General features: G+C 43.0%; 3 protein-coding genes across 4 annotated transcripts; 1 reads left to right on the top strand and 2 right to left on the bottom strand.

Moving 5' to 3' along the window:
- Positions 1 to 62932: 62932 nt before the first annotated feature.
- Positions 62933 to 66512, bottom strand: LOC147434700 (uncharacterized). The gene is made up of 5 exons (XM_086489666.1): positions 66305 to 66512; positions 65961 to 66221; positions 64963 to 65858; positions 63127 to 63197; positions 62933 to 63038 (listed from the first exon to the last, which is right to left on the bottom strand). Exons 1-5 carry the CDS (start codon positions 66510 to 66512, stop codon positions 62933 to 62935), a joined length of 1542 nt encoding a protein of 513 aa, XP_086345792.1.
- A 27-nt stretch (positions 66513 to 66539) lies between these two features.
- On the bottom strand, positions 66540 to 67364 carry LOC147434699 (uncharacterized). Its single transcript, XM_086489665.1, has one exon. It carries the CDS (start codon positions 67362 to 67364, stop codon positions 66540 to 66542), a length of 825 nt encoding a protein of 274 aa, XP_086345791.1.
- An 8307-nt stretch (positions 67365 to 75671) lies between these two features.
- LOC147434698 (ARM repeat superfamily protein) lies at positions 75672 to 143702 on the top strand. Of its 2 annotated transcripts, XR_015185376.1 has the most exons (8): positions 75672 to 76117; positions 77100 to 77136; positions 77200 to 77273; positions 77350 to 77443; positions 77713 to 77795; positions 141128 to 141182; positions 141589 to 141945; positions 142719 to 143702. XR_015185376.1 is itself a non-coding variant. In XM_086491149.1 (7 exons), exons 1-7 carry the CDS (start codon positions 76046 to 76048, stop codon positions 141702 to 141704), a joined length of 531 nt encoding a protein of 176 aa, XP_086347275.1. In that variant the 5' UTR covers positions 75672 to 76045; the 3' UTR covers positions 141705 to 142228. The 2 variants fall into 2 exon arrangements, 1 of the variants encoding a protein (XP_086347275.1); XM_086491149.1 differs by lacking the exon at positions 142719 to 143702 and having other exon boundaries at positions 141589 to 142228.
- The last annotated feature ends 477 nt before the right edge of the window (positions 143703 to 144179 follow it).

The following is a 144179-nucleotide window of genomic DNA, read 5'->3' as shown; positions in this document are numbered from 1 at the left end:
ATAAATTCACAACGCCGCATTTGTTTTTTACCAATAACTTGAAAAATCAACATAACCATATGGTTTTTGAAAACCTCGATACACAAGCATACGTCATACATGCAAGAGACACCCGCCACAAAACATGCTCAAAAAGTCTCATAATACCACACGACCCACAGGCAACTGCAGGTTTGGCTTTAGTTCTCGAGCTAAAAGTAGGCATGATTGTTGAAATCTGCGGTGGTAATCTTGACATTGGTGACGGTCTTGTAAATGGTGCAAATGGTATTCTTAAGCACGTGCAAAGCATACAAACTTCCCATATTGCATGGATTCATTTCTTTGATTCAACCACAGGGATAAAACAACAACAACAAAATTTGCACTTTTTTGATAGCTACATCAACCCCTTGTGGACACCAATTTTTCAAACATCTAAAGAATTTCAGGTTGGAAAGAACGCCTTGAATTCCATAACAAGAACACAACTCCCCATTCAAGCCGCAAATGCAAGAACAATCCATAGATCGCAAGGCCTAACAATGCTTGCAGTCGCCTTTGATCCGAGGACTATCAAGACACATGGATTGATATACACAGCCCTCTCCCGCATTAAAGATCCAGCGAACCTTTACATTCTTAACCCAATAAGTCCAAGCCAAATAAAAATTGACAACATCGTGCTCGCAGAACTTGAGAGACTTGAAAAGGATGCAAAATGGGAATACTTAAGGCCTCCTCCGTTTGCTTTCAACAAAACACATTACATTATTCAATCGCTAAACATCGTTTCCATTCAAAAATACATTCATCAAATCAAAACAGATCCCAATTTCACAACATCTGACATTCTATGCTTTCAAGAAACAAGACAAAAGCTTGCCTCCAATCTTCTTGCTCCTGAATTCAACCACATTCACCATTGTGATACGTTTGGAATGTCAATCTACTACATGACACACATTGCATTGCAATCCGTAAAGACAATTGCATCCGTTGGCATCGAAATTATAGAGGCCGTCCTATCCTTTACAAACAACCATGAATTGCATGTAATTTCAGTCTACAAATCGCCAAAAGCTTCCACAACTTCATTGATATGCCTTCTCAATAGTTTGGCTGACTCCTCCAAAAGCACAAGAACAAGCCTCATTGTTGGAGACTTCAATACCCACAGCGACCCAACAAATGAACACTACCAAAAACTACAAGAGAAACTCCATAAGCATGGTTATCAACAACAAATCCACGACATTACAACTGTATATAACTCAAAACTTGATCACATTTGGCTTAAGAATCCTCCCCTGTCTTCAATCGTAGGCACAAGATTTTGCTTTTGGTCAGACCATTCTTCCACACATCTTCTACTTCCAAAATAATTCCCCCCCCCCCTCCCCCCAGCCTCGGCCCTACACCTCTCCCACCCTTGCCACCCTCCCTCTCTCCCCAAACTAAACAACACCCCCTCAAAATACCCGTTCAAAAAACCTGTCTAGATTTCTTTTGGTGCTTCATTCTTCCCATAAAACACATTCCTATTGTACTCACAACTTGCATATCTATCAACCAGGTTTCTTCTTTGAGGACTGCTCCCATTTGTGACACACATTCCTCTTCCCTCTTCCTTTTTATTTTAAAGTGGCAGGCCTTGTGATTTTGTCACTTGTTCATTTTGAAATTTGAGAAGTTCTTTTACCCATCTTTTCATTTTGAGAATTTCATTCACTGTTGAAACTTGAGGTAATAACTAAAGTTGTCATTTTTGTTGGTTAAAACTTTATGTAAGGAATTTATCCTTTAGAGCTTTAATCTTTAAAGATTTTTTTTTTGGAGATTTTAAACCTAAGCCAATGAGGAACTAAAAAAAAAAATTTATTAGAAGGTAAAAATTTGAATTAAAGAAAGTGAAAATGTTACATGGATCCACAGGTGGGGGGAGGGTCACCCTGAGACGTTAGAGTTTTAGGACTTACTAACTTAGAACTTTAAAGCTTTTAAAGTGGGATTTACAAGTTAGCAATCTACAGTTTTAATTTGTAAAAGACGCTCTAGAGCTTAAAAATGTAGAATTTTTAAAGTGGGGTGTAGAGCATAGGGATCTAAAGCTTAGGGTGTAGAGCTTAAGGGTGCTTTTTTAATTCAATTCACTATGCTTATGTTTTTTTTAAAGCTTAGAGATGTAGAGATTTTAAAGTGGGATCTAGCCTTAGATCAAGGCCTAAAATTGACGCTTTTTTTTTGTCAAGGGTTAGGTAATAACTAAAGTTGTCATTTTTGTTGTTTAAAACTTTATGGAAGGAATTTATCCTTTAGAGCTTTAATCTTTAAAGATTTTTTTTTGAGATTTTAAAGCTAATCCAATGAGGAACTAGAGTTTTTTTTTATTAGAAGATAAAAATTTGAATTAAAGAAAGTGAAAATGTTACATGGATCCACAGGTAGGGGGAGGGTCACCCCGAGACGTTAGAGTTTTACGGCTTACTAACTTAGAACTTTAAAGCTTTTAAAGTGGGATTTACAACTTAGGGATCTATAGTTTTAATTTGTAAAAGACGTTCTAGAGCTTAAAAATGTAGAACTTTTAAAGTGGGGTACAGAACATAGGGATCTAAAGCTTAGGGTGTAGAGCTTAAGGGTGCTTTTTTAATTCAATTCACTATGCTTATGTTTTTTTTTAAAGCTTAGAGATGTAGAGATTTTAAAGTGGGATCTAGCCTTAGAACAAAGAACAAGGCTTAAAATTGACGCTTTTTTTTTTGTCAAGGGTTAGGTAATAACTAAAGTTGTCATTTTTGTTGGTTAAAACTTTATGGAAGGAATTTATCCTTTAGAGCTTTAATCTTTAAAGATTTTTTTTTTTGAGATTTTAAAGCTAATCCAATGAGGAACTAGAATTTTTTTAATTAGAAGGTAAAAATTTGAATTAAAGAAAATGAAAATGTTACATGGATCCACAGGTAGGGGGAGGGTCACCCCGAGACGTTAGAGTTTTAGGGCTTACTAACTTAGAACTTTAAAGCTTTTTAAGTGGGATTTACAACTTAGGGATCTACAGTTTTAATTTGTAAAAGACGCTCTAGAGCTTAAAAATATAGAATTTTTAAAGTGGGGTGTAGAGCATAGGGATCTAAAGCTTAGGGTGTAGAGCTTAAGGGTGCTTTTTTAATTCAATTCACTATGCTTATGTTTTTTTTTAAAGCTTAGAGTCGTAGAGATTTTAAAGTGGGATCTAGTCTTAGATCAAGGCCTAAAATTGACGTTTTTTTTTGTCAAGGGTTATTTTGCCTATCAAAACATGTGCTTTAAAAAACACTCATGTCATCTGACATGCTAGAATCTCAAAATTGCCTATCATTTTTTGTGTTTATATCTTTAAGTTAACGATATATATGGAAAATTATATAAATTGATTGCATTACACAAAGCATATGAAAGGGTACTTGAAAAATTGCATCTCAAGAAGAAAATTTTATCAGGCGTGGCATGATTCCATACATTATCTTTGTGTTTATCCTATCAAAACACCACTTTGATACTCTTCAATCCTTCATCGCGGGCAACATTTATGATGTTATCTGTAAATCACTTTCTGTATGGATCAATATGATTACCATCCTAGTAGTTTTTTGTTTCACTTTCATGTTCTTTATTAGTTTTCTTAATTTGGCAGGCCTTGTGATTTTATCACTTGTTCTAAGTTCCTAATACTAAAAAAAAAGTGTGTAATAAGGTTGGGTCGCACCATGGGTGCACATAGAGAACTCTACACAATACCAAAAATAACATACTACAAGCTTGAGGTGCTTGAGCTGACTAAGGTGCTTGAGATTCTTGAGCCAAAAAGTCAAGCCAAGCCCTACAAAGGAGGGGGCAAGCCCTAAAGGTAAGGGATGAGAGAACACACACACACACACACACACACACACACACACACAAAAGGCATGCCCAAGACACAAGAGGTATAAAGCACACATGTCAAGCCCTTAGCCATGTTGTTGTTGGGGTATAAAGCCCAATGTGGTCGCCCAGGTAAGTGGGCGGGCCGCCAGGTATGTACACATATTCTTTTGTAAAAACCTAATAAGAACTCACAATGCTCTACACATTACAATAGAGTGAGTTCACCATATCGTCGTGCTCTTCTTCTCGCACTCTCTCTCGCGTCGCACTTCCGCTCGTACTCTTGCAACTGGTATCAGAGCTCAGATCGAGGCTCGGGGCAGCATTTGCAGGTAGCTAGAGTCACCTGCTCAGATTGGAGAGAAATTCGACAGGCGAAGACACGGCCCCAAATCCTGTGGGAAAGACCGAAGGCCTTGGTGTTCTCAGAATTTCATTCTGAGGTCATCTCGACCACCGTTCGGCTTCGACAAATTTTTGCGCAGGCCATTTTCGACTATGTGGTCTCGGCGGGTGCAGATTCGACTCTGCAAATTTGGGGTTTCGGCCTACCACTACAGGTGCTAAGGATATCGGCACTCCCAGAGTGTTGATTTGTGGCTATCTACACATCGAAGGACAGCTCACAGTTCTTGGAGGTGTGTCACATACGACACAGGCGCATCTACACATAGACAGTAGGCGACATCCACTAGTTCATCAGGTAGCTTGTGTTTGCTGCTTGATATTCCAAATTTCATCCTGACATTGCAGGTACGTCCACATGGGATGTATTATCAGAGATGATGTATGTCTATTGAGGGTTTGCTGGCTGTGAGTCACGCAGCAAACAACCGCCGCAGCGGTTACAACATATAGTGGGAAATTTGTGGATGTATGACTTTGTGGGAAGTCTATGTATTGTCAGATTTACTACAGCCTTTGTTGAGGGTCGAGTGAGGTTTTATTGAGCTGGGGGATTCTCGAATGTTGAGATCCTTTCAGTGATACAGGTCTTGGAGCGATCCCTCGAGCACCCTTACATAGGCAGTTAGGATGTATTGACTGTGAGTTAGACAGTTGGGATTGCATCTTTGCTTTACTGCCGTTGAGGCATTGTCGCAGTCTATGCTTACAGGAAAGTGACAGGACAGTACAGGTGCAGGACAGGTTTACCCACAGCTTACAGTGTCAGAGAGACAGTGTTTTTGAGCTGTTTTTGGTCTGTTTTTGAGGACACCAGAGCCATTTTACAAAGGAGACTCTGCCGAAATTTATGCAGAATCTGAAGCTTTCTTGGTTCATTTGACAGGTTGATATTAGTTCAGAGGTCAGTTTACAGGGGAAACTCTGCCGAATTTTTCCCAGGAAAGTAAACTACTGTGAATCGTAGCTATGGCTGGATCACAGGACACTGCTCTTTACAATATCAAGAAGCTGGATGGAACCAATTTCCCATTGTGGAAGAAGCAGATTTGGCACGTGTTGGTACAAAAGAAGCAGATAAAACCTATAAAGCTCAAGGGGATAAAACCACAAGATATGGACGAAGATGAATGGAGCGAAATGGATGAATTGGCACTTTCTACCATTATGTTGACTTTGGCAGAAAGCGTTTACTTCAATGTAGCAGACGAGATGTCGGCTTATCAAGCATGGTTAAAGCAGAGTGCAGCTTCACAGGTATACTAGCTTGAGAAGCTTGTTGACTTGAAGATGAAAGAAGGGACACCTATGTCCAATCATCTGAATGAATTCAACACAATCTATAGTCAGTTGTCAGCTCAAGGTGTCAAGTTTGATGAACCTGTTAGAGCTATGTTCCTGTTGATCACATTGCCGGAAAGTTGGGACACTTTTCGCACAGCTTTGAGTAATTCTGCACCTCCAGATGGTTTGAACATAGCAGGTGTAGAAGGAAGTCTGCTTACTGAAGAAACCAATAGAAAGACAATGGACAAAGGCAAAGGAACAGCCTTAGTTGTCAGGGGAAGGACCAAAGAAAAGTACAAAGGTGGAAAGAGGAATCAGTCTCGTAGCAAGTCCCGCAGTGCTAAAGGCAAGAGTAACATAGAATGCTACCATTGTGTCAAGAAGGGTCACATGAAAAGAGACTGCAGAGAATGGAAAGCAGAAAAAGGCAAAGATAAAGTTGAAGACCATGGTGAGAAGAACAAGTCCTCAGTGAAGATTCAAGAAATAAATGTGACAAACACTGTTGCAGAGGATGACAGTCTAGTGTGAGGAGACATCTACTTCTTGAAGAATACAATGGACTTAGCTCTTCTTACAGCATTTGATGGAAATACACTGAGTGATTGAATTATAGACTCAGGGGCATCACTTCATGTGTCTCCAAACAAGGAGTGGTTTACCTCTTATGTGACCACTAAAGATCATGTTCGGCTAGGCAATGGGCAGACATGTGAGATCTTAGGTGTTGGAGATGTTCAATTGAAGATTCAGAATGGCTCCTCTTTCACGCTGAAGAATGTGAGACATGTTCCCGCAACCCTTCGAACCCTTAGATGTGGAAGATATCTAAGGGTTCGATGACAGTAGCACATGGAGTAAAGTCTGGAGGACTTTACATGATTTATGTATCAAATGTCTCTAAAAATGTAATCAATGTAACCATGCAGCCGAACGTTTCTTTGTGGCATAGCCGGTTAGGACATATGTCCAAGAAGGGAATCTAAATCTTGTCTCGTTCTGGTTATTTGCCTGGCTTTTCATTTAATGATTTTGAATTCTGTGAACATTGTCTGTATGGTAAGCAAACACAGCAGCCACATAAGCATAGAAGCAGTAGAAGAGATACACAGTTGGCACTTGTTCATAGTGATTTGTGTGGACGTATGCCTAACCTATTTGTAGGGGGAGCTTCTTACTTTATGACATGTATAGATGATTACTCGAGGAAAGTATGGGTTTAATTTCTCAAGCACAAGGATGAAGCGTTTAGTGTTTTCAAAACGTTTGTGACACTTGTGGAGAATCAGAATGGCAAGAAGCTTAAATGCTTATGCACTGACAATGGTGGAGAGTATGTTTCAAAGGCCTTTCAAGACTTTTGTGAGTCAAAAGGTATAAAACGTGAACTTACTCCTCCTTACAATCCTCCTCACAATGGTGTTGCTGAGAGCATCTTTCTAGGCTATGGTAATTCTGGTGAGATGGGGTACAGACTTTGGGATCCCGAATCCAGAAAGGTTATCCGCAGCAATGATGTTCACTTTAATGAATCCAAATATCATTCTAAACGAGAGAGGGTTGAGGAGATTAGAAGAGTTGTCTTCCAAGAAGATGGACCTGCACGTGCAAGACAAAATGTCAGGGCTCAAGAGGAGCAAGGACAGGATAGATTGGAACCACAGGTTGTGGCTGAGCCTGAGCCACCTATTTTGCGTAGATCTGGACGTATCACGCGACCTCCTGATCGGTTTTTTCCATCTATGAACTATGTCATGCTGACTGATTGCAATGAGCCTTCATGTTACAAGGAAGGAGTGCAAATGAAGGACTCCGGGAATTGGCAATTGGCCATGCAGTCAGAGATGACAGCTCTGCATAAAAACCAGACATGGAAGCTAGTTAAATTACCACAAGGTAAAAAGGCTCTACCTTGTAAATGAGTTTACAAGTATAAGATCGCCGCTCATGATAGTCAGCCAAAGTACAAAGCAAGGCTTGTTGCCAAGGGCTTTAAGCAAGAACAAGGCATTGACTTTGATGAAGTCTTCTCTCCGGTGGTCAAGATGACTACATTGAGATGACTACATTGAGATGTAGTCAAGATGACTCCGGTGGTCAAGATGACTACATTAAGATGCTTTCTTGCATTGGTTGCCATATTAGATTTGGTGTTGCACCAAATGGATGTCAAGACAGCGTTCTTGCATGGTGATCTAGATGTGGAAATTTACATGCAGCAGCCAGAAGGGTTTGTTGAGAAAGGCAAGGAAGATTGGGTATGCCAGTTGTTAAAGAGTCTTTATGGCTTAAAACAATCACCGAGGGCATGGTACCATAAATTCCACAAGTTTATGCTTTCTCAAGTCTACAAACGTAGTGAGTTCGATCACTGTCTATATACAAAGAAGGCTAAGGATGGTAGTTGGCTGATCCTTATTTTGTATGTGGATGACATGTTGATTGCTGGCAAGCACTTGGAAGAAATTTCAGCTTTGAAATCAAAGATGGCAAAATCGTTTGACATGAAAGACATGGGTGAGGCAAGTCGTATACTTGGTATGCGCATTGAGAGAGACAGATCAAAGAAGTTGATTTGGTTATCTCAAACAGAGTATATTGACAAGGTTTTGCAACGTTTCAATATGGAGAAGGGAAAGGCATTGAGTGTTCCATTGCCACCATATGTGAAACTTAGCAAACAAGATTGTCATGTGTCTGAGGAAGAACAGGCTGAAATGGATAAGATTCCATATGCGTCTGCAGTGGGTAGTTTGATGTATGCAATGATTGCTACTCGCCCAGACATTGCATTTGCAGTGGGAGTAGTAAGTCGATACATGTCAAACCCAGGCAAGAAACATTGGGAGGCAGTGAAAGGAATATTGAGATACCTGAAAGCTACAAAGAGTATGCGTATATGCTATGGGAGTCAGGAGCTAAGTGTAAAGGGTTTTACAGACTCAGATTATGCAGGTGACTTAGACAACCGAAGGTCTACGTCAGGGTATGTCTTTACATTGGCTGGTGGAGCAGTATCATGGCGTTCTAGATTACAAGATTGTGTTACTCAGTCTACTACAGAGGCTGAATATGTTGCAGCATCAGAGGCATGCAAAGAATCAATTTGGCTTAATCGACTAGTAACAGATTTGGGAATCAAAGAAGAGATGCCTGTGTTATATTGTGATAGTCAAAGTGCTATACAATTGGCTCGCAATCCAGTTTATCACTCAAAGACAAAGCATGTGGATGTGAAGTATCATTTCATCAGGGAAATGCTCGAGGATAAGAAACTTCAGCTTGTCAAAGTTCACACCAGAGAAAATCCTGTTGATCTACTTACAAAAGGACTTCCCTCAGAGAGCTTTGCGCATTTTCGCAAGCAGTTAGGTGTAGGGTAGTACATCACTTCTCTACATCTCTTGTATATTAGCTTGTATAGTAGCTTCTCTCACACTTAAAGTACCACATTGGACTTTAAGTGGGAGGTTGTTGGGGTATAAAGCCCAATGTGGTCGCCCAGGTAAGTGGGCGGGCCGCCAGGTATGTACACATATTCTTTTGTAAAAACCTAATAAGAACTCACAATGCTCTACACATTACAGAAGAGCGAGTTCACCATATCGTCGTGCTCTTCTTCTCGCACTCTCTCTCGCGTCGCACTTCCGCTCGTACGCCTTCAGTTGCCCACATAGTGTACCTGAATCTTATAGGATGGCCCTTAGGGAGGTCCAACTTGAATTTTATAATTAATGAAGCTCTATCTCTCAAAGGGGAAAAGGAGGGCACTTGTTCTGATGCTACCCCTATTGCTTGTTATGACCAAAGCCTATGATTGGTTAGGCCCTAGTATGGACCAATGGGGTGCAAGCTAGATTAAGGGAGAGAGGGGTCCACCAAGGCAAGGAGGAGATCTCGCCTTTGGCATACTCAACCACACACACAAGCACATTTACTCATGTGTTGAGTAAGAACTCCGTCTCCTCTCCAAGCTTGAGAAGTAGAGCCTACACCAACACCTCTTGGCTATGGAATGCAAATCCAACCAAGAGTCTAGCTTCAAAGTAATGCTTATCATCTTCTTCATCTCCATTACTATGCTATGCTATGTTATGCTCTAAGAGTAATTATATGTGAGGAGAATATTTCTTTCTCATATGCTACATCTTCTTCCTCTTCACTTCCCTCACTCCTTGCCAGCTCTCTCCACCTTTGAAGGTGTTTGAGGTGCGGAAAATCCTCTTGATAGCCTACCAATGCTTAGACCCTGGGCTATGCATAAATCTGCTGACCTGTGAGACTGCAAACTGAATATTCGGCCTCCTGTTGCATACATAAATGAGGCAACCAATAGCAATTTGATAAAGAGTGACATCAGCAGGATCGCTAGCATCATGTAGACTCAACTTCAAACCTGTTTCCATGGGAGTGGCAATAGGTTTGCAATCCTCAAGTCCAAACTTACATAGCAATGTCTCTATGTAACTTTTCTGACACAAGGCAATACCACCATCACACTGCTTAAACTGTATACCCAAGTAATGATGCAATAGCCCCAAATCTTTCATCTTGAAAGTAGCATTCAAGTCAGCCTTAAATTCAGCAATATGTCTCTCATTTGGTCCAGTGATCAACAAATCATCGACATAAAGAACCACAATGAGAAGTACATCACCCTCACGCTTTACATACAATGTGCTTTCTGTTGGACTGTTACAAAAGTCTCGTTTGACCAAATGAGTGTCAGCTTTCTCATACCAAGCACGAGGAGATTGCTTCAACCCATACAAAGCCGTCTTACATCTACACACTTTGTCCTCTTGTTCTTTTATGACAAAAACGCGAGGCTGTGTTACATAAACTTCCTCATATATGTCACCATTTAAGAAAGCAGTAACAATGTCTGATTGATGTACATCCCAACCAAAATGAGTTGCCAATGCACATAGAAAACGCACAGTAGTCATACGACAAGTGGGAGCAAAAGTCTCTTCATAATCTATGCCTTTTTTCTATGCATAACCCTTTGCAACAAGTCGAGCCTTATGGCAATCGATCTGACCATCCGGCTTGTGCTTCAACTTGTAAACCCACTTTGTACCAATGGCCCTTTTGCCAGGAGGCAAATCACATAAAGTCCATGTGTCATTTTCTATAAGTGCATCATATTATGATTGTATGGTAGCCATCCAATTTTCTGAATTCTGTGCTTCATCAAAAGACAGAGGCTCCTCAACATCATGTAAGCTAGACACAGCCATTGCATAACAATCTGATGCATAAGATGCATGGCGAGATCCTGAACGAGTACGACTAGACAAAGGTGCATCCAATTTACTGTCACACAAAGTGTGCACCAGCCAATTTGGCATACCTCTAGCCTGCTCATTTTTCAGCCCTTTCCTCATCAAGTACATCATGTACATCTGCATCAGTAATAGGCTGATCTGTAACATTTTCAGAAACCCCCATAGGCTGTACATTTGCCTCATTGGAACTTACATTCGTATTTCCACCATCAAAAAAAGAGGCAACAAAGTGTCATAAATGTCCTGTGAGCTTACATTACTATCTCTAGTACATGACAGCAAGGGCTGAACAGAATCTTCCACAAACACTATATCTTGTGAAACTAGAATACGTTTTGTTTGCGGATGATACAACCTGTAACCTTTGCTTTTAGCACTATAACCAACAAAAATACATTTGACAACCTTATCATCCAATTTTCTACGCTGTGTTTGTGGCAGCAAAGCATATGCCAAACAGCCACAAACACGCATGTGCTCAATAGAAGGCTTTCTATCATGCCATGCTTCATATGGAGTAATAGACTACAAAGCTTTCATAGGACACCTGTTTAGTATATAAGTGGCACACATGATGGCCTCAAGCCAAAAAGAATGCGGCAAAGCTTGACTTTTGACCATACATCGTGCCTTTTTCGTAAGTGACCTGTTTTTCCTCTCAGCAACACCATTTTGCTGAGGTGTATAAGGCATTTTACATTGGTGTTTTATCCCACGACTAGCTAGAGATGCATTGAATTCATGAGACATATACTCCCCCCCTCGATCGGAACGGAGGGTGCCCATAGTACATTTCGAGACATTTTCAGCCATAGCCATAAATTGTTTGAAGCACATAAAAACTTCGGACTTCGCTTTAAGCGGAAATACCCATGCATGCCTGGAGTAATCATCAATGAAAGTCACGAAGTACAGGTAATTGCCCAAGGACGGAGTTTGCATGGGCCCACAAACATCAATATGCACAAGCTGCAACTTGCATGTGACCCTAACTGAACCATCCTTTGGAAACTTCGAACGCTGCATTCTACCCAGAATAGAGCCTTCGCAAACATGTTTGACAGGTGCTTCAAGAGGCGACAAAGAAGCAACATATCAGATTTCTGCAAACGCAACAAACTGGCAAAATTCAGATGACCAAAACGTGCATGCCAAAGTTTTGCATCTGAAATAGTCCTTGAATCTGCAACTGCATTTGCAAAATTTTGTCCACACTTGTCATACAAAGTGAGCTTATACAACCCACGGCACAAAAGGCCAGATGCAACAATTTCATCACCAAAACTGAGATCATGAACTGTACATCTATCATCCACAAATTTGACTACAAGTCCAAGTCTAGCAAGTGCGAATATAGACAAAGATTCTTCTTGATCCCAGGTACATAAAGTGCATCAACAAGTGTGAAAGAACTGCCATTAGCAGTAGTAAGCACAATCTTTCCAACTCCCTGAACCGGATAAGAGGCATTGTTGGCACAAGTGACTGAATTCCCATGAGGGACAGACTCGAGAGAGGTAAACAATTCACGATCTGAGGTAATGTGCTTTGTAGAACCACTGTCGAAATACCACACATGTGAATCTGTAGCAACTGACAAGCATGCATCATGGACAACAAGATTGTAAGTGCACTCTACGCTAAAAGCCCATTCTGCATCAACATCAGCAACACAGTCTCCTTTTACAGAAGACTCAACAATGGATGCATTTGTAGTGGAACCAGCATTTGCAGTGGAACCACCCTCTTTCTTCTTAGCCTCTTTGGCCTTCAACTTAGGACACGACTTGATCAAGTGATCATTAGCTTTACAATAATGGCAACGCATCTTCTTTTTTCCCTTATCACCAGAATTTCCAGACAAAGTGTTGCCAACAGAAGCATTGGGAACATAAGTTTTTTCACTCGCAGCAGAACCATAAGAAGTGGCTACATTGCTGTTACCACCCTTTCTTTGAGAAGCAATAAAAGCCTGCTCAACTGCACGATGTTTAGTCCTGCTTTTTCTAGAAAGTGACTCTTGTAACAGCAATGTGCATAATGCATCAAACTTGACAACTTCTGGATTTCCTTGGGTCATAAGTCTCCAAGACTAGCAAAAGTCTGGTAAGAATCTGGTAAGGCATCAAGAACAGTCTACACAAGGGAACTGTCTGAAATGACTTCACCTACAGAAATAAGTTGCTCATTGATATCCTTGACGCTAGCAAGGAAAGTGTCCATATCATCTTCCTCATGCATAATCTTCGACTCCAACTTTTTACGCAGCAAAGCAATTTTAGCCTCATTGCGACTTGCATAAAGACCAGCCAAAATATCCCAAGCGTGTTTTGCAGATTTTGCTGAACGGATGTGAGGAACAATGGTGCGCTTCACAGACAACACAATCAATGCATGAGCCTGCGCATTGTTTACATCCCAACGAGCTTGTTCTTCCATAGGCAAAACAACTCTAAGAGCAGCAATCCTTGCAGGAAGACCTGCAACATCCTCCACATCGCCTGCATCCTCAGAACCAGGACGTACATCAATGCCCTGCACAATATTCCAGACGCCCTTTGACACAAGAACATGTTGCATCATGTAAGCCCACATATGGTAATTGTCCCCATCCAACCTGTCCTCATCAGCAAACATCTTGAACACATCTGTGTTGTTGTCTGCCATGGTAAATGCTGCACTTGATGTGAAAACTGCCCGAAAAGAGGAGAAACGAAGCGGGAACAACACATGCTATATAGCACAAACCATAGAAGACTATAAGGCACCTGTTATGCAGAAAATGGCACTGACAGAAATTCTGCACAAAATGACAAAATAGCGTGTGCAGACCTGCGTGTAGTGGAAACGGTGGTCGAGATGAGCCCGAATCAAAAATCTAAGCAGACGAAGCTCTACGAGCACTCTCGAAATATTTGTCGATCTACGAACGCTCGCCAAACCTCATTGTTATCGAAGAAAGTGAGCAGGCATGTGCTGAAGCAGCCGGCGACTAAGCCCGGGAGGACGTAACCTGCTCTGATACCAATTTTTGGAATTAGGGTTGCACAGAAACGCACACAGCTTGGAGAAGATGAAGGAAGCTCAAGGCACACAATAGAGAGTGTGTTACTTAGTGTGCAATGGAAAGATAGCCCTAGAGTGATGGGTGTATATACAATGCTCGGGGGAAAAAACCTCCTAAAGAGGGAAAAAATGCCCCGACGGTCCTAGTGTGTTCACACACATCACTACCACATGTATATGGTAACAAATGTTATGCGCTTTTCAATTGGTTGTGCAACCATCTTAAGCTCATGAATATTGGTAGGCTCTCCAGACCCGCCGGATAGTGCATCGGTGATCGTCTTCCCCGTCTCCACTCGATTCGTTCCCTTTGTCGCTCTTGCTTTGCATCCTCAGATTGTGAAATCCACTTTTGCATCACTGGATTGTGAAGCATGCAAAATTGGTTGATTTTAGCCTCTAGATCTTCATCATCTTCTTCTCAACACCGAGATTGCACATGACAATCCCAGATATGCGCTCATCACTATGGTTTGCCATAGCGTGTCCTGGATTCAAATCCGTCTAGCCACTCTCCAATGTAAACTAGGGACTCTGATAACAGCCACCCTTCTGCCATGCTACCCTCCGAACATGCCTTTTGATGCACATATCCCTTGAGCGTTTTCATGAAACATTCTAAAAAGAACATCCATCTGGAATGTACTGTGCCAGCTATTTCCACCTCATCAACTATGTGAACAAGAAGATGCACCTAAATGGTTAGCATGGTAGTAGGAAAGTGTTTCTCAAACATGCACACAATATCCGCAGCGTTTAGTTTGGCGAATGGTATGGAGTCTATGTTGATCTCCTCTTGTGAGATCCATTGCACCAACTTGGCAAGTTTGTAGATTGTGTTACGGACGTCAAGAGACAAACATCTCTCAATGGCCACCAGTAAAATAAACTGCAAAACAAGTGCAACAATGATATTAAAGTCCACATACGAATTTGTTACACAATTCCCACTATGATATATTCCACTTCAAACATGCCTGACACATTTTATGCCAATCGTGTAACTTCAAACCGGTAAGATTTCCTTCTTTAGTAAAGCATGTTTGGAGCGAGTGGATTACGCCAGTGGGGGTCCGCACAGATTGAATGGTCTCTTTTACTTTGCGTTCTTGGGCTCTTGTGAAAATCCATAGTGTTTTAGGGAGTTTTATCGATCCATCGGATGCTATCTGCAACCAATATTGCTCCATACGATCCACATTTCTTAGGTCAACCCTGGCTCCCAAAGTATCTTTCTTATCGGTCAGATGGTCCCATAGCAGATTACCCACATTCTTGAATATGTGCATTGGATCGAGCAAGTGATTGATCATGAGTCGGGGCCAATATGGTAACTCGTACCATAGAGAGAGTCTCTTCATCCCTGGGTGCAAACCATCATCACACATCTCCTTCTGCTCTAACCATGCTTGTGCAGACATCCTCGGTGGCTCTCTTCCCAAAAAGCCGTCCCGTAACACATGATTCTTTAGAAGATACACTTGATGACCTTCGTAGATTTGCTTCTTCGATGAGGGCGTCCGACGTGCACAGTCTAGGTCCACATGTGACACATGTTCTGTATCCGCTTGTTTGAAGCCCTGCATGTATACACATGACAATAGATAAGCTTAAGAAAAACCAAAATTTACAGTGTTTATTGTTACCATATACATGTGGTAGTGATGTGTGTGAACACACTAAGACCACCGGGACATTTTTTCCCTCTTTAGGAGGTTTTTTCCCCCGTGCATTGTATATACGCCCATCACTCTAGGGCTATCTATCTTCCCATTGCACACTAAGTAACACACTCTCTATTGTGTGCTTTGAGCTTCCTTCGTCTTCTCCAAGCTGTGTGCGTTTCTCTGCAACCCTAATTCCAACAATTGGTATCAGAGCAGGTTGCGTCCTCCTGGGCTTAGTCGACAGTTGCTCCAGCACACCCCTGCTCACTTTCTCCGATTTCAGTGAGCTTTGGCAAGCGTTCGTAGGTCAACAAAGATTTCGGAACAGCTCGTAGAGCTAAGTCTGCTCAGATTTTTGATTCGGGCTCATTTCGGCCTCCGTTTCCACTACAGGCAGGTCTGCACAGGCAATTTTGTCATTTTGTGCAAAATTTCTGTCAGTGCGGTTTTCTGCATAATAGGTGCCTTATAGTTCCACAGTTTGTGCTATACAGCACGTGTTGTTTCCGCTCCGTTTCTCCTACTTTTGGACAGTTTTCACATCAGGTGCAGCATTTACCATGGCTGACAACAACAACACAGATATGTTCAAGATGTTTGTTGTTGAGGACAGGTTGTTGGGGTATAAAGCCCAATGTGGTCGCCCAGGTAAGTGGGCGGGCCGCCAGGTATGTCCACATATTCTTTTGTAAAAACCTAATAAGAACTCACTATGCTCTACACATTACAGTAGAGCAAGTTCACCATATCGTCGTGCTCTTCTTCTCGCACTCTCTCTCGTGTCGCACTTCCGCTCGTACTCCTTCAACTGGTATTAGAGCTCAGATCGAGGCTCGGGGCAGCACTGCAGGAGGCTAGAGTCATCAGCTCAGATTGGAGTGAAATTCGACAAGCAAATCTTGTGGGATAGCCCGTAGGGCTAGGTGTGCTCAGAATTTCATTCTGAGGTCATCTCGGCCACCGTTCGGCTTCGACAAAGGTCTGCGCAGGCCATTTTCGACTACGTGGTCTCGACGGGTGCAGATCCGACTATGCAAATTTGGGGTTTTCGGCCTACGACTGCAGGTGCTGAGGATATCGACACTCCCAGAGTGTTGATTTGTGGCTGTCTACACATCGAAGGACGACTCACAGTTCTTCGAGGCATGTCACATACGACAAGGGCGCATCTACACACAGACTGTAGGCGACATCCACTAGTTCATCAGGTAGCTTGTGTTTGCTGCTTGATATTCCAAATTTCATCCTGACATTGCAGGTACTTCCACATGGGATGTATTGTCAGAGATGATGTATGTCTGTTGAGGGCTGGCTGGCTGTGAGTCACGCAACAAACAACCGCCGTAGCGGTTACAGCATACAGTGGGAAATTTGTGGATGTATGACTTTGTGGGAAGTCTATGTACTGTCAGATTTACTACAGCCTTTGTTGAGGGTCGAGTGAGGTTTTATTGAGTTGGGGGATTCTCGAATGTTGAGATCCTTTCGGTGATACAGGTCTTGTAGCGATCCCTCGAGCACCCTTAGATAGGCAGCTAGGATGTATTGACTATGAGTTAGACAGTTGGGATTGCATCTTTGCTTTACTGCCGTTGAGGCATTGTCGGAGTCTATGCTTACAGGACAGTGACAGGACAGTCAGAGACAATCCAGGTGCAGGACAGGTTTACCCACAGCTTACAGTGTCAGAGAGACAGTGTTTTTGAGCTGTTTTTGGTCTGTTTTTGAGGACACCAAAGCCATTTTACAAAGGAGACTCTGCCGAAATTTATGCAGAATCTGAAGCTTTCTTGGTTCATTTGACAGGTTGATATTAGTTCAGAGGTCAGTTTACAGGGGAAACTCTGCCGAATTTTTCCCAGGAAAGTAAACTACTGTGAAGCGTAGCTATGGCTGGATCACAGGACACTGCTCTTTACAATATCAAGAAGTTTGATGGAACCAATTTTCCATTGTGGAAGAAGCAGATTTGGCACGTGTTGGTACAAAAGAAGCAGATAAAACCTATAAAGCTCAAGGGGATTAAACCACAAGATATAGACGAAGATGAATGGAGCAAAATGGATGAATTGGCACTTTCTACCATTATGTTGACTTTGGCAGAAAGCGTTTACTTCAATGTAGCAGACGAGATGTCGGCTTATCAAGCATGGTTAAAGCTGAGTGATCTTTATGAGTAGCAGAGTGCAGCTTCACAGGTATACTGGCTTAAGAAGCTTGTTGACTTGAAGATGAAAGAAGGGACACCTATGTCCAATCATCTGAATGAATTCAACACAATCTATAGTCAATTGTCAGCTCAAGGTGTCAAGTTTGATGAACCTGTTAGAGCTATGTTCCTGTTGATCACATTGCCGGAAAGTTGGGACACTTTTCGCACAGCTTTGAGTAATTCTGCACCTCCAGATGGTTTGAACATAGCAGGTGTAGAAGGAAGTCTGCTTACTGAAGAAACCAATAGAAAGACAATGGACAAAGGCAAAGGAACAGCCTTAGTTGTCAGGGGAAGGACCAAAGAAAAGTACAAAGGTGGAAAGAGGAATCAGCCTCGTAGCAAGTCCCGCAGTGCTAAAGGCAAGAGAGACATAGAATGCTACCATTGTGGCAAGAAGGGTCACATGAAAAGAGACTGCAGAGAATGGAAAGCAGAAAAAGGCAAAGAGAAAGCTGAAGATCATGGTGAGAAGAACATGTTACCATATACATGTGGTAGTGATGTGTGTGAACACACTAGGACCGCCGGGGCATTTTTTCCCTCTTTAGGAGGTTTTTTCCCCCGTGCATTGTATATACGCCCATCACTCTAGGGCTATCTATCTTTCCATTACGCACTAAGTAACACACTCTCTATTGTGTGCCTTGAGCTTCCTTCGTCTTCTCCAAGCTGTGTGTGTTTCTCTGCAACCCTAATTCCAACAATTGGTATCAGAGCAGGTCACGTCCTCCCGGGCTTAGTCGCCAGCTGCTCCAGCACACGCCTGCTCACTTTTTCCGATTTCAGTGAGCTTTGGCAAGCGTTCGCAGGTCGACAAATATTTTGGGAGAGCTCGAAGAGCTTGGTGAGCTCAGAATTTTGATTTGGGCTCATTTCGGCCTCCGTTTCCACTACGGGCAGTACTGCACAGGCTATTTCGTCATTTTGTGCAGATTTTCTGTCAGTACCGTTTTCTGCATAACAGGTGCCTTATAGTCTTCTACGGTTTGTGCTATATAGCACAAGTTGTTCCCGCTCCATTTCTCCTATTTTCGGGCAGTTTTCACATCAGGTGCAGCATTTACCATGGCTGACAACAACAACACAGATGTGTTCAAGATGTTTGCTGCTGAGGACAGGTTGGATGGGGACAACTACCCTATGTGGGCTTATATGATGCAACATGTTCTTGTGTCAAAAGGTGTCTGGAACATTTTGCAGGGCATTGATGTACGTCCTGGTTCTGAAGATGTAGGCGATATTGAGGATGTTGCAGGTCTTGCTGCAAGGATTGCAGCTGTTAGAGTTGTTTTGCCTACAGCAGAACAAGCTCGTTGGGATGTTAAGGATGCGCAGGCTCATGCATTGATTGCGTTGTCTGTGAAGCGCACCATTATTCCTCACATCCGTTCAGCAAAATCTGCAAAACAGGCTTGGGATATTCTAGCAGGTCTTTATGCAAGCCGCAATGAGGCTAAAATTGCTTTGCTGCGTAAAGAGCTAGAGTCGAAGATTATGCATGAGGAAGATGATATGGACACTTTCCTTGCTAGTGTCAAGGATATCAATGAGCAACTCATTTCTGCAGGTGAAGTCATTTCTGACAGTTCCCTTGTGCAGACTGTTCTTGATGCCTTACCAGATTCCTACCAGACTTTTGCTAGTACTTGGAGACTGATGACCCAAGGAAATCCTGAAGTTGTCAAGTTTGATGCATTATGCACATTGCTGTTGCAAGAGTCACTTTCTAGAAAAAACAGGACTAGGCAGCGTGCAGTTGAACAGGCTTTTATTGCTTCTCAAAGAAAGGGTGGTAACAGTAATGCAGCCACTTCTTATGGTTCTGCTGCGAGTGGCAAAATTTCTGTTCCTAATGCTTCTGCTGCCAGCACTTCGTCTGGCAATTCTGGTGATAAGGGCAAAAAGAAGATGCGTTGCCATTATTGTAAAGCCAATGATCACTTGATCAAGTCGTGTCCTAAGTTGAAGGCCAAAGAGGCTAAGAAGAAAGAGGGTGGTTCCACTGCAAATGCTGGTTCCACTACAAATGCAGCCATTGTTGAGTCTTCTGTGAAAGGAGATTGTGATGCTGATGTTGATGCAGAATGGGCTTTTAGTGCAGAGTGCACTTACAATCCTGCTGTCCATGATGCATGCTTGTCAGTTGCTGCAGATTCACATGTGTGGTATTTCGACAGTGGTGCTACAAAGCACATTACCTCACATCGTGAATTGTTTACCTCTCTCGAGTCTGTCCCTCATGGGAATTCAGTCACTTGTGCCAACAACGCCTCTTATCCAGTTCAGGGAGTTGGAAAGATTGTGCTCACTGCTGCTAATGGCAGTTCCTTCACACTTGTTGATGCACTTTATGTACCTGGGATCAAGAAGAATCTCTTGTCTGTATCCGCACTTGCTAGACTTGGACTTGTAGTCAAATTTGTGGATGACAGATGTACAGTTCATGATCTCAGTTTTGGTGATGAAATTGTTGCATCTGGCCTTTTGTGCCGTGGGTTGTATAAGCTCACTTTGTATGACAAGTGTGGACAAAATTTTGCAAATGCTGTTGCAGATTCAAGGGCTATTTCAGATGCAAAACTTTGGCATGCACGTTTTGGTCATCTGAATTTTGCCAGTTTGCTGCGTTTGCAGAAATCTGATATGGTTGCTTCTTTGCCGCCTCTTGAAGCACCTATCAAACATGTTTGTGAAGGCTGTATTCTGGGTAAAATGCAGCGTTCTAAGTTTCCAAAGGATGGTTCAGTTAGGGCCACATGCAGGTTGCAGCTTGTGCATAGTGATGTTTGTGGGCCCATGCAAACTCCGTCCTTGGGCAATTACCTGTACTTCGTGACTTTCATTGATGATTACTCTAGGCATGCATGGGTATTTCCGGTTAAAGCAAAGTCCGAAGTTTTTATGTGCTTCAAACAATTTTTGGCTATGGCTGAAAATGTCTCAAAATGTACTATGGGCACCCTCCGTTCCGATCGAGGGGGGGAGTATATGTCTCATGAATTTAATGCATTTCTGGCTAGTCGTGGGATAAAACACCAATGTACAGTGCCTTATACACCTCAGCAAAATGGTGTTGCTGAGAGGAAAAACAGGTCACTAACAGAAATGGCACGATGTATGGTCAAAAGTCAAGCTTTGCCGCATTCTTTTTGGCTTGAGGCCATCATGTGTGCCACTTATGTACTTAACAGGTGTCCTACGAAAGCTTTGCAGTCTATTACTCCATATGAAGCATGGCATGATAGAAAACCTTCTATTGAGCACATGCGTGTTTTTGGCTGTTTGGCATATGCTTTGGTGCCACAAGTGCAGCGCAGAAAATTGGATGATAAGGCTGTCAAATGTATTTTTGTTGGTTATAGTGCTGAAAGCAAAGGTTACAGGTTGTATCATCCGCAAACAAAACGTATTTTGGTTTCACGGGATGTAGTGTTTGTGGAAGATTCTGTTCAACCCTTGCTGTCATGTACTAGAGACAGTAATGTAAGCTCACAAGACATTTATGACACTTTGTTGCCTCTTTTCAGTGGTGGAAATACAAATGTAAGTTCCAATGAGGCAAATGTACAGCCTATGGGGGTTTCTGAAAATGTTTTAGAACAGCCTATTACTGATGCAGATGTACATGATGTACTTGATGAGGAAAGGGCTGAAAATGAGCAGGCTAGAGGTATGCCAAAATGGCTGGTGCACACTTTGCGTGACAGTAAATTGGATGCACCTTTATCTAGTCGTACTCGTTCAGGCTCTCGCCATGCATCTTATGCATCAGATTGTTATGCTTTGGCTGTGTCTAGTTTACATGATGTTGAGGAGCCTCTGTCTTTTGATGAAGCACAGAATTCAGAAAATTGGATTGCTGCCATGAAATCAGAATATGATGCACTTATAGAGAATGACACATGGACTTTATGTGATTTGCCTCCTGGCAAAAAGGCCATTGGTACGAAGTGGGTTTACAAGTTGAAACGCAAGCCGGATGGTGAGATCGATCGCCATAAGGCTCGACTTGTTGCAAAGGGTTATGCACAACAAAAAGGCATAGATTATGAAGAGACTTTTGCTCCCACTTGTCGTATGACTACTGTGCGTTTTCTATGTGCATTGGCAGCTCATTTTGGTTGGGATGTACATCAATCAGACATTGTTACTGCTTTCTTGAATGGTGACATATTTGAGGAAGTTTATGTAACGCAGCCTCGCGGTTTTGTCATAAAAGGACAAGAGGACAAAGTGTGCAAATGTAAGAAGGCTTTGTATGGGTTGAAGCAATCTCCTCGTGCTTGGTATGAGAAAGCTGACACTCATTTGGTTAAACGAGGCTTTCGTAACAGTCCAACAGAAAGCACATTGTATGTAAAGCGTGAGGATGATGTATTTCTCATTGTGGTTCTTTATGTTGATGATTTGCTGATCACTGGACCAAATGAGAGACATATTGCTGAATTTAAGGCTGATTTGAATGCTACTTTCAAGATGAAAGATTTGGGGCTGTTGCATCATTACTTGGGTATACAGTTTAAGCAGTGTGATGGTGGTATTGCCTTGTGTCAGAAAAGTTACATAGAGACATTGCTATGTAAGTTTGGACTTGAGGATTGCAAACCTATTGCCACTCCCATGGAAACAGGTTTGAAGTTGAGTCTACATGATGCTGGCGATCCTGCTGATGTCACTCTTTACCAAACTGCTGTTGGCTGCCTCATTTATGTATGCAACACGAGGCCAGATATTCAGTTTGCAGTCTCGCAGGTCAGCAGATTTATGCATAGCCCAGGGTCTAAGCATTGGCAGGCTGTCAAGAGGATTTTCCGCTACCTTAGTGGCACTTTACATCTTGGCTTGTTTTATCCCAAGGGGGGATCATTGCCACCAGACTTACATGCTTTTTCGGACTCAGATTGGGCTGGTTGTTTTGACACGCGAGTGTCCACAAGTGGTTTTTGTTTCATGCTTGGCAGTTCATGTATATCATGGTTGAGCAAGAAGCAACCTACTGTGGCCACTTCGAGTTGTGAGGCTGAGTACAGGGCAGTCTTCACAGCTACGGTTGAGTGTGTATGGCTCAGACGCCTTATGGCTGACTTGGGTGTTGGACAGGACACTGCCAACACTATCTACACTGACAGTCAGAGCGCATTGGCAGTTGCGAGGAACCCAGTTTTTCATGCTCGCACAAAGCACATTGAGGTGCATTACCACTATGTCAGGGAGAGGCTCTCAGCAGGAGAGATCAGCTTGGCTTATGTGCCAACACAGGACAACCTTGCAGATCTTTTCACAAAGGCATTGTCTCGTGAGAAGCTTGAAGCTTTCCGCAAAGCTTTGGGCTTACTCCCCTTTGTGGACTGATCCTGTCCTCAGGGCATGGCACTTCCCTTTACTCATGTGCCAGCTCTCGTTCACCGCATCACTCCAGGGGGGATTTGTTACCATATACATGTGGTAGTGATGTGTGTGAACACACTAGGACCGCCGGGGCATTTTTTCCCTCTTTAGGAGGTTTTTTCCCCCGTGCATTGTATATACGCCCATCACTCTAGGGCTATCTATCTTTCCATTACGCACTAAGTAACACACTCTCTATTGTGTGCCTTGAGCTTCCTTCGTCTTCTCCAAGCTGTGTGTGTTTCTCTGCAACCCTAATTCCAACAGAACAAGTCCTCAGTGAAGATTCAAGAAATAAATGTGACAAACACTGTTGCAGAGGATGACAGTCTAGTGTGAGGAGACATCTACTTCTTGAAGAATACAATGGACTCAGCTCTTCTTACAGCATCTGATGGAAATGCACTGTGTGACTGGATTATAGACTCAGGGGCATCACTTCATGTGTCTCCAAACAAGGAGTGGTTTACCTCTTATGTGACCACTAAAGATCATGTTCGGCTAGGCAATGGGCAGACATGTGACATCTTAGGTGTTGGAGATGTTCAATTGAAGTTTCAGAATGGCTCTTCTTTCACGCTGAAGAATCTGAGACATGTTCCTGCAATTACAAAGAGCTTGATTAGCACAGGTTTACTTGATGATGCTGGCTACGTCACCACTTTTGGACAGAACATGTGGAAGATATCCAAGGGTTCTATGATAGTAGCACATGGAGTAAAGTCTGGAGGACTTTACATGATTTATGTATCAAATTTCTCTAAAAATGTAATCAATGTAACCGAGCAGCTGAACGTTTCTTTATGGCATAGCCGGTTAGGACATATGTCCAAGAAGGGAATGGAAATCTTGTCTCGTTCTTGTTATCTGCCTGGCATTTCATTTAATGATTTTGAATTCTGTGACCATTGTCTGTATGGTAAACAAACACAGCAGCCACATAAGCATAGAAGCAGTAGAAGAGATACACAGTTGGCACTTGTTCATAGTGATTTGTGTGGACCTATGCCTAACCTATCTCTAGGGGGAGCTTCTTACTTTATGACATTTATAGATGATTACTCGAGGAAAGTATGGGTTTACTTTCTCAAGCACAAGGATGAAGCGTTTAGTGTTTTCAAAACGTTTGTGACACTTGTGGAGAATCAGAGTGGCAAGAAGCTTAAATGCTTACGCACTGACAATGGTGGAGAGTATGTTTCAAAGGCCTTTCAAGACTTTTGTGAGTCAAAAGGTATCAAACGTGAACTTACTGCTCCTTACAATCCTCCTCAAAATGGTGTTGCTGAGAGGATGAATAGGACCATACAAGAGAAGGTCAGAAGTATGTTGTCTAATGCACAACTGCCAAATGGGTTTTGGGCTAAAGCTGTATCAACAGCTGTTCATCCTGTAAATAGATCTCCTAGCAAGGTTTTGCAGAAGGATTCAGTGCCATAGATGGTATGGTCAGGCAAAATGCCCTCATACAAGCATCTCAGAGTCTTTGGTTGTGAGACATATACTCACGTTCCAAAGGAATTTAGGAACAAACTTGAGCCAAAGAGTAGAAAGTGCATCTTTCTAGGCTATGGTAATTCTGGTGAGATGGGGTACAGACTTTGGGATCCCGAATCCAGAAAGGTTGTCCGCAGCAATGATGTTCACTTTAATGAATCCAAATATCATTCTAAATCAGAGAGGGTTGAGGAGATTAGAAGAGTTGTCTTCCAAGAAGATGGACCTGCACGTGCAAGACAAAATGTCAGGGCTCAAGAGGAGCAAGGACAGGATAGAGTGGAACCACAGGTTCTGGCTGAGCCTGAGCCACCTATTGTGCGTAGATCTGGACGTGTCACGCGACCTCCTGATAGGTTTGTTCCATCTATGAACTATGTCATGTTGACTGATTGCAATGAGCCTTGATGTTACAAGGAAGCAGTGCAAATGAAGGACTCCAGGAATGGGCAATTGGCCATGCAGTCAGAGATGACAGCTCTGCATAAAAACAAGACATGGAAGCTAGTTAAATTACCACAAGGCAAAAAGGCTCTACCTTGTAAATGGGTTTACAGGTATAAGATCACCGCTCATGATAGTTAGCCAAAGTACAAAGCAAGGCTTGTTGCCAAGGGCTTTAAGCAAGAACAAGGCATTGACTTTGATGAAGTCTTCTCTCCGGTGGTCAAGATGAGTACATTGAGATGCTTTCTTGCATTGGTTGCCATATTAGATTTGGTGTTGCACCAAATGGATGTCAAGACAGCGTTCTTGCATGGTGATTTAGATGTGGAAATTTACATGCAGCAGCCAGAAGGGTTTGTTGAGAAAGGCAAGGAAGATTGGGTATGCCAGTTGTTAAAGAGTCTTTATGCCTTAAAACAATCACCGAGGGCATGGTACCATGAATTCCACAAGTTTATGCTTTCTCAAGTCTACAAACGTAGTGAGTTCGATCACTGTCTATATACAAAGAAGGCTAAGGATGGTAGTTGGCTGATCCTTATTTTGTATGTGGATGACATGTTGATTGTTGGCAAGCACTTGGAAGAAATTTCAGCTTTGAAGTCAAAGATGGAAAAATCGTTTGACATGAAAGACATGGGTGAGGCAAGTCGTATACTTGGTATGCGCATTGAGAGAGACAGATCAAAGAAGTTGATTTGGTTATCTCAAACAGAGTATATTGACAAGGTTTTGCAACGTTTCAATATGGAGAAGGGAAAGGCATTGAGTGTTCCATTGCCACCATATGTGAAACTTAGCAAACAAGATTGTCATGTGTCTGAGGAAGAACAGGCTGAAATGGATAAGATTCCATATGCGTCTGCAGTGGGTAGTTTGATGTATGCAATGATTGCTACTCGCCCAGACATTGCATTTGCAGTGGGAGTAGTAAGTCGATACATGTCAAACCCAGGCAAGAAACATTGGGAGGCAGTGAAAGGAATATTGAGATACCTGAAAGCTACAAAGAGTATGCGTATATGCTATGGGAGTCAGGAGCTAAGTGTAAAGGGTTTTACAGACTCAGATTATGCAGGTGACTTAGACAACCGAAGGTCTACGTCAGGGTATGTCTTTACATTGGCTGGTGGAGCAGTATCATGGCGTTCTAGATTACAAGATTGTGTTACTCAGTCTACTACAGAGGCTGAATATGTTGCAGCATCAGAGGCATGCAAAGAATCAATTTGGCTTAATCGACTAGTAACAGATTTGGGAATCAAAGAAGAGATGCCTGTGTTATATTGTGATAGTCAAAGTGCTATACAATTGGCTCGCAATCCAGTTTATCACTCAAAGACAAAGCATGTGGATGTGAAGTATCATTTCATCAGGGAAATGCTCGAGGATAAGAAACTTCAGCTTGTCAAAGTTCACACCAGAGAAAATCCTGTTGATCTACTTACAAAAGGACTTCCCTCAGAGAGCTTTGCGCATTTTCGCAAGCAGTTAGGTGTAGGGTAGTACATCACTTCTCTACATCTCTTGTATATTAGCTTGTATAGTAGCTTCTCTCACACTTAAAGTACCACATTGGACTTTAAGTGGGAGGTTGTTGGGGTATAAAGCCCAATGTGGTCGCCCAGGTAAGTGGGCGGGCCGCCAGGTATGTACACATATTCTTTTGTAAAAACCTAATAAGAACTCACAATGCTCTACACATTACAATAGAGCGAGTTCACCATATCGTCGTGCTCCTCTTCTCGCACTCTATCTCGTGTCGCACTTCCGCTCGTACTTCTTCACAGGTTGGATGGGGACAATTACCCTATGTGGGCTTATATGATGCAACACGTTCTTGTGTCAAAGGGCGTCTGGAATATTGTGCAGGGCATTGATGTATGTCCTGGTTCTGAGGATGCAGGCGATGTGGAGGATGTTGCAGGTCTTCCTGCAAGGATTGCTGCTCTAAGAGTTGTTTTGCCTATGGAAGAACAAGCTCGTTGGGATGTAAACGATGCGCAGGCCCATGCATTGATTGTGTTGTCTGTGAAGCGCACCATTGTTCCTCACATCCGTTCAGCAAAATCTGCAAAACAGGCTTGGGATATTTTGGCTGGTCTTTATGCAAGTCGCAATGAGGCTAAAATTGCTTTGCTGCGTAAAAAGTTGGAGTCGAAGATTATGCATGAGGAAGATGATATGGACACTTTCCTTGCTAGCGTCAAGGATATCAATGAGCAACTTATTTCTGTAGGTGAAGTCATTTCAGACAGTTCCCTTGTGCAGACTGTTCTTGATGCCTTACCAGATTCTTACCAGACTTTTGCTAGTCTTGGAGACTTATAACCCAAGGAAATCCAGAAGTTGTCAAGTTTGATGCATTATGCACATTGCTGTTGCAAGAGTCACTTTCTAGAAAAGCAGGACTAAACATCGTGCAGTTGAGCAGGCTTTTATTGCTTCTCAAAGAAAGGGTGGTAACAGCAATGTAGCCACTTCTTATGGTTCTGCTGCAAGTGGCAAAACTTCTGTTCCCAATGCTTCTGCTGGCAGCACTTTGTCTGGAAATTCTGGTGATAAGGGAAAAAAGAAGATGCGTTGCCATTATTGTAAAGCTAATGATCACTTGATCAAGTCGTGTCCTAAGTTGAAGGCCAAAGAGGCTAAGAAGAAAGAGGGTGGTTCCACTGCAAATGCTGGTTCCACTACAAATGCATCCATTGTTGAGTCTTCTGTAAAAGGAGACTGTGTTGCTGATGTTGATGCAGAATGGGCTTTTAGCGTAGAGTGCACTTACAATCTTGTTGTCCATGATGCATGCTTGTCAGTTGCTACAGATTCACATGTGTGGTATTTCGACAGTGGTTCTACAAAGCACATTACCTCAGATCGTGAATTGTTTACCTCTCTCGAGTCTGTCCCTCATGGGAATTCAGTCACTTGTGCCAACAATGCCTCTTATCCGGTTCAGGGAGTTGGAAAGATTGTGCTTACTGCTGCAAATGGCATTTCCTTCACACTTGTTGATGCACTTTATGTACCTGGGATCAAGAAGAATCTCTTGTCTGTATCCGCACTTGCTAGACTTGGACTTGTAGTCAAATTTGTGGATGACAGATATACAGTTCATGATCTCAATTTTGGTGATGAAATTGTTGCATCTGGCCTTTTGTGTCGTGGGCTGTATAAGCTCACTTTGTATGACAAGTGTGGACAAAATTTTGCAAATGTTGTTGTAGATTCAAGGGCTATTTCAGGTGCAAAACTTTGGCATGCACGTTTTGGTCATTTGAATTTTACCAGTTTGTTGCGTTTGCAGAAATATGATATGGTTGCTTCTTTGCCGCCTCTTGAAGCACTTGTCAAACATGTTTGTGAAGGCTGTACTTTGGGTAAGATGCAGCGTTCTAAGTTTCCAAAGGATGGTTCAGTTCGGGCCACATGCAGGTTGCAGCTTGTGCATGGTGATGTTTGTGGGCCCATGCAAACTCCGTCCTTGGGCAATTACCTGTACTTCGTGACTTTCATTGATGATTACTCCAAGCATGCATGGGTATTTCTGCTTAAAACGAAGTCCGAAGTTTTTATGTGCTTCAAACAATTTCTCGCTATGGCTGAAAATGTCTCAACATGTACTATGGGCACCCTCCGTTCCGATCGAGGGGGGGAGTATATGTCTCATGAATTTAATGCATTTATGGCTAGTCGTGGGATAAAACACCAATGTACAGTGTCATATACACCTCAGCAAAATGGTGTTGCTAAGAGGAAAAACATGTCACTTACGAAAATGGCACGATGTATGGTCAAAAGTCAAGCTTTGCCGCATTCTTTTTGGCTTGAGGCCATCATGTGTGCCACTTATGTATTAAACAGGTGTCCTATGAAAGCTTTGCAGTCTATTACTCCATATGAAGCATGGCATGATAGAAAGCCTTCTATTGAGCACATGCGTCTTTTTGGCTGTTTGGCATATGCTTTGGTGCCACAAACACAGCGCAGAAAATTGGATGATAAGGCTGTCAAATGTATTTTTGTTGGTTATAGTGCTGAAAGCAAAGGTTATAGGTTGTATCATCCGCAAACAAAACGTATTCTGGTTTCACGGGATGTAGTGTTTGTGGAAGATTCTGTTCATCCCTTGCTGTCATGTACTAGAGACAGTAATGTAAGCTCACAGGACATTTATGACACTTTGTTACCTCTTTTCCAGAAAATTGAATGGCTGCCATGCAATCAGAATATGATGCACTTATAGAAAATGACACATGCACTTTATGTAATTTGCCTCCTGGCAAAAAGGCCATTGGTACGAACACTACAACATAACATGAAGATATCAACGCATCATATATCGACGGCCATGCCTTTCCACACGTATATCGACGTAATTAGAGCACGTCGATATAGGCGTCCATATACGCGTCGGAATGCGCGTCGATATACACGTGGAAAGCCATTCTTTGCCACGCGTATATCGACGCAAATTCCCACGGGTATATCGACGCTGTTTGCGACGCAAAAAAATTTGGGGGAAAAAAGGGAAACCCGCACGCACGGGCCATTTTCGCCTGCTCAAATCTTGGCGTGTGTGTGTGTATAGGAAAGAGAGAGAGCGGTGTGTGTGTGTGTGTGTGTGTGTGTGTAGGAAAGAGAGAGAGAGAGAGAGAGAGAGAGAGAGAGAGAGAGAGTAGTGTGTGTGTGTGTGTGTGTGTAGGAAAGATAGAGAGAGAGAGAGAGAGGTGTGTGTGTGTGTAGGAAAGAGAGAGAGAGAGAGAGAGAGAGAGAGAGAAGTGTGTGCGTGTGTGTAGGCAAGAGAGAGAGAGAGAGAGAGAGAGAGAATTAATGCATGCATAGGAAATTAAAATTAAAGAAAGAAAAATTAAAGAGAGAAATGAAATGAAATGTTATATTAACGTCTTCGAAAGGCCAAAGTGACCTATGAGACAAGAAAGTTACAATGTGGTGGATCTGATACAAAGTCAGAGTAAAAAGATGACAAAATGACAAAATAAAATATTATGGAATCCTAAACTGCTGGGTATGGACTAAATGGCTCAAACAACTAGCTGGGATAGGTAAATCATAGGAGATCCAGCATCTGTCGTTGGCGGATCTCATCAATCTCCTCCATGTGTGGTAGTCTGACCGGGTGTTGTGCATGTCGAGCCAAAGTGACCTAGATCGTATGACGCAGCCTATGACTTCATTTGACTAGCAAGAAATAAACAAGTATTTGAAGGGCAAGATCTCCTGGAGGAAAGTCAGTCAGACGACGTCCATACTACTGTGACATTAGATGAGATGGACGAAGGTATGGCAGAGGAAGCTGACAGATATACGAGGGATGACGCAGATGAGCCAGAATTGACACTTGTAGATGAAGATGCAATGGATGAAGACAATCTGCCAGAACGAGTTGGGGCAGAGGTATGTTTGAAATTAGAGATAGACGATGAAACGGTGCAAGATCTTATCGATGATGCCTCAATCATCGAGGCCTAGGCTTGTAAGTGTTTGTGTGAAGACGCTGATTTAAAATTAAGCTTAAAGTTAATTTAAACAACTGTGTTCTGACGCTTTATTTTACTTTCTTTGTGCAGGACTTTAGTATGGCAGACCAGTTTCCAGATCCCGCTTCTATGAGCGCAGATGCATTCATGGGCTTCATTACACGGATGACGCCTGCTCAAATGGCAGAGGCTTCTCAGTACTGGGTAGCCAGAGGCACGGGTACTACGCCTCCGGGCTTCACACCCTAGGGTCCGACGCCTAGGGGGGGGACACCTATGGGGGGGGGGACTCCTATGGGGGGGGGGGGGGGGGGATGCCTATGGGTACGACGCCTGCTTCTCCCATCACGGCCGCTTCGACACCTAGGGGTGGGGCAGAGGCGGGTACGTCCTCATCTCCGCAGCACAAGCGCACTCGCCAATCTCGGCGATCGTCAGGTGGAGGTGGTGGTTGCTGTGGAGGAGGGTCCACGGATGCTTCGACCCCTCCTCGCTCATGACCCTCGTCCTACCCAGGCACACCTCTCGACACACCTCTTGGCACACCTCGGACACCTTGGGGGGCACACGATCCTAGTGCCTCCAAGCTATATACTGTACGGCCAGATGGTTCTGTTGACATGGATAGAGTGGAAACTGAGATGAGACAGCGGATTCACCAGCTCGCGGAGCTATAGTTTTCGACCAGCATTCTGACGTCTTGAGATTAGCAGAAAAAGGACAAAGTCACTTACATAGTGGATACCATCCTGAGAGAGTACCAGCCTACTCCGGGTTCTGACGTTGTTCCGAGGAGGTGGATCAAGGGTGTTGCACGGGACACCGTGAAACATCGACAAGATGCAGCTCGGAAACCTTTCAAGACCGGCTCGCCGAAGCCTTTGGGCATCCCACACGAGACGTGGCTGCAGATCAGGGAGGATGAGCGAACAGTGGCCACGCGGTTCAGACAGCAACGTGAGGCCGCAAAGATACGACAGATGACCAGGGGGACATCTCATCTTGGCAGCGGAGGCTTTGACACCTTTCGCTATGAGTTTGTGAGTTTCTAATCCAATCTTAACTATGGAGTTTTTTTTTAACGCGATGAATCATGTATTCTTATTACTCTGATTTTTGTATAAACGCAGAATCTTGCGATGCATCGAGCCCTGACACGTCAGGAGGAGTCAGATGGATATCGCAGAGGTATCTATGAAGTATTGAATGATCTTGATGCTTCAGGAGAGCTTGTAGACTAGGTAGCCTTATAGTTTCGCTGATCGCTTGAGGTGAGACGTTAATATGTGTGAGTTGATTTAATTAAGTAAGTATATGTAAAGTAATATCAATACTAATTTTGTGAGTTGTCCTATGTGCAGGTTGTGACGCCTAGTCATCAGTGGACCGGATTTCATATATATGCTTTGTGAGACACAGACACGCTTCTGTGTCTCCTTTTGTATAGACATATATATATGGTTATGATTATTGTTCAGATAGTTATTGTTTTCCTTATGGTTATGGTTATTGTCATTGTCATTGTATAGACATGGTTATTTCTCCTATTCTTGTATAGACATAGTTATAGTTCAGGTTTTGTTTATGGTTATGTTTAACTTTCTGGTTATGCTTATGGTTATTGTTAATTTTGTTTCTGGTTATGATCAAAGCGGTTATATTGGTCGATTATGGTTTTAAGTTATGGTTATGCTTTTAAGTTATGGTTATGGTTCGTTATGGTTATGCTTTTAAGTTATGGTTATGGTTCGTTATGGTCATTGGCCTTAAATCTCATGTGAGATCCTACATGGATAGCATGTAGGAGGCGTATACATGTTTTTTTTTTTGAAAAGTTTATGGAAAAACAAAGGGAACTCTACCGAAATTTCTGCGAGAGCACGGTTGATTTTGGTGCTGCTCGCTTTCTTGGGCAGAGGGCAGGAAGTCTGGCTGTGGTGGCTGTGTCCATCTTTTCACTGGGCTCAGGCCAGGCTACCTGCCCTCTCCCAAGGAATTTTTTTTTTGTTATGGTCGTCGATATATGCGTCTATATATCCGTCCATATCTGCATCGCTATCTGCGTCTATAACTGCATCCATATCTGCGTCGCTATCTGCGTCTATAACTGCGTCCATATCTGCGTCGCAAATAAAGCCTTTCCACGCAGATATCGACGCAAATAGCGACAGTTTCATAGGGACGTAGATATCGACGCCGGGCGTCGATATGTGCGTCGATGACACCTTTTTTGTTGTAGTGGAAGTGGGTTTAGAAGTTGAAACGCAAGCCGGATGGTGAGATCGATCGCCATAAGGCTCGACTTGTTGCAAAGGGTTATGCACAGCAAAAAGGCATAGATTATGAAGAAACTTTTGCTCCCACTTGTCGTATGACTACTGTGCGTTTTCTATGTGCATTGGCAGCTCATTTTGGTTGGCATGTACATCAATCAGACATTGTTACTGCTTTCTTGAATGGTGACATATATGAGGAAGTTTATGTAACGCAACCTCGCGGTTTTGTCATAAAAGGACAAGAGGACAAAGTGTGCAGATGTAAGAAGGCTTTGTATGGGTTGAAGCAATCTCCTCGTGCTTGGTATGAGAAAGCTGATACTCATTTGGTTAAACGAGGCTTTCGTAACAGTCCAACAGAAAGCACATTGTATGTAAAACATGAGGATGATGTATTTCTCATTGTGGTTCTTTATGTCGATGATTTGCTGATCACCGGACCAAATGAGAGACATATTGTTGAATTTAAGGCTGATTTGAATGCTACTTTCAAGATGAAAGATTTGGGGTTGTTGCATCATTACTTGGGTATACAATTTAAGCAGTGTGATGGTGGTATTGCCTTGTGTCAGAAAAGCTACATAGAGACATTGCTATGTAAGTTTGGACTTGAGGATTGCAAACCTATTGCCACTCCCATGGAAACAGGTTTGAAGTTGAGTCTACATGATGATGGTGATCCTGCTGATGTCACTCTTTATCAAACTGCCATTGGCTGCCTCATTTATGTATGCAACACGAGGCCAAATATTCAATTTGCAGTCTCACAGGTCAGCAGATTTATGCATAGCCCAGGGTCTAAGCATTGGCAGGCTCTCAAGAGGATTTTCCGCTACCTTAGTGGCACTTTACATCTTGGCTTGTTTTATCCCAAGGGGGGATCATTGCCGCCAGACTTACTTGCTTTTTCGAACTCAGATTGGGCTGGTTGTTTTGACACGCGAGTGTCCACAAGTGGTTTTTGTTTCATGCTTGGCAGTTCATGTATATCATGGTTGAGCAAGAAGAAACCTACTGTGGCCACTTCGAGTTGTGAGGCTAAGTACAAGGCAATCTTCACACCTATGGTTGAGTGTGTATGGCTCAGTGGATGTCGTGCTGTGACACGTACATAGTGAGAACGCATGCTACAAGATCTATCTTGTATTTTTTTAGATACATAATTATATTTCCTATAGTGTACATATGCATATTTAAGTATAATAATAAGCCTTCTATCTCATCCTATTATTTTTCTCAAGGGTAACATATCCTTACTTTACCATCAGAAAATACTATGGGAAAAACATCAATAGCTCCGCCTCTTTAACTTGGGGCAAAAAGCATTGATTCTTTATTTCTACTATTTCATTATCATCTCACACCCTAGCTAGATCCTATATCTAGGGTAAACTCCAATATATATATATTCTATGTATTTTTTATACTTTTCTTATATTTCTTTTTAAATAGCTACTAGGAGAGAATCAAATCCTAGTGGGACACTAGGTGGCATGATTTCAAAGATACACTTATTTTAATGCATTATTGCAAGCATGATTACAAAAATTTGTCAAGGAGCAATGTCATGCTTTCATATGGCATGAGGTGTCCTTTGGAATTAAATGAAAGTCTAGGCTAAGGAGACCACATGAAGACTTTTGCTGCCATAAATGGACCCTATTTTGATGAATTTTTTACACAAGGTTCCAATCCGAATTGGAAAACGATTTTAAAATGAAAATCGTAGCTAATGAGCTGAAGTTTTTGCCCATATTTTTACTTTTTTATTTGGAGCCACGGTTGAGGAGATATGATCAAAATACTGGAACCCAGTCTACCCACATCATGCAAGGACAGCTCATTTCCAACTTTTCCAATTCCTGTTCACACTGGCTCCTCTCTTCTTGTGTAAACCCTTGGGGGTTCCCTTCACCTATAAAAGGGGACCTCTTCTTCCTTGGAAAGAACTCAAGCATTCAAGCCATTGATGAGAGGAATTCTTGAGGGAGTGAGTAGTAATGCCTAATTGTACTTAGCCATTAACATAAGCCCAAGCCTACACTTTCTCCTAGAGGGAGACTAGCCATTCTTGCAACAAGCTAACCTTGGAAGATCAACTCTAATCAAAGAAGGTCTTGCACTTGGTGTATCAATCAAAGTGGAATTATCCACTCTTCTTCTCTCTCCATCAATAATGGTGCCAAAGGGTTTGTCAAGTAAGATGTGTTCTACATTGATGTTTTCTTGATTTGTTGTTGTTTTCTTTTTCATCTCTAATCCAACATATATATATGTATCTAATCTCATCTCCTAAAGAAAACCTATCTCTCTCATTCTTAGTAATTCATCCTCTCTGCAAATTCTAGGTTCTCTTTTCTATAGGTACATCTCTCCCCGCAGTATCCTTATTGCCTACGGGCAAGAATAGGGCTTGGGAGGGAAACTTCTCATCTCTTCACTTCTCTCATATCTACATTTCTCATATACTATCCTAGATGAATAACCCACATGATGATCATTTCTATCGCTTTCACTCTGTACAATCTATTAGAATTAACGTATGGATTAGCCGTAAAATACACTTTCAACAACGTATAGTGTTTCTCTTTGGCCCTGAAAGGCTCAATGAAATACTTCTATCACCGGATCCCATCATACTACCTCTCATAGACTATAATTTTTCTTTTGATGTAAGCGTGGTTATCTTGCTATGAACCAAGAGGATTTGTACACACAATTAATCCCAATCACTAGACAAAATATATATATTATGGTAAGCACAAAACTACAATTCCAAAGAACAATTCGTAGCCTATTTGGTCAGCCAAGATTGAATGCCATTAACTCATCCATTAACCCTTTCATATTACCCATGATACGATATGACCATAGCCTTGATGTTTTCATTTTCGTATTGTTTTGACATTCTCTTTTGCGTTCTTTCTTTGTGTGTGTGAGTGCAAGAGAGAAAGAGTGAGTCTTCTTTGATTGCACTTCTTTCCAAACCCTATTCTTCATGGCATCTATGGTTTAACTCCTTCATATAGTTTTTGTTGACTTCTCTCACAAACTCTCACAGCCATTAGCCCGGTGCTTTCCTAGCAAGACCGCAAATTTCTCGACATATTTTTGGTGAACCCGACGCGAATCTGCTAGGGTGAGAGTTTGTGGGTAACCATGGGTGATCATGTTGAGCAACAGGATATGCATTTTGACCCAGCAACAATGCAAATGTTTCAAGCATTTGCAATGTTCATGCAACAACAACATGCTACTGAAAGAAGGGAGATTTCAGCAATGAAAGCCATACAAGCGGTCGTCAACAGAATGGATCAGTTCAATGGCAAAGATGTAACCAAGTACTTACGCGAGTATGTGAAGGAGATGGAGCTGCATCGCGTGTCAGAAGGTGAGATGATTCGAAGCTTTGAGCTAGTTGTTGCTCCAGAAATTAGGGAGCATGTTAGGGCAATTAAACATGGGCATGGGAGAAATTGGGAAGAACTCAAAGTAGCTTTAAAGGAGGAATATTTCATGGAGGACTCGGAGAGAGTGACCAAAAGGACATTCTTAGAATGGGTAGTCAAGCCAAAGCAAGGACTATCAATAACAGAGCTACTTAGGGAATTTAAGCGGCGCTATGCACAACTCACTAGGACAGAAAGGGCCACACTAGATGCAGAGAAGACAGATCTTTTCTTACAAGCTGCAGATAAAGAGTTTCAAGAAAATTTGGAGCTTCTTCTTGAAGATAAAGATGCTGAGCAAGGACTAAAGACCGACTGGAATGAGGTTGAAGGTGTTGTCTCACTACTTGCCAAACGACAAAGAAGAAGGGACAAGATGGTAGTAAACACTACAAGTCCTTCCACCTCAACTTCTGACAAAATGGTAAAGCCTACTTTTATCGCTCCTAAGTTTGATTGAGTCCATGCTAGATGAGCTTGTGAAGGGAATGCGTGACTTGAAGGTGAAGCTTGCAAAGCTTGAAGAAAAAGGCCAACCATCAGGGCCACTTCCTAGGCAAAGACAACAGCCCAAAGAAGGGTTTGTTAATAGATGTATTTGGTGTGATAGTACAGACCATGTAAGAAGGGATTGTGATGATTTTAGTGATGCTTTGTCAAAAGATGTTGTCTTTTTTAAGGATGGTAAAATCCACTTAAGAGAGACAGGTCCACCCTTGAGAACTAACTTTGGGAAGGGGGGAATGCAAACCTTAGTTGAAGATATGGCAACTAAGCATGCCACCTCTTCAGTTGAGGCAGCTACTTATGGAGTAAAAATTGAACATTTTTGTGATGAAGAGGTGAGTGACCATCATGGTCAAATTTGGCCAAATGTCATGCAATTAGCTAAAAAGGGAAAGCTTACAAAAGAGATTCTACATGAAGCAGGTGATTGCATACGTCTAGAAACAGGATGGAATGATCCAGTGGACTCATTGTCAGTGCATGCCTACATTACAAAATGCCAACAAAATGAGGCAATTGTAGAAGAGAAGCGCAGACGTGAGAATGCTGATGAAGGACCATCAAAAAGAGCTTCTAGAAGTGGGGGAAGAAGCGACTCAATGCCTTCTCAAACACCCTCAACACAAGGAGCATCTCCACCTGAAGTACTCATGGAGGAGTCTACAACAGGAAAGAAGAAAGAGCCAACAAAAGGTAAGACAAAAGGCCCAACTTATAAACTACAATCTGATATTGAGGTTGCTACAGATTTAAAGAAAGTCTTGGAGGAAAGGATCTTGAATAGCAAGATTGAGTTCACTCTGGGAGAAGTTCTTGGCATTGCAAAGCGTGAATTCCACAAGGAGATCATTGACATCATCAAGAGGAAGAGGCAAACCCTTGCTAAAGTTTCTCGTCCACAGGTTGAAGGGGAAACCTCAAAGACGCAAGGGATGCAACTGCAAAATAAGGAGAATGATGGAGCTGTGGTAGGATGCTACCAATCTAGTGGGAGAGTGAAGCAAGTGTATTTCTCAAATGATGATGAAGAAGTTGAAGATATTCCTAGGAGTTACTATTCACGAAGTCATTGGGCAAGGGCTACTACAGAAACTTTGGTCAAGGTAGGTGATCTTGAAGAGCCATTTGTTGCCTTGATTGACCATGGTTCAGAAATAAACATAATGTCAAAGAGTCTCTACAACAAGTGCAAATGGCCGATGGACACAGATCATGGTTGGATGGTAAAAGTGGCAAACAATTCATCCGGTGAATTGTATGCAGCATGTCCAGGTGTGAAGGTAACAATAGGTGATGTAAAGATTGACCAAAACTTCTTTGTACAGGATTCATCTTCATATCATCTCATCCTTGGACAACCCTACATTGTGGGAGTTCGAATGGAAACAAAGGTAATGGACGATGGTTCAGCATATGCTAAAATACGTAGCAAAGATGGTAAACGAGTTGTCCAATTTCTCACAGTCTGTGTAAACCATGAAAGAAATCGTGACAACCTCAGAGAACATCCTCTACCAAAGGTAAGCAAAGAGTTTCATGATCATAGAGAAATGATGGGTTTTGGCCAAGTACCATTGTAAAGCAGGATTGCAGTGGTACAGAAAGAAAAAGGGTCTCGCTTGATCCAAAAATAGGTGAAACTTTCTCGATGAGCTCCTTGGTAACAAGGAATGGATCAGTATGTTTTACAAAACTTGAAGATTTGAAGAGATATGAGAGGCAATATGTGCATAATGTACAAATAGGCATGAAAAAGAGTGGGTTGCTAAAGCCTACTGAAAATGTTTTGGGTTTGTGTGAACAAGTTTCTTTTGTAGATACTATGGGTGAGCTTGATGCTATAATGAGGTCTAGTTTGCATCTTGAAAATGAAGTTGTGAAAGTTTGCTCTATGGAAATGTATCAAGTAATAGAAGCCTTTAAAGAAAGCCAAACAGTTGGCCCAGAAGTCCATGTTGAAACTAAATACAAGAGTGTAGCAAAGAAGGTGAAACCAGTAGCTTCACCCTTACCACCCAACAACAGGGAAAAGATTGAACAGGCTTCTTTACAACCAAGTTTGCGGAATCCTAAAAAGATCGGGCATACCTTCACAAAGGAGTCTTTTCAAGAGTTGCAGATTGGTTGCGAGGAGTTTCTAACACAGGAGGAGACAAAGTGCTTCAAAGAAATGCTTTCAAAGCATGGTAAGGCTTTTGCATTTGAGCCACATGAGATAGGATGTGTTGACCCTTATATTGTAGCTCCTATGGTAATTTTCACAATACCTCATGTGCCTTGGAATCTGCGGCCTATTCCAGTTCCAAAGGCTCATTTGCCAAAGTTAGTAGAGCTACTGAATGAGAAAATCAAAATGGGAATCTTGGAGCCTTCTTGTGCTCCATACTCAAACAGGTGGTTCACAGTTTCAAAGAAGAATGGTTCTCTACGCTTCATCCAAGATATGCAACCAGTGAACAAGGTGACAATTAGAAATGTAGGAACAGGTCCAATTGTGGATGAATTTGCAGAGGCGTTTGCAGGGAAGGCAATCTACTCAATGGGGGATCTCTACTCAGGGTATGATCAATTTCAGCTTGCAATCGAAAGCAGAGACTTGACAACCATGATGACACCTTTGGGTTTGGTAAGGATGTGTACCTTGCCACAGGGAGCAACCAACTCGGTTGCACATATGATGAATGGGATGAATAAGGTCTTACGTGACTTTATTCCTCAAATCACAATGCCTTTCATTGATGATTTGCCTATCAAAGGATGTGAAGAAAGTGGCAAAGATGAAGCTTTGGATCTCAAGGGATGTCGCAGGTTTGTGGTAAATCACATAAATGATTGTGATAAAATTTTGTCTAGGTTGGAAGAAGTGAATCTTACATTGTTAGGGAAAAAGTCTATGTTTGGTGTCAAAGAAGTGCTCATTGTGGGGCACATGTGCGGGCCATATGGTAGGAAACCTTGTCCATCAAAGGTAGATGCCATCCAAAGAATGAAAGAAACATGCACTAGTATCAATGAGGTTAGAAGGTTTCTGGGAGCATGTGTCTTCTATGTTATTTGGATTCCACATTATGCACATGTAGCTGATCCTCTTTATCAGCTGCTTAGAAAGAATCAAGAGTTTAAATGGACAGAAGCACATGTAAAATCCATGAAAAAGCTAAAGGAGTAACTCCAGTCAGCAACGACTTTGAGAAAGGTAGACTATGAGTGTCAAAGGCCAGTGATTGTGACAGTAGATACCAGTCCTACAGGGATTGGATGGACAATAGGGCAAGATGACAAAGAAGGACACAAGTATGTGGTAAGATTTGGAGCAAAGGTACTAAGTGCTCGCCAAAGAAACTATCCACAGATAAAGAGAGAGTTATGGGGTATGGTTACAGCCTTGAAAAGTGGGAAAGAGTACCTAATTGGTGTATGTGTGGTTGTAGAAACAGATTGTCTACCACTTCTTGGGATGATTACAAGCTGCTCAACACCAGACATTGCTATGTTGCGGTGGATTGCCTACATTAAGTCCTTAAATCCCGAGTTTAAGCACATTGCAGGTAAAGACAATACAGTGGCAGATATGCTATCAAGGGCAAGGTGTGAAGATGAGTCACAAATGATTGATGAGGGAGATGATGTAGGCACAAAATTCTATTCTATCTCTCATGTCAAAGGTAACAATGTCTGCATGACTAATTCACTTGAATTGTTCTTGAAAGATCTTTATGAAGGTGATTGGCTTTCTATTGGAAGGTACTTGAGTACTCTAACAAAATAGGATGATTGGTCTGAACAAGAATTCAAGAGGATACGCAGGAAAGCATATGGGTACTTTTTAAGGGATGGTTACTTGTGGAAGCATCCTAAACAAAAGGGTGCTACACCACAACGGGTTATATGTAAAAAAGAGACTCAAGTAACGCTCATGCAAGAGTTTCATGAGATTCTATGGGCTGGACACAGGGGTGTGTGGGCAACCTTCTCCAAGTTGAAAGAAAAATACTGTTGGAAGGGTATGTATAAAGATGTATCTCAGTTTGTAGAGTCATGTGTAACTTGTCAAATGTATTCAAATGTTCGACATCGTGATGGATTGCACCCTACATATCCACTAGCCATGCACTATAAATGGGTTGTGGATCTAGTCACGATGCCTTTAGGACTCTGGCAGATGAGATACTTGGTTCTTGCACGAGAGGACCTAACTAACCAGGTTGAAGGAAGAGCATTAAGAGCTAAGACCACAGAAGCTGTGTGCAAATTCCTTCTTGATGAGGTGATTTGCCGTTATGGTTGTGTGGGAAAAATCACTGCAGATCGAGGTGAACTGGATGCCGAAGAAGCAAGGGAGTTCTTTTCTAGATTAGGGATCAAGCTTTCTCTTACTACAGCTTACAACCCTGAAGGCAATGGAAAGAGTGAAAGAGGGCATCCTCCTATCATCAAAGCTTTGGCCAAGGCTTGCGAAGGAAGAGTTGGTGAGTGGCCAAAATTGTTACCATATGCTTTATGGGCTGATCGTACAACACATAGCTCAGTAACTGGCTACATGCCTGCGGAGCTAATGCATGGTCAAAAGCCAGTGATGCCGATTGAGGATACAATTCCCACATGGAATGTACTACCTTGGCAAGAGGGGCTTAGTAGGGAAGATCTCCTTGCACTGCGTATAAGGCAGCTAGAGAGAAGACATGGAGACATTGAAGCTGCAAAAGAACGACTCAAAAATGCAAGGTTGAAAAACAAGGACTATTTTGATAAGCGACATCGACTCAGGAGCAAAGCAATTGACAAAGGTGACTGGGTTTTAGTGTATGATAGTAGCCTTGATAACCAGCACACAGTCATGCGTAAGTTCTCAAAAAGATGGTTTGGACCGTATGTTGTAAAGCATGTGCATGAAAATGCTACTTACAGCTTGTCTGAACTAGATGGTACAGAAGTAAAGATTCCCATTGCAGGAAAAAGGATTAAAATGTTTAAGAGAAGAGGAGACAATGATCTAGAAGATATGGATGAGGAAGAAGAGAAAAACACAGGTGAATATCAAAGTGAACGTGAAGCTCTGGAATCATCCAGTGAAGAAGAAGACAAGGAAGATGTACAAGAGTACAAAGAGACAATGTGGCACATACCGGAGGATGTGCAGGTTTAGAGGGCGTGGATGTCGTGCTGTGACACGTACATAGTGGGAACGCATGCTACAAGATCTATCTTGTATTTTTTTAGATACATAATTATATTTCCTATAGTGTACATATGCATATTTAAGTATAATAATAAGCCTTCTATCTCATCCTATTATTTTTCTCAAGGGTAACATATCCTTACTTTACCATCAGAAAATACTATGGGAAAAACATCAATAGCTCCGCCTCTTTAACTTGGGGCAAAAAGCATTGATTCTTTATTTCTACTATTTCATTATCATCTCACACCCTAGCTAGATCCTATATCTAGGGTAAACTCCAATATATATATATTCTATGTATTTTTTATACTTTTCTTATATTTCTTTTTAAATAGCTACTAGGAGAGAATCAAATCCTAGTGGGACACTAGGTGGCATGATTTCAAAGATACACTTATTTTAATGCATTATTGAAAGCATGATTACAAAACTTTGTCAAGGAGCAATGTCATGCTTTCATATGGCATGAGGTGTCCTTTGGAATTAAATGAAAGTCTAGGCTAAGGAGACCACATGAAGACTTTTGCTGCCATAAATGAACCCTATTTTGATGAATTTTTTACACAAGGTTCCAATCCGAATTGGAAAACGATTTTAAAATGAAAATCGTAGCTAATGAGCTGAATTTTTTGCCCATATTTTTACTTTTTTATTTGGAGCCACGGTTGAGGAGATATGATCAAAATACTGGAACCCAGTCTACCCACATCATGCAAGGACAGCTCATTTCCAACTTTTCCAATTCCTGTTCACACTGGCTCCTCTCTTCTTGTGTAAACCCTTGGGGGTTCCCTTCACCTATAAAAGGGGACCTCTTCTTCCTTGGAAAGAACTCAAGCATTCAAGCCATTGATGAGAGGAATTCTTGAGGGAGTGAGTAGTAATGCCTAATTGTACTTAGCCATTAACATAAGCCCAAGCCTACACTTTCTCCTAGAGGGAGACTAGCCATTCTTGCAACAAGCTAACCTTGGAAGATCAACTCTAATCAAAGAAGGTCTTGCACTTGGTGTATCAATCAAAGTGGAATTATCCACTCTTCTTCTCTCTCCATCAATAATGGTGCCAAAGGGTTTGTCAAGTAAGATGTGTTCTACATTGATGTTTTCTTGATTTGTTGTTGTTTTCTTTTTCATCTCTAATCCAACATATATATATGTATCTAATCTCATCTCCTAAAGAAAACCTATCTCTCTCATTCTTAGTAATTCATCCTCTCTGCAAATTCTAGGTTCTCTTTTCTACAAGTACATCTCTCCCCGCAGTATCCTTATTGCCTACGGGCAAGAATAGGGCTTGGGAGGGAAACTTCTCATCTCTTCACTTCTCTCATATCTACATTTCTCACATACTATCCTAGATGAATAACCCACATGATGATCATTTCTATCGCTTTCACTCTGTACAATCTATTAGAATTAACGTATGGATTAGCCGTAAAATACACTTTCAACAACGTATAGTGTTTCTCTTTGGCCCTGAAAGGCTCAATGAAATACTTCTATCACTGGATCCCATCATACTACCTCTCATAGACTATAATTTTTCTTTTGATGTAAGCGTAGTTATCTTGCTATGAACCAAGAGGATTTGTACACACAATTAATCCCAATCACTAGACAAAATATATATATTATGGTAAGCACAAAACTACAATTCCAAAGAACAATTCGTAGCCTATTTGGTCAGCCAAGATTGAATGCCATTAACTCATCCATTAACCCTTTCATATTACCCATGATACGATATGACCATAGCGTTGATGTTTTCATCTTCGTATTGTTTTGACATTCTCTTTTGCGTTCTTTCTTTGTGTGTGTGAGTGCAAGAGAGAAAGAGTGAGTCTTCTTTAATTGCACTTCTTTCCAAACCCTATTCTTCATGGCATCTATGGTTTAACTCCTTCATATAGTTTTTGTTGACTTCTCTCACAAACTCTCACAGCCATAAGCCCGGTGCTTTCCTAGCAAGACCGCAAATTTCTCGACAACGCCTTATGGATGATTTGGGTGTTGGACAGGACACTGCCAACACTATCAACACTGACAGTCAGAGCGCATAGGCAATTGCGAGGAACCGATTTTTTCATGCTCGCACAAAGCACATTGAGGTGCATTACCACTATGTCAGGGAGAGGATCTCAGCAGGAGAGATTAGCCCGTCTTATGTGCCAACACAGGACAACCTTGGAGATCTTTTCACAAAGGCATTGTCTCGTGAGAAGCTTGAAGCTTTCCGTAAAGCTTTGGGCTTACTCCCCTTTGTGGACTGATCATGTCCTCAGGGCATGGCACTTCCCTTTACTCATGTGCTAGCTCTCGTACACCGCATCACTCCAGGGGGGATTTGTTACTATATACATGTGGTAGTGATGTGTGTGAACACACTAGGACCGTTGGGGCATTTTTTCCCTCTTTAGGAGGTTTTTTCCCCCGTGTATTGTATATATGCCCATCACTCTAGGGCTATCTATCTTTCCATTGCACACTAAGTAACACACTCTCTATTGTGTGCTTTGAGCTTCCTTCGTCTTCTCTAAGCTGTGTGCGTTTCTCTGCAACCCTAATTCCAACATTTATGAGTTTGAGTGTAAATCACCTGAGCATTCTGTTAGTCCGGGATAGTCATGCATGGTCCACATTAGAATGCCTCTGATCAAAGCATTATGTCGACCTGTGTGTCGGCTCATATCCACCACTTCTATGCCAATCCACAATTGTTGTAGCTCTTCCGATAGAAGCCGAAGAAACACATCCATATTCTTCACTTTATACCGCCCGACACAATCAAGCTTAGCCATAGGTGCCCCTTCTTCATAGTCAACCACGGGGGAATGTTGTAGTTGACGATGACAACGGGCCATACAATGTAAGATGTTGATCTTTGACCAAATGGATTTATGCCATCCATAGCCGAGCTTCCCTGGCAAAATTCGACCATGTTTCATCTATATGTTTTCAGGCTGCACAATCTACAAGAATCCGTAGCACACCATCTGAAGATTTATTCTCCTATGCCACGATGCTAGGGCTGGCCATGGACTTACATTCGAAGAAATGCTTGATGCGAGGAAGCAGAGGAAAATGTCGCAAAACCTTTTGTGGAATTTTTGTTCCGTGGAGATCTACTCGATATCTTTTTCGGAATCACATTTCGGACACTTCTCCATGTCTATGTATTCCCCTCTAAAAAGAATACAATCGTTAGGACAAGCGTGGATCGAATTATAATCCATCTCCAAGTTTTGTAAGATATTTCTTGCTTCCTCTCTGGAATCTGGCATCACATTATGAGTTGGCAGTATGTGCTCTTTGCGCATTCTACACAGCAAAAAAAATGCGGTACAATTGTGTAAAAATCTATCATATCATTATACATCTAGAGTTTTTTATTAAAGTAAACACATTGTAATAGATCACCTGAAAAGCGCTGTGACGCTAGTGTCACTCCATCCAAACTTTGTCTACATGTTACGAAGAACTAGGAGCGCCTTCAATCTAAACACACGTGCTCCATCATACAATGGCGTATCGGCTTCACTTTTCATATCATCATAGATAAGCCTTTCCGAATCCATGATCGTCTCGATCATTCCATCGATCTCGGGCTGCCTCATTGGGAATGTGGTCTGCATGATCATCCCCCAAGCTGTCAGAGGCTACATCTTGTGGCCTCACATATGCTCCTTGACCAAAGCGCCTGCGAACACGTCTATTGGGTTGCAAGATTATTGCCTGTTGACCAGCCTCAGAGTCCAACGAGTTATAACTGACAACAACTCGACCTATAATAGATGGATCGAACTTGCCAAATTCCCAAACGTGCTGCAAAGAAACGCGTCTTGTCCGTCGCACAACATGCTTGCATTGATTACAAGGACATAAGATCCTCGTTGAGAGATAGGTGTTTCGGTTGGACAGCCCCACATCCTCGTCACTACTCATAATGAGGGTAAAAACCTTATAACCTGGACATAAATTTAATCTTCTATTGGCATCCTACGTCTTTTATCTCTCTCTCTCTCTCTCTCTCTCTCTCTCTCTCTCTCTCTCTCTCTCTCTCTCTCTCTCTCTCTTTGTTCACACTGTAAACTACCTCACATTCTCTAGTCATGTCCAATCCCCGCACACCTTGGTCTAGAGGTGCACGGAGATCAGAACCACCGGGTTATAATCTCGTCTTTATTGGTCAATGCCTGTATTTGTGGGTACAAGAAATCTACACACCCACGTCTACACGATAGTGCATGTAGTGGAAAAAAACCCTTTGCCTCTTCTCTAGCTGTAGCATTTCACATCATCTTAACATCTTTTCACAATAGATCTTTGTTCGAGGGATTACTTAGCACATTACATGTTGGCCTCCAATTTGAGTATCATGCCGTTGAAAGCTTTCCAACTTAAGGTCGCATCCGTAAAGAGGAAGAGAGGGATCACTGTTCGTCTACCTCTAATTTTTTTACTGTAATCCCGAAGGTAGACTCTAATATAAAAACTCAATCCAGAATCTAAATCTAACCTAATTGAACATGTGGTGATTCGCGGCTAATTGAATATGGTTAGTGTGTGAGTTAACAGGTGTCACATTCTGATGGGAATATACATATTGTTGTGTAACTAGTGTTTGCTCTTTGGACAAAGCGCACCTTCATTGACATGCACTAAAATCTAACCTAAATCTAAAAAAAGTTAGTCCATTGAACATAAATCTAAATCTAATCTAATCTTAAACTCAAAATAAACCTAAATCTAATCTAATCTTAAATCTAACATAAACCTAAATGTAATATAACTTAAATCTAAATTTAATCTAGTTAATTTATAATCTTGTATTAATTATAAATCTAAATCTAATGTAATATTAAACTCAACATAAACCTAAATCTAATCCAATCTTAAATCCTAAACCTAAATGTAATCTAACTTAAATTTAACATAGCTAACTAATCTTTAATACTTTCCTACTTTTAAATCTAAACGTAAATCTAAATCTAACATAATCTTAAACTCAACATAAACATAAATCTAAATGTAATCTAATGTAGTTTAATTTAAATCTTAACCTAATCTCTCTCTCTCTTTGTTTTCACTCCTTACCTCTCTCTTTCGTCTTCTCCCCCTCTCTCTCTCTTTGGTTTTTTATTCTCTCTCTCTTTCTCTTTGTTTTCTCCTCTCTCTCTCTCTCTCTCTCTGTCTCTCTTTTCTCTCTCTCTCTCTCTCTCTCTCTCTCTCTCTCTCTCTCTCTCTCTCAATGTGTGTGTATGGATTCTTTGTTTATGTATGTGTGTGTGTGTGTGTTTTGTTTATGCATGTGCTCTCTCTCTCTCTCTCTCTCTCTCTCTCTCTCTCTCTCTCTCTCTCTCAAAAACACAATGTGTCTGTGTGTGTGTGTGTGTGAGAGAGAGGGAGAGAGAGAGAAAGAGGGGAAGGGAACATGAGAGAGAGGAGAGGGAAGGAGCATACATGTCTCTCCTTCCCCTCCTCGTGTATGTGTGTGTGTGTGTGTGCGCGTAGAGAAGAAAGAGAGAGAGAGAGGGAGAGCGCTGGTTATCTCTTTGCCTGAGCGTCGAAAACTCATATCTTAGATCTGAGTTTTTGGGCGCTCTCGATTTATTTTTTACCCCTGTCGGTATTGCTATAAGCGTCGCTATGTAACAAATAAATTAGCGACGCTGCTACGTCGTGAATTTTCACTTTTGAGCGTCGCACTACGAGCGTCGCTAATGTGAAGTATCTCTTGTAGTGGGCATTGATAAACTAACAAGCAAAGCCAATGTTGTACTTCTTGTTGAAACTTTGAAGCATGATACACAAAGGATTAACGGCTTGGAGGATTACATGTACATTCATCGATGTGGTCAAAGAATCTCAAGCAACGAAGAGGGCAAGGAGGGGTAGCATGTATGGTTAAGAAAGGATTGGAATTTTTTTTATCAATTGTGAAAAATGACAAGTACAAACGCTATGTATGGTTGAGAGTTATGTCACCAAAAAGAGCACCCATCTTTATGCCAGTTGCTATATTTCTCATCATGATTTCCTATTTATGCTTGCATGCATAGAGATCAGCCATTTTTTGATCTAGAAGAGGATTTAGAAGGTGATGTTATTGTATATGGGGATATGAATGCTCGCACAAAAACATTGCAACATGATACTCAACAATTTGATATGCCATGCATTTCAAGGGAGTTGGAGGAAGTTCACTTATTTGATCCTACTTCAATGGATGAGAAAGCACCGGATCAATATGAAAAGTTACTTTTACACGTGTGTAATAGCACGGGTATGCTCATTGCCAATGGTGTATATTTGTGGAGTGGAACCAATGGATTTATATATAGAATACATAATGGAGATAGTGTGATTGCTTATATGCTACTCTCCGAAGCCATCATGTACCGCAGAAAGAGTTTTATATTTGGCCAATGGACCCCGAAATCCGACCATTAGATCTTATGTATTGACCTTTCATGTGGAGAAGCAACTAAGCATGATAATTTCAACCAAAGGAAAGAGAAATTATCACTATGTATGGATTTCAAACGGGCACCAATGTACATTGAAATGGTTGAGCAAAAGTTATGGATGACAAAACTTCAATATGATGCACCATTGGAAACTAAATGGGAAGCTTTCAAGAAAGTTATTTGTTCTTGTGCCGAAGAATGCTTTGCCATAAAGCATCTCCATGGTATCAAAAAAGATAGATCACGCAAAAGGTGGTTTGATAAAGAATGTCAAGATGCTCAAAAGTCCTTGATAAAGCTTGATGCAACTATAGACAAAGACAACTATCAAAGTCATTTGCATACATACAAGGCATTGATTCAAAAGAAGAGAAGAAGATGGGAAGTAAAGCAACAACTTTTTCAAGTCCAAGAAAAGGCACATGCATGTGGAAGATTTTGGAGAAACTTGAGAGACAAGCGGGTTGAGAATTTTGGTAACTTGAGTCTTGTGGATATGTACACACATTGTAGGCAATTATATGAGCAAGCAAATGCTGAAAAAATATCATTTTATGGTTCACTTGCATGCATGTCCTCTTTTTTTAGTATTGAGGATGAATGCGGTGGGCTTAAAAAGTTAGCTACTCGCAAAGCGAAAGATCTTCAAGGTATCAAGCCAGAGATTATCAAATGGCCAACGGGAGATTTTACCCATGAGTGGATGAGATATGTTCAACCTTGAACTTCAACATGATATGCCTTATGATTGGAGTACTAATTGGGTTAAGCCTTTGCATAAAGGAGGGGATGTAAAGAATGTAAACAACTACCGGACTATAATGATTGGGTCTCTTATGGCAAAGTTGTTTGGGTGTATAATGGAGATAAAATTGAGTGATTGGGCTCAAGAGAATGACAAGCGTGCAGAAGGACAAGCGGGTTTTCGTCGATGCCATAGCACCATTGATCATCTTGTCACCCTCGTGTTCTCATGGAGGAAAGTCGGTTGAAAGATAAGCAATTTTATTGTTGTTTTGTGGACTTTAAGAAAGCCTTTGATATGATTCCATGTAAAAATTTGTGGAGAAGGATGGAAGAACTCCAAGTGCCAAGTGAGTTTATGCTTGTGGTTTCTCGAAATATGAGAGGTGATTTGTCAATTGCGCATGGGAAGAGAAATTTTAGAAATTTGTATAAGCATTATTGGGGTTAAACAAGGATGTCCATTGTCACCAATTCTCTTTGGTCTATGCATCGATCAATTGGAACAAATGATACTTGACTTTATGCAAGAAGAAGGCATTGAAGAGGTCACTAGTTGAAATGCGGTAATCATGCTTTTGTTGTATGCGGATGATGTAGTGCTTCTAGCACACACTTTAAAAGATACACAAAAGCTTATGGTTGTCCTTGAGAACTTTTTCTTGCATAGTGGGCGTGATTGTGAATGAATCCAAAACAAAGGTTATGCTTGTGAAAACCAACCATAAGGAGAAGCCATGCATTGTGTACAACAATGAGACACTTGAAGTTGTTGAGAGCTTTAAGTACATTGGCCTTGAGGTTCCGTTCAATCACAAGTGGCATGAATGTGCTATGCGTCGTTTGAAAGCGGGAAAGAGAGCATATTATGCATTTGAGAACATGTGTAATGCAGGAAACATCAAGTCTCAAGAAGTATCTTCCTGATACATTGGTGACACCGGTTCTTCTTTATGGAGTTGAAGTGTGGGGCGGGAGCATCTCAAAGTCTACTTGGAAAGAGTTTGAGAATGTTCAAAAAGTGTTTACTTTCTCCAAGTTAAGACACAAACACCATATACGCTCCTACTCCTTGAGTCGGGATCTCTTCCAATTGAGGTGATGGGCATAGAAAGGGTTGTGGAGTACATGATAAAGATGCGTCAAAACCCCTCACATTGACTTCCTACAATTGCATGAGAAGCAAGCAAAAAAAGTTCAAAAGACGCATAAAAGCAAGATCTTGAGCACGGGATGGATGCAAGACATAAAGAAGTGGTTTGGGAGATGGGATGCATTACACTTGCTACATGATGCTTCGATTGTCTCCCAAGTGAATGAAGCTTTTCTACAACGCCAATGTATTATGGCTTGGGAGAAATCTGGTGGGTCATGCTTCATACATTACACCACCCATATATATTACCCCCAACTACAAAACCATGTTCTTTGCTGAAAGAGGAAATCGAACTCACACTTACATGCTTGAGCCTATCCCCTTGTCGACGATATGCACTATCGCAGCCACCATTCGGTTTAGCTCCCATTTCCTTCGATGCGAGACAGGGTGTTGGGGCAATGGAGAAGAGACAAATCAACTGTGCACATTATGCTCACTGCAAGTTCGAGAGTCTGAGTACCACACACTACTAGAGCGCTCAGCTTTTGGTCACATCCAAACTTGCTTCTCTCACATTTTCAGCCATGACTTAGACCTACACACTTTCCTCTCCCAGCCACAATGTGGTCTCTCCATTGCCACTCTCAACACCACAATTTTGGAGCATCGAGAGTCACTCATCAGCCATACACATACTACATCACATGTAACTTTGGTCCCATAGGTCATATTTGACCTTCGAGGATGATAATAAAATCTCTCTCTCTCTCTCTCTCTCTCTCTCTCTCTCTCTCTCTCTCTCTCTCTCTCTCTCTCTCTTTGGGAGGTGCTTGTTGTTGAGCTTTTTCCAAGCTCTTTCCCAAAAGCACTTTGAGAGTGTGGTAGAGTTTGTGAAGGAGTATAGCTAGTGGTGTACAAACCCCCCCCCCGGTCCTCCCCCGGGTGCAAGATTTTACAAGGTGGAGAGGGAGGCCTACTTGGAGTAGAACTAGAATCGAACTCTTCAATTTATTATTGTAGTGAAATGTTGAAAACTTCTGCACTTTGTCAATTTTTTAAATTGAAGATACAAAAGACTTAAGGATGTAGAAAACTATGCCAACATTTGACTTTTGCATGAAGTAATGAAGTTGTCTTTGTTTGTTGGTTTGTTTTTATGTGTGAGAGAAAATTGAATTATCTTAAAGGGAGAAAGCGATTATGACCCCTAAGAAAGGATAGATAATATCAAGAGAAAAGTCGAGAGGAGTGTGAGTAACCCAAAAAATACATCAAAATGGTAAAATATCTAAAGATCAGAGACATCCTAGAAGACAGATACAAAGAAAAACTGATTTGTCTCCTTCTTTGCCATATGAAAATCTTCTGAAGTTTTTCACTTCCAAGCCCGATGCATCAGAGATTATACCCAATGATACTAGTGAAACTGCTGTATAGGGGAACTACATATAAAAGTGAGCTTCACAATGGAGGGCTTTATTTTTCTCAAGTTAGATCTGCCAAAGAAGGATTTCTTTCAGGCAAAACCATAGAGGGACATCCATGTATCTACGTTCCCCTAGTAGGAGTGATCTCCGATTGATTAGAGTTCCTTTACATTATAGGCTTCTTGTAATTCAGCTTTAAGAAGGAGATTAAATTTATAGTGAACAAAAAGGTTTAGGATAGATTCTTCATGGCATTCACGCGTGGAGCAGGTTTCTATGGCCCCTAACTTCTTTGTCTTTAAACGTGTCCATTGTTAGGTAAAGGCGGTGTGCCTCACCGTGCTTTGCCCGTATCCATCGGCCAGTGTCCGACCGCCCACATCTATCTCCTTATTCTTTATACATACAAAGAATAAAGAGCTCTCACTCACACTCTCACATGGTGTTCACACAGTGAGATTTGGAAGCTCCACCCACATCCTGTGTCGTGCACTCTCTCTCTCTCCCTCTCCCCTTCGCACTCTCTATGCATGCGCACCGCATCCACGCACTCACAACTGGTGTCAGAGTATGTTTCATTCTCGAAATCGCTTCCACCCGCACGCACTTTTAAGAGTACAAATAGGATTTCGACTTCGGCATCGGTAAATTCAGCTTTTCGAGAGCGTTTTCATAAGGTGTCCTGGCGTTTTACCCCCCTTTCGGAGCCATTCGAGCCATCAGAAACCTCATTCGAGCTACGGTTCAGGAGCTGCATTTTTCAACCCTCTTTTAGCAGTTTATGCTACGTTTTTGGGCCAAAAACGAGGTTTTTGGCATATCTTTTACACGAACCTAGACTCGGACACATGTGATCTAGGAGTCTACCTTGGGGTTTTGGCACATTTCGGACACGCGGATCATATAAGAATATTAAAATAAGTGTTGAATTTTTTGTTGTAGCAGTTGTTTATTGTGTGGCGAGGATTCCACACATGGTTTGCTCTCGGATATGAGAGTGGTATTTGCTACAAGTTTCCTCACAAGTGGGAGGGACGATGGATGCCTTATATGGTTTGATGCTCAGGGAGACTCATGTGATTGCAATTTGAGCTCGGCAATGTATGCCTCGAGCATGTTTTTTGGAAGTCACATGTAGAGCAGGTATTTGTGTACTAGATTTGCAGGTGTTTGCAATGATGTATGCAAAGTGTGGAGATTGATGCATGCATTTGAGTGCGGTTTGATGCGCTTTGGTTGCTCATGGTTTTGAGCGTGCGGTCACTTTGTTTACTGGTTTTGTAGTCGTTTGCTGATGAAACTCTGGCAAAATTTTACCAATAGTTTTATGCGCATCATTGGTGTGATCGAGATTGCGATTGCTTGTAGCACTCAGGATTTGCGTGCAGTGTTTTCTCTTTTCAGTGGTGCATCACGAGTGTGTTTCACTCTGCATTTTTGGTCTTGAGCTGTGAGTGCTCGGTCATTTGGAGCTTCCGATTTTAACTCCCAGCTATAGGTTGAGTTTAGTACTCCCACAGGTGTTGCCATTTGCAGTTGAGGACATCTTCTACAGTGTTTTGGCTTGCATACCAGTTTCGACACAGCAGGTGTCTTGAGCTTTTGCTTTATGTATGCTTTTGTGGAATAGTGATTGGAGTTTACACGCCATAGTTTGTGATCGAGCTTAGCTCTCACATTGACAGGTTTTGTCAGTTTGGACATAGTTTGGTGTTCTTGTACCCACTCTTGTAGGAGTGAGGAGTTGTATATGCTATGGTTTTTTGGCACATTGTTCATTCATTGACACATTTTGGCAGCAGTTTTTCACTCACATATGTATGTCATTTGTGGCACCATTGAGTGATACTCCAATTAGAGTGGTTTAGCTTTGTGTATGACTTTGTGAGGTGATTCCGGACGAGTACATTCCTGGATTGGCCATTTGGGCGTTTTTTGTTGTCTCCATTGCGATTTATTGTTGAGTTTTTGCTCTAGTTACAGAGGAGACTCTGCCAAAATTTTGCTAGATATGTATGCCTATTGTAGAGGCTAGTGCGCTTGACCTTTTGGTCACCTTCTTTGCTTGAGACAGTGGTTTTCTCTTGGGTGGGAGAGTCTTGTGATCTAGAGCATTTTTTGCCATACTTTTGGCATGAATATGGAGACACTTCATGTTAGAGGTGGTTCTCGATGATGATCGCGACTAACATGTTGGCACTGCGGCCACGATGGGCATATTAGGCGTCATTGCTTCAGGTGTATGAGGCAACGGAAGAGGCAGATGCATGGTGCTACTATGAGGACAGATGCTAGAAAGTATGCATGTGACGGGCATGTCACTTTTGAATCTAGCTTGCCTTCAGACTACTTTGTGTCTTGGAATAACACTTTATCTACGCGTTTTCTACTAGACAAGCATGCAGTTTTTCACGTGACGCCATGTGGTGATTTGTTTTGCTCTTTCTCTAGTGGGAGACTTGGTTGTGTGCAGTTTGCTAATGGTTCAGCATATGACATAGAGGGTGTTGGAGATGTATGCATGTCTTTACCTAGCGGTGCATTGCTTATGCTACAAGATGTACGTTATGTACCAGGACTCAGCCAGAGTCTCATTTCAGTGCGTTAGTTGTGCAGAGTAGCGGCCATTGTGTACTGCTTGGGGAGCGGTCATTTCAAATGCATAGGGGATCATTGGTGATAGCCAAAGGTGCTAGGAGTGGTCTAGTATACCCTTTGCATATTTCTGACAGACAAGGCGGTGTAGTCTCTGTGTATTTGCAGCCATGTTTGGAGCAAGAGACGATGCTTGTCTCTTTTACAGATGTGATGCATGCAGAGTGGGTTGTGCATTTGTTTTGTGGTGACGTTCACATAGATAGTGATATCTCTGGGGATGCACAACTTTGTCATGCGTTGAGGTGACAGTGATTGATCCAGAGATCGATGCATTGTTCTATGATGCATCTGATACGTTTGAGGGTGATAGTGTCCTTCAGACAGTTGTGTGTGATTGCAGTGGTGCTCATTTTTTGGTTTTGCAGTCATTCTTAGCAGATGTGTCTTTGCCAGACGATGCTGACATGGTGATGCATAGTCAGGTGGGTCCTGATGAGGATGCATACAGCACTGAGGTTGCTGACAGGGATAGGTTGGCACACATAGTGCATGTTTCGTCAGCTTTTGGGTCTCTCATGTCCGACCTTTTGGTCAGTCATGCGATGGCTGACATTGGCATTGTGCATTGTGGAGCCATGCAGGTCGTCACTCGAACCTGCATGAGGTCACCAAGGTGCAAGCGAATGGTATCCATAGCAGGAGCATCAAGCTCCTCCCACTGATCATCAATCTAAACACTCTCTCTGTGCTCTTTCCATGACACTGTAAGGCCTTTATTGATCAAGAAATTACTTTCATATCGTGAAGTTTGTGCCATCAAAATTATTGATATAATACTCTTCTTTCTTAGAAGATCCAACCATAACTAACAAGAGAAAATGGAAGAGAGTGAGACTAAGAATTTATAGTAAAATTTTTGTCAAAATTTCCTTTATACAGAGATTAAAATCTCAAGTGAGAAACAAGAGAATCAACATATAAACCATAAAAGAGTGCTAACAGGGCATGAAATCGCATAAACTTCTCAAAAGACATTGTCAAAAGATGCCAACTAGGCATCAGAAGCATGTATACACCTCTACATGTCCTATGGTGAGGCCATGATAGTGGGGATCTCCAACAACCTAATCCACCTTGCACTGGGTAGCTTGGTCCTCAGTGTTTGGCTTCAAAAAACCTCGTGCACAATCCTCACAAAAGACTAAGCAATGACACGACTATAGTCAAGTCATAGAAAAGACTTATCTTCCAAGCTAAGTATCATAAATAACTATCTTCTAGACCAAGTCTCAGAAATGATCAAGACTACGAAATCAAGCCAAAATAGGCTCCACAATGGCACACATAGACAATATCTGCAACACAATGTGCATGACGTGGGTCACATACTAGTTCTTGCTTTATGACAAGCCCTTCTATCGATAGACTTATGTGCATTTTGACTTTCATATGATCAGAAAAAGGGCCTTGGGAAGGGAAGATGGGCATCAATCCTATTAGAGCGAGTACTATGCTAGATGATAATCTGCAAAGAATGCCTCTAGTGTTGATCTTCAACTCTCTATTGAACAACTTTGGAGGTCTCTTGGGAACAACATCAAGAACCTCTTTTTTTTTTAAAGTCTTTTTGTCAATAAAGACTCTCTATCTTTAATTGTCTTACATATAAAATTCTCATCAATAAGCTCACATATAAAGGCACTAGTACGGCCGGCCGCCTCCAACAGTCTCTCTCTCTCTCTCTCTCTCTCTCTCTCTCTCTCTCTCTCTCTCTCTCTCTCTCTCTCTCTCTCTCTCTCTCTCTCTCGTGCGCAGAGGATTTTTGGACTGTAGCCTTCATTTCGCAATTCTCGACACGTGTAAAGTGCACTCTCTCTGCCCTCATAGAATACATATAGATTCAAGTCTACTAATAATAAGCCAATTCAACTTGAGAGCCTACAATACCATCCATAATCTAGTTCTATCATCCTTTTGTTCATGGAGAACGAATCTTCCTATGAGTTGCAAAAAGGAAAAGTGTTTGGAGATGTTTGAGACAATAGCAACGACGGGTATTTTGGAAAAATTTAGGGGCATTTTGGGAATTTGTGGCAAAATATGAGGGGTACGTGGGAATTGTTGAAATTTGAGAGGTAATTTGGGAATTTCCCCCAATTTTCAGTGGTATTTTGTGTTAAGTATGGAGCCCTGATTTACCCTTGTAATTTTCTGTGGTAAAAGCGCACATTTGTAAGGCCCCCATTATGAGGAGAAGCCATCGTGCGTGAAGGAAAATCACTCACCGAAAACCAAAATTTTCACGGACAAGAATCAGGGGCAACTTTAAAGGCCTCGGGGGCGGAGGCCCCCGAGACTTTTTTTTTCGCAGGAATATTATGGCCGGACGGCGGCGGGAAAGTGGTCGGAAAACAACCGGTCGGTTGGCCGGTGGCCGGTAGTCAATGGCCGATGGCCGGTGGTCGGAAGTCAATGGCAGGTGGCCGATGGTCGGAAGTCAATGGCCGGTGGCCGGTGGCCGAATTCAAAAGCGGACTTGTCTTCTCAAGGGCGGCCACACATGGGCGGATTGGAGGGTCCGATTTGGACTTATTCGCACAAGGGCGGCTACACATGGCTGTCTCTCATAAGAGAGGGCAGCCCTTTTGGCCTATAAAAGGAGGCCATTTCTACACACATTTCATAGTGTGAAGTTGATGCAACAAGGTGAGTGTGAGGTGGTGAGAGTGAAGCAAGGCGGGAGCTCTATCAAGGGTTTAATCCCTTTGTAAACTACTTCTTCTTTTGAAGTGCTAAAGCCATTGAGTGGCTGCTTTCCCGTGGACATAGCCCACATTGGGTGAACCACGTATATCGTGTGTACTCTCTCTCTCTCTCTCTCTCTCTCTCTACTCTATAATCTCTTGTGTGTGAAATCTATCTCTCTCCATTAAGTAATCTACTCAATTATCTATTTAGCTACGTCTTATTTCCTAACAACTGGTATCAGAGCAAGGTTTGCTCGTAGCTAAATTATCTCAAGGAAAGGATTCCTTGAATTGAGTGGGAGTTATGGCGGAGGAAGGGAAGCTCAAGATTGAAAAGTTCAACGGTAAAAACTACCAACATTGGAAGATGCAGATTGAAGACTATCTCTACCAGAAGGACCTCTATTTGCCACTAGGCGGTCTTGCGAAGAAGCCCGCAACAATGGCAGATGAAGCATGGATTGTCCTTGATTGAAAGGCACTGGGAACAATCCGGTTAAGCTTGGCGTCAACGGTGGCCTTCAGTTTTTCGGAGATGAAGACCACGGAGGACTTGATGAAGTCACTTGATGACTTCTACGAGAAACCATCGGCATCCAATAAGGTATTTCTTATGAAGCGCTTGTTCAATCTAAAGATGGCAGAGAATGGTTCAGTTGCAGAACACCTAAATGACTTTAACACAAACATAAGTCAACTTCGATCAGTGAAAATCAATTTCGATGACGAAGTGCGAGCTCTCCTTATACTATCATCTCTACCGGATAGTTGGGACAGCCTTGTGATGGCTGTAAGTAATTCTATCTCTGGCACAAATACTCTTAAGTTTGATGATGTTGTGGGTGTTCTCCTAAGCAAGGAAATGCGAAGGAGAAGCACATGAGAATCATCAAGTGCTGCACTATCAGTGGAAACAAGAGGAAGGCCTAAGGAGAGGTTCAAAAACCAAAAGGGTCATGATCGCTCAAGGCGGAGCAAGTCACGCACAAAGTTAGTTCTTGAATGTTGGAACTGCGGCAAGAAGGGCCACGTTAAGAAGGATTGCTAGTCCAAGAAGAAGAAGGAGACAGAGTCTCCAAACAACAAGCCAACATCGGAGGCCAATGTGGCAGGTAAAGTAGAGCAAGATGCTCTAATTCTCTCATTAGACAATGTGTCTAATTCCTGGATAGTAGATTCCGGGGCTTCATTCCATGCGACACCACACAAGCAACATTTCCAAGACTACACCAAAGGTAATTTTGGGTATGTATACTTGGGAGATGATGAAGCTTGTGAGATTGGATGTAAATACGGCATTCCCTCACGGTGACTTAGAGGAGGAAATCTACATGCTTCAACCAAAGGGGTATGAAGTAAAAGGTAAGGAGAAAATGGTTTGCAGATTAAAGAAGAGCTTGTATGGTTTAAAGCAAGCATCAAGACAATGGTACTTGAAGTTTGATCGATGGATGTTGGATCATGGATTCACAAGATGCAACTCGGATCACTGCGTCTACACGGAGAATTTGGGAGATGGGAAATTCATCATCCTAATGTTGTATGTTGATGACATGTTGATTGCAAGTGCTAACATGCAGGATATCAAAGACCTAAAAGAGGAGCTGTCCAAATCTTTTTCAATGAAAGATTTAGGTGCTGCAAAGAGGATACTTGGTATGAAAATATCAAGGGACAGGACGAAGAAGACAATAAAGCTATCTCAAGAAGATTACATCAAGAAGGTACTAGAAAGGTTTGCAATGCAAAATGCAAAACCAGTTTCTACACCTTTGGATGGTCATTTTAAACTAACGAAGGATATGTGTCCAAAGACACAAGAGGAGATAGCCTATATGTCTAAAGTTCCATATGCTGCAGTGGTAGGTTCTCTAATGTATGCTATGGTCTGGACAAGTTCAGACATTGCACATGCAGTGGGAGTTGTGAGTAGGTTCATGGACAACCCAGGTAAAGAGCATTGGCAAGCTGTGAAGTGGATACTTAGGTATCTAAAAGGGACAACAACAAATGCTTTGTATTTTGGAGGAACTGATATTTTTCTAGAAGGGTATGTTGATGCAGATATGGCAGGTGACAAAGATACTAGAAGGAGAACTACTGGCTATGTGTTCACGGTTGGAGGCACAACAGTAAGCTGGGCTTCAAAGCTGCAGAAAGTGGTTTCACTTTCTACCACGGAAGCAGAGTATGTAGCAATGACGGAGGCAAGCAAAGAAATTCTGTGGCTTCACAGATTCTTAGAAGAGCTTGGATTCAAACAAGACAATTGTGTCTTGTACAGTGATAGCCAAAGCGCTATCCATCTTGCGAAGAACTCAGCCTTTTATTCAAGGACAAAGCACATTGAGGTGAGATATCACTTTATACGCACTCTTTTGGAAGAGGGACAACTAAAGCTAGGAAAGGTGCATACAAGTGAAAATCTTGCAGACATGTTTAGAAAGGTAGTCAACAAGGAGAAGTTGAGCTTTTGCTCATCTTCAATCGGCATTCAAGGATAAGAAGCCAGAATGGAAAGCAGTCACAGGTTTGGTTTGGAGATCAGTCTCCAAGTGGGAGATTGTTAAGTATGGAGCCTGATTTACCCTTTGTAATTTTCTGTGGTAAAAGCGCACATTTGTAAGGCCCCCATTATGAGGAGAAGCCATCGTGCGTGAAGGAAAATCACTCACCGGAAACCAAAATTTTCACGGACAAGAATCAGGGGCAACTTTAAAGGCCTCGGGGGCGGAGGCCCCCGAGACTTTTTTTTCCGCCGGAATATTATGGCCGGACGGCGGCCGGAAAGGGGTCGGAAAACAACCAGTCGGTTGGCTGGTGGCCGGTAGTCAATGGCCGATGGCCGGTGGTCGGAAGTCAATGGCTGGTGGCCGATGGTCGGAAGTCAATGGCCGGTGGCCGAATTCAAAAGAGGACTTGTCTTCTCAAGGGCGGCCACACATGGGCGGATTGGAGGGTCCGATTTGGACTTATTCGCACAAGGGCGGCTACACATGGCTGTCTCTCATAAGAGAGGGCAGCCCTTTTGGCCTATAAAAGGAGGCCATTTCTACACACATTTCATAGTGTGAAGTTGATGCAACAAGGTGAGTGTGAGGTGGTGAGAGTGAAGCAAGGCGGGAGCTCTATCAAGGGTTTAATCCCTTTGTAAACTACTTCTTCTTTTGAAGTGCTAAAGCCATTGAGTGGCTGCTTTCCCGTGGACGTAGCCCACATTGGGTGAACCACGTATATCGTGTGTACTCTCTCTCTCTCTCTCTCTCTCTCTCTCTCTCTCTCTCTCTCTCTCTCTCTCTCTCTCTACTCTATAATCTCTTGTGTGTGAAATCTATCTCTCTCCATTAAGTAATCTACTCAATTATCTATTTAGCTACGTCTTATTTCCTAACATTTTGGGTAGTTTTTCCAATTAGAATTTCAATTTCAATATATATGATACGTACAGAGTCTAGACTCTACTGCTACTACTGGCAACACATTTAGAAAATCCTTTATTGACGATATTCCCTTCCCCGCCTCAGTTCCCTACCCTAAAGCCTAACCCTTCCAGCCTGATATCACTATCGCCAATGCTCCTCCGCATACACCCTTTGCCTTGCCTTTTTCACCTACTTGAGATTAATTGTCAACATTCCTTCAAATGCAAGCCTCAATAACTGCCTGAAGCAGAGCGAGGAGCTGGAGGCATTCAATCAGTGCGGTTAATCTGCAATAGGCAAGCAAGAGGCATCCAAGCAATGCTACGGACTTGCAAACAGGCAATAATTAGTCACAATGCGGGGGGGGGGGGGGGGGGGGGGGGAGAGAGAGAGAGAGAGAGAGAGAGAGAGTAGTGATGCAGGCCTTCGTAGAGAGCGATGGAGAGAAAGTGAGAGCGTCGCAAAGGAAGGAACCGAGCATGGCATGCCCTCCACTTCTTCCCTTCGTTTCTCTTCCCTTAGAAGAAAGTTTTTAACGGCTCATGTGAACTACAGCCTGCTCTTAATGAACCCTTTCTCCATTTTCTACAACTAGCTCGCGCGCCCCGCCTACTGGCGGGCCTCGCTCGCTCTTACCACCTCACTCTGTATGTGTTTGTGTGTGTGTGCATCTTTATACATTTCTCCATGACACACACACGATCGACACTTTCTATCTTTGGCCCGTTTAAACTACTCCTGGTACATTTAACCCCTTTTGCGCGCGCACACACACACACACACACACACAGAGCTAGATTACATAAAAGCAAATGACTAAAGAGACATATTTTATAAAAAAAACAGTTTACATTATTGCCAAAAAGGCTCAGGAACATATCTGCATAGCACTCTAAGTCGTGCTATTTCAACAGGATCAAGATATTGCGCTGGAGCTCTACAAACTTCTCTTAAATCTACTTTTTGAACCCAGCTCAAGTAAATCTTGTAATGATGAATCAACCCAAGCTCTTGCTTTAAGAGCATGAGCCTAATGTTGGGAAAGAAATAGGGATCAAGCAACTTGATGTAAATCGTGTCCAACTCTTCATCTACATATGACCCCCAAACAGTGTAGTTTTTCTCAATCACTTCCCATGCCCATTGCCATCCCCGTTCAGCAGGTAACAAATTTTCTTCAAAGGCATCAACAATAAATTTTTTTACACTTGGAAAAATATTCACAATTTCATGGGCCATTTAATTGGCTGCAAGAAAAGAAGACAACATTAGTACTCAAGCTTAAAATGAGAGAGAGAGAGAGAGAGAGAGAGAGAGAGAGAGAGAGAGAGAGAGAGAGAGAGATGATCAACATGGCCACTTAAACACTTTAAAAAAGTATCAGCGCAATACGAACACTTCAATTACTAATTGTCATGCCAAAAAGTGTCAAGAGGTTCATTAGGTCAAAGTCTTACAACAACCTCAATTTTTTTTGTTTACGACGACTCATATTCTACTCTATAAGTAACTAGCTAATACATAAGTGTTAGCCTAAACCCTGGGGAGGGTAAAAACCACAGCTGACGGACGGATGAGGATCACTCCAATATATCGCATTGATAAACTTCACAATTAATTTCAAAATTGTAAACTCTTCATCCGAAATGTAAGATTTGTGATTGTGATATATCTTTCGCAACTGAATATCACAACCACAAACATTGACATAATAAATATCAACCATATGTAGTTCTTGTAGGACTCTCATCAATTTTATTTCGCTCAATATTTGTGACACTTTGCATAGTGTAATGCTTAACCGTCCACAGTTTCCATACCACCCATCAGCATATGAATACACCCAATGATGCCACCAACACCATGTACCATATCTTTGACAAATGTACTCTTCCTTAACTTTCAAATATATAATCATCTTTATATGTATTGGAAGAATAGCCAATACATCATGACCCATGTTAACCTGCATTAGCAATTCACATATCTCTCTCTCTCTCTCTCTCTCTCTCTCTCTCTCTCTCTCTCTCTCTCTCTCTCACACACACACACACACACACACACACGTTAACCTATGTAGAAGGAAAAAACCCACTTCAATAAGTCAACAGTAACTAAAAAAATATGGTACTTTGAATGCATAAACAATGGATCAAAGTGTTTGATCATCTAGAGAAGTTGAGCCTACGATACACTCTACTTGGAACTCTCAAGATCCAAGGTCCGACATGTCGAACACTGCTACCGAGGCGTCGAGGTGATTCACCCAAAGAATAGATTCTAAACATCCATTCATTCACTCCATAGGGACCGTATGAAAAGTTACAATTGAGAGGACGTTGCATACCTAACTCTCGTACAGTGATTCACATATCATCTATATCAAACTCTATGTGATAATAACCTACAACACTTCTAAAATATCGTGCTTCATATAATGCCAAGACAAAATGTCTGCAGTAATATTGAAGCCTGCAATCAATATAACAACCAACCATTTAGACATAAAAAGTAACAACACATTTAACGTCATATGGATTCAAGTTCAAGCTATACGCACCGAAGGATCTCAAAATCCTCGACAATACGAACAATATCCTCAGCATGTGCAGGACCTCCACAATGGAGGATCTAGAAAAAATGTTACACATGTAAACATACAAAATAAAGGCCAAAAATTTCTCATTCATGGTAAAAGTAAGTAAGATAGATAAGATTTTGTATTTACATACCTCTAATATAAGTAGGTACATTGAGGGTGTACAAAACCATGATGTGTCGTGCCATTCTTTATCTGCTCTAACAACACAGATTTGGAAGTTTAAGAGGAACAAATATGAAATAGAATAAAGAAGACTTTGACGATCATGCCGTAGAGAATCATGTCCTTCTTTCTTTTGTTTTAGTGAAGGATTTAAGAGAGAGAGAGAGAGAGAGAGAGAGAGAGAGAGAGAGAGAGAGAGAGAGAGAGAGAGAGAGAGGAATGAAAGCAATTCAAAAGACTTTGCAATTTCACAACGTCACAAAGAGACAATACAAAATAGTTATTCAAAGTGTAGCCTTCGAGAGATCACATTAGGGATTCTATAAGTCCAAGGACCTATGTTGTATACATTTTGCAAGATACGGGGTGGTGTTCCAACTTGAGTAAATATCCTCAATCGATATGGTGTAGTGCGGTCTCCAACAACCCCCACCTGTTGTGCATTGACTGGCCTCTCATCACTCACAAACCAAATATTAACTTGAATTTGACGATGCTCGTGGTTCGAAGAAAAGACAACATGGTAGTATCCAAGAACTTCCATGGACATATCTCTACCTAAGTATAGCATTCCATAAACACCTATGATGATAAAACCTCGATGGGAGTGATCTGTGCAAAGGCATCCATGAATTATGTAGAGCAATAAAAGCTTAAAACTACCAATATACCATATATAAAAATTCCTACAATATAATATGAGTTTGATCAAATAAGATCACCAAAAACATAGCAGGAACTCTTCCCCTCCATTGCGGTGGATCTTCAACAGAGTAAGTCAATGTATAAGCCAATCTTCTCAAGAAAATAATAGGTCAAGTTAATAAATAAACTAATTTAAAAAAGAAGATAAATACCTCGAATGAATTCAGTGATGTGACCCACTACATAGGAGGCACTGCGTCGAGGATCCATTTGTGGGCAATACTTTGATCTAAGAGATATGAATAAAATTTAACATCAAGTGTGTCTGACTTTAAGTGAGAGCCACAATGTCAATTTGCACTTAATGTTATGAGCTCACTAGTTGTAATACTTCCTTGAATACAATGTTTGGAGTGTAGTAACACTCCGCTTGAGTGTTTTCAGTATTGACAACAATCCTCATAGAAGCTGCACTTCATACACGTGACATTGCAACATACAATTGTCCATGAGAGAAGATCGATGATGCAAGATATAGACCAAGAATTCCAAGTGTTTTCCCTTGTGCTTTGTTGATAGTCATCCCAAAAGCAAGCCTGATTGGAAACTGACGACGCTTCATTTGAAATGGAAGCCCCTGATGGCTACCAATAATAAAGTCAATCCTTGGAGAAAAACTCTCACTCCAATATTTGATCCTGTAACTATCTCTACCTCAATTACCCTATGATGAAATTGCTTGCATATCAATCTCGTTCCGTTGCATAATCCACGTCTTGGATCCAAATTTCGCAGCAACATGATAGGAGCATTTTCTTTCAAGACTAAAGCATGAGGTGGAAAATCACCACCAAGAGTAAGGCTATTCAAATATTCAATTGTGTACAAATGTGTGTTTTCCTCTGACATAAAAATTGAATTTGCACTCAGATACTCTTTGCAATCTCCATGCATTCTTTGCAATGCATAGTCATTAATTAAATTCACCTCTTTATTCCGTGGAGCAAGTATTGCTCGATCTCTGAAAAAACTTGCATGATCTTGCAAATGACACAAATCTCCATATATAAAGCTTAGAAGATCTGCCAAACTATTTCCTGGAAGCATCATGTGTGAAGGTATTTTGACTCTGTCTAAGTCTCCTCCATCATCCATAACCCCATTGCCAATATCAAGCACCCAACGGAAAAAACTTTGTTGAAGTGAATTTGAATCGCAATCAACTATACGCATATTTTTGGTAAGCCTCAGTATCTTCGTGTATTTCCATATGTGAGAATGACACAACGAAGCATTTACAATGTCTGAACGACTACCTTTTGGTACAACAGGTAGTATTTGTCGAAAGTCACCTCCAAGCAAAATGACTTTTCCACCAAACAAAGTATCCTGCTGCATAATATCTCTTAAAGTTCTGTCCACTGCTTCAAACGCATAGCGATGTGTCATGGGAGCTTCATCCCATATAAGTAAAGCTGCATTCCTTAGAAGTTCTGCCAGTTGACTATTTACCTTTATATTGCAATTTGCTTCAGAGTGGAGCTCCAAAGGTATCTTAAGCCTAGAATGAGCAGTTCTTCCATTACTCAAAAGCAAAGCTGCAATACCCAAGGATGCACATGCAAGAGCAACTCTACAACTTCCTCGCACTCGTGAAAGAAGTGCATTATATAAGTAAGTTTTTCCTGAGCCACCAGGATCATCTAAGAAAAATACCTTCCCTGAATGTGTGTCAACAGCTTGTAGCACTTGGTGATAAGCATCTCGCTGATCCTCATTTAAGGAAGTCTCCATACAATCTGCTATACTACACTGTTCATCAACATTGAACATTGTTTCTTCAGTCATAGCACCATTTTCACTTAAGGATACCAATGTTGAGTCTATTGCAGGCAACATATAATCGCAAAGCCTCTTGCCATGTTGTTGCAAAAAACATTTTATATGAAGCAAAGCTTAATTTTTTGCCACATCAAATCGCACACTTGCATCTGAAATACGCATCCTTAGGGCATAAACATAGTCCTCACAAAATTCAGTACAAAACCTGTCCCAAAGAGCAGCCGTATGAAGTGGCTCACAAAAGACTAATATGATTGCAAATAGTTGTCTCAACTGTATTCCATTTTGAAAAAAAGATGCCTCTTGGAGGCAAATCGACCATTTTTCATCATCTTGCAATAATCCTCTAGCTATGCATGCCTCCTTGTATGTATCATAGATGTGACCATCATACATACGCAAGTCTTCAAAACACTTACATCCCTTGCAAATATTGAGAAACATTCGTAGGTAATAAACCTCACCAACAATAGGGACAATATTATACATTCTTCCAATAGAAACACCCTGTTGTCGTGGAGACCAGTCTTTTCGACTTTTATTCCATACCCAACCATTTGGAAAGTCAGTATATGTGAAGCTATTGCTTCAGGATAGTTTTGATTTGCAACAAACCATTCTGTTAAGGTAGTTTTTCTATTTTGCTCATTATCTAGCAAAAGTGATACATCATCATCATCTTGAAATGTAACCATATTCCGCAATGGAAGGTGTACTTGCAATCATTGAATAGCTGGCCTTTCACTATGCATGTCGAAGCCAAATATTCTCCACATAGCCTCAGATGTAGAAACATAACGTGCATTGAGATAACTCTTTATCTCATCAGTAGCTCCTTCACCATCTTGAAGGACAACAGTGGCTCGATCATGTCCCTTGTAAACATACTTATAAAGATATTTCACGACAGTGACAGTTGAGCAAATCTTCACATTAATATGGGCTTGGTATCTTAGTGATAAGAGAGGGTTGTAAGGAACAACCCAACGATTATCTAAATTGTAATTTTTAGACGTAACAAACCTTCCATCATCTCTTCTCATATACACAGGATATCCACTTTCGTTTACATTTGTAGATGTAGAAAATGTTTGTGGAAACTTGAATCTACACTTACCATCAACCATACATGGAGAACTTGGGTTCAAAGGACCACATGGCCCATGAACATTACAACGACTCACTACATCAAATAATTTTGGAAACACATTCTTGTCTGGGAGCTCTGCACAAACCAACTTGTCATAGTGTAATGTATCTGTGGGTTTATATTCGGATGCAAGTATCAACAATATATGTGCATAAGGAAGACCTCTCTTCTGAAACTCAATCTCTGAAACATGTCCAATCACCTCCCCAAATACGGCTTGCTTGGTAAGTAAATGCATCATATCTTGGAACTTCTGATAAAACACTCGTATAGTCACATTAGGACGGTCAACAACACTTTGTCCAGGTAGTAATGCATCATCTATTTCCTTCCATCGTGGATTACATGTGAATGTGATGAAGAGATCCAGTTTACCCCTACTACGAACAATTGCCATTGCATCTTGAAATAATTGGCACATATATCTTGGACCTCCAACAAAAGACGAAGGCAAAACAATTCTACGGCCAACATTTTGACCTTCAGTCCTCTCTAAGCCATCTCTAGCCTCAACCATGTCAACCAATCCTTGGTACACTTCACCACAAAGTGTTTTTTGGTTATTTCGCATCCACAAAAGCCGTGACTCCTCTAGAGTACTATAAGCATCCACGACATACTGTTGTAATAGCCTACCCTCCTCGAAGGAGACACTCCACAGTATCATCTCTTATTTGTAAGCGAAAGACATAATATTGCTTTTGACTCAATTTTTTCCCATCGGTAGTATGTAAATAAAGATGCCACCCATCCTCTCCACTTGGAAATAATAAAACATACAATAAAGACATGTAAGCTCGATGCATGCTGGAGATTCTTTTCAAACCCCCGTGTCAAAAATTCAGTACAATGTCGCGATACCATCCTCATATTGGGTACAATAGCATCTCCAGACAAAGAAGCAACAGATCGTAAAGCATTTGCATATGGATTTACTCTATGCATCATCACTTGTAAACAATCTAGAATACTACGATCTAAATGTGAAACATGATGCAATCTGTTGTTCAACTCATGTTCGGTATCAAAAAATATAATTGTGCAAAGCGTGGGACTTCATTTTGTCCTTCGGGCTAGCGCTAAAGAACCAATGCTATGATAGGCAGAGCCGCGAACCTTAAAAGTGTATACACCTCTCCCACCATAATTAATAGTCTCATCGATATGGGCACCAAGATACACAAATGCCAATGCATTATTATATCCTCGAAAGTTTTGTAAGAACTGTCTACTTCTTGGTGTGGTTGAGCTCATCAAATCTTTCAATTCATCTGGTGGCTCATTCAAAGGAAGTAATTGGACTTTTCCATCAGAGCAGCAATATTTACCCACAAATGTTTGGATAGTCGTTCCTTCGTCCTTCCAGGCCTTTGCTCCACATTTGGAGAAAAAATAATATAAGCTTCCTAAGTTGTGCAACACACACTTTTGGATAGAACTGGTGCCATAGACTTGTGATGTAAAAGGAGAGACGTTGGATATTCAAAGCGGATGGACAAACAATGCTTTTCTACTTTAGAATAGTTTCCCTCTACTATGTTCATTGTTGTCCTAACATTCATGGCTTCAGAGTTTCCTTCATGTACATCATGCACGCTCTGCCTTTCATTGCACTCCAATAAAGTTCCAACAGTACTTTGTAGTGAATGCCTTGTTTTCTCTCGTGCTATTTGGCGCCTCGCCTTTCGCGAATCATCACGCAGTCGACTACGTCGTGCATGACCAGGTGATAATATACGTGGTCCAGATACCATCTATGAAATCAGTTGCAAATAGATCTCATATAAATACAATATACCTGATATAATTTGGATCTGTCACTAAAAGAACATTCTTATGCATAATAAAAATCAATACAAACTGGGACATCTAATTATATCCTCTAACCTAAATACATTTGACACATTGATAGTGACTCAATTAAAGAGTACAGCTTGATGAAGATATAGCATAACATTACATATTTCTACTATAAGTAGGACTAAATACATTTGACACAACGGCTTGACTCAATTAAAAAGAACACTTTGATGAAGATACAACAAAACATTACATATTTCTACCATTAGTAGGATTAGTAGGATTAGGTCGTTGAGAAACTTGACGCTGCTTTGGTCGAACTAATCTAGCCAAAGCACTTAATTTATTTGAGGTAGCTCGGATATATGAAAGTCTTGAATCTTGAACCTTTGTCAAAGCACCGAGCTTGTTGACGATACTTCTCAATCCTGGCATGATTTATCGTAGATTATTGTCTTGCATTCGTCCTTTTGATTCACGTTGACTCCGCAAAGCCTCTTTTCGAAGATTCTCAATAGATGCCAATATCATCTTTTGAGAATCCTCAACTTTGGAAAGTTTCTCTCTCATGTATGCCTCACTCTCTAATCTCTGCAAGTTTGATGCTTTGTCTCTTCTCGCAATTTCCATAGTATCCCACTTTCAATCTCCAATGCAGAGCTTAAAGTTTCAACCACATCGGAGACATTAGTTTGCATTGTCTCCATCCTATTGCAGGAGGCTTTGATCTCCAATAATTTGCTTCTTCGAATTCCACTCTACATTTTGAGCTGCTCTCTTTGCCGTACGCACATTTCGAAATACGAAGAGATGAAAGTATCTCCCGTTCATTAGCAGATGCACTATTCCTCCCGACATTTCGAGCTGCTCTCTTTGCTGCACGCACATTGTGAATAGTAGGAAGAGATGACAATATCTCCTCTTCACCCGCTGATGCACTTACAGCTATCCCAGAAGATATCAAGCCGTTGGTCGCAGTAGCTAATGGAATGGCACAACTAATCTCCATTTTACTGTACACAAAAAACTACAGTGGTTGCAAAGAGAAATGTGACAACCAAAAAGAAGGTTTGAATGCTTGTAAATTAAAAAGTAGCCCTCGTAGAATATTCACTTTTTAAGTGCTTGCTATTTTAGAATCAAAAAAATACATCATCTCTATCTAGATGTGAAAAACAACAAAGGATAGCATGAGAAGTGGAAAACAAACCAAAATGCTCATGAATCACTTTTGTTCAGTAAATAAAAGTTTTGCTCAATACATGGTCAACCCCATCTACATTTGAAAATGGGAAAAGAGCGTTTAGCACTGGGACGCTTGAAAACAGGCTCCTTATGATTCTCTATCTTATCAGGTCCTACAATGCTCTTTAGCGCATTAATTTTGCTATAAACTTCAGATATAGAACAACAACCTAACTCAGAATCAAGGTAGAGGGCATCTGAGTATCCCATCTTTACTCGAATCTGCAAAAGGCGTATGTTGCGAAACCATTGACTGGGATCATTCTGGATTCTAACAAACACTTGGTGAAAGGGTGTCCCATCTCGAGTCATGGAAGTGCGGTTGTAGGTTCTCCAAGCTTCTTCTATAGTAACACCCGGAAAGAAACCTCGAACAATGCTTTGAAAGAAGTCAGCTTTGTTTTCCAGAGAGTAGTGAATCATTATATGATCCATTACTATCTCCATCGCTTCCAATCCATAACCAAAACATTCAGCATATACCCTAGGTGCCATAAAGTTCCTAAGAAAAAAAAGAGAGACATTGTAAGTGTAGTTGCTCTAGGACTTCATCCACAAAAATTGACTTTACAATATGTCTCTTTAAATAAATCTGTTTCTAGGTCTGTTTCCCATCCCTCTCTCTCCCTCTCCATCTCTCTCTCTCTCTCTCTCTCTCTCACTTTCACTCTATATCTAAAATTTATAGGGTTCGGAAGCAGTATTGGATCTTTTAATCACACGTGTTATACTCTCTATCCAACCCTTTTTAAAATCTATAATGGTTTCATGTGATCTTCTATCCATGTGGTCACCTTTTGGTGATCAAACTATGGATTATTTTGAACTGTAATGCATATGTAAATGCATTAGGAGAGAAGCCCTCAGTTCGCATCATATGGAAAATAGATCAGTCCCTGCCTCTTTGGGACATCATCTCCTCCCACAATAATCAAACTCGGCATGATGTATAGAACAATCAGGTGTTTTATCTTATTGTTAAGAATAAGATGTTGATTGTCCAAATTCCCTCTTGATTTCTTACAACAGGGCACTTATAATATCCTTGGGATCTTTTGAAACTATTCGTATGAGAGTGACAAACTATCATTGGAATAGCATAGCTAGATTTGGAGGCCCTATCATTAGATAGATCCTTTAATACTTCCATAGAAAGGACCCTAAAAACCTCTTGCTTATTAGGGTGAAGACAAAGATACCATCTTGGTTTACTATGAAGGCTCTCTTGGGCTTGCCTTTTGAGTATCATGTCTATTGAAATTGCTCTAGGCATTTACATCAAGCCCGAGATCTTTGGAAACTCTCTCTATGACATTAAAATCTACATCTTTGGATGGAATTGTTACTCACATTTAACTCTCCTTACGTCTCTTTTGATCACATTACCATTACTCATATCATTGTTGTCTCTCTCTTTATCTCACTCACCTATAATTTTATTCACTTTGGTCTTTTTCTTCTCTCTCTCTCTCTCTCTCTCTCTCTCTCTCTCTCTAACACGGGAGCTACGAAGATCCAGAGTGCAGATGAAGATGGATTCTAGTAGTAGTAGTAGTATTTTTGTTCTAGTCTTTTAGTACCCATACATGGTCTCATAAGTCATTTTAGCCATTTAAAGATGTTAATATAACATTTCATTTTATTTCGTTAAAACTCTCTTCTTCTCGGGTGTGTGTGTGGGTGAGTGTGTGCCCTAATAAAAAGAGGAAAATGGTAAAACCTTTCTTTCTCCCAAGTGTGGTAGTTTGGTTACGCCATTCCCCTGTATAATAGCAGGTCTTGAGTTCAACTCCTCATCGACTGAATCTTTAAGGTCTGTTGGGATAGTTTCTTATGATGTTAAAACTCTCTTCTTCTTGGGTGTGTGTGTGCGCTAATGAAAAGAGTTAATTAAATGATATAACGCTCTCGAGTTCAACCCCTCATTGGTATTTTTCTTTTCCTCTCTCTCTCTCTCTCTCTCTTTGTTTGTGTGTGTGTAGTGTGTGTGCGTGTATGTGTGTAAGTACCCTCCAATTGAGTTCATTTTCATCTCTCTGTCTCTCTATGTGTCTTTGTGCATGTGTGTGTGTTATTTCTATGTGTATGAAGCCTTATGGACAATTTTGTGTCCTACAATGTTAAAACTCTCTACTTCTCGGGTGTGTGTGTGTGTGCGCGCGCGCTAATGAAAAGACAAAAATTGTATAACCTTTATGGGTTTCTTTTCTCAGTGGCCAAGAAGTTCATCTCTCTCTCTCTCTCTCTCTCTCTAACACAGGAGCAACGTTATACCAGAGTGCAAATGAAGATGGATTATAGTAGTAGTCGTATTTTTGTTCTAGTCTTTTAGTACCCAGACATGGTATCAGATTCACAATTTTGTAACAGTTTGGTCTCATAGGTCATTTTAGCCATTTAAAGATGTTAATATAACATTTCATTTTATTTCGTTAAAACTCTCTTCTTCTAGGGTGTGTGTTTGTGGGTGAGTGTGTGTGCCCTAATAAAAAGAGGAAAATGGTATAACCTTTCTCTCTCCCAAGTGTGGTAGTTTGGTTATGTCATTCCCCTGTATAATAGCAGGTCTTGAGTTCAACTCCTTGTTGACTGAATCTTTAAGGTTTGTTGGGATAGTTTCCTATGACGTTAAAACTCTCTTCTTCTTGGGGGTGTGTGTGCGTTAATGAAAATAGTTAATTAAATGGTATAACGCTCTCGAGTTCAACCCATCGTCATCTCTCTCTCTCTCTCTCTCTCTCGCTCTCTCTCTTTGTTTGTGTGTGTGTGTAGTGTGTGTGCGTGTATGTGTGTAAGTACCCTCCAATTGAGTTCATTGTCATCTCTCTGTCTCTCTATGTGTCTTTGTGCATGTGTGTGTTTTATTTCTATGTGTGTGAAGCCTTATGGACAATTTTGTGTCCTACAATGTTAAAACTCTCTACTTCTCGTGTGTGTGTGTGTGTGTGTGTGTGTGTGTGTGTGTGTGTGTGCGCGCTAATGAAAAGACAAAAATTGTATAACCTTTATGGGTTTTTTTTCTCAGTGGCCAAGAAGTTCATCTCTCTCTCTCTCTCTCTCTCTCTCTCTCTCTCTCTCTCTAACACAGGAGCAGCGTTATACCAGAGTGCAGATGAAGATGGATTCTAGTAGTAGTAGTATTTTTGTTCTAGTCTTTTAGTACCCAGACATGGTATCAGATTCACAATTTTGTAACATTTTGGTCTCATAGGTCATTTTAGCCATTTAAAGATGTTAATATAACATTTCATTTTATTTCGTTAAAACTCTCTAGGAAAATGGTATAACCTTTCTCTCTCCCAAGTTTGGTTATGCCATTCCCCTGTATAATAGTAGGTCTTGAGTTCAACTCCTCGTCGACTGAATCTTTAAGGTCTGTTGGGATAGTTTCCTATGACGTTAAAACTCTCTTCTTCTTGGGTGTGTGTGTGCACTAATGAAAAGAGTTAATTAAATGGTATAACGCTCTATAGTTCAACCCCTCGTCATCTCTCTCTCTCTCTCTCTCTCTCTCTCTCTCTGTTTGTGTGTGGTAGTTTGGTTATGCCATTCCCCTCTTGAAAAACAGGTCTTGAGTTCTCCTAAGTTCCAGTCAATTGTCATCTCTCTCTCTCTCTCTCTCTCTCTCCATTTCATTTCGTTCTCTCTATCTCTACCTTCACAATTTTTGTAACAATTTGGTCTCATAGGTCATTTTGGCCTCTTGAAGACGTTAATATAACATTTCGATTCTCTCTCTCTCTCTCTCTCTTCCCCCCCCTTCCTCTTGTGGTCTCATAGACCATTCAACTCTTCAAAGGAAGTTAACCCCCCTTCTCGCTCTTTTAGAATGATGAAGTTAAGTGATTTATTAAATCAAACAATTAAATTAAATCTAAACTACATTTCATTTCATTGTCGTCTCGCTCTTTTTGAAGTGAAGTGATTGATTAAATCAAAACTTAAATTAAATAAACAAAATATATAAACTACATATAAACAAAATATCTAAACTACATTTCATTTCATTATCGTCTCGCTCTTTTTGAATGATGATGAAGTGAAGTGATTGATTAAATCAAACCTTAAATTAAATAAACAAAATATATAAACTACATAAACTTATCCATTTCATTTCATTGCCATTTCTCTCTCTCTCTCTCTCTCTCTCTCTCTCGTATCTTTATGAAGTGATTTAATAAATAAATAAACATAAACGAATGATTAAATTGAACAAAGTTACCTGGTGCAACTCACGCCTCGAACTTGTGTGTGCCTGCACCTGCAAAAAAAAAAAACATTTCATTCGTTTCATTCCAAGAACACAATAAAATAAAAGCCTAATAAGGCAAGGGAACGTTGCAGCTAGTCCTAAACAGACAGTGAGCAAACACAGACACATACACAGGCACGTGCGTGCATGCAGGAGGCGCAAGAAGCGGCGGGGATTTTAGGTGCGTGCACGGTGCAGGAGACACAAGGAGTTGGTGGTGCTGTCGAGACAGCCCACAACTTGGTTCACTTGGGCGTGGTAGTGAGCGAGGCTAGGTGGTCGACGACCCATGCGCAACAGTACTAATGCCTTGCGTGCATGCACGGTGTCGGAAACGCATGAACTTCTTGGTTCAGCTGGGCGCAGCAGGGAGCGAGATGCACGGTGCAGGAGACGCCGTTGACGACTCAGGCTCAACAGTACTGTATGGCACTTGGGAGCGAGATTGGGTGGTCGACGACTCAGGCTCAGCAGTGTTGTATGGCGCTTGGGAGCCCCTTTTGCTTTCTTGCCAGGCGTAAATGTCAGCTGGAGCATGTGGAGCTTCCGCTCATGAAAGTGGAGGACGGATCTGCAGCTCTCCGTCCACTGTTGACCATGATGGATATTCAAGAGACGTTGAAGGCCAATGATCAGTACTTGTGGGTTATTATTGGGAGTGATGGCTTATACAGCACGAGCAGAGAACTGGAGGTAATTAGACGCTGTACGAGGGGCGCAGTACAACAGCGGGGTGAGCAGAGAAGAAGTGGAGCAATACAGCAGTGGTACGCCTGTGTGCACACAAACCTATAGGTGTAGTGAGCAATCTAGTGAGCAAAAACTGCGCAGAAAATCAGCAGGTCTTCACATGCAGTAAAGGTCGCAGCTTGGATCGACCAGGGTCGCGCACACACACAATATACAGACGCATGTAGTACCAACCTCTCTCTCTCTCTCTCTCTCTCTCTCTCTCTCTCTCTCGTGTGGGTGTACTTCACGGAGCTATGGGAGCATGGAGTTACCAACCTGCTTCGACGTGCGTCTCTTCGTCTCTCTCTCTCTCTCTCTCTCTCTCGTGTGGGTGTACTTCAGGGAGCTCTGGGAGCTGGGAAAAATGAGCGAGCAAGGAGCTCTGAGCTTCTGAGAGCACGAAATATGCGAGCCAACCAATATTCCTTGGCAGCGAGTCAGTTAAGCTTGCCAACAAGCTGCAAATGCTCCGCCACCCGCGCCCTGGCCTCATTCAAAGTCCCTGCAACGTAAATCTCTTTTTCCTGTTAAATGTAACGTAGGAAATCAGATTTACGTAGGAATTTCTACTTTGTCGCAAATGCTAACACGTGGTAGGGGTACCCTTGCCGCCATATTATGTTAGTTGATTGGGTACCCCCTTCATTTATTGCCGCGGAATCTATCGCGATGATAGATTCCTTTGCCTTGCTGCCTTGCAGGACTGCTGGAGGCGCAAAACTCCCTACTGCAGTCCACTCGAAAGCGCTAAAGCCTCACACCCTAGGCCTAACCATCATGCACGCAAGCGACTTATGCTCTGCGGACGTACTTTTACTTTAGAAAAAAGAAAATAAGTTCTCCCCAGCGGCTTCATGCTCCGCCCTGGCCTGCTGGCTCCTGCGCATCGTTGCATGCTCGTCGTCTCATCGCCTATGCAGCTTGCATCACATACGCGACACCCTCTGCATCACCTGGCCGCCTCGCACGACGACTGATCGCATCAACATAGATTCCCTTGCTTTTCCGAATTTCTACAATTGGGTACTCCCTACCTGCTTGTCGGAAAAATGTTCACCAACAAGGAAAGGCAACGGCAACGCACTGGCCGATACGGCTCCTCTCGCGATGATTACCTACAGGTACACACACACACACACACACACACACACACACACACACAGAGAGAGAGAGAGAGAGAGAGAGAGAGAGAGAGAGAGAGAGAGAGAGAGAGAGAGAGAGAGAGAGAATGAATATTCTCGCTGAGATGGCATCATGCTGGAGAAGAATTTCTTCTTGTTCCGCATCTTATATCTTTTCTGCCTATGGAATAGTGTTATCTTCAATTCAATTTCCGCAATTACTTGTATATTCGGGGCTACACTCCATGCCCCTCGATATCAGGCCTGGCAATCAAATCAAAGAATCTACAATATTCAGACATATTGGCCAGCCCATCCGCACTTCCAATGTGTGCCATTTGTTCTTGTCCTGTACTAATATGACTTATGCAAGCTCTTGAAACATCTCACTATCTGTTTCATTAAAGTCAATCGGCAATTTCTTGTCTGGGCATTGAAAACACCTGCTAGCAACACATCCCCAATGCTCAGATGCAGTCAGTGGGATACCTCAACAGGCTCCTCCAGGGCACGGATCAGCGTAGAATCTAGTTATTTTCAGTGGGACCATGCCCACATCACATGGCATTATGCACCTCCCCAGTGGTTCATTTTACACTCATCATACAGGCCACCTTGATGTTTACATAGCCTTCACATTGTTCTCTTGCTTTTGTACTACCTCTAGGTGATAGGCCATTGAGCATCTCCAGAGGTCTCTTTGTACACAGAATACAACTGCTTTTCTCGCCAGAGAGAGGGAGGTTTTTTACCGTGGTCTTCAGTCTTCCATTTGGCCATGTGCCTGGTCGTATCTCGTTTTACAGTTTTCCGTTTGATGCCTGCAGGCGTGCTATGTAAAGAGTGACGTACTTGCTCTCAAAATACGTACCATTTGGGCGTTCTGGGAGATTTTGAAGTAATAGAATCAGTCTCTTTTTCTTTTGAGAGAGAGAGAGAGAGAGAGAGATTGATTATAGTGTTTGTCATATTGTCTTGGAAGGAGCTAGTGACTGAGTTTCAAAAAACGGCGAATGAAGGTATTTGTCTAGTTTCACGTCAACACTCATTTTATTTGTTGGTCTAAACACTTTCTTTTGCAGACTCTAAACGCAACATTGTTGCCCATCTTGCTAACTTTGCCTACGACCCTTTCAACTACGAGTTTTTCCGAAAGGTGAAGTATCTCAAGTAGTACAATCAATTCTCGTCATGCATACTTTCTTTGAACCTTACTTATTTTCTGCTTGCAGCTTCATATAATTGATCTTTTCCTAGATTGCCTCACAGAGCCATGCCCAAAGATGGTTGAGTATGGTGTAGCTGGACTTTGTAATTGCTGTCCAGGTATGGTCACTTTATCAATGTTTTTCAAATGTATCTGGATGTATATGCATATGTTTTGTTTCCATCAAAATACATTTGTTTTTTATGCCTTCGGCCATGTGGAAGTAGCATTCGAATTAGTCTATGTCAATTTGAACTATCATCAGGTCCTTTCTTATGCTAATTTTTGCAGCAAGCCTATGATAATCTGCATTTGTTGGGTCAAGTAGATGATTTTTTCATGCAAGTTACAAGATTCTCATAGTTTACTAGGATTGTTTTCTTTACAGATCCTGCGAACTCTACAATAATAGTTAGAAATGATGGGATTCCTTTGATCATAGCCTGCGTATCAAGTTCTAGCGGGAAAACTGTAAGTAAACTGTTTTCTTCATCTTGTTTTGTTTTATATGTAAAGCTGCTTGAAGTCCAAAGAACAGGAAGAAGTTTGGAATGCATTATTGACGGCTTCAACAAACAAGCTCATTTCATTCTCGTCAAGAAAACCGTAAAAGTAGATAGAATGGCAACTCTATTCTTACAACATATCTGTTATAGGCTTGGACACTCCAACCGAGAAATCAATAGCAACACACGAACAGAAACTTCTAAATCACTGAACTTAAATAAATAAATAAATAAATATTCAGAGAGAGAGAGAGAGAGAGAGAGAGAGAGAGAGAGAGAGAGAGAGAGAGAGAGAGTCCCGTGCCCAGAAGCACTGGCCCTAAAGACTGGCGCTCCTTCTAGTATTTCTTTATTATTGATCATTGCAAAGTACAACTCCCGAGGGTCCTTTGCTCTCAGACTCTGCGTCTAGATGCTTTGTAGAGTGAGAGGCCCAAGGGCTCTTATAAACAGTACAAGGGATGCCCAAAAGCAGAGCCCCGAAAGCAATCGGTTCAAAGGCAAAGTACCCCAAAAGCTCTGGTCCCCAAAAGCTAGCGCTGAAATCTGCAAAAGCTGCTTGCGTAATCTACAGAAATCCGTATAGTCCTACCACGTCAGCAGAACAACATAAAAACCCACCATCCATACAGTCCTACCACGTCAGTAGTCCATACAATCTGCCACGTCAGCATGGCAACGCATTTTACAAAAATCTCTTTGAGGGTTCAAGCTTCTTCTCTTAGGGTTTCGGGCCCCACGGTTGGTGCTTCATTAGTTCTCAAGTTGAATCTGTTCAGTTTCTCTTGTCCACTCGGCCATTTCTTTTCTAGTTGGTCATGCCATGTCATCACTCAGTGACATTTCCCCCTTCTTGAAAGAATTGTAATCACCCTTGATTACGTGTGCAAAAAAAACAGCCAAAGGACATAAACTTTCTTCAGTAGACACTGATTGTGTGTACTCATGCACCAGACTCCACCAATTCAGTACTTCTACAAAGACATCAGTCACTGGTCAATCACATTTCTGTCGAGGGTCTCAAAGAGAAATCTTGATCATTGTGACCATTTAGCAATCACATCCAAACCACACTGATCTTTTCACGGATGTCTTGATCTACTAAATCTTGTTACTATCAGATTCATATCCTTTCACATTTCAATCAAGCAAACCATGCCCATGACTATCCTTACAAGACAGTACATCCACATAGCATGCAGTCCACAAATCACACCCTTAGTTCACACCGAACACTTCTGTTTCAATCATTCAATCGAGCCATCTCATTCCTTTTAGAACTCTTGATGCACCTAGATCACTGTGTAGCCATCTCATCTGTCACAAACGGGAGCGCACATGAACAATCAACAAGGCGAAAATAAATAATCCTTCGATTCAAAAGAGATGAGGGAGAAGATGGACATAGTATTTGGGACCAGAAGATGGGCTGGTCCCCCCCTTAAAGAGAATCTTTATTAGGGAGAATCTTTTTACTATCTTTTGTGGGCACTTTCTTTGACGACATTATAGTTTTCTCCAAGAATGAAGCAGAGCATAGACGTCATCTGCCACAGGTCTTTCAAGCCTTGTGGAAGCATAGATTGGTTATCAATCTGAAAAAGAGTGAATTTTTCTTGCCCGAATACATTTCTTGGGACACATCGTCTCAGTAGAAGGAGTACAGATTGACCCGACCAAAATTGAGACTATTCGTGATTGGCCCGACTTAAAGAATGTTCATGAAGTTCGAAGCTTTTTGGGCTTGTGCTCTTATTATCGGCGGTTCATTCAAAAGTTTGCAGAGATAGCTCCTCCTTTGCATTTACTGACTCAGAAAGGAGTCCCTTTCACGTGGGGACCGACAGAGGTTACCGCTTTTCAAACCCTCAAAGAGAAATTGACTACCGGACCAGTGTTGGCTTTGCCTGACTTGCAAAAGCCATTCAAAGTTTATTGTGATGCTTGTGGTCGTAGTCTGGGAGCAGTTTTGATGCAAGAAGGCCATGTCATTGCTTACGAGAGCAGGATGTTTCCATGTCCAGGGTTGGTAGCAAAAATTCATGAAAAAGAGCTATTGGCAGTTATCCATGCCCTTACACAGTGGCGACACTATTTACTTGGAGCTGATTTCACAGTCTTTAGGGATCATTAGAGTTTACGCTACTTCTTGTTACAAAAGCAGCTTTCGAAAAAGCAGATGAGGTGGGCTAACATCCTGTGACAGTTTCACTTCCAGATTGTCCATGTTCAGGGACAAAAGAACTTAGTGGCAGATGCATTGTCTCCAAAGCCCTTGGTTCTGGCTATTTCCGCGGTACATCATCGAAGCTTGGAGGATATGGTCGACTAGTACGCCACAGATCCTGACTTTGCTGACATGTTTGCACGGATACAGAGTGGGGAGACAATTTCAGGCTATTCCATACGTGACTCCTTGGAGAGTCCTGTGAGGGGAGAATTTCCAAATGAACGAAGGCCAGTGACTGTACCACTGCCGCCGAAGAAGTCGAAGCATCTCCAACACGCTTTGGACACTTCCTCCAATACTATCCCTTCTCACCACGACTATTACAATGTTGTTCCGCCTTCAAGGCTTCTCGTTCAGCATCACTCTTCTTGTCTTTGGTGTTGTTGCTTTTCTTCTTACCCTTCTACTTCTTGTTGTTGTTGGAAGAACCAGTCAAGGCTTCAGAGCTTGACTTCTTCCCTGTATTGAACCTCTCCTCTTGGTCCAATATCATTGGAACAATCTTGTCCTAAGAGACAATATTCAGCCGGCCACTCGTGATCAATGAAGAATAGAAGTTGGTATACCGAGGAGGCAATTGGGCCAAAAACTGTACGGCCATATCCTCTGAACTGGTAGATCATTAAGTGAAGAAATCTGATCTTAAATCATTAAGTGAAGAAATCTGATCTTAAATCAACTTCACATCTTTCATCAATCGTATGTGACTAATAAGTGATGGTGTATCATTGAGGATAATAAAAGACCGGATTTGAGCATTGACACGCTCCCATAGCTTCGCTCCCGCAGGGTCCTTTGGCTTTTGAAAGTTGCTTGAAACAAAGCCTCCAATCTCGTAAGAGTCGAAGACCGCCATCATGGTTGCTTTCCAAATGGCATAGTTGTCTTGTCACAAATCGATGACGTGGCATAGCCACTTGGGCAGGAGAAACACACACACCCTACCTGTGGCTGTGGTGGCAGAATTCAGAGCAGTGCTGACATGGCAGGATTTTCGGAATTTACGTTGAATGTTGACGTGGCATGACTGTACGGCAGCCCCCGCATTTTGTGGCGCTTTTTACGGAGTTGTACGGCTTGCTTTTTGCCTACGCAGGGCTAACTGAAAACCTATGCAAGTTGCTTTATTTGACTAAGCAAGCTTGTGAGAGGAATTGCTTTATTTTTAAATGTTTTTCAGTGAGAGCTTTTAGGGCTCTACTTTTGGCATCCCTTGTAAACCTTTGTAAGTGTGGGCAGGGCTTCACTCTGCAGAACATCTGGACGTAGAGTCTGAGAGTGAGCAAGAATTAGAAGAGGTAGTCGATACGCGGATTACACAGCTTTTTGACGCAACCAACAAAGCCAAAAAGCACGGCAAAAAGCAGAAGAAGGGAACTGACTTCCCGGGTTATTTGTGTAAGGTGCAGCGGAATGAATTTTGTATTTTCTCAAGATTAGTGATCTTTATTTGCTCAAGGTTCCTTTTAGTTCTTAGGGAAAGAGAGCTTTCCGTCTTATGGAGAGTGCTATGATCACGAACAAAGTGAGTGGATATTGTGCGTGCAAGTGAATGAGACTGAGAGAAGGAGAGAGAAGAGATACGACACCCGAGAGGTTGTAAAACCCTCCTCCGAAGGCCCCACTCTCGTCGGCGAGAGTGGTCTACTTTGATTGCACGAAGGTGTACAATGCGAATGCAATGGACTGATGCAACTTGGACTATGCCGATGACGACGACGGTGGTGACGACGACAACTTGATGGCTGAAATCTGAGATCTTCTAATCGCTGAATTTCGGGACTGTATCGGTGGCTGAAAATGACTGTTTTGGCTGCGTTTTTATGGCTGAAAATGGGGGAACATCTGCAACCAACTTGGGGTGGTTCTGCTACTGTGCATGAGTCTGAAAACACTGTGGTCTGAAGTGGCTTAGGGCAGAAAACCAAAACGCTAGCTGAATCTGTCCTTTATTTACCAAAACGCTAGGCTGATTTGTATCTGCAATCCCAAAACGCTGATGTATCTGATGCATGCGAGGCTGATCTGACTCTGCAAAGCAAAACATTGGAATCTGCAAAGTGGGCTGGCGTTTTTGTGAAGAAAACGCTGGGCTGGTTGTGTAGCGTTTTTGCAAGCAAAAACGTTGGGCTCTCTACTGCTAGCACGGGGAGGAACTGCAATGCTGGGGGATCTAGGTGATGAAGGCGATATCTGCAAATGAGGAAACGCCAATGGTGGGGATCTGGCCCGGCGAGGATGAACTCCAAAAACGCTGGGTGTGCTGGGGGGTACTGCTGAGAAGTTGCCTGTTGAGCGGGAAGCTCCTGCTGCCTCTTCTGCCAGAAAGTGCTAACTTGGGTTTGCTTATATATTAACTTAGCAAAATTGCCCTACCTACTTTTGTTGGAAAGTCACTTAAAAATAATAAATAAAAATAACCAATAAATAGGAAAATAGGCTAAATGCATTGGAAAATTCCCCTAACTGATGCTAATGGATTCTGATGGGAATTCCGATGATCATGCTATGTGCAACCGGAGGATATGCATCTATGCTAAGTGACTGGGCATGCACGGTCTACGAATAGACTCACAAAAGTGCCAGATCACTGCTAATCTAACTGATTGGACTGACTGAACCCTGCTGTGGTGTAGATTGTCTACGGACACATAGGGTTGGGATGTGTCGCGTGACAATTTGGGTCGTCAATCTGCTTTTGCCTCAGCAAGAAAGCAGAAAAAGCATGTCAGATTTGAAGGAGTATCCTGTTCTTCTTCTTCTTCTTCTTCTTCTTCTTCTTCTGACAGTTCTTCTAGCTCTTCTGACTCGAAGACTGAAAAGGGAAAAAGCGAAGCAAAAAGCAAAGCTTTGGACAGGGCAAGAAAAAGGCAAAGAAGCCTAGGTTTCGCCGAGTTTTTGACAGTTTTATAGAGGACTCATCTTCGGATAGTTCGTACTCCGATGATCACAGATTTTATGCAAAGAAGAAGAATTTCTATAAAGCCAATCAGTATGACCTTTTGGAGGATAAAAGCAAGAAAGTTCGAGAATGTAAAGAAGGTGGACAATCAATTAAATTTGACACGTTTTCTGGATTTCGAGATGATTCGAGGGCTTTGGCTGTAAGGTGCAGCGGAATGAATGTTGTTCTTTCTCAAGATGAGTGCTCCATAATATGCTCAAGGTTCCTTTTTGTTCTTATGGAAGGGAGAGCCTTCCGTTCTTAATGAGAGAGTGCAATGATCATAAACAAAGTGAATGGACACTGTGCGTGCAAGTGTATGAGATTGAGAGATAGAGAAGAGAATACGACACCAGAGACGTAAAACCCTCCTCCAAGGGTCCCACTCTCGTCGGCGAGAGTGGTCTACTATTGATTGCAAAAACTGGTACAAACTGAATGCATGTGACTGATGCAAGTCTAGGCTAGGTCGATGTCGATGACTGGGATGGCAAGACTGACGCTATGGTTGAAATCTGCTACTCTTTATCTGTTGTTCCAAAAACGCTATTGCTGAAAACTGAGGCTAAATGCTGCTGTCCTAAAAAACGCTAATGGCTGAAATGATCTGACACCAAAAACGCTGATGTGGGCAGGTTCTTGATGGCTGAAAATTGCTTGTCTTTAGGGCTGAAAATTGCCGGTTTTAGGGCTGAAAACGCCATGCATGTGGGCGATCATGTGATGCTGAAAAACGCCAGCCAGGATGGTGATCTATGGCGATGATTGCTTGCTTGGGAAAACGCTAGAGGTTGGGATCTTCTGGGCGATGAAGCTAGGATAAAAAACGCTAGGGGCTGAGGATGCTTGGCGAGGATGCTTGATGAAAAACGCTAGGGGATCTGAGTCCTTGCTTGGAGGAAAAACGCCACCAATGGAGGTTCTTGCTGAGAAGTTGCCTGTTGAGCGATGGAGCTCCTGTTGCCTCTTTTGCCAATTAGTGCTAGTCTAGGTTTGCTTATATACAAACTTACTCAATTTTCCCTACCTATTTTCCAACAAAAGTCACTTAAAAATAATAAGTGAAAAATGTCAAAAATAGAGAAAATAGGCTAAATTTTGATGGATTTTGATGGAAATGCTTATGATCATGCTGTGTGCAACCAGAGGATATGCATCTACACTAAGTGACTGGGCATGCACGGTCTGCGAACAGACTCACAAAAGTACCAGATCACTTCTAAATCTAGACTGACTGGACTGACGGAACCCTTGTTATGAAGTAGCTTGTCCACGTACACATAGGGTTGGATGTGTCACGTGACATCCCCTCCTTTTCAAAGTGAGGTACTGGTACCGAACTGTATGGCGTCGAGGGAGATTGCCAATAACATCCGGAATCCTGGAAGGGACTCTTTGCCGGCCCACTCTGATGTGTGGGTCGTGCGGTACTTGAACTTCATAAAGGTCTGCAACGCTTGCTTCTTTGGGCCGCGTCGAAAGCAACGCAAAGTCTTCTGTGGCTCCTTCGATGCTTCAACTTCGTCTAGAGTCATGCTTCTTTCTTCTTCAAGAATCTCCATGGCTGAAAATTCCTGAAACCACTTCCAACACAAAAACATGAATATACCTATTTCATGTAAAGTGAATGGAAAAAATCTTGTCTTTCTCAAAGACTGTGCATGCAATGTAGATGAACAAATAGACGGAGTGCCAAACTGTTCACCAGATACACGCAAACAATGAGATCGAATCTTTCTCTTCTGATCTAAAGCAATTAACTGTGGCAATTCACAACGGAAAAGCCCATGCTGCGTGCTCATACTTTCATGTGCTCTTTCTACAAATGTGTCGTGCCAAGGAAGAGACATGGAATGTGACGTCCTTGAATGCATACTTTTCAGCTTTTCATGAATAATCCGCATACATCCGTGCTCATTCATGAGTGAAACGTGCTCAACGGACAATATGTCATGCCTAGGAAAAGGGATCACATAAAGACGCTGACTAAAATACAGGAAACGATCACGAATGAAACACTCGAACAATGCGTGCGTATGAATCATGTGAACACATAATACTTCTTGTGAGGGTTCTTTGGACCTAGGATCAAGAGCCAAGATCGATCCTTCGTGATTGATCGAATCTACAATGAGGTTAGCTTCACTAGAGAAAGTGTCAACTAACACATCATCCTTGTGAACAATCACATCATCTTCATGCAACTCATCATGCTTGTGAGAAACCCCATCTTGATCATGCAAATCCAAATCATCATGCTCATCATTATCATTCAAATCATCATGCAAATCATTGTCATTCAAATCGTGTGTATCATGCTTTGGAGAAGAAGAGACTGAGAGAGTCTCCTCTTGAATCCGTTCAATCTTCGCCTGTACATTAGCAATGAGAGAGTGAGAATGAACAACTTGCTCTCCACAAATGACAATGGGAGAGTCACTTTTGGCATTGAGAGTGAACGTATTTTCCGCCCAATCAATGAGAGGGTTATACTCACGAAACCATCAAATGCCCAAAATCATATCACATCTTGAGAGAGGAGAGACAAAAAAGTTTCTACGGAAAGCAGCTTGTTGAACTATAAACAACACACCAAAACACTCTTTCGTGATGAGAGAGTTCATATCGGGAGCAAAGCAGAGACCTTGAGAGGGGATTTCTGACTAACCTCTAGTCGGGCTCTCTCAACAAGAGAGGGACTGATCACATCATGCATACTACCTGGGTCAAACAATATGACAAATCGTTGCCCCGCCAGATGACCATAACATTTAATGAGAGACTCATTAATGGGAGGGTCATGAGAAACTTGGGGCACACTCGTGATGTCAGTGATCGCATTGACAGAGGAAGTGGGTTCTGTGGATTCTTTAGATTCATTAGATTCATTAGATTCAAGCTTAGGACATGTTCTTTTTATGTGACCCTTAATGTGACAATGAAAACAACGACCTTCCTTAGAATAAGTGCTTTGCTCTTCCGACGTGATGTATCCTCCTAAAATTCCTTCTGCTACCTTTTCATCTGGAGTGAGCTTAGGTTTAGCAATTGTGTTAGCCTTACCCTTAGGTTCATTGGAAGAGTTTTTTTCTGAGAGACTGTTGGAAGATTGGTTAGAAGAGTTACCGTTCTTACCATTCTTACCGTTCTTACCATTCTGAGAGTTCTGAGAAGTCTGCAAGGTACTTGTGGAAGTCTTGTTCTCCTTAGGCTTTCCCTTATTGTGCTTCATCTCATGTGCGAGAGCAATTGCTACCGCCTTGTTGAGATCGATTAGATAGAGCACCTTGACATCGTACTTGATATACTCGTCCAATCCGTAAAGGAATGCCTCTTTGCGCTCATTATCCGACTTGCGTAATTGGGTACCTAGCTGCAAAACACGATTAGAGAAAGACATAACCGGCATACCATTTTGCTTGACAGCGCGCCAATCGTCCTTCAATCGTGCGAGGTACTGAGGTGGCATAAACCGTGCCTTGAGCTTGTCTTGGAAATCAACCCAATTGAAGGAAAGGGGCGTGAATTTGTCGGCTCCCTCTAGGTGCGCGGCTAACTGTGCCTCTTGCTATGCATGGTACCAATTGATGGCATCACCGGCAAGGTACATTGCTGCCGTCAAAACCTTGCTATTTCGTGTCTTCTTAGTTGTCGCAAAATAAGCATTAAATTGTTGCAACCAAGATGAATAACCGTAGCATCTATCTTACTATCATACTTACTGAAAGTCAACTTCTCTGTGATTGGGTTGTTGGAGTCCGCATCTCGGCTTGCGCCACTTGAGGAACTACCAACATCTTTGGTTGGTTCAGATTTCGAAGCAAGAACTTGTCGAACCAATACTTGAGTGCGGAGTTCTCTTTGAGCCTCACGATCGGCCTCTAAGGCCGCTCGTCTTGCTTCGGCTTCCTCCTTTCTTTGTTCTTTTCTTTCTTTTCGTTCGTCGCGCTCGCGTTCCAAGGCAATGCGAGTCGCTTCTTGTTGTACAGCAATTCTTTCGTTTCTTTCTTCGCGCTCGCGTTCCTTGGCTTCCTGTCGTTCTGCTTTTCTTTCTAGTTGTGTCATCGGAACTCGATTCGTTTCTTGTTGTTGTGCCATCATCTCCATCATCGACTTGACCATCGCCTCTATACAATTTGGTACAACTCGTGGCGTAGATGGGGAAGGGGGAGGGTCGGGAAAGCCTCCTGGTGGGGAAAACTCTTCTTCGCCACTCCCATTGAAACGAACGAGGAGAGGGGATCTCCCGGCTACACAAACCGCCTACAGATACGCGTCAGACGAACCACCCGACCATAGCCACCATCCGGCAGTTCCCTTGTGCTGGGGCTAGCGTCCGAGGACGTAGGCGTGCACCTGTAAGACTGAGCGTCCCATACCACCCGGCCTCACCTCCTTGAGGTGACCTCGCGCACTCCTAGCCTCGCGGGCTAACCACTGGCACTCTGCCAGTGGGGGTCCATAACTGCAAATGAGGCCTTGGCCTCCCTTTTATAATAATGGCCGGCCACACTGGCCGTGTTCACACTACGTCCGCCCGGACACTGGACGCCCATCCCGATGGCATCTGGGCTAGATTCCCTCTCCTGTGAGCAGGACATAACATACTTCCCCCCTTAAGAACCATTGATGTTCTCATCAATGAAGTGGGGATACTGAGCCTTCAAAGCTCTAACAGGTTCCCAAGTAGCAAACCTTTCAGATTCCCTTCCATTTAATTAAGTACTCGTCATAAGCCTTTTGGCGCGAATGACAGGTACGATGATCTAAAACTGCTTCTGGTTCTCAAGGAATATACTCAGTTTGCATATCTTGCCATACATTTTCCTCGATAGGCACAACAACGTCGGCTTCGCCCAATTTCACTCTAAGGCGGCTGACATGAAACACTGGATGTACACTAACATACGAAGGAAGAGCCAGTTTGTGGGCAACTTGGCCAATTTTCTTTGTGATCAAGAACGGACCACAATATCTAGCTGAAAGCTTATAATGCTTTCTCGTTCGCATAGTCTTGGAATCCTTGGGTATCTTCAGATAGACCCATTGTCCCACATCTAGAGTCCTTAGAGATCTCTTTTGATTAGCATAAGTAGTGACTCGATCACGAGCCGTCCTTATACTATCCTTAGCCAATTCGAGCATTTCTTGTATGTCATACAAGAAATCACGAGCTTGGCGTTCCTTGACTTTTTCTAGGCCAATAGCAATCGGGAATTTAGGCTCGAATCCATACATCAGCATGAATGGGCTAAATCCAGTAGCAGAATGCTTGCTACTATTATAGGCAAACTCTTAACTGTGGAAGATACCTTTCCCAGTCAGACTGCCTATGAGAGACATAGGCCCTCAACATGTCCTCTAACGTCTGATTCATCCTCTCAGTTTGTCTGTCGGACTCAGGATCGTCAGAAGACGACATACTCAACTTCGTCTGAAGATAAGCAAACACATCTCGCCAAAATCGGCCAATGAACTTAGTATCTCGATCATTGACGATATCCTCTGGCAGACCATACAGCTTATAGAGTTGATCGACCAATAAAACCGCCAACTCATGGCTTTTTATTGTCGACTTCGTTGGTATAAACTTCGCCATTTTTGTGAGTCTATCGACCACAACCCAAATAGCGTCATTGCCCCGACTAGTATTTGGCAAACCAACGATAAAGTCCATGGAATTACTTTGCCACTTGGCATCTGGGATTTCCAATGGATGTAGCAGGCTAGCTTTCCTAAGGCGCTCTGCCTTATTGACCTGACACTGAGCGCATCTCTTCACATAACTCTCTATGTAAGAGCACATTCTTGGTCAATAGAAATATCGTTTGACCAAAGCCAAAGTTCTCTAGATGCCTAGGTGCCCAGCTAGGAACATCGTGGCATTCGCACAAAATCCTTTATCGAACCTCATCGATTTCCGGCACGCAGACTTTACCATTTCTGAACAATAATCCACTCCTAATGGAATATTGTCGCTGTCTCGTCTCTCCAGCACGACTCACTTGGGTCTCCGGACCACCCAAGCCTATATGCGAGTCATGCCCCGCTTCGACCTCGTTCCATATCTTGCCAAAATGGCCATCAGAACGACATAGCCCTCGGAGAGAGAGATAGAAATCCGTCGAGATTTCAGCGCATTAACCTCAGGAATCCTACTGAGCGTCTCGGCAACTCGATTGCTGGATCCTTTTCTATAACGGATCTCAAAGTCAAACTCTTGCATAAGCTCAACCCATCTAGCCTTCTGGTCTCTGAGATCACCTTGATCACAGATATAGCGCAAGGAGTGATGATCTGTCCATGCAACAAACGTAGAGCCATACAAGTAGTGCCACCATTTCTTCAGGGCGTGGACTACGGCATAAAGCTCCTTCTCGTACGTTGGATAACGCATTTCAGCGTCAGAAAGCTTCTTACTTTCAAACGCTACAGGACGTCCATCCTGGTATAATGCCGCACCAATAGCATAATCACTAGCATCTGTTTCAACCACAAACGGTTTGCTAGGATCCACAATGTGCAATATTGGCGCAGTAGTCACCAAGTGCTTTAGTGTCCGAAAGCTCTCGTCGAGACGCTCATTCCAGACAACAGGGGGATTACCTTTATGATGAAGACCCGAAGTTTTTGGCCCTTTCACCCCTCCTTTTAAAAGTTGCATCAACGGAGCAGCAACTTTAGAGTAATCCTTGATAAACTTGCGAAAGAAGCCAGTAAAGCCTCGCGTACATTCTTCAAAATGGGCCAATTTCGCACTTTATCCAACTTTTCAGGCTCAACGCGAATTCCATCGCGAGTAATGATATGAGCTAAGTACAGAAGCTCTTTCCTAAAGAATTCACACTTAGAAGCCTTAGCATAAAGCTTCTCAGTCCTCAGTACTTCGAGAACAGTGCGTATATGCGCTAGGTGCTCAGGCAAACTTCGGCTGTAGATCAAGATATCATCGAGAAATACAACAACGAAGTTGCCTAAAAATGGTCTCAGCAGATGATTCATCATCTGCTGAAACTAAGCTGGAGCACTGGTCAAACCAAAAGGCAAGACCAAAAACTCGTAGTGACCATAACCCGTATGGAAGCCTGTCTTAGGAATATCTTCTAGTTTGATCCGTATTTGATGATAGCTTGATCGCAGGTCTCTTCGTAAAATACAACGCTCCATGGAGCCGATCTATCAGATCGTCCATGCGTGGGAGCGGATACTTGTTCTTGAAAGTGAGCTTATTCAACCCCTTATAATCCACGCAGAAACGCATAGTGTTATCCTTCTTTCGAGAAAGTAACACTGGCGCTCCCCACGGGGACTTACTTGGTCGAACAAAGCCCCTGTCGAGATAATCTTTCAGCTGTCGTTGAATCTCGTCCTTCTCGGTTTTACTAAACCGATAGGTTGCTTTGAGAAGGGCTGGCTAGCAGCCACCAACTCAATGCCATGATCTACTCCTCTCGAAGGCGGCAAGCCAGGAGGTAGATCATCAGGAAAAACATCCTCGAAATCAGTCATGATTTCTCAGATAAGGTTGGATTCGTCGGAATCCCCAAGTTCAACAGAAGAACATGAAACATTTTTACGAAATTCAGTGACAGAAGTACCAAGCACTAATGAATCAAACCAAGCAGATGGTACACATTGATAAAAGTCAACATCAGAAGACTTTATTTCTTTATGCATTTCCAAAGCAGTAACATTGGTATTGCAAAACCATTATTTACAGACTTCTGATTACAAAGCGACACAGATACATGAGGCATGTTCTGCTTAACAAAAACAAGAGAGTGATGTACATAGTTCATATACAATGAGTCTTCCTAAAATACATCTGCTTTGTCCAGGCGCATGATGTGGAAATCCAGGTTCTCTTTGTAATCAGCCTGCTCGAGCGACAAGTTTGGAACCATCCGATTCCATACATCCGTATCCTCGCCATGAGCCATCTTCACGCGATACTCATGGTCACTGTCCCGCGTCCGCAGGCTCATTCTGCACCAATTTTGCATCCACAAAATTGTGTGAGCTTCCAATATCAAGGAGTACGGTCACGTCGTGACCATTGATCTTCCCGAGGAAATGGAGAAGATCGTGCTTATCAAACACTTTGGTGCTAAAAGTACAGTTAGTGCATGAATTGTGCGCTAAATGATGGATTTCAACTTGAACAATATCAGAGTTACCTGAGATTTCGTGAATCTCAACCAAAGGACGGCCTTGCGGTTTCTTTGTCTTCTTCTTGGGGCAATCCTTGATTTAGTGACCCGTCTGGCCACATCCGAAAAAAGCCCCCTTCTTCACTGCATCAGCAATTGAAGTATTTTTGGCTTTCTTCTTCTCCTGAGAAGATCTCGGCGGTGATTTGGACTTATGCTGGAATCGGGGTTGCTTCCTTGAAGCACCCTCACCGGATTGATGGTCTGCAATTCTTTTCTTCTTATAGTTTGCTCCATTTATCAAATGGAACGTCTTGGCCTTTGCCACTGCATCCTCGACATCCGTCGGGGCTTTGTCCTTGATTAAGGCCCAACGGTAATCTTCATGTAACCCCAGCAAGTACATGAGCACAGCGTGTGTGGAATTCACCTTGCACAAGGTGAGCGCCTCTTTGAAAGCTGTCGTATACTTATCAAAAGACAGAGTTTTCTCTGCAGTTTGGCATAAGCTTTCAAAGGATCCATTTTGGCGAAATCCCTCTTGAATTTCACACAAAAATTAGCCCACGTCGTAGGCTTCTCTGTCATGTGGCGCCACCAGGTAAGCGCCTTACTGCGCAGATAGAGAGGAATCATCTGAATCCTCCGTTCATCATGCTCCCCATGGAGGTCAAAATACGTGGTCCATTGATGCAGCCAGGTATTTACCGCCAATTCTGTACACTCCTTCTCTTCCCCTGAGAAATTTGTAGTTTTGTACGGAATTGTGGCAGTCGGACCACCCTGTGAACGCCCAAAAGCAGCAATCTGCGTCCGCAATTGTTGGAGATGGGTTTCGCCCTCGGAAATACGCGCAGTTGTCGACTGAGCCATATTTTCGAGAGTAGAGAGTCGGGAACTGAGCCTTTGCACGACCCCTTCGAGAGAGGCCAAGGGAAGGTTCGTCTGAATGTTCGCGTTTTCCAGATCGGTAACACGTTGGTCGAAACTCTGGAAAGTACTTGTAATCCATGTGTAGAGAGCATGCGTGAATGGAATTTGGATATTACTTGGCGCGTCGTCACGCTGCACATCTGAGCTGGAGGAATCCATGGCAGAGCGCGGGCCTTTTCTGCTCTTTTCGGTCGCGAAAAGTTGAACTTCGAGGAGCTCTTCGCATCGGCGTGAGCGTCCAAAGGCGAGTAGGTGATGGCGGGAGCGCAGGAGCATGAGCAAGTGAGAGAGAGGAGCGGTGGGAGAGAAGCAGCAGAGCCAAAAAATTAGTTTTCTGCAACTTATGAGTCTCTGTAAGTGAGTTTTTTTAATAAACTTAGGTTTCAGACCATACTTTAAAAAACTCAAAATGTCCTGGCCACTTAAAATAAAAGGGGCATTTAATAAATGAACTCTTAAGAGGCCTGAAGCGTAAAAAAGAACTGGACGAATGGCTTTCCAATAGCGTTCGAACTACGCAGGTGACGCGCGGAAAAGAAGGGGATGCCCGCTTGCTTGTGCCCACCCGTGGTCGACACACGAAACAAAGGCCACGCCATATGCCAGCGCTATCCAGCCGTCCACGCTGGAAAAGCCAGCGCTGCCACCTCCTCGTTCCCCTGCAATCCAGCGCTAACAAAGAGGTCTGTGTGTGTGTGTGTGTGTGTGCGCCTCGCACAGACATAGAGGAGATTTACTGATTTTCATCGAAAGTGAGCAAAATCAATAGAAAAGTTCAATTTTCATCACTTCCGCGTGTCAATTTGCTGATTTTTATAAAAAATCAGCAACATAACATTGATTCGCACCTGCAAACATGCTTTCGAGAAGAAAAATAAGTAGTTTTAGCAATTAATCACTAAAGATTATGTGATATTAAGGCTCCCCGACTCGAACCAATCTGTAGGTGTGCACATGGTCCGTCCGTAGCCAAGCCGGCTCTGATACCATGAAACGAACGAGGAGAGGGGATCTCCCGGCTACACAGACCGCCTACAGATACGCGTCGGACGAACCACCCGACCATAGCCACCATCCGGCAGCTTCCCGTACTGGGGCCAGCGTCGGACCTAGGCGTGCACCTGTAAGACCGAGCGTCCCATACCACCCGGCCTCACCTCCTCGAGGTGACCTCGTGCACTCCTAGCCTCGCGGGCTAACCACTGGCACTTTGCCAGTGGAGGTCCATAACTGCAAATGAGGCCTTGGCCTCCCTTTTATAATAATGGCCGGCCACACTGGCCATGTTCACACTACGTCCGCCCGGACACTGGACGCCCATCCCGACGGCATCTGGGCTAGATCCCCTCTCCTGTGAGCGGGACATAACACCCATGCTCATCACCTGTATGCGAAGTATCCATTCGGCTTCGGGTGATGACCATGCACTATGATCTTTGTTTCTTAAGTTCACTAGGAACTTGGGTTCTTGAGGGCCTTGGGTTCTTGAGGGTCTTGAGGTTCTTGAGGGTTTCCTTTCGCTTGCAATCTGTGTTAGAGAAGGATCTTCTCTTCACCCGAGTTCTTCTCTTTTCCATGGGCGCACCCCTTGTCGGCCTTGCGCTCACACCAAGGTTGCTTTTTCCCACCTCACATCGATTGGCTCGCCGCTAAGTGCACGGTCCGCTCTCAATGAGTGAAAAGAGGCACAAGGGGAGGCTGGACAAGCCCTTCTTTCCTGGGATTCTTGTGTAACAAACTTGGACACTCCAAGTCAAGAATCAACCGCGACAGCACCAAATAACCACTTCAAAACAATTCAAAGATCACAATAGATTTGCACTGGCCCGGCGGAGTTCCGTGCCTAGAGATATTGGCCCCAAAGACTGGCGCCCCTTTCGGTATTTCTTTTTGTATTAATCAATCATCAAAGTACAAGAGAGCGGTTAGGGTTTCACTCTCAGACTCTGCGTCCAGATGCTCTGAGAAGTGAGGCCCTCACCACTAATTTAAAGGTTACAAGGGATGCCCAAAAGCAGAGCCCCAAAAGCTTTTAAAATCAAAAGCATCAGTTCTCTCTCTCTCTTAGAGAGTCTTTTCTTTTTTTTTTAATGAAAAAAAAAAGCAAAAGCAAAATTCGCGTCGCTCATCATTTTCCATTTTTTTTTTTTAATATAATCCGTCTCCGCGATTTCCGGCATTTAGGGTTTTTGGCGAAAATTAGGGTTTGCAGGAATTTTAGGGTTTCTGGCAGAAATTAGGGTTTTTGCTGTCCGCCACGTCATCACTTTGTGACATACCCCCCTCTTGAAAGCATTGTAATCGACCGCGATTACGCCTGCAAAACCGACAAAAGCCATAAACCGTCTTAGCAGACACTGACTGTTAGTATCTACGTACTAGGAACACACATCTAGCACAAGTACAAAATCGACAGTCACATCACACGACATCACAGGACATCACCAGACATCACAGGACATCACATGACATTCAACATTCATTCGGATCTTAGACCATGATTTATCGGCAATGTAGCTAGCAATCACATCTAGGTCCAATCGGGACCTCATCGATGTCCGATTGACTAACCCCTATTGCAACCATGTCTATTCGAGATCAAGTAGACCAAAATGCTGCAGTCATTTCGTCTATCAGTTCCTGCACTCACAAGAAGTCAAGAACAAATCAATATCATAATCAGGAATTCCATTTCATAAAGTCATCCAGCAGAATACTGTCAGCTCTCAGTATCCCTGAAGCTCAAAGAGACATCAGTGACTTTAGTATCAAAATCGAGGCATCTGTTGACAAAGGAGTGGAGTAACTCCCCTCTTGTGCATCCCACTGCACCAGATCTTCGGCCAAGCTGAATTCTGGGTTCCATTTGGAGTAGACTATGCTAAACCAAAAGCATCGAGGTAAAGTTTCACAATCTGAGGAGTATCTGCTAGGTCCTCCTCCTCCATCCACTTCGCATCAAGTGCAGGATAATTCTTGAACTTAACCAAGAACCGCCTTCGGACTTTACCCTTATTCTTCGTATCCTTATGTGCCAAAATCTGTTCAGGAACAAGGATCTCCTCGTTTTCTTCCACTTCGGGTTGCTCATCAGGCTCCCCATCATCAGGCACATCACCTTTAAAAGGTTTCAAGAGATTCACATGAAATGCATTGTGAATCCTCCAAGTATCTGGCAGTTTCAGTCGGAAGGAGACTTCATTTATCTTTTCAGTAATCTGGAAAGGGCCGTAGTATCGCATACTAAGCTTTGGAAAAAGCCTCTCCTTTCCCTTGCTCTTTCGTAGGCGTGCCTTCTCAAAACGTAAGAGCACCCAATCATCCTCCTTCAATTTCATGTCGCGACGATGGCGATCCGCAGCCTTTTTCTGTCGTTCTTGAGACTTCTGCAAAGTCTCGCGAACCTTGGTAAAAGCCGTATCCAGATCTCGCGTATATTCATCCGCTTCAAAGATCTTATCTTTCGTGCTCAGGAAGGGTGGAACCTTTGCAGCACCTTCAACAATCTCAAATGGCGCCTTCCCTGTCGACGAGTGTATCGTGTTATTGTAGGCAAATTCCACCAAAGGTAAATATCTTTCCCATTGAGTCTTCTGATCTGAGATATAAGACTTCAATAAATCTAGAACCACTGAATTGGCAATCTCGGATTGCCCATCAGTCTGCGGGTGGAACGATGACGAGAACTGCAACCGCGTGCCAATGTTCTCCCAAATTGCCTTCCAAAACAAACTCGTAAATCTGGGGTCTCTGTCGGAGACAATTGTCTCAGGCATGCCATGTAATCTGAAAATCTGGGCCACAAACAGTCTCGCTAAGTGATCCGGCTTGACTGTTTTCTTCACTGGAATGAAATGAGCCTGTTTGCTAAATCTGTCAATAACAGTCCAGATACCATCGTGACCACTCTGTGTTCTCGGGAGATCAAAAATGAAATCCATCGCTATACTTTCCCAGGGGCGGGTGGGTATGGGTAAAGGCTGTAACAATCCCTGTGCTTTATACCTGTCAAACTTGACCTTCTGGCATACCAAGCAACTGCGCACAAACTCTTCCACATCTTTCTTGAGTCTCGGCCAAAAGAAATATCTCTCTACCCCTTTCATGGTGGTAGCAATGCCGCGGTGACCCGTAAAAGGTGGACAGTGGCATTCAGTCATAACCTTTTCCCTCAACGGCTGTGTAACGCACAACATAGTCTTTTTCATCAAGTAGCCTTCCCGAAGGGAGTATCCCGCTACTGTCTCCCCATCCCGTATCCGTGTAAAAATATCTGCAAAATCTGTATCTGTGGCATACTGATCGACCATATCCTCGAAGCTCCTATGATGTATCGCGGAAATAGCCAGAACCAACGGTTTCCGAGACAAAGCATCTGCCACCACATTCTTCTGTCCCTGCACATGGACAATCTGGAAGTGAAACTCTGACAAGATGTTCGCCCACCGCATCTGCTTTTCCGAAAGCTGCTTCTGTGACAAGAAGTAGCGCAAACTCTGATGGTCTGTAAAGACAGTAAAATCCGCTCCGAGTAGGTAATGCCGCCACTGAGTAAGAGCATGGATAACCGCCAAAAGCTCTTTCTCATAAATCTGTGCTGTCATCTCCGGCCTAGAGAACAAACGGCTCTCGTAAGCTATGACATGGCCTTCTTGCATTAAGACCGCACCCAGACTACGACCACAAGCATCACAATATACTTCGAATGACTTCTGCAAGTCCGGCAAAGTCAAAATAGGTCCCGTAGTCAATTTCTCTTTCAATGTCTGAAAGGCAGTCACCTCTGTGGGTCCCCACGAAAAAGGTACTCCTTTCTGTGTCAAGATATGCAAAGGGGAAGCAACCTCTGCAAACTTTCGTATGAACCGCCTGTAGTACGAACATAGTCCTAAGAAGCTTCTAACTTCATGGACATTCCTCAAGTCGGGCCAATCACGGATAGTCTCTATCTTGGCCGGATCCATTTGCACTCCTGCTGCTGACACAATGTGTCCCAAAAAGTGTATCTCTGGTAGGAAAAATTCACTTTTCTTTGCATTAATTACTAACTTGTGATCTCGTAATGCCTGAAAGACTTGAAGCAGATGATCTCTGTGTTCTGCCTCATTCTTGGAGAAAACAATGATGTCGTCAAAGAAAGTGCCAACAAATAGCCTGTACTCTCGAAAAATCCTATCCATCATCCGGTTAAATGTCGCAGGAGCATTGGTTAAGCCAAAAGGCATCACCAAAAACTCAAATAACCCAAAAGTCGTCCGAAAAGCTGTCTTGTAGACGTCTCCCGGCGCTATTCTGATCTGATGATATCCACTCTTCAAGTCAATCCTGCTAAAGCACGAGGATCCCTGTAACCTGTCGAGTATATCATCGATCCTAGGAATCGGAAATCTGTTCTTGATGGTGATTTCGTTGAGAGTGCTATAATCGATACACATTCTCCAAGATCCGTCTTTCTTCAAAACCAACAACATTGGAGAGCAATACGGTGAAGTACTAGGCTGGACAAGACCCTTTTCCAAGAGGTCTTTCACTGAGTTCATAATCTTTTCATTCTGTACTCGGCTCACACGATAAGGTGGCCGATTCGGTGGCGTGCTTCCAGATATCAGATCAATGGTATGATCTTTAGGCCCTCTCAAAAGCAATCGGCATGAGCGTGGAGAAAAAAAAATCTTGGCGTTCTTTTCTTCAGGTCAAAACATATTCAACTTTTATCCATCGTTTAGTTCTCCCAAAAGAATGAGTAAGAAAACTGAAGTTCTTCAAGTACAATCTCTAAGCCCTTCATTTATCAAAGTCGCTTTCTCGGCCCGGTAGTCAACCACGGCGTAGTTCTTGTGGTACCAAGGGATCCCGATTAGAACGTCACTCACGTGCCCTGAACACCCCTGTCATTGCAAACGAAGTTTGCCAATGCTTGGTGTAATGGCAACATCCCATCCGGGTGCCAGTCGAACTACCTCCGCCTGTGGCGTCAGTCTGTCGGGCGTAGTTCCAAATCGAGCCGCCAATTCCAAGTGAAAAGAAGTTGGCCTTGGCTCCTTCAAAAGAGCTTCCTGATCCTTCGCTTTGCCCCGAAAGCTGCAAAGTTTGTACTTTCATTCATTAGATTCGGTGCTGGTCCCATGCCATGTGGTACCAATTCTGCTTTTCTATCTGCCTTTTCTGCCACATTCCTCAGCTACTCTCGAACTCTCAGACCTGTCGTCGTTTTTATCATGCTGTTCTTTCTGTGCCGTATCAGGGCACTTCGCGGAAATATGTCCATGTTCCCCGCATCCAAAGCACTTCCCCTCTCTGATGAAGCGAGCTCTCTCCTCAGGAGTAAGCTTGGGTCGTGCATCTTTTTTTTTTTTCTCTGGGTTGCTCTTTTTCATTCTACTTTCATTCCCAGAAGTCTGTTCGGCTCGTTGTGTCATGGCCTCATCTGTGGGGTAGGTCAGACTGCCAGAGTGAATTGCAAAGCCCAGCTTCGCATGACTCATCAACTCCTGAATAGAAGCCGACTTCTTTTCCAAGCAGTGATCTCGGATCTCTGTAGGTAGACCCAAGGTAAACCGCTCAATCTGTTCTCTGAACGAGATCTTCTTGAATGAAGAGGCGGGTAGAAAAGAGCTCCAGAATCTTTCACAATAAGAATTCACTGTATCGCTCTTGGTCATCCGGAGATGGTTCCAAGTAGCTCGTATATCTCGCTCAAACTCTTGAGTCAACCAAGAAGAAATAAAAAGCCTCTTAAATTTCAGCCATGTAACTGGCACAGTCTTGCTTAATAGAAGCGTGGACCACCAAGTACGAGCATTCCCCTTAAAGTAAGAGGCAGCTCTCCGAATCTTGGAGTGCTCTGAATAGCGTCCTCCCGCGAAAGCGATGTCAAATTGCTGTATAAAAGACAAAGCCTTCGAAGCATCTGAGTATCTTGAAAAGTATCAAACTTGATCGAGTGGCCACCTTCCTTAAACTCTCGGACTTTCTTGCTTTTATCTTCGAGAAAGTCATACAGGTTGGCTTTGTAAAAATTCTTCTTGTTCGCATAAAACTTTCCGTCATCGGAATCTGAGCTGTTTGTAGACGAGTCCTCAAGAGAACTGTCAGTCTCTGGGCGAGATGTAGCCTTCTTTGCCTTTTTCTTGCCCGTTCCGAAGCTTTGCTTCTTGCTTCGCTTTTTACCTTTTCTGTCTTCTTCGCTCGAATCTGAGCTGCTAGAAGAACTGTCAGAAGAAGAAGAAGAAGAAGAACTGGGTAGGTCTTTAAACTTGACGCGCTTCTTCAATTTCTTTGCCTTGTCGAATGTCGACTGACGACCCAAATATCCCGGGAAGTCAGTACCTTTGTTCTGCTTTTTGCCGTGCTTTTTGCCTTTCTTTTGCACGTCGAAAAGCTGAGCAATCCGTGCATCAACCACGTTCTCCAGTTCCTTCTCCGTATATTTCTTGGAGGCAGAAGGTTTCTTGAGAGCGGGTTTCGGGAGTGGTGTTGTGGTTCTCTGCAACTCCATCTGTACCTCTTCAAAGAGGTCTGGTTCATATATTTTGCCATCTTCGGGTTCTTGGCAAAATTGAGCATCATCTTTGTTGCATCGCCAATCAATTGACGACGCTCCATCTCTCTTTGCTCCGCCTGAGTAGGCCGAGGCGGGCCATACTCTCTGTCTGAATCTTCGTTGTGATCCCAGCCCGCATCTCCAGATGCAGAGGGAGTCGACTGATCATTGCCTGAAGCCATAGGTGCCGCGGAAAAAAAAATTCAGGGATCGGATTTCCCGTAAAAGAGAAATCGGCCGTGCTTCAATACCACTGTAACAAACTTGGACACTCCAAGTCAAGAATCAACCGCGACAGCACCAAATAACCACTTCAAAACAATTCACAGATCACAATAGATTTGCACTGGCCCGGCGGAGTTCCGTGCCTAGAGATATTGGCCCCAAAGACTGGCGCCCCTTTCGGTATTTCTTTTTGTATTAATCAATCATCAAAGTACAAGAGAGCGGTTAGGGTTTCACTCTCAGACTCTGCGTCCAGATGCTCGGAGAAGTGAGGCCCTCACCACTAATTTAAAGGTTACAAGGGATGCCCAAAAGCAGAGCCCCAAAAGCTTTTAAAATCAAAAGCATCAGTTCTCTCTCTCTCTTAGAGAGTCTTTTCTTTTTTTTTTAATGAAAAAAAAAAGCAAAAGCAAAATTCGCGTCGCTCATCATTTTCCTTTTTTTTTTTTTTAATAATCCGTCTCCGCGATTTCCGGAATTTAGGGTTTTTGGCGAAAATTAGGGTTTGCAGGAATTTTAGGGTTTCTGGCAGAAATTAGGGTTTCTGCTGTCCGCCACGTCATCACTTTGTGACATCTTGTCGCTCTTCAAAAACACGATTAGGAATCGACACGCCCAAGCGAACTTGGGTTCGTGCGACCGCAACAAGCAAAAAAAATTATGTGGTTCTTGTGGTTCTTTCCTTGAGTGATACAGAACACTGCCAAAGCTTTGATACCAATGTAAGGTGCAGCAGAATGAATGTTGTTCTTTCTCAAGATGAGTGCTCCATAATATGCTCAAGGTTCATTTTTGTTCTTATGGAAGGGAGAGCCTTCTGTTCTTAATGAGAGAGTGCAATGATCATAAACAAAGTGAATGGACATTGTGCGTGCAAGTGTATGACACTGAGAGATAGAGAAGAGAATACGACACCAGAGACGTTGTAAAACCCTCCTCCAAGGGCCCCACTCTCGTCGGTGAGAGTGGTCTACTATTGATTGCACAAACTGAATGCATGTGACTGATGCAAGTCTAGGCTAGGTCGATGTCGACGACTGGGATGGCGAGACCGATGCTATGGCTGAAATCTGCTACTCTTTATCTGTTGTTCCAAAAACGCTATTGCTGAAAACTGAGGCTGAATGGCTGCTGTCCTCAAAAATGCTAATGGCTGAAATGATCTGACACTAGAAAGGCTGATGTGGGCAGGTTCTTCATGGCTGAAAACCGCTGGTCTTTAGGGCTGAAAACTGCCGGTCTTTAGGGCTGAAAACGCCATGCATGTGGGCGATCATGTGATGCTGAAAAACGCCAGCCAGGATGGTGATCTATGGCGATGATTGCTTGCTTGGGAAAACGCTAGAGGCTGGGATCTTCTGGGCGATGAAGCTAGGATGAAAAACGCTAGGGGCGAGGATGCTTGATGAAAAACGTTAGGGGATCTGAGTCCTTGCTTGGAGGAAAAACGCCATGGAGGTTCTTGCTAAGAAGTTACCTGTTGAGCGATGGAGCTCCTGTTGCCTCTTCTGCCAATTAGTGCTAGTCTAGGTTTGCTTATATACAAACTTACTCTATTTTCCCTACCTATTTTCCAACAAAAGTCACTTAAAAATAATAAGTGAAAAATGTCAAAAATAGGGAAAATAGGCTAAATGCACTGGAAAATTCCCCTAAAGGATTCTGATGGAAATGCTTATGATCATGCTGTGTGCAACCAGAGGATACGCATCTACACTAAGTGACTGGGCATGCACGGTCTGCGAACAGACTCACAAAAGTGCCAGATCACTTCTAAATCTAGACTGACTGGACTAACGGAACCCTTGTTATGAAGTAGCTTGTCCACGGACACATAGGGTTGGATGTGCCAGTGACATTGGCCTTCATACAACAGTTTGACATAGCTTTCTCTGGAGGGCATTACTCAAAGCACTCCAAGATTCGGAGGGCTACCTCTTATTTCAAGGGAAATGCTCGAACATGGTGATCCACTCTTCTATTGAACAAGAAAGCGCCAGTTAAATGGCTGAAATTTAAAAGGCTTTTTATTTCTTCTTGGTTGACTCGGGAGTACGAACGTGACATACGAAACGCTTGGAACCATCTCCGGATGACAAGAAAGATACCTTGGACGCATATTGCGAGAGATTTTCGAGCTCTTTTCTACCCGCTTCTTCATTTAAGATCTCATTTAAAGAACAGATTGAGCGGTTTACCTTGGGACTTCCTACAGAGATCCGAGATCATTGCCTAGAGCAAAAGTCAAATTCTATTCAAGAATTAATGAGTCATGCGAAACGGGGCTTTGCCATACACTCAGGTAGTTTGACTTACCCCAGAGATGAGATCATGACGCAGAAAACAGAACAAACTTCTAAAAATGAGAGTAGAAAGAAGAAGAGCCCACAAGATCAGAAAGATAAGGATGCACGACCCCCGCTCACTCAGCGGGAGAGAGCCAACTACATCAAAGAGGGGAAGTGTTTTGGATGCAGGGAACAAGGACACATCTCCGCGAAGTGCCCTAAAAAGGCATCGAAAGATCAAGATGAAGAAAGGCCAGAGAGTTCAAAAGCAGCCGAGGAACGTGGACGGAAAGGCAAGATGAAAGTTGGATTGGTTCCAGATTGCATGGATACTGACCCAAGCACGATTGATGAGAGTACAGAACTTTGCCAAGCTTGGGGCAAAGTGAAAGATCAAGAAGCCTTGATTTTCTTTGATGGAGGAGCCAAGGCCAACTTCATTTCACGTGAATTGGCAGCGCGGCTTGAGATTACACCCGATCGGATGGGGCCACAAGCAGAGGCAGTTCTAGTGGCACCCGACAGGGACGTAGCCATTACACGTGTCATTGGCAAACTTCGGTTGCATTGTCAGGGGTATTTGGGGCACCAGGACATCTACATAATGCCCTTGGAAGGTTGTGATGTCCTCTTGGGAGTCCCTTGGTACCATAAGAACAATGTTGTGGTTGATTATCGGGCAAAGAAAGCGACTTTGACTACAGAAAAGGGCCGAACCATTGTACTTGATGTAAAACTTAAGGGCGAGTCTATCCCTATTGTATAGGCTTCGGCTGTTTCAAAATTAATGAAATCCTGTCTGTTTATTTACTCGATCTTTTTGAAAGAGTTGAATGATGATCATAGGACAAATATGTCTGATCTAGAAAAAGAACGCCAAGATTTTCTCCACACTCATGCCAATTGCTTTTCTGAGGGATGTCACCAGTGTGTGACTACTATCTATCCTTTTTGTTGATTTCTTTCTTATTATCTATTTACTTTCACTTTTTGGAAACACCCCTCGGGAAATCTAACTGCCCTGCATTGCATAGCTAGTGTGGAACTGTCCAGAGGGAGTCCAGGCCTGAGGGCAAGAGAGCACTAAGGTTGGACAAAGACTATGGTTAGCCAAAGTGGGGTCATTGACTAGCCAAAGTGGAATCCTTTGCTACAGAGGCTACATTTCAGTTCTGGATGTGGCCGCAGTGTACAAAGAGGGTCAGATGACCTAGAAAGATACAATGGCAGCATCTCCTAAAATTTAGGGAACTGCTATTTTGGCACCTGAAAATGTGTTGGCGTCATTACCTCCGGAATGACAAAGGGAACATTTTCTTACTCTGCTGTGAAGTCAACTGGGCAACCGGTTGGGAGATTTTTAGGCGGCAACCCCGAAACGGGAAAATGCTTGTAAATGTGCCAAGTGGCACCTTCTGGTGCACTTTCCTCATGCAACAAGAAGTGGCGCTGAATTTTAAGCTGGGAGAGGCTCATTTTCAGTTTTTGTCACAGGTTAAGAGCTATGGAGTGCTTGCTTTCCCTCCTATGTACAGTGCGGTGCCAGGAGTGATGCCCTGCACGCTACGCACTGCCCTCTCTCTCCCCTTTGGCAGTATGTTATGCCCCTCTAGTGGGCTCTTCATTTGACCAATGTACAGTTGTGTGGGTTCATGCGCGATTGTCGAGGCAAGAGCCTCTTGCAGAGGTACTGGATTAGCTAGCGGCTAATCCCCCCGCAGGTACAGGTGAACTCGGAGAGGTTTCACGCCAGAAATCTCGTCCGATTCAAAGGGCAAGTAGCCCTACAGGTGCGGGAGCTCGAGGACTTGCTACGGATGCGACCGGCACGCGAAATGGAGCCCGAAACAGTAAATTACAGCCTGCTGTGTATTTTTGCAGGTTTAGGGTTTTGGCCCTAAACGGTCCCTAATACCCCTAGGAGGTTCGGGTATGCAAGGGGACCGTTGTACAGGTGATCTGACGCATTTTCAGGGCTGAAAACAGAGACTTCAGCGTGCTGCAGATTCTCGCCAGGTTTTGCAAAGTGCCCGTATGCGTCGGGAAAGTCAGTCAATGCGTGGGAATATTGATTGTGAAGGGTCCTAGTACAGTTATGTTGCCGAAATCGGGCCGGAACAGTTGAAATTCAGCCAAGTGTGTGCGGGGCAGCTTGTAGGGATCCACAACGTTTATTCCCTCTTTTGAACAATAAAGAAATACCGAAAGGGGCGCCTAAGTTAGGGGCCAATCTGGTGTCGGTCTACTCATACAGGTGCAATCTAGCAGCCTGTATCCCTCTCCCCTTTGTTGTGTCTTGAAAGTACAGGTAAAGTGGACGACAATTTAAATGGGTGAAAGCTAAATCAAGGTTTAAAGTAAAGTCTACCGCCCTTTTTGGATTGAACAGGCCGGTTACATGGTTCCATCGCCGGGATTAAATCACTTTTTCCCATAGAAGTGAGCCTTGGTCAGATTGGGCTTGAAGACACAGGGGATCATAGACCAGACACAGGGAATTGCAATTATGGCTGACAGACCAGATGATGTGACTGAAGAGGTTTCCTCTTCACAGGGTCAACAGACACATGAAGTGGGTGAGTCCTCAAGACCACCACAGAAAGATGATGATATATTCAGGACCCAGTTGGCTACTGCTCTGGCTATGTTCACACAAGTAATGCAGAATCCGAGGTTTTTAGCCTTTCTGCAACCTCCTGTTCCGTCTCAGCAAGTTGGGTCACTGGATCATATTCAAAAGCCTGTTAAGGCTCGAGCACAGGTGATTCATATTGCACAGTCAATGGAAACACCTGTACACTTGACGGAGAACATGCAGTCTCCACAACCTGTGCCTAAGGTGCAAGAACAAGTGGCTGAGATGCCAGTATTTCAAGCTGTACCAGTTCAGCCCGCCACCTTTCAACAGCCTATAGCTGGTTCTAATGGGCAGGGAAGCAACCTACAGGCTATGCAACAGGTCTTCCCACCACCTTCAGTACACCTTGGCTATTTTGGAGGTGGATCGGTATTCCAGAGCATGGCTGGTCATGCACCTGGAAATCAGTTTTACACGCCACGAACAGTGTTTGGGGGTGCTCAAACGATGATGCCTAACCCCATGTATGGTGTCACGGGCATGCTACCAGGGTTTCAGAGCACTCGGGGCCAATTTGGGATGCCACCGGCAAATTTTGGTATGGCTGGAATTACAAATCAGCAGCCAAATATGGCATTTCCAGGTCAAGTTAATAGCGGCCAAGGAACACAGATGAACCCTAATAGTGTTCCCATGTTTCAGTCACTTCCATATGACAATTTGACGCCGCTGGAGAGGCCAACTCCGTACAAAGAAGGTGGCAAAGGTGTGACATTCACGACCTTTACAGGGTTTGATGATAGGAAGAAGCTCTCTCATTCCTCCAGCAGTTTGACAAGGCCTATGCAGGGGGAAACTTTACAGAGGCTTCCAAGGTCCGCAAGGCAGCCACTTTCTTGACAGGGAATGCGGGACAATGGTGGACAACTTTATTGCTTCAAGGGCAAGCTCCGTCCACATGGATTTACTTCAAGCAGATTTTTGCAGCAGCATGGTTATCTGATGATTTTGAAGCAGATGTCATGACAGAATGGCACCAGCTTAATGCTGCTACTTGCAAGAATCTGGATGATTACAATCGGAAGTTTTGGAAAGCTCTACTTCCAGTAACTTCCTATAGGTTTGTGCCATTGACAGAACAGATTGAAAAATACTGTTGTGGCCTACCCAAAGGATTGAGAAAGTACTGTACGAAGACCAAAGTCACTACTTTGACGCAGCTCATCGAGGTAGCAAACACTGGCAATGGTTTGCTCAAGGGAGAAGATTGTGAATTCAATACTGGCGTCAAGGAAGGATTGGCCAAGAAAAATTCAGTGAAGAAGTATGTTTCCAAGGAGGTTCCTAAAGTGACTCAGGAGCCAGCCAACGCAGGGAAAGGCAAAGCTTCGGCTGAATCAGAAAAGGGACCAGCGAAGAAATGGAAAAGACGTTTTCCTCGCAAGTCTGAAGAGCAAAAGAAGGTCCTGAGGACAGAGAACAAATGCTTTATTTGTGAGCAGCCTGGCCACATTGCTTACAATTGTCCTACAAAGAAAAGGCCAGCTGATTCTGAAGACAAGGAGGACAGGAAAGGAAAGAAGCCCATGGCTGGTCTAGTGCCAGATATGGTGGGCGACAAGCCAAATTCAGATGCAAGTGAGCTTTGCAGAGCATGGGGAAAGGTCAGGGATCAAACAGTGCTTATCTTCTTTGATCCAGGTGCCAAAGCCAACTTCATTTCCCCAGAATTGGCTTCAAAGTTGGGAATCAGACCTGAAGAGATGGGGTATACAGCAGAGGCAGGTTTGGCATGTCCTGGCCATACAGAGGCTGTGACACCCATCATTGGAAAGTTGCGTCTACATATCCAGTCCTATGTAGATGCTGAAGAATTTTACATCATGCCACTGGACGGATGTGATGTGTTGTTAGGTATTCCTTGGTTATTTCGTGTACAGGGAATCATGGATGCCTACAACAAAAAGATCACTGTACAGAGCAAGGGAAAGACTCACATTCTGGATGTAAAGCTTAAAGGGGAGTCTATTCCTACTGTATCAGCTTCTGCTATTACTTCTGTAATGAAAAAGCATCTTTCTGCGTACTTGGTTTTTGCACGTGAAGTGTCAGATTGTGATGAATCAAATTTATCTGTGCTAGATAAAGAAAGGTCAATGTTTTTACAACAGTACAGTGACTGTTTTTCCGATTCATTACCGTCTCAATTACCGCCAGAGAGACCCGAGGACCATGCGATAGATTTGGTGCCAGGCAGTAGCCCACCAAATAAGCCTCCGTACAGGGTTAGTGCGGCTCAACAGAAAGAGATAATGGGCCAAGTACAGGAGCTGTTAGAAAAGGGGCTGATTCAGCCCAGTTCATCTCCATTCTGTTCTCTAGTGTTGTTGGTGCAGAAAAAGGATGGCTCATGGCGTATGTGCATAGACTACCGTGCACTGAACAAGAATACCATCAAGAATAGGTTCCCTATACCTAGAATTGATGATATTATGGACAAATTAGAAGGAGCAGCTATGTTTAGCAGGATAGATCTAAAGAGTGGGTACCATCAGATCAGCATTAATCAGAGGATGTGCACAAGACTGCTTTTAGAACGACGTTTGGCCTTTACGAATTTTTAGTGATGCCCTTTGGTCTCACAAATGCTCCTGCTACGTTTAATAGGATGATGGACAGAATTTTCCGTCCACACCAGCAGTTTGTTGGTACATTCTTTGATGACATGATAGTTTACTCAAAGAATGAAGAGGAGCATAGGCATCACTTGGCCATTGTGTTCAAAGAGCTACGCAGTCATAGGTTGCTCATCAATGCAAAGAAAAGTGAATTTTTTCTGGAAGAGATTCATTTTCTGGGACACATTGTCTCAAAGGATGGTGTCAGAATGGATCCTGCAAAAGTTGAAGCGATCAAGTCATGGCCAAATTTGAAGACGGTGCACGATGTCCGAAGCTTCTTGGGACTATGCTCCTATTACATAAGGTTTATCCGAAATTTCGCTGAGATTGCTTCACCTTTACATGCCCTTCAAAAGAAGGCAGTCACCTTTAGATGGACACAAAAAGAGATTTCAACTTTTAATCTCTTAAAGGAAAAGATGACTTCAGATCCAGTCATTGTGTTTCCAGATCTTAGGAAGTCATTTGTGGTCCAGTGTGACGCTTGTGGTAGTAGCATTGGTGCAGTGCTAATGCAAGATGGCAGGGTAGTAGCCTATGAGAGCAGAATTTTGCAAGGGCTAGAGATGACCATGCAGGTCTATGAGAAAGAGTTATTGGCTGTGATTCATGCGCTCTTAAGTTGGAAACACTACCTGCTAGGTGCAGATTTTGTTGTCCAAACGGACCATCAGACCTTGCGATACTTCTTGACACAGACAAAGTTATCTGAGAAGCATATGCGATGGGCAAATATCTTGTCCATGTTCCATTTTCAGATTGTGCATGTGGAAGGCAAGAAAAACGTTGTGGCTGATGCCTTGTCAAGGAAGCCACAAATTTCAGCTGTGTCAATTCCTTATCATCATGAACTTGATGATATGAGAGAACAGTATGCAAATGATGAAGATTTTGCAAGGGTCTTCGAGCAACTAATGGATGGACAACGTCATGAACACTATCTTCTTAAAGACGGGTTCATGATGATGCATGGCAGATTGTGTGTCACAAAGCCATTGCGACGCAAAGTTATGGAAGAGAGTCATGTCCCACCGTATGCAGGGCATTGTGGTATCGATGCTACAGTTAAAGCGGTTGAGACATTCTTCTATTGGCCTACATTGAGAAGAGATGTGGATGCCTTTGTGCGAGAATGCTTAATATGCCAAAAGGTCAAGTTTGATAGGCAAAAGGCACCAGGGTTATTGCAACCACTACCTATTCCAGACAAACCATGGGAAAGTATTGCGATGGATTTTATCTTTGATCTTCCGAGAGCGCAGACAGGGAACGATGGTATTTGGACCATTATTTGCAGATTCAGCAAACAGGCTCATTTTATTCCTGTCAGGAAGAAGATAAAGCCAGATCAAATGGCACGCTTGTTTATGAGCAATATTTTCAAGTATCATGGCATGCCACAGTCGATTGTTAGCGATCGTGATCCACGCATGACAAGTTTGTTCTGGAGAGGCTTGTTTGAGAATATGGGCACCACACTCAAATTCTCTTCGTCATTTCATCCTCAAACAGATGGGCAGTCAGAAGAGGCAAATTCTACTGTCCTAGATCTGCTGAAGTGCTATGTGTCAGAGCATAAAGGAAAGTGGGAGCAGTATTTGCCATTGGTGGAGTATGCATACAATAATACAGTGCATTCATCAACTGGCAAGGCACCCTTTGAGATAGTTGAAGGTGGCAAGAAAGTTCCTCCCATACTGCATACAAAGGACAAGATATTTGAAGCAGATAAGTATGTTCAGGACATGGATGAAATGTAGCAGAAGGTCAAAGTGGCCTTAGAAAAGACTCGGGCAAAGCAAAAGAAAGCAGCTGATCGTCACCGTCGTGAAGTGGTATATTCACTTGGTGATTGGGTGCTTTTACGCTTTGAAAAGGCAAGGTTAAAGAAGATGAAGGGCAAGGAAAGACTGTTTCCAAAGCTCAGCATGCGTTACTATGGGCCTTTTCAAGTATGCGACATAATCAGTGATGTTGCATATAGACTGAAATTGCCTGACAGTTGGAAGATTCACAATGCGTTTCATGTGAGTCTTCTCAGACCCTATGTGGGTGATGTGCCAGAAGATATGCCAGTTGAAGATCAGCCGGAAGTTGAGGAACTTGACGAGATCTTGATCCCTGAACAGATTTTGGCACACAAAGAAAGGAAAGTGAAAGGCAAGGTTGCTAGGCGTTACTTGGTAAAGTTCAGAAACTATCCACCGATGGATGCTAAGTGGATGGAAGAAGGTGAACTTGCAGAGTCACCAATTGTGTTATCACTTTACCTTGAAGCCTTCGATTTGCAACCTACCTTGACCCCTTGAGTTTCAAAGCTACATGGATGTCAGTGTGACAATGGCTTCTGAAACAAATGATGTATATGGTATTTAAAGTGAGCTCAAATGAAATACCTGTTACATGAATGTTAGAGCTGTACAGATTGTCAGTTTGGCAATTGCTCTTATGGAATGTCCAAAAGTTTGGTTAGTGCTATAGAAGTGAGTATTTCTTGTCAGTTTGTCAAGGATACAGTAATTGCTTCTATTAAAGAGTACATGTGTAACTGCATTCTTAAACTGTCGGTTTGGGTATGCTCGAAAGTGTTACGGGATCCAATGTGTACTATAAGACAGTGGCAAAATGTGCAGCTACCATTTTGTCATTGGAAAGTTAGTGACTGAAAGCAATGGCAGAGTGCGAAGCTACCACTATGTCATTGGGATAGGGTTCACACGCAGACAATACATGAGTCGACGAGGTGTTGAATACACCAGTGTTGACAATGAGCATGTATGTGTCGTACATGTGTCGACAGGTGTTGAATACATCAGTGTTGACTAGGAGCATGAATGACATAGATGCAAACGAGGACGTTTGAGATTTCAAGAGGGGGGTATGTCACCAGCGTGTGACTACTATCTATCCTTTTTGTTGATTTCTTTCTTATTATCTATTTACTTTCACTTTTTGGAAACACCCCTCGGGAAATCTAACTGCCCTGCATTGCATAGCTAGTGTGGAACTGTCCAGAGGGAGTCCAGGCCTGAGGGCAAGAGAGCACTAAGGTTGGACAAAGACTATGGTTAGCCAAAGTGGGGTCATTGACTAGCCAAAGTGGAATCCTTTGCTACAGAGGCTACATTTCAATTCTGGATGTGGCCGCAGTGTACAAAGAGGGTCAGATGACCTAGAAAGATACAATGGCAGCATCTCCTAAAATTTAGGGAACTGCTATTTTGGCACCTGAAAATGTGTTGGCGTCATTACCTCCGGAATGACAAAGGGAACATTTTCTTACTCTGCCGTGAAGTCAACTGGGCAACCGGTTGGGAGATTTTTAGGTGGCAACCCCGAAACGGGAAAATGCTTGTAAATGTGCCAAGTGGCACCTTCTGGTGCACTTTCCTCATGCAACAAGAAGTGGCGCTGAATCTTAAGTTGGGAGAGGCTCATTTTCAGTTTTTGTCACAGGTTAAGAGCTATGGAGTGCTTGCTTTCCCTCCTATGTACAGTGCGGTGCCAGGAGTGATGCCCTGCACGCTACGCACTGCCCTCTCTCTCCCCTTTGGCAGTATGTTATGCCCCTCTAGTGGGCTCTTCATTTGACCAATGTACAGTTGTGTGGGTTCATGCGCGATTGCCGAGGCAAGAGCCTCTTGCAGAGGTACTGGATTAGCTAGCGGCTAATCCCCCCGCAGGTATAGGTGAATTCGGAGAGGTTTCACGCCAGAAATCTCGTCCGATTCAAAGGGCAAGTAGCCCTACAGGTGCGGGAGCTCGAGGACTTGCTACGGATGCGACCGGCACGCGAAATGGAGCCCGAAACAGTAAATTACAGCCTGCTGCGTATTTTTGCAGGTTTAGGGTTTTGGCCCTAAACGGTCCCTAATACCCCCAGGAGGTTCGGGGACGCAACGGGACCGCTGTACAGGTGATCTGGCGCATTTTCAAGGTTGAAAACAGAGAATTCAGCGTGCTGCAGATTCTCGCCAGGTTTTGCAAAGTGCCCGTATGCGTCGGGAAAGTCAGTCAGTGCGTGGGAATATTGACTGTGAAGGGTCCTAGTACAGTTATGCTGCCGAAATCGGGCCGGAACAGTTGAAATTCAGCCAAGTGTGTGCGGGGCAGCTTGTAGGGATCCACAACGTTTATTCCCTCTTTTGAACAATAAAGAAATACCGAAAGGGGCGCCTAAGTTAGGGGCCAATCTGGTGTCGGTCTACTCATACAGGTGCAATCTAGTAGCCTGTATCCCTCTCCCCTTTGTTGTGTCTTGAAAGTACAGGTAAAGTGGACAACAAATTAAATGGGTGAAAGCTAAATCAAGGTTTAAAGTAAAGTCTACCGCCCTTTTTGGATTGAACAGGCCGGTTACAGCCTACCAGGCGAGTTGCCACCAACTCGTCCTGAGGATCACACCATTAATTGGATACTTGGAAGCACACCACCGAACCGGCACCTTATCGTGTGAGCCGAGCCCAGAATGAAGAATTTATGAACCAAGTGAAAGACCTCTTGGAAAAGGGTCTTATCCAGCCGAATACTTCACCTTACTGCTCCACGGTGTTGTTGGTTTTGAAGAAAGACGGATCTTGGAGAATGTGCATTGACTATGAACTCTCATCAAAATCACCATCAAGAACATATTTCCGATTCCTAGGATCGATGATATTCTAGACCGCTTCTACAGGGATCCTCTTATTTCGGCAGGACCGATTTGAAGAGTGGATATCATCAGATCCGAATCACGCCGGGAGATGTCTACAAGACAGCTTTTCGGTTGACTTTTGGTTTATTTGAGTTTTCGGTGATGCCTTTTGGCCTAACCAATGCTCCAACGACATTTAACCGAATGATGGATAGGATTTTTCGAGAGTACAAACTATTTGTTGGCATTTTCTTTGACATCATTGTTTTCTCCAAGGATGAGTCAGAACATAGAGAACGCTACAGGTCTTTCAGGCATTACGAGATCACAAGTTGGTGATCAATGCAAAGAAAAGTGAATTTTTCTTACCCGAGATACACTTTTTGGGACACATTGTCTCAGCAGCACGAGTGCAGATGGACTCGGCCCAGATAGAGACTATCCATGATTGGCCCGATTTGAAGAATGTCCATGAAGTTAGAAGCTTCTTGGGCTTATGTTCGTACTACCGGCGGTTCATTAGAAAGTTTGCAGAGGTTGCTTTCCCTTTGCATATCTTGACACAGAAAGGAGTCCCTTTCTCGTGGGGACCCATAGAGGTGACTGCCTTTCAGACATTGAAAGAGAAATTGACTACAGGACCAGTTTTGACTTTGCCGGATTTGCAGAAGTCATTCGAAGTATATTGTGATGCTTGTGGTCGTAGTCTGGGTGCGGTTTTAATTCAGGAAGGCCATGTCATTGCCTACGAGAGCCGATTGTTCTCAAGGCCGGAATTGACAACACAGATATATGAGAAAGAGCTTTTGGCGGTTATCCATGCTCTTACTCAGTGGCGACATTACCTACTCAAAGCGGATTTTACTGTCTTCACAGACCATCAGAGTTTACGCTAGTTCTTGTCACAAAAGCAGCTATCGGAAAAGTAGATGCAGTGGGCGAACATCTTGTCACAATTTCACTTCCAGATTTTCCATGTGCAGGGACAGAAGAACTTGGTGGCAAATGCTTTGTCTCAAAAGCCGTTGGTTCTGGCTATTTCCGCGATACATCATAGGAGCTTCGAGGATATGGTCGATCAGTATGTCAGAGATACAGATTTTGCAGATATTTTCACTCGGATATAGAATGGAGAGGTAGTAGCGGGATATTCCATTCGGGATGGCTACTTGATGAAGAAAACAATGTTGTGCGTTACACAGCCGTTAAGGGAAAAGGTTCTAACCAAATGCCACTGTCCACCTTTTACGGGTCACCGCGGCATTGCTACCACCTTGAAAGGTGTGGAGAGATACTTCTATTGGCCGGGACTCAAGAAGGATGTGGACGATTTTGTACGTAGTTGCTTGGTATACCAGAGGGTCAAGTTTGATATGCATAAAGGACAGGGATTGTTACAGCCTTTACCCATACCCACCCGTCCTTGGGAAAGTATTGCAATGGATTTTATTTTTGATCTCCCGAGAACACAGAGTGGGCACGATGGTATCTGGACTGTTATTGACAGATTTAGCAAGCAAGCTCATTTCATTCCAATGAAGAAAACAGTCAAGCTGGATCACTTAGCGAGACTGTTTGTGGCCCCGATCTTCATATTACATGGCATGCCTGAGACGATTGTCTTCGAGAGAGACCTCAGATTTACGAGTTTGTTTTGGAAGGCTGTTTGGGAGAACATTGGCACGCGGTTGCAGTTCTCGTCATCGTTCCACTCGCAGACTAACGGGCAATCAAAGATTGCTAATTCAGTGGTACTAGATTTATTGAAGTCTTACATCTTTGATCAGAAGACTCAATGGGAAAAGTATTTACCTTTGGTGGAATTTGCCTACAATAACAGGATACACTCTTCGATGGGGAAGGCGCCATTTGAGATTATTGAAGGTGCTACGAAGGTTCCATCCTTCCTAAGCTGACGAGTACACACGAGACTTGGACATGGCTTTTGCCAAGGTCCGGGAGGCTTTGCAGAAATCTCAAGAAAGACAAAAAAGGCAGCAGATCGACATCGTTGCGATTTGAAATTAAAGGAGAACGATTGGGTGCTCTTATGTTTTGAAAAGGCACACCTGAGAAAGAAAAAGGGAAAGGAGCGGCTTTTTCCAAAGCTTAGCATGAGATACTATGGACCTTTCCAGATTTCCGAAAAGATAAATGATGTCTCCTTCCGACTAAAGCTGCCCGATACTTGGAGATTCATAATGCTTTTCATGTGAGTCTCTTGAAGCCTTTTAAAGGCGATGTGCCCGATGATGGGGAGCCTGATGAGCAACCCTTAGTGGAGGAAAACGAGGAGATACTCGTTTAGAACAGATTTTGGCACATAAAGAAAGAAAGTAAAAGGTAAAATGATAAGGCGGTTCTTGGTTAAATTCAAGAACTATCCTGCATTGGATGTGAAGTGGATAGAGCAGGAGGACCTGACATATACTCCTCAAATTGTGAACCTTTACCTTGAAGCATTTGGTTTAGCATAGTCTATTCCAAAATTGAACCCCGAACTCAGCTGGGCGGAATTTGGTGCAGTGGGTATGCACAAGAGGGGAGTCGCTCCACTCCTTTGTCAACAGATTGCCCCGATTTTGATACTAAAGTCACTCATATCTCTTTTGAGTTTCAGGGATACTGTGAGCTTACAGTATTCTGTTGTATGACTTTATGAGCTGGAATTCCCGATAATATGATACTAACTTGTTTTTGACTTGTTTAAGTGCAGAAACTGATAATCGAAATGACTGCAACATTTTGGTCTGAAAGATTTGGATAGACGTGATTGCAATAAGGATTAGTTAATCGGACATCTGTGAGATCCGAATGGATCTAGATGCGATTGCGGAATACGTTGCCGATTAATCATGGTCTGAGATCCGAATGAATTTTTGAATGTGATATGTCATGTGATGTCAAGTGATGTGCTGTGATGTCCTGTGATGTGACTGTCGATTGGTACATGTACTAGATGTGTGTTCCTAGTGCGTCGGTACTAACAGTCAGTATCTGCTAAGACAGTTTATGGCCTCTGTCTATTTTGCAGGCGTAATCGAAGGCGATTACAATGCTTTCAAGAGGGGGGTATGTCACAAACCGGTGACGAGGCATAGCCACTTGGGCAGGAGAAACACACACACACACACCTTACCTGTGGCTGTGGCGGCAGAATTCAGAGCACTGCTGACGTGGCAGGATTTTCGGAATTTACGCTGACTGCTGATGTGGCATGACTTGTACGGCAGCCCCAGCGTTTTGCGGCGCTTTTTACGCAGCTGTACAACCTGCTTTTTGCCTACGCAGGGCTGGCTAAAAACCTACGCAAGTTGCTTTATTTGACTAAGCAAGCTTGTGAGAGGAATTACTTTATCTTTAAATGCTTCTCAGTGAGAGCTTTTGGGGCCCTGCTTTTGGCATCCCTTGTAAACCTTTATAAGTGTGGGCAAGGCTCCCACTCTGCAGAGCATCTGGATGCAAAGTCTGAGAGTGAGACCCTCCCACTCTGTAACAGACTTGGACACTCCAAGTCAAGAATCTACCACAACACGACAGGAATTCACTTCAAAACAGTTCACAATTAGATTTGTCGACACCGGCCCAACGGAGTTCCTGGTGGAGTTTTGTGCCAAGAGGTATTGGCCCCAAAGACTGGCGCCCCTTCCGGTATTTCTTTTTATATTAATCTTCGAGAAAAGTACAACTCCCGTGGGTGCTCTCTCTCAGACTCTGCATCCAGATGCTCTGCAGAGGGAGCCCCCTTGGGTTCTTAATAAAGGTTACAAGGGTTGCTAAAAGCAGAGCCCCAAAAGCTTCAAAATCAAAAGCTTCCTTTTTAAAGTTCTTAAAATGAAGCAACTTTAAAAGCTTCTTCAAAATAAAGCAAAGCCCAAAAGCTGCCCTAAAAATTGCGTAGGATTTTTTTTCCAGCTTTTGCTCACACAAGTCAACCACGTCAGCATTCCGTACGGCCTGCCGCTGTAACAGATTCGGACACTCCAAGTCAAGAATCTACCGCGACACGACAAGAATTCATTTCAAAACAATTCACAATTAGATTCGACACCGGCCCGGGTGGAGTTCCGTGCCAAGAGGTATTGGCCCCAAAGACTGGCGCCCCTTTCGGTATTTCTTTTTATATTAATCTTCGAGAAAAGTACAACTCCCGCAGTGTGCTCTCTCTCAGACTCTGCGTCCAGATGCTCTACAGAGGGAGCCCCCTTGGGTTCTTAATAAAGGTTACAAGGGTTGCTAAAAGCAGAGCCCTGAAAGCTTCAAAATCAAAAGCTTCCTTTTTAAAGTTCTTAAAATAAAGCAACTTTAAAAGCTTCTTCAAAATAAAGCAAAGCCCAAAAGTTGCCCTAAAAATTGCGTAGGATTTTGTTTTTCAGCTTTTGCTCACGCAAATCAGCCACGTGAGCATTCCGTACGGCATGCCGCTTTTTTCACCGGATTTTGCGCCGCGTTTTGCGAGTGTGTACACTGCTACCACGTCAGCCTTTCTGCGGGGATTTCGGGACTGCCAGTGTGTACGTGTACTGCTGGTTGCCACGTCATTGGTTTGTGACATACCCCCCTCTTGAAAGCATTGTAATCGCCATAGATTACGCCTGCAAAACATACAGAAGCCATAAACTGTCTTAGCAGACACTGACTGTTAGTACCGACGCACTAGGGATACCAATCGACAGTCACATCACACGACATCACAGGATATCACATGACAAATCACATTCAAAATGCATTCGGATGTCAGACAATGATTAATCGGCAGCGTATTTAGCAATCGCATCTAGATCCTCTCGGGACATCATAGATGCCCGATTGACTAATCCTTATTGCAATCACGTCTATCGAGATCGTTCAGATCGAAATGTTGCAGTCATTTCGTCTGTCAGTTCGTGCACCTAAACAAGTCAAGAACAAGTCAGTATCGGGAATTCGAGTTCATAAAGTCATACAACAGAATACTGTCAGCTCACAGTATCCCTAAAACTCAGAAGAGACATTAGTGACTTTAGTATCAAAAATCGGGGCAATCTGTTGACAAAGGAGTGGAGCGACTCCCCTCTCGTGCTTACCCGCTGCACCAAATTCCGCCCAAGCTGAGTTCGGGGTTCCATTTGGAATAGACTATGCTAAACCAAATGCTTTGAGGTAAAGATTCACAATTTGAGGAGTATCTGCTAGGTCCTCCTCCTCCATTCACTTCGCATCCAATGCGGAGTAGGTCTTGAATTTAACCAAGAACCGTCTTATTACTTTACCTTTTATCTTTCTATCTTTCTGTGCCAATATCTGTTCTGGAACGAGTATCCACTCATTTTCCTCCAATTTGGGTTGCTCATCTGGCTCCCCATCATCGGTCACGTCGCCTTTAAAAGGCTTCAAGAGACTCACATGAAAAGCATTGTGAATTCTCCAAGTATCGGGCAGCTTCAGTCTAAAGGAGACATCATTTATCTTTTCGGATATCTGGAAAGGTCCGTAGTATCGCATACGAAGCTTTGGGAAAAGCCTCTCCTTCTCCGGTGTGCCTTCTTAAAACTCAAGAGCACCCACTCGTTCTCCTTCAATTTCAAATCGCGACGATGTCGTCTGTTGCCTTTTTCTGAGATTTCTCCAAAGCCTTCCGGACCAATTCCAAGTCCCTTGTGAACTGGTCGGCTTCAAAGAAAAATCTTATCTTTCGTGCTAAGGAAGGGTGAAACCTTCGTAGCAAATTCAATAATCTCAAATGGCACCTTCCCCATCAAAGAGTTAATCGTGTTTCTGTAGGCGTAAAAACCTTTTCCCATGAAGTCTTCAGATCCAAAGAAGTAGACTTCAACAAATCTAGTACTACCAAATTAGCAATCTCTGATTGCCCGTCAGTTTGCGGGTGGAACGATGACGAGAACTACAACCGCATGCCAATGTTCTCCCAAATAGCCTTCCAAAACAAACTCGAGAATCTGGGCTCTCTGTCAGAGACAATCATCTCAGACATGCCATGTGATCTGAAGATCTGGGCCATAAACAATTGTGCCCACGTTGTGTTTTCGGGAGATAAAAAATGAAATCCATTGCAATACTTTTCCAGGGGCGGGTGGGTATGGGTAAAGGCTGTAACAATCTCTGTGCTTTATGCTTGTCAAACTCGACCTTCTGGCATACCAAGCAATTGCGTACAAAATCGTCCACGTCCTTCTTGAGTCTCGGCCAAAAAAAAAAGTATCTCTCCACACCTTTCAAGGTGATAGCTGTGCCGCGGTGACCCGTAAAAGGTGGACAGTGGCATTCGGTTAGAACCTTTTCCCTCAACGGCTGTGTAACGCACAACATCGTTTTCTTCATCAAGTAGCTATCCCTAATGGAATAGTCCGCTACTACCTCCCCATTCTGTATTCAATTCTGTATTCAACCAAATACATCTGCAAAATCTATATCTGTGGCATACTGACCGACCATATCCTCGAGCTTCTATGATGTATTACGGAAATAGCCAGAACCAACGGGCTTCGGGGACAAAGTATCTGCACCAATTTCTTCTGTCCCTACACATGGACAATCCGGAAGTAAAACTGTGACAAGATGTTTGCCCACCGCAACGGCTTTTCCGATAGCTGCTTGTAAGGTGCAGTGGAATGAATGTTGAACTTTGCTCAAGATGAGTGCTCCGAACTGTGCTCAAGGTTCCTTTTACTTACGGAAGGGAGAGCCTCCCGTTCCTTTAGTGAGAGAGTGCAATGGACACAAACAAAGTGAACGGACACTGTGCGTGAAGGTGCTGAGACTGAGAGATAGAGAGAGAAGAGAATACGCTAGGGGAAGAGATGGTCTTTACTTGGAGGAAAGTCCACCAAGTGTCTTGCTAAGAGGTTGCCTGTTGAGCTTGGGCTCCTGCTGCCTCTTTTGCCATTTAGTGTTAGTCTAGGTTTGCTTATATACAAACTTACTCAATTTGCCCTACCTACTTTCCAACAAAAGTCACTTAAAAATAATAAGTGAAAAATGTCAAAAATAGGCTAAATGCATTGGAAAATTCCCCTGAAGGATTCTGATGGATTCTTATGGGAATGCTTATGATCATGTTGTGTGCAACCAGAGGAGATGCATCCCCTGAAGGATTCTGATGGATTCTTATGGGAATGCTTATGATCATGTTGTGTGCAACCAGAGGAGATGCATCTACACTAAGTGACTGGGCATGCACGGTCTACGAATAGACTCACAAAAGTGCCAGATCACTTCTAAATCTAGACTGACTAGACTGACTGAACCCTTGTCGTGCTGTAGCTTGTCCACGGACACATAGGGTTGGATGTGTCATGTGACATCCCCTCCTTTTCAAAGTGAGGTACTGGTACCGAACTATATGGCGTCGAGGGAGATCGCCAAGAGCATCCGGAATCCTAGAAGGGACTCTTGGCCGGCCCACGCTGATGTGTGGGTCGTGCGGTACTTGAGCTTCATAAAGGTCTGCAATGCTTGCTTTTTTGGGCCGCGTTGGAAGCGACACAAAGTCATCTTCAATGCTTCTTTCTTCTTCAAGAATCTCCATGGCTGAAAATTCCTGAAATCATTTCCAACACAAAACCATGAACATACCTATTCCATGTAAAGTGAGTGGAAAAAATCTTATCTTCCTCAAAGACTGTGCATGCAATGTAGATGAACAAAGAGACAAAGTGCCAAACCGTTCACCACACACACGTAAACAATGAGATCGAATCTTTCTCTTTTGATCTAAACCAATCAAGTGTGGCAATTCACAACGGAAATACCCATGCTTGGTGCTCATACTTTCATGTGCTCTTTCTACAACTGTGTCGTGCCAAGGAAGAGACATGGAATGTGACTACGTGAATGCATAACTTTCATGAAAAATTCGCATACATTTGTGCTCATTCATGAGTGAAACGTGCTCAACATACAATATGTCATGCCTAGTAAAAGGGATCACATAAAGATGTTGACTAAAATACAGGAAACGATCACGAATAAAACACACAATCTGTCATGCCTAGTAAAAGGGATCACATAAAGACGTTGACTAAAATACAGGAAACGATCACGAATGAAACACTCGAACAATGCATGCGTATCAATCATGCGAACACATAATACTTCCTGGGGGGGTTCTTTGGACCTAGGCTCGAGAGCCAAGATCGATCCTTTGTGATTGATCGAATCTGCAACGAGGTTAGCTTCGCTAGAAAAAGCATTAACTAACTCATCATCCTTGTGAACAATCACATCATCTTCATGCAACTCATTATGCTTGTGAGAAATCACATCTTGATCATGCAAATCATCATGCTTATCATTATCATCCAAATTATCATGCATATCATTGTCATTCAAGTCCTGTGTGTCATGCTTTGGAGAAGAAGAGACCGAGAGAGTCTCCTTCTCCTGAATCCGTTCAATCTTGTCCTGCACATTAGCAATGAGAGAGGGAGAATGAACAACTTCCTCACAATGGGAGAGTCACTTTTGGCATAGAGAGTGGAAGTGTTAGCCTCCCAATCAATGAGAGGGTTAAGCTCACGAAACCATCGAATGCCCAAAATCATATCACATCTTGAGAGAGGAGAGACAAAAAATCTTCTACTGAAAGCAGCTTGTTGAATTGTAAACAACACACCACGACACTCTTGCGTGATGAGAGAGTCCATACCGGGAACAAAGCCAGAGACCTCGAGAAGATATTTCTGACTAACTTCTAGGCGGGCTCTCTCAACAAGAGAGGGACTGATCACATCATGCATACTACCTGGGTCAAACAATATGACAAAACGCTGTCTCGACATATGACCATAACATTTAATGAGAGAATCATCAATTGGGAGGGTCAAGAGAAACTTGGGGCACACTCGTGTTATCAGTAATTGCATTGACAGAGGAAGTGGGTTCTGTGGATTCTTTAGATTCATTCGATTCAAGCTTAGGACATGTTCTTTTTATGTGACCCTTAATGTGACAATGAAAACAACGACCTTCCTTAGAATAAGTGCTTTGCTCTTCCGACGTGATGTATCCTCCTAAAATTCTTGTGCTACCTTTTCATATGGAGTAAGCTTAGGTTTAACAATTGTGTTAGTCTTACCCTTAGGTTCATTGGAAGAATTCTTTTCAGAGAGACTGTTGGAAGATTGGTTAGAAGAGTTACCATTCTTACCATTCTTACCGTTTTGAGGGTTTTGAGAAGTCTGCGAGGTACTTGTGGAAGTCTTGTTCTCCTTAGGCTTTCCCTTGTTGTGCTTCATCTCCTGTGTGAGAGCAATCGCTATCGCCTTGTTGAAATCGATTGGATCGAGCACCTCGACATCGTACTTGATATACTCGTCCAATCCATAAAGGAATGCCTCTTTGCGTTCATCATCCGACTTGCGTAATTGGGTACCTAGCTATAAAACACGATTAGAAAAATACATAAACACAATACTATGCATGATGGAGCTGATGGTTATATCGTCTTGTGGGTGACTACCATGGGTCTATACCTTGTACTTTCCTTCAAGGGTGAATCTGGGCTTATCCTGGATTCATCTAGGTATATTTTTTAGTCGTATAGCGGACATGCAGACTTCACATTGTGAAGTTTTCGTCCGAGTTACGACCAATTGATATTGTGCTAATTCTTTCTATCTTTTGTGGTGCGTATGCCCTATCAACTACCTCATTTGTGCTATTTTTTCCCATTTCATGCTTCTTTTAGTGCTAAGCTTCATTATGGCTGAGTTTGCGCTTGATCTCCGGAGTCATGACAGAAACTCAGTACGCTGAACTTTGTGTTGATGTATGCTCATGTGTGTGTGCGTGTGGTGTGTGTTGTGTTGGGGAGCATATGTTAGTACCTAGTTCTACACCCACTATTGGGCACTGACGACGTTAGTGGGGATGTCGTGGTATTTAGTCAATACTATTCATGATGGAGCTGATGGTTATATCGTCTTGTGGGTGACTACCATGGGTCTATACCTTGCACTTTCCTTCAAGGGTGAATCTGGGCTTATCCTGGATTCATCTAGGTATATAACCGACATACCATTTTGCTTGAGAGCGCGCCAATCGTCCTTCAATCGTGCAAGGTACTGAGGTGGCATAAACCGGGCCTTGAGCTTGTCTTGGAAATCGGCCCAATTGAAGGAAAGGGGCGTGAATTCGTCGGCTTCCTCTAGGTGCGCGGCTAGCTGTGCCTCTTGCCATGCGTGGTACCAATTGATGGCATCACCGGCAAGGTACATAGCTGCCGTCAAAACCTTGCTATTTCCTGTCTTCTTAGTTGTCGCAAAATAAGCATTAAATTGATGCAACCAAGAATGAATAACCGTAGCATCCATCCTACCATCATACTTACTGAAAGTCAACTTCTCTGTGACTGGGTGGTTGGAATTCGCATCGTGGCTTGCGCCACTTGAGGAACTCCCACGATCTTTGGCTGGTTCGGACTTCGAGGCAAGTACTTGTCGAACCAATCCTTGAGTACGTAGTTCTCTCTGAGCCTCACGCTCGGCCTCCCAGACTGCGCGTCTTCCTGCAGCTTCCTCCTTTCTTTGTGCTTTTCTTTCTTTTCGTTCGTCATGTTCGCGTTCCAAGGCAATGTGAGTCTCTTCTTGTTTGGCCATCATGGCCATCATCGACTTGACCATTGCCTCCATAGGGTTTGGTACACTTTGTGGCGTAGATGGCGAAGGGAGAGGGTCGGAAAAATCTCTTGGTGGGGAGAACTCTTTGTTGCCTCTCTCATGCTCACCACCTGTATGCGAAGTATCCATTTCGCTTCGGGTGATGACTATGCACTATGATTTTTGGTTCTTAAGTTCACGAGGAACTTGGGTTCTTGAGGATCTTGAGGTTCTTGAGGTTTTCTTTCGCTTGCAATCTGTGTTTGAGAAGGATCTTCTCTTCACCCGAGTTCTACTCTTTTCCGCGGGCGCACCCCTTGGCGGCCTTGCGCTCACACCAAGGTTGCTTTTTCCCACCTCACGTCGATTGGCCGACCGCTAAGTGCACGATCTGCTCTCAATGAGTGAAAAGAGACACAAGGGGAGGCTGGACAAGCCCTTCTTTCTTGGGATTCCTGTCACTCTTCAAAAACACGATTAGGAATCGACACGTCCAAGTGAACTTGGGTTCGTGCGACTACAACAAGCAATTTTTTTTTTCTTGTGGTCCTTTCCTTGAGTGATACCGAGCACTGCCAAAGCTCTGATACCAATGTAAGGTGTAGCGGAATGAATGTTGAACTTTGCTCAAGATGAGTGATCCGAACTGTGCTCAAGGTTCCTTTTACTTACGGAAGGGAGAGCCTTCCGTTCCTTTAGTGAGAGAGTGCAATGGACAGAAACAAAGTGAACAGACATTGTGCGTGAAGGTGCTGAGACTGAGAGATAGAGAGAGAAGAGAATACGCTAGGGGGAGAGATGGTCTTTGCTTGGAGGAAAGTCCACCAAGTGTCTTGCTGAGAAGTTGCTTGTTGAGCTTGGGCTCCTGCTGCCTCTTCTGCCATTTAGTGCTAGTCTAGGTTTGCTTATATACAAACTTACTCAATTTGCCCTACCTACTTTCCAACAAAAGTCACTCAAAAATAATAAGTGAAAAATGTCAAAAATAGGGAAAATAGGCTAAATGCACTGGAAAATTCCCCTGAAGGATTCTGATGGGAATGCTTATGATCATGTTGTGTGCAACCAGAGGATATGCATCTACACTAAGTGACTGGGCATGCACGGTCTACGAATAGACTCACAAAAGTGCCAGATCACTTCTAAATCTAGACTAACTGGACTAACTGAACCCTTGTCGTGCTGTAGCTTGTCCACGGACACATAGATAGGGTTGGCTGTTTCATGTGACACTGCTTCTGTGACAAGAAGTAGTGTAAACTCTGATGATCTGGGGAGATCGTAAAATCGGCTCCTAGTAGGTAATGTCGCCACTGGGTAAGAGCATGGATAACCGCCAAAAGCTCTTTCTCACATATTTGTACTGTCAATTCCGGCCTTGAAAACAATCGGCTCTCATAGGCAATGACATGGTCTTCATGCATTAAGATCGCATCCAGACTACGACCACAAGTATCACTGTCACAAAGTGATGACGTGGCGGACAACAGAAACCCTAATTTCTGCCAGAAACCCTAATTTTCGGAAATCGCGGAGGCTAAAATATATATATATATATATATATTTTTGGTGAAAATGATGAGCGACGCAAATTTCGCTTTTTCTCTACTTAATGAGAAAGAGAGAGAGAATGCTTTTGCTTTCAAGTTTTGACTCTCTGTGAGAGAGAGAGAGCAATTGCTTTTGATTTGAAGCTTTTGGGGCTTTGCTTTTGGGCATCCCTTGTAACCTTTAAATTAGTGGTGAGGGCCTCACTTCTCACGGCATCTGGACGCAGAGTCTAAGAGTGAACCCCGAGCCACTCTCTTGTACTTTGATGATTGATTAATACAAAAAGAAATACCGAAAGGGGCGCCAGTCTTTGGGGCCAATATCTCTAGGCACGGAACTCCGCCGGGCCAGTGCAAATCTATTGTGATCTGTGAATTGTTTTGAAGTGGTTATTTGGTGCTGTCGCGGTTGATTCTTGACTTGGAGTGTCCAAGTCTGTTACAGTGGTATCAGAGCACAACCGATTTCTCTTCTACGGGAAATCCGATCCCCGAATTTTTTTTCCGCGGCACCTGGCTTCAGGCAATGATCAGTCGACTCCCTCTGCATCTGGAGATGCGGGCTGGGATCACAACGAAGATTCAGACAGAGAGTATGGCCCGCCTCGGCCTACTCAGGCGGAGCAAAGAGAGATGGAGCGTCGTCAATTGATTGACAATGCAACAAAGATGATGCTCAATTTTGCCAAGGACCCGAAGATGGCAAAATATATGAACCAGACCTCTTTGGAAGAGGTACAGATGGAGTGGCAAAGAACCACAACACCACTCCCGAAACCCGCTCTCAAGAAACCTTCTGCCTCCAAGAAATATACGGAGAAGGAACTGGAGAACGTGGTTGATGCACGGATTGCTCAGCTTTTCAACATGCAAAAGCACGGCAAAAAACACGGCAAAAAGCAGAAGAAAGGCACTGACTTCCCGGGATATTTGGGCGTCGGTCGACATTTGACAAAACAAAGAAACAGAAGAAGCGTGTTCGATTTGAAGGAGTACCCAGTTCTTCTTCTTCTTCTTCTTGTGATAGTTCTTCTAGCTCCTCGGATTCGAGCGAAGAAGACAGAAAAGGTAAAAAGCGAAGCAAGAAACAAAGCTTCGGAAAGGGCAAGAAAAAGGCAAAGAAGGCTACATCTCGCCCAGAGACTGACAGTTCTACTGAGGACTCGTCTACAGACAGCTCAGATTTTGATCATGGAAACTTATATGCGAACAAGAAGAATTTTTACAAAGCCAACCAGTATGTCTTTCTCGAAGATGAAAGCAAGAAAGTCCGAGAGTTTAAGGAAGGTGGCCACTCGATCAAGTTTGATACTTTTCAGGATACTCAGATGCTTCGAAGGCTTTGTCTTTTATACAGCAGTTTGACATCGCTTTCGTGGGAGGACACTATTTAAAGCACTCCAAGATTCGGAGAGCTACCTCTTACCTTAAGGGGAATGCTCGTACTTGGTGGTCCACGCTTCTTTTAACAAGAGTGCGCCAGTTAAATGGCTGAAATTTAAGAAGCTTTTTATTTCTTCTTGGTTAACGCAAGAATATGAACGAGATGTACGAGTTGCTTGGAACCATCTTCGGATGACCAAGAAAGATACAATCAATGCTTATTGTGAAAGATTCTGGAGCTCTTTTCTACCCGCCTCTTCATTCAAGAAGATCTCGTTCAGAGAACAGATTGAGCGGTTTACCTTGGGTCTACCTACAGAGATCCGAGATCACTGCTTGGAACAAAAGTCAACTTCTATTCAGGAGTTGATGAGTCATGCGAAGCGGGGCTTTGCCATTCACTCTGGCAGTTTGACCTACCCCACAGATGAGGCCATGACGCAACGAGCCGAACAGACTACTGGGAATGAAAGTAGAAAGAAAAAGAGCAACCCAGAGAAAAAAAAGATGCACGACCCAAGCTTACTCCTGAGGAGAGAGCTCGCTTCATCAGAGAGGGAAAGTGCTTTGGATGCGGGGAACATGGACATATCTCCGCGAAGTGCCCTACAAAGGCACAGAAATAACATAATGATAAAGATGACCACAGGTCTTAGAGTTCGAGAGCAGTTGAGGAATGTGGCAGAAAAGGCAGATAGAAAAGCAGAACTGGTACCACATGGTGTGGGACCTGCACCGAATCTAATGAATGAAAGTACAAACTTTGCCGCTTTTGGGGCAAAGGGAAGAATCAGGAAGCTCTTTTGAAGGAGCCAAGGCCAACTTCTTTTCACTTGGAATTGGCGGCTCGATTTGGAAATTACGCCCAACAGACTGACGCCACAGGCAGAGGTAGTTCGACTGGCACCCGGATGGGATGTTGCCATTACACCGAGCATTGACAAACTTTGTTTGCAATGACAGGGGTATTCAGGGCTCGCGAGTGACGTTCTACTCGGGATCCCTTGGTACCACAAGAACTACGCCGTGGTTGACTACCGGGCCGAGAAAGCAACTTTGATAAATGAAGGGCTTAGAGATTGTACTTGATGAACTTCAGTTTCTTACTCAATTCTTTTGGGAGAGAACTGAACGCTGGATAAAGGTTGAATATGTTTTGACCTGATCAAAAGAACGCCAAGATTTTTCTCCACACTCATGACGATTGCTTTTCAGAGGGCCTGAAGATCAGACCATTGATCTGATACCCGGAAGCACGCCACCGAATCAGCCACCCTACTGTGTGAGCCGCTCACAGAATGAAGAGATTATGAACCAAGTGAAAGACCTCTTGGAAAAGGGTCTTGTCCAGCCTAGTACTTCACCGTATTGCTCTCCAGTGTTGTTGGTTTTGAAGAAAGACGGATCTTGGAGAATGTGCATCGATTATAGCACTCTCAACGAAATCACCATCAAGAACAGATTTCCGATTCCTAGGATCGATGATATACTCGACAGGTTACAGGGATCCTCGTGCTTTAGCAGGATTGACTTGAAGAGTGGATATCATCAGATTAGGATAGCGCCAGGAGATGTCTACAAGACAGCTTTTCGGACGACTTTTGGGTTATTTGAGTTTTTGGTGATGCCTTTTGGTTTAACCAATGCTCCTGCGACATTTAACCAGATGATGGACAGGATTTTTCGAGAGTACAGGCTATTTGTTGGCACTTCCTTTGACGACATCATTGTTTTCTCCAAGAATGAGGCAGAACATAGAGATCATCTGCTTCAAGTCTTTCAGGCATTACGAGATCACACATTAGTGATTAATGCAAAGAAAAGTGAATTTTTCCTACCAGAGATACACTTTTTGGGACACAGTGTGTCAGCAAGCAGGAGTGGAAATGGACCCGGCCGAGATAGAGACTATCCGTGATTGGCCCGATTTGAGGAATGTCCATGAAGTTAGAAGCTTCTTGGGACTGTGTTCGTACCACAGGCGGTTCATACGAAAGTTTGCAGAGGTTGCTTCCCCTTTGCATACCTTGACACAGAAAGGAGTACCTTTTTCGTGGGGACCCACAGAGGTGACTGCCTTTCGGACATTGAAAGAGAAATTGACTACGGGACCTATTTTGACTTTGCCAGACTTGCAAAAGTCATTTGAAGTATATTGTGATGCTTGTGGTCGTAGTCTGGGTGCGGTCTTGATGCAAGAAGGTCATGTCATAGCTTACGAGAGCCGTTTGTTCTCTAGGCCGGAGATGACAGCACAGATCTATGAGAAAGAGCTTTTGGCGGTTCTCCATGCTCTTACTCAGGGGCGGCATTACCTACTCGGAGCGGATTTTACTGTCTTTACAGACCATCAGAGTTTGCGCTACTTCTTGTCACAGAAGCAACTTTCGGAAAAGCAGATGCGGTGGGCGAACATCTTGTCACAGTTCCACTTCCAGATTGTCCATGTGCAGGGACAGAAGAATGTGGTGGCAGATGCTTTGTCTCGGAAACCGTTGGTTCTGGCTATTTCTGCTATACATCATAGGAGCTTCGAGGATATGGTCGATCGGTATGTCACAGATACAGATTTTGCAGATATTTTTCACACGGATACGGGATGGGGAGACAATAGCTGGATACTCCCTTCGGGAAGGCTACTTGATGAAAAAGACTATGTTGTGCGTTACACAGCCGTTGAGGGAAAAGGTTATGACTGAATGCCATTGTCCACCTTTTACGGGTCACCGCGGCATTGCTACCACCATGAAAGGGGTAGAGAGATACTTCTTTTGGCCGTGACTCAAAAAGGACGTGGAAGAGTTGTGCGCAGTATGCCAGAAGGTCAATTTTGACAGGCATAAGGCACAGGGATTGTTAAAGCCTTTACCCATACCACCCGCCCCTGGAAAAGTATTGAAATGGATTTCATTTTTGATCTCCCGAGAACACAGAATGATCACGATGATTTTCCGATACATGGCACGTCTGAGATGATTGTCTCCGACAGAGACCCCAGATTTATGAGTTTGTTTTGGAAGGCAATTTGGGAGAACATTGGCACGCAGTTGCAGTTCTCGTCATCGTTCCACTTGCAGACTGACGGGCAATTTGAGATTGCCAATTCAGTGATTTTAGATTTATTGAAGTCTTGTATCTCGGATCAGAAGACTCAATGGGAAAAGAACTTACCGTTGGTGGAATTTGCCTACAATAACATGATACACTCTTCGACGGGGAAGACGCCATGTGAGATTGTTGAAAGTGCTGCGAAGGTTCCATCCTTCCTGAGCACGAAAGATTAGATATTTGAAGCGGATGAATATTCGCGAGATTTGGATACGGCTTTTGCCGAGGTTCGCGAGACTTTGCAGGAGTCTCAAGAACGACAGAAAAAGGCAGCGGATCGCCATTGTCGCGACTTGAAACTGAAGGAGGATGATTGGGTGCTCTTACTTTTGAGAAGGCACGCCTACGAAAGAAAAAGGGAAAGGAGAGGCTTTTTCCAAAGCTTAGTATGCGATACTACGGACCTTTCCAGATCACTGACAAGATACATGATGTCTCCTTCCGATTGAAACTGCCAGATACTTGGAGGATTCATAATGCATTGCATGTGAGTCTCTTGAACCCTGTTAAGGGTGATGTGCCTGATGATGGGTAGCCTGATGAGCAACCCGAAGTGGAAGAAAACGAGGAGATCCTTGTTCCTGAACAGATTTTGGCACATAACGATACGAAGAAAGGTAAAGTCCGAAGGCGGTTCTTGGTTTAGTTCAAGAACTTTCCTGCATTTGATGTGAAGTGGATGGAGGAGGAGGACCTAGCAGATACTCCTCGGATTGTGAAACTTTATCTCGATGTTTTGGTTTAGCATAGTCTACTCCAAACGGAACCCAGAAACTCAGCTTGGCCGAAGATCTGGTGCAGTGGGATGCACAAGAGGGGAGTTACTCCGCTCCTTTGTCAACAGATGCCTTGATTTTGATACTAAAGTCACTGATGTCTCTTTGAGCTCAGGGATACTGGGAGCTGACAGTATTCTGCTGGATGACTTTATGAAATGGAATTCCTGATAATGATACTGATTTGTTCTTGACTTCTTTTGAGTGCAGGAACTGATAGACGAAATGACTGCAGCATTTTGGTCTGATTGATCTCGAATAGACATGGTTGCAATAGGGGTTAGTCAATCGGACATCGATGAGGTCCCGATTGGACCTAGATGTGATTGCTAGCTATATTGCCGATAAATCATGGTCTAAGATCCGAATGAATGTTGAATTTCATGTGATGTCTTGGGATGTCTGGTGATGTCCTGTGATGTCGTGTGATGTGACTGTCGATTTTGTACATGTGCTAGATGTGTGTTCCTAGTACGTAGGTACTAACAGTCAGTGTCTGCTAAGACGGTTTATGGCTTTTGTCGGTTTTGCAGGCGTAATCGCGGTCGATTACAATGCTTTCAAGAGGGGGGTATGTCACAAAGTGATGACGTGGCGGACAACAGAAACCCTTAAATTCCTGCAAACCCTAATTTCTGCCAGAAACCCTAATTTCCGGAAATCGCGGACGCTTCTTTTTTTTTTTTTGAAAATGATGAGCGACGCAAATTTCGCTTTTTCTCTACTTAATGAGAAAGAGAGAGAGAATGCTTTTGCTTTCAAGTTTTGACTCTCTGTGAGAGAGAGAGAGCAATTGCTTTTGATTTGAAGCTTTTGGGGCTCTGCTTTTGGGCATCCCTTGTAACCTTTAAATTAGTGGTGAGGGCCTCACTTCTCAGGGCATCTGGACGCAGAGTCTGAGAGTGAACCCCGAGCCACTCTCTTGTACTTTGATGATTGATTAATACAAAAAGAAATACCGAAAGGGGCGCCAGTCTTTGGGGCCAATATCTCTAGGCACGGAACTCCGCCGGGCCAGTGCAAATCTATTGTGATCTGTGAATTGTTTTGAAGTGGTTATTTGGTGCTGTCGCGGTTGATTCTTGACTTGGAGTGTCCAAGTCTGTTACAATCACAATATACTTCAAACGACTTCTGCAAATCCGGCAAAGTCGAAACTGGTCTGTAGTCAAATTTTGTTTCAATTTATGAAAGGCAGTCACCTATGTGGGTCTCCACGAGAAAAGGACTGCTTTCTATGTTAACAAATGCAAAGGGGTAAGCAACCTCTGCAAACTTTCTGATGAACCGCCGGTAATAAGAAAATAAGCCCAAGAAGCTTCGAACTTCATGGACATTCTTCAAATCGGGCCAATCACGGATAGTCTCTATCTTGGCTGGGTCCATCTGCACTCTTGCTGCTAAGACAATGTGTCCCAAAAAGTGTATTTCTGGGCTCGGCTCACACGGTAAGGTGGCCGGTTCGGTGGTGTGGTTCTAGGTATCAGATCAATGGTATGATCCTCAGGATGAGCTGGTGGCAACTCGCCTAGCAGGCCCTTTGAAAAGCAATCGACATGAGCGTGGAGAAAATCTTGGCGTTCTTTTTCGAGGTCAGAAAAAAAAAAAAGTCCTTTAATGATCATTCAGTCCTTTCCAGAAAGTAAAGAAACCGAATTTCATCAAGTACAATCTTTGTGCCCTTTATTTGTCAAAGTTGCTTTCTCGGCCCGGTAGTCAACCACATCGTTGTTCTTGTGGTACCAAGGGATTTTGAGTAGGACATCACAAGCTCCCAAGGGAATTACGTAGAAATCCTCGTGCCCTAAACACCCCTGACATTGCAAACGAAGTTTGCCAATGATCGGTGTAATGGCAACATCCCATCCGGGTGCCACTAGAACCACCTCTGCCTGTGGCCTCAGCCTGTCGGGCGTAATTCCAAATCGAGCCGCCAATTCAAGTGAAAAGAAGTTGGCCTTGGTTCCTTCATCAAAGAAAAAGAGGGCTTCCTGATCGTTCACTTTGTCCTAAAAGCGGCAAAGTTTTGTACTTTTGTTGCCAAATTGGCTTTATCTGACAGAAAAATAATTCTAAATGAATTATTGGATTTATATGTGAGGGCTTTCTTGCTTGGAACACCAAGGAAAAATAATTCTAAATGAATTATTGGAATTTTAAGTGAGAGGGTGTTTCTCACTGGAGATATCCGAGTACAAAATATTCCTAGTGTGTCATTCAGAGTAATGACGGGAGCAGTGTGAAAGGGAATATCTGTAAGGCCACCAAGAACGGGTACTTCTGATGCGTCACATCGGATGGGTGACAGGGAGCATCGGAAAGAAGTATCCGACCATCCGGGAACGGACATCTCTGATGCGTCATAGGATGGGTGACATAGAGCATCGTGAAGGAGATTGTACCGTAAGTTCGGTAGGAAAGGACTAGGTGATGGGTATTCTTGATGCGTCACAAGGTGGGTGACAGGTGCATCGGAAAGGGAATATCCATAGTCGGGAGGAAATTCCGAACTGTGTTAGAATTGTGCACAAGGAAAAATCAAGCACTTGAATGAAGATGGGTTCAGAGGAAACTTTGAGGAAAAACAGATGCTTTCTGAGAAAGCGGGATTGCTTTTCGGGAAAGCAGATGCTTTCCCGCGAGGAAGTCTATGTTTGCATTGCAACTGTGCGTGTGATTGCATCCAGGGACGCCTGGGAAGTGTTGTGAAAGCATTATTTTTAACTTATAAGGTTTTATTGAGTTTTTGGGCAGGTTCAGACTACTTTTAAAATACGCTGGCCGCCCACTTAATAAGTGGGCAGCCATCTGATAAATAAGGCAACAGATCAGCCAGCGTTTTCTCTCTCTCTTTTTCTGGCAGAACAGAAAAAAAAAAAAAAACGGCTGCGATCTCTACGCGAGCAGCTATTCGTGCCCGTGGCTAGGAGCTATAAAAGCATCACATGCCCTCACTCAGAGAGGAGGACCAATCTTTGCAAGGAGGAGATGCTACTACAGATTTCAGCCGTAAAGAAGACGTTGCCGGTGATGCCCATGGCTGCCCCAAGTGTACCAGATGTCGCCAAGACCCAGTGCGCGAGTTCCCTCGCGAAGAAGTGCCTACGAAGCGTGTTTCCATCGCGACAAGTTGCTGATTTACGAGAAGGAACCCGAGAACACACCTCTTTTGTGTGTAGGATTGGAAGAGAGGATTTTCTATGGAGAGATCTCTTCCAGGGAATTGCTTTTCGAGAACGGAGTTGCGTTTCGAGCGTCGAGACTTTGAAGGTAACGATTTTCATGTTATGAACTCTGAGTATTTGTTTGCAGGTGTACTTCCTCTTAGTGAGGGAGTAGGAGCAGAGGAAGGCATGAGCCTCTGCAGGAGAAAAGCGCTCTGAGGAATCAGAGCCAGATCAGCCCAAGGGTTTCGTACCCGAGTTTGGGAAGTAGATCCACGGATCGGAGAGAGGTAGTCTCTCAAGTTGTGATCCGGAAGTTGGGATTCCCAAGTAAGGACTTCGTGTCCAGGAAAGCAGAGTTGTTCTGCAGGAAGAGGACTCTGGAAAGAGAGTTGGAAAAGAGTTGCAGGGATGCCATGCCCTGAGTCTGGAAGGTGAGATCCAGAGGCGAGAACCTTGATTCTCGAGGAATTGGAATAAGGAACGGAAGTTCCTTGGAATAGGGTTTTGCCCTAGGAATCAGAAGCTGAGGCTTCCCGGAACCATCAAGTCTTATTCTAGAACGAACGTGGTAATACGTTCGGTTCAAGTGCTTGTATAGACTTCTCCTCAGTAATAAAGATACTATTACGGGGGGGGACCAGCCCATCTTCTGGTCCCTAGTACTGTGTCGATCTTCTCACTCTCTCTCTCTCTCTCTCTCTCTCTCTATCTATTTCTCTCTATATCCTCTGGCTTCAATATTAAGTGATAAATTTTATTTATCCAAGTATATTTTATATTGTTATGCGCTCCCGTTTGTGACAGTGGTATCAGAGCATGGTCTCCTCTCTTTCTCTGTAAAGGAGGACGACTCTGGGAAGATACGGGAAGAAGCCATGACAAGCCAAGAGAGAAGTAAGCAGGCGGAACCCTAAGTCCTGCAAGAAAAGCTCGCAGAGTTGGATTTTTTTTTTCCCCCTCTTTGCAAAGAAGTCGACACAAGGCTTGGGATTCTCTGAGAAGGTGACAAGAGCATGATGCTCAAGAACCTAGAGAATCCAAGAAGCGGAATGCTCGAGATCCTTCAGAATCCAGAAAATATCCATGAACGTCAATCCAGAACTATAGCCATGAAATCCCGTCATTTCGGGAAGGATATGAAGAAGGTCTCTAGACCTAGGAACACTCCAGTGACCAGTCAAGTTTGATACTTTTGACGGAAGGGAAGATGTCCTGAAAGCTACTGCTTTCATTCGACAGTTTGAAGTTGCCTTTGCAAACGGCAATTTCTGAAAAAGTGTCGAAGATGAGGCATGTGATTAAACACCTCAAGGGGATTGCAAGTACTTGGTGGTATACGAAAGCTCTGCAAGGAACTTACAACAAGACTTGGATTCAATTCAAGGCTGAATTTTTTTGACAAATTTTTTTCCTCTATGCTTTGAAGAAAGCATCCAAGAAGATTGGGATCGGTTTGCCCAATAGGAACACGAGTGAGTCAGAGCAAGTAGTGGTTCACTCTTGCCAAGGTAGCTCCATTCTTGATCCTCTCTAAGGAAGGAAAGATGAACAAATTTAACGAGACTTTTGCCCAAATTTTGTAAACCCATCTGCAAAATACTTTGCAGTAGATGGTGGAGACAGCAATACAAGTTGAAAGTGTACACCTCAGTGTACATAGAATCTAATCCCCACAATGGGACGGGAACCATTGAACACAGAAACAATGAATTTTTGGTACCTCTCCTCAAAGGATACGTTGCTATCCGGAGAAAGTTTGGAGTAAGGGAATTCAATCTAACTCGTGAGTTAGATTGAAAGGATACGTTGCTATCCGGAGAAAGTTTGGAGTAAGGGAATTCAATCTAACTCGTGAGTTTTTTGAATAGAAGACCCTCAAACTTAAAGTGAGAGGGCAGGTCTGATCAAAGTTACGTCTTTGAGGAAGTTACAAAGCTCGTTTTCTTTTTTGCACGAGGTATGGTTGTGTCTAACCAGGACAATCACTCTCGAGTGTTTACGAGAGTAAGGTTGAGTCAGAACATTGTTTATACGATGAACTGCTTTGCTTAACGATCCGGAAGGTCCATGATTGATCTGGTATCCGGTAGTTCTTCAACAAATTACTTGCTATTGCGGGTAGGAAATTATGAAGGAACCATTCTGAGTTTTCAAGCAAAGAAAAGCTTTCATGAAGCTTGAGTACTCTTTAAGCCCACACCCCCTACCCGGTAAGGGAAGATATGGTAGTGCTTTTTGCACAAGTGAATGAACACTCTCTTTACGAGGGAAGGAACAAGCGACGACTACGGCCTGTGCTCGAGGAATCCAAGGATTAAAATCCTAGATTATTTGATGAGCGGGTTTTGCTCTAAGATCGAGCCAAGTGATCGTCAGGTTGAGCGTCTTCGCTCTAAGGATCTTACGAAGGGAAGGTAATTTCCCAGGTTCATCAAAACTCTAACACAGCTTAAGAATTATGTACATCTTTGGGTACATGGATAACACATGAAGATGCAGACCTATGCCAAGTAATTGGATGAGAGTTTGTTTTACTCTCTTGGGCGCCTTTTTGCGCGCAAGGATATTCTGACACGAGAATCTCTATTTGAGATGTGTTCGGTAAAAGGAATTTGAGTTTCTCTACGGAGAAGAGGTTTTCCGATGGTCGTTGATCATTGAGTACGCTATGTGCCTTTACCATTACAGTAGCAACTTTTGGATGCGGTATATGTTTCTCCATGAGCAGATCAAGTAGCATTTACACGCTGCTGAAATAAATTCGAACTATTATGTTCGTAAGAATATAGTTCGCCAACCGTTTCAAAATGGTAAGAATTACATATGGGAGAACATCCCTGAGAATCAAAGAGGGTTCGCTCTATTGTGAACCGGGTTTGAACGTACGTTCAGAAAATGCTATGGCTAGAATCCTATCTGCCTGAGATTTTGCAAATCGTCATTGATGCTCGCAAGGTGAATCATTTTTTATGATTTTGTAAGGAAGAGACGCTAATGGGCGTCGGGAAATCACTGCTGGTGGTAATAACTCGCAGGAGGAAAAGATTGGAAGGAAGTGCCGCCGTGCACAAAGAATCTTCGGATTGGAACCGTCCGCCTACGTTGAGTGACGGCCCGAAACAAGAACCTTCTTTAAGGTGATCGCAAACTTTGTTTGTGAAAGAAAGACATCGAGCTTAATGCTTTATGACTTTAGCATTCCCTACGTGGGAGGACACAAGAGGTTTAATACCCTCTAGACTAACAGCGCAGGATTATGCGCAAGGACAGATACTTAGATTGATTTCTAGGAGGATTATTCTTCTCGGATTGAGAAGGTGGATTTGAGTTAACAGACTCTCGAATGAGGAAACGTTCGATCTGTTGGAAAGACGCGAATGACGAGTTCTTACATGGTTCGTAAGTTGAATGAATGGTGAAGGATATCCTCGAGGTACTAGAGGAAGGACATGAACTGGTAAGGTAAGTATTGAAATTTTGAATTTTTGTTTAATTTAATTTTTAAGTTCTCTTTTGAGAAAGGACTAGCTCAACTCACCATTGAGCAAGATTTGGAATCTTTCCGGTGTCTCCCCGGCAGTTCAGTTGGACCTCTACAGTTGAGGACAACTGTTTATAAGTGAGAGGGATGTTGCCAAATTGGCTTTATCTGACAGAAAAATAATTCTAAATGAATTATTGGATTTGTAAGTGAGAGGGTTTTCTCGCTTGGAACACCAAGGAAAAATAATTCTAAATGAATTATTGGAATTTTAAGTGAGAGGGTTTTTCTCACTGGAGACATCCGAGTACCGAATATTCCTAGTACGTCATTCAGAGTAATGACGGGAGCACTGTGAAAGGGAATATCTGTAAGGCCACCAGGAACGGGTGTTTCTGATGCGTCACATCGGATGGGTGACATGGAGCATCGGAAAGAAGTATCCGACCATCCGGGAACGGACATCTCTGATGCGTCATAGGATGGGTGACATAGAGCATCGTGAAGGAGATTGTACCGTAAGTTCGGTAGGAAAGGACTAGGTGATGGGTATTCCTGATGCGTCACAAGGTGGGTGACGGGTGCATCGGAAAGGGAATATCCGTAGTCGGGAGGAAATTTCGAACTGTGTTAGAATTGTGTACAAGCAAAAAGCAAGCACTTGAATGAAGATGGGTTCAGAGGAAACTTTGAGGAAAAACAAATGCTTTCTGAGAAAGCGGGATTGCTTTTCGGGAAAGCAGATGCTTTCCCGCGAGGAAATCTATGTTTGCATTGCAACTGTGCGTGTGATTGCATCCAGGGACGCCTGGGAAGTGTTGTGAAAGCATTATTTTTAACTTATAAGGTTTTATTGAGTTTTTGGGCAGGTTCAGACTACTTTTAAAATACGCCGGCCGCCCACTTAATAAGTGGGCAGCCATCTGATAAATAAGGCAACAGATCAGCCAGCGTTTTCTCTCTCTCTTTTTCTGGCAGAACAGAAAAAAAAAAAAAAAAACGGCTGCGATCTCTACGCGAGCAGCTATTCGTGCCCGTGGCTAGGAGCTATAAAAGCATCACATGCCCTCACTCAGAGAGGAGGACCAATCTTTGCAAGGAGGAGATGCTACTACAGATTTCAGCCGTAAAGAAGACGTTGCCGGTGATGCCCATGGCTGCCCCAAGTGTACCAGATGTCGCCAAGACCCAGTGCGCGAGTTCCCTCGCGAAGAAGTGCCTACGAAGCGTGTTTCCATCGCGACAAGTTGCTGTTTTTCTCTGTTTTCAGCCCATAAACGTCGTAGACGGGGCTGATTTACGAGAAGGAACCCGAGAACACACCTCTTTTGTGTGTAGGATTGGAAGAGAGGATTTTCTATGGAGAGATCTCTTCCAGGGAATTACTTTTCGAGAACGGAGTTGCGTTTCGAGCGTCGAAACTTTGAAGGTAACGATTTTCATGTTATGAACTCTGAGTATTTGTTTGCAGGTGTACTTCCTCTTAGTGAGGGAGTAGGAGCAGAGGAAGGCATGAGCCTCTGCAGGAGAAAAGCGCTCTGAGGAATTAGAGCCAGATCAGCCCAAGGGTTTCGTACCCGAGTTTGGGAAGTAGATCCACGGATCGGAGAGAGGTAGTCTCTCAAGTTGTGATCTGGAAGTTGGGATTCCCAAGTAAGGACTTCGTGTCCGGGAAAGCAGAGTTGTTCTGCAGGAAGAGGACTCTGGAAAGAGAGTTGGAAAAGAGTTGCAGGGATGCCATGCCTTGAGTCTGGAAGGTGAGATCCAAAGGCGAGAACCTTGATTCTCGAGGAATTGGAATAAGGAACGGAAGTTCCAATTGGAATAAGGAACGGAAGTTCCTTGGAATAGGGTTTTGCCCTAGGAATCGGAAGCTGAGGCTTCCCGGAACCATCAAGTCTTATTCTAGAACGAACGTGGTAATACGTTCGGTTCAAGTGCTTGTATAGACTTCTCCTCAGTAATAAAGATACTATTACGGGGGGGGGACCAGCCCATCTTCTGGTCCCCAGTACTGTGTCGATCTTCTCACTCTATCTCTCTCTCTCTCTCTCTCTCTCTCTCTCTCTCTCTCTCTCTCTATCTATTTCTCTCTATATCCTCTGGCTTCAATATTAAGTGATAAATTTTATTTATCCGAGTATATTTTATATTGTTATGCGCTCCCGTTTGTGACAACTTTCATTCATTTGATTCGGTTCGGGCCCCACGCAATGTGGTACCGGTTCTGCTTTCATTTGCTTTTTCTGCCACGTTCCTCAGCTGCTTTCGAACTCTCTGGCCTTTCTTCATTCTGTTCTTTTGGTGCCTTTTTAGGGCACTTCGCGGAGATATGCCCAGTTTCCCTGCATTCAAAACACTTCCCCTCTTTGATGTAGTTGATCCTCTCTCGAAGATTGAGCCGAGGTCATGCATCCTTTTCTTTCTTTTCTGGGATGCTCTTCTCTTTCTACTTTCATTGTTAGAAGTCTATTCGGTTCTCTGCGTCATGATCTCATCTGTGGGGTAAGTCAAATTGCCTGAATGAATGGCAAAACCCCGTTTCGCATGACTCATCAGTTCTTGAATAGAATCTGATTTTTGTTCTAAGCAGTGATTCCGGATCTCTGTAGGAAGTCCCGAGGTAAACCGCTCAATCTGTTCTTTAAACGAGATCTTCTTAAATGAAGAAGTTGGTAGAAAAGAGCTCCAGAATCTCTCGCAATATGCGTCCAATGTATCTTTCTTGGTCATTCGAAGATGGTTCCAAGCAGTTCGTATGTCGCACTCGTACTCCTGAGTCAGCCATGAATAAATAAGAAGCCTTTTAAATTTCAGCCATTTAAGTGGCGCTTTCTTGTTCAATAAAAGAGTGGACCACCAAATTCGAGCATTTCCCTTGAAGTAAGAGGTAGCCCTCTGAATCTTGGAGTGCTCTCAGTAATGTCCTCCAGAGAAAGCTATGTCAAACTGCTGTATGAAGGCCAAAGCCTTCGAAGCATCTCGAAATCCAGAAAACGTGTCAAATTTAAGTGACTGTCCACCTTCTTTAAATTCTCGGACTTTCTTGCTTTTATCTTCCAGAAAGTCATACTGGTTGGCTTTATAAAAAATTTTCTCCCTTGCATAAAATCTATTGTCGTCGGAGTCCGAACTATCCGAAGACAAGTCCTTTGTAGAATTGTCCGAAACTGGGCGAGACTTGGGCTTCTTTGCCTTTTTCTTGCCCTTTCTGAAGCGTTGCTTTTTGCTTCGATTTTGCCCTTTTTGTCTTCCTTCGCTCGAGTGGGACGAGGTAGAAGAACTGTCAGAAGAAGTAGAAGAAGAAGAACTAGGTACTCCTTCAAAACGCACACGCTTCTTCTGCTTCTTGCCGAGGCAAAAGTAGATTGACGACCCAAATAACCCGGGAAGTCAGTTCCTTTCTTCTGCTTTTTGTCGTGCTTTTTGCTTTTGCTCTGTGCGTCAAAAAGCTGGCTAATCCGTGCATCAACCACCTCTTCCAATTCTTGCCTGTAAACATCCTTGGAGTAGGAGGCTGTTTGAGCGCCGGTTTGAGGGGTGGCTCTGTGGTTTGCCGCCACTGTGAGTGCACCTCGTCGAAGGAGGTCTGGGTCAAAAATTTTGCCAGTTTAGGGTCCTTCGCAAAATTTATCATCAACTTTGTCGCATCATCGACCAATTTTTGATTTCCATCTCTTCAAGCTCCGCCAAAGTAGGCCGAGGCGGGCCGTACTCGCGTGCATCTTCTTCGTGATCTCTTCCCGCATCTCCGGATGCAGAGGAAGTCGACTGTCCTTTGCTTGAATCCATAAGTGCCACGTAAAAAGGATCGGATTTCCCGGTAGAAGAGAAAATCGGTCACGCTCTAATACCACGGTAACAGACTTGGACACTCCAAGTCAAGAATCTACCGCGACATGACAGGAATTCACTTCAAAACAGTTCACAATTAGACCTGCACCGGCCCCCGGCGGAGTTCCGTGCCAAGAGGTATTGGCCCCAAACACTGGCGCCCCTTTCGGTATTTCTTTTTATATTAGTCTTCGAGAAAAGTACAACTCCCGCGGCGGGTACTCTCTCTCAGACTCTGCATCCAGATGCTCTGCAGAGGGAGTCCCCCTTAGGTTCTTAATAAAGGTTACAAGGGTTGCTAAAAGCAGAGCCCCAAAAGCTTCAAAATCAAAAGATTCCTTTTTAAAGTTCTTAAAATAAAGCGACTTTAAAAGCTTCTTCAAAATAAAGCAAAGCCCAAAAGCTGCCCTAAAAATTGCGTAGGATTTTTTTTCCCAGCTTTTGGTCACGCAAATCAGCCACGTCAGCATTCGTACGACCTGCCGCTTTTCCCGCCGGATTTTGCGGGTGTCCGTACAGTGCTGCCACGTCAGCCTTTCTGCGGGGATTCTAGGACTGCCATTGTGTGTGTGTGTGTGTACTGCTGGCTGCCACGTCACTGGTTTGTGACACACTCCCTTGTACTTTGAGTACATATTTAATACAAAAAGAAACACCGAAAGGGGCGCCAGTCTTTGGAGCCAATATCTCTAGACACGGAACTCCGCCTAAAGTGACCTGACACACTATTTAGTAGCAGAACTGTACAACACTCGAGACTCCGACCCCGGGAAACCCTAGGAACAGGGGTCCCGCCTTATGCCAGCCTATCGGGTGAGCAACATCGTCGAGTGCATCGCCAAGAACAGGTACGTCTACCTTAGGTACGACCGGGCACAACCACAAAATAGCCCTCACTCCCTAATCTCCTCCTAGGAGATACTGAAGCCACCGCAAGACAGGAATCTCAACTCTAACACACCCTAGGATACCACCATCTGGTAATTCACATATCTTCAACAGAGCCTTCAAGACCTTGGATTACTATATGTTTTCTTGTGCAAAACTGTTTGTCATCTCTTCTCTTAAATAATTCACTTTGGCTGATCAATGTCTCAATTATACTTGTTGGCTTACCTTTCTATTAGGGGATATGGATGTATGCACAATGATTTTAACTACAACTGTGTTCTTTTGATGTTTCTCTTTTCCACAGGTATTGTATGCTGTGACAACTCTTTATTATCTATGCACACCTTCAACAAGAGCTGGTATGTCCTCTTTGTAGTCTTGGTTTTTCGTGCTTGATGTTGGTAGAGTTATCTTTATCATAGACATACACTCTTGAGGGGCTTGTCCACATTTTAATGATAGAGCCTCTCTTTTTATTCAGTGTTTGAGGCCTTTTGGCCATTATGTAAGGGACACAATTTAAATACTTTGTGCTGAAAATTTATTTTTGCAAAATACTTAAATACAATGTACATTATACAACATTACATCTTACACTGAAGTGCATACATGAGACGAGAGCATTGCCTTGCATGCGTTCTATGTGTAGCCAAAGGGATCATATATAGATGCCTTCTCTCTCTCTCTCTCTCTCTCTCTCTCTCTCTCTCTCTCTTGCTTGTGTTGTCAATAGCGAGGCTGAAGTAGAACAAATGAACTTTGCAGAAATCCTCGTGCCCTCAGTTGTTGCACGGATTAACGATTTTGCTGAAAGTGCATCTAGTGATATTCAGCTGAAGAATACAGCGAAGGCATTTCTGGAGAAGCATTTGGCAAGTTAAGCACGCATTTGTTGCCCATGTTGTTGGTGGTTTTACTCATACGGGAGTGGCTGGAGGCTGCATCTGGATTCACAAGAATATGCTCCATTCCAGTTGTGTTCTTTCAAGTCTGTTTGCAATCAGCTCCTTTACCTCTCTGCTGGCTTCCTCAGTTGAATGGGTCATAGTCCATTCTGTTGTCACCACGTGAATTTACATTGAGCCCTCACAGAAGCATGTTGAAGTGGTTCCCCCTTTACAGGTACATCAATTATTTTAAAGCAGTCTTGATAGAGTGACCCTTATTTCTGTTCAATGTTGGCAAAATACCAGATTAATGTCATTTATTGGCCATTATACACTGGAGATGTCTGTTAGTTTTGTAGAAAATATTGTATGCCACGTAGAATATGAAATCAGCCTGTATCATTAAACAAGGGGTCCTCTTTTAGATGAACAAAGAAGCTTTGGAAACCTATGCAAAAGTGGCTGTATCTATTAAAAACTTGTGTCTGAATAAAGAAGAAGTCTAGGACATACACATGGAGGATGTGAAGTGTAGAACAGCTTGTTATGTACCTATGGCAACTTGAGTCGAAAGGTTGTTACTCTCCTATGCGTACTCGAGTAGGCTAGCCATAACCATGGTGATCACCAATGCATACGGCAATCATGCAAAAGACTGGATACACAGACTCTATGCCTGCCCATCACTTTTGGGGACGGGTTGGCACGCAACAAAAGCATATCATTTTAGTAAACTCAGAGAGAGGTCAGCTTGTAATTGTAGCTTATTGGTTGGACGCCTTCTTGCGTGGGCACTGACATCAGTTTGGTAGACATCTGAGCTTGGGCTGCCTAACATTTTGTCTGCTGCCTATACCATGCGAATGTGTTTGTGCCTGCTGGCTTCCACCTCTGCACATCCGGCGTATAAGCAGCCTAAGCTTTCTATTTTAACTTTCTTTCAAGCTCACCCAATAGACTTAAAATATGTTCTTAAGCTTGTGAAGCTTTTCTGTATGCAAATTGCAGATGACACATGCTCGTGGATGCTTACACCAAATAAAGCTTACTTGCAAGCATGATACTGCTCTGTTTATCACAATACAAGGTGATAGGTCCACATCACATCCCAAATTGTGTACTACTTCACTCGACCAAACTACCTCCCTTGCAAACAAACTTGCTTCTCAATATTTTGCTTCCATGCAACTCTATGCTTTAGTACATAGGCATAGCTACTTTGTGGACCTTCTATCATATGAGCAGTTTGATCAATCTAGATCTTTATGTTCATACCTCACCCTAAGCTCTACACATGTATTGAACTACCCGTGGCTCAATATGGCTCCACAGGGTGCATAGCATAAAAACTGTAAGAGTCTGAGCCAAATCCAAAACCTAGCTGAAATGAGGACTTCCAAAAGCGCCCATCTAGCAGTGAGCTACTTGGTTAAAAGGGGTGTGCCACTCTGTAGGTATAGCCTCGATAATATCCTGACACATGCTTTGCACCCCCTCATGTCTTGCAACTGAATATCCTGAATCTCCTTGGAAAGTATTGTAAATTGTAGCCAACCCCCAAACAAGTGGCTATCTCAAATTGTCCTCAATGCATGTGAATCTTTGAATCTCCTTAGAAAGTACTGTAAATTATAGCCAGCCCCCAAACAAGTGGCTATCTCAAATTCTCCTCAATGCATGTGGGTTGGTGTAATCAGGCAAACAATGATGATAGATATGCAAAATACAAAAACTGCAACTTTTCTGTACTTGATTGTATGCTACTTTTTTGTACTCAATTGTATGCACAATTAAAAAAATGTGGAGCTATAGCAACCTTGTACTTACATAAAGAACTCATTTGAAGTTAACAGGAAAAGTAGATTGGTTGCGTGAAAAATTCTCTATGTGGTGTAGCATGGGTTTAATCGTAAAAATATGATGTTTTTAGTCAAATGCAGCACGACATTGCATGTGGAAGCTTGTTGTGACCTAGGAATCAAAAAATATGTATTGTACTTATTCTTCCCATGTAGAGTGGATTCTTAGCATCAAGTGCATGTAAGAACGCTTGGAACTTTACACATATACAAGGAGTATTGGATTTTTTTTCAAAACCCTAAAAAGGAGACTTTTATGTCTTGTTATGTTATCAAACTCGTATGGTTGTAACGACATTGTTCACATATATGATAATGATGATTATATCAATATTTGTGAAAAACCTTTCCAAGTCCAAAAATACTATCCAAATATGGACTAATCTTGTTTATACTTTCTCTTTCACCATAGGAAAGCACCAAGAGTGCATGTACAAACATGATTGATGCATATGACTTGTAGCATGTTATGTACAATCGTCTTCTCGTAAATTATGAATCATCAAATCACTTAGCTAGTGAAGGTCATCTAGTCCCTCTAGAGACTAACAAAACGCTAAATTATTGGAAAGAAGTAAAGTGGGTGTGTATTGTGCACGATACATGGGAG

Source organism: Adiantum capillus-veneris, chromosome 19, assembly GCF_014529385.1.
Source record: "Adiantum capillus-veneris isolate H3 chromosome 19, ASM1452938v2, whole genome shotgun sequence".
Classification (NCBI taxonomy): Eukaryota; Viridiplantae; Streptophyta; class Polypodiopsida; order Polypodiales; family Pteridaceae; genus Adiantum; species Adiantum capillus-veneris.
Note: the sequence above shows the minus strand (reverse complement) of the source record. Positions and strands in the feature narration are given on the sequence as shown.

What these genes read in the sequence shown, in the direction of transcription:
- LOC147434700 (XM_086489666.1), bottom strand. Translation starts at nt 66,512, where the DNA reads ATGGTTACATTTCAAGATGATGATGATGTATCACTTTTGCTAGATAAT. An exon ending in GATGCGTATTTCAGATGCAA is followed by an intron (nt 65,859 to 65,960) that starts GTGTGCGATTTG and finishes TGCCTGCAATAG; the next exon opens with ACTCAACATTGGTATCCTTA. An exon ending in GAGGATTTTGAGATCCTTCG is followed by an intron (nt 63,039 to 63,126) that starts GTGCGTATAGCT and finishes TATTGATTGCAG; the next exon opens with GCTTCAATATTACTGCAGAC.
- LOC147434699 (XM_086489665.1), bottom strand. Translation starts at nt 67,364, where the DNA reads ATGGCAATTGTTCGTAGTAGGGGTAAACTGGATCTCTTCATCACATTC.
- LOC147434698 (XM_086491149.1), top strand. Translation starts at nt 76,046, where the DNA reads ATGTTCACCAACAAGGAAAGGCAACGGCAACGCACTGGCCGATACGGC. An exon ending in ACTACGAGTTTTTCCGAAAG is followed by an intron (nt 77,274 to 77,349) that starts GTGAAGTATCTC and finishes TTCTGCTTGCAG; the next exon opens with CTTCATATAATTGATCTTTT. An exon ending in CACACCTTCAACAAGAGCTG is followed by an intron (nt 141,183 to 141,588) that starts GTATGTCCTCTT and finishes TGAACTTTGCAG; the next exon opens with AAATCCTCGTGCCCTCAGTT.